Source organism: Oenanthe melanoleuca, chromosome 6, assembly GCF_029582105.1.
Source record: "Oenanthe melanoleuca isolate GR-GAL-2019-014 chromosome 6, OMel1.0, whole genome shotgun sequence".
Classification (NCBI taxonomy): Eukaryota; Metazoa; Chordata; class Aves; order Passeriformes; family Muscicapidae; genus Oenanthe; species Oenanthe melanoleuca.
In genome coordinates this window covers 31,206,788-31,350,966 of record NC_079340.1, presented here as the reverse complement: position 1 = coordinate 31,350,966, position 144,179 = coordinate 31,206,788, and the positions used below count along the sequence as shown (strand labels likewise).

The window sequence follows — 144,179 nt, the reverse complement described above, 5'->3', positions numbered from 1 at the left end:
AGACCCTCACAATGATTTCCAGCTTAATGGGCTGCCAGGCTGGAAGCTGCCATTAAAATTAGAGACCTGCTGTGCATATATTAAGGCACAATAAGCAGAAAATAAGGTCTGAAAGAGACACAAACAGTAATCACTGCTTTGCAGTTCAGAGGAAAGACTTTCCCTCAACCTTGTCTTTTCTGATCATCCCTTTGCTGGGTGAAAAACTTCTTCCAGCATGTGATGGTGCCTCAGCTGGGCTGGCAGGGGTGTGGAAAATCTACTCAAAAAATTATAGAAGTACAATTCAAGTGGTTTAAAATTGCAGTTTAGTCACTGAAGGAGCAGTTGCTGTGTGACACTGACCAGCAGGGCACTGCACAGGACACCTGCCTTGAGGAAAATGGGGCAGATTTCCAGCTCTTTCCTCAGCCTGGGAATGTCTCACACTTAGAAAATTATTTCTTCCTCTATTAATGAATAGGAATGAGGAAAGGGAAAGGCTCTGCTGCTACTCAGAACAGCCTCAGAGCAGTCCCCAAAATTTCATTTAATTTAGGCTGCAGGGGCCAAAGCCATAGATGACTTGCAAATAATTTGGAGTTTAGCTTTTAAAGAAGCTGAAGCCAGAACATTCTGGTTATTGAACACATTGGGGGTCTCAGAGACCAAAGATTTGGGGCTGGTGCTGCACTGTCTGGGTGGTTAATTGGGTCAACAGACATTATTTCCTCCTCTAGATTGCTGAAATTGTTGAAATCAAAGATAGAAAACAATGAAAACTTCTGTCCATCAATACAAGCTGGGAACTCCTACAGGGCAAGGAGGCAAAGGCTGTGATAAAACAGCTACAAAAAGGAATGGAGAAAGGGGGGAAATAAGAAAGAAATCCTGCAGCTGTGTCTAGTGAAATCCTGGAATGCTGAGAACAAACTGATGACACCAAATTGCATGAAGAAAGTAAAGCCAAGCAAGGCAGCCAAAAAACCCAGAAGAAATAGGACAAAGAAATAAGCAGAAAGGAATGTGTGGCTGTAAGATGAAAAGGTGGATTTTTTTTTTTAATTTATTTTTTTTATTTTTTTACCATCTGAAAAGGCTTAGGAAAAGAAAATAATCATATCACCTGGGAAAGTATGTTGGCTTGACTGGAAAGGCATCAGCTGAGTCCACTGCAGACTTTGCTTTTGTTGTTTATTGAACTGAGAGGTTTAAATTCAGCATCAGGGATGGGATCCATAGAAATGTAGGTTCTCACTTCCTCTGCCTTGTACAGGCTCAAGGGCTTCATTTAAACTTGGGAAGGAGCAAACACTGTGAAAGGGAATAGAACAATTATTGAGGGAAAGGTCTGAAAAAAGAACAGGAGGAGCTTGACTGGACTAAGAATCTGAAAGAGAACTAAAATCTGTATTTCTGGCTAAAAAGAGGAAAGGATTGACATTAGAGATTCCTCAGGTATCATCTGTCCCTGAGTGCTGGCTTTAGATGAGAGACCCATAAAAAAATAGGATAACAGGTGGCAAAAAGACAACATGCCTTTTATTTTGGGCTCTGTCTGGGGGAAAACTCCTTGAGTTTGGGTGCTAGGGTGGGGTGCAGCACTTTGCCACCACAGCCCTCCAGCTGCAGCTCTGAGGAGTCACCAGGCAATTTTTTATTTTCCAGCAGTGCAAGAACAGCAAGAAATGAGCATTGCGGGGGAGCAGCACACCACGAGAGGGCAGGGCATAGCTGGAAATTCAGCTACTGGAAATCCAGAGCCAGCTCCTTGTCCTGCAGCTCCAGCAAAGGACACCTGGAAGGTGGAAAAGGAGGGAAGAGGAGGGACATGTCTGATAGTGTGTGTCTGATGGGAAAAACCCCAGAGATTTCAGAATTGCAGGAAATGGTGGAGAGAAATTAATTCTCATGGTATGGAACATAAACACACACATAAAACAACATAATTTGTATGTAACTCAACATAACTCGTGCAAAACAGCTGGGAGAGTCAGAAAAAAGGGCTGAAACACACTCAGCAGTGTAATTTACACACAGTATACAATCATGGAATTGTTTATGTTGGAAAAAAACCTTTTAAGGTATGAAATCCACCCTGAGAGCATTGATGCTCCTCACACAGAGCCATTGGCAGCATAATCCCAGTTCTTCTCCTGCATGAGCCAACCAGAACTGGAGGAGCTTAAACTCCTCTGATCCACTCTGCTGATTCCAAACCCCTTCTCAAACCTTTGAAGGTGCCCAATAAAAACCCCCTGCTTGCTGTGAGTGGCAAACATAAGCCCAGAGTTTAGAATGTCAGTGCAATATTCAGTTTTCCTGTGTCAGGAAAAGACAGATGAACAATTCATCCCCACTGAAAATTCTTCCTGTGGCAGTGGCACACTCAGCAGCCAGCTCAGAATTAATTTAATCATTAACAGCATTTCCTAAGTGCTCTGCTGCCTCACAGTGATATTACCAAACCAAGTACTGCTGAAGTGTTTTTTTGCTTCAGTGGTACTCTTAATCCATGAGAGAAGTTTCTTGGACTGAATAAAAATTGAAATAACACCTACCAAACTGGCAAATATGAGTCAGTCCTTGACAGTGTGAATCCTGAAACATTTGCTCCCAGCCCAAAGCCAGCTGAGCAGGATGCTTGGCCTATTCCAATGGTTGATATGTGCCTTCCTAAAACTGGATTGAAAATTATTTCACTTCAGCAGGTGGTGCTGCAGGGCAGTCCTGTCATTCCAACCATGCCTGAGCTTTTGTGCTGCTGCATTTGAGAAGAGCTGAATTTATACATTCACACTGGCTGCTCTCAGTAGTTTACTTTTCTTCTATATGTGCTACAGAAGTGAATATTACCTAATGAACACCCCAGTAGGTCCCTCTTGCTCTGAATTACAGGCTGGGGAGTGAAGGCAGCACAGCAGGAGCTGAGGCAGGTGTTTGAAACAGAACAATCCAGCAAGAAATCAAACCCTGAGCTTGTGGTGCCAGGGGGTTCAAAGCACTTGGACTGGCAGAATGAATGGCAACACCTCAGGAGGCAGGAGCTGCAGGTGCCCAGCACTGCAGAGGTTTGCTGGAGATAACTGCTGCCACTGCAGGAAATTGGGAATTTTAACACTTCAGCTGAGGACCTGGTGTGCAGGAGAACTGCAGAACTCGGGGCAGAGAGGGATGAAAGGTTCCAGGGGCAGCCCTGGGGAGGGTGAGCTGACTCCTTTGAGAGAAACTGAGGCTTGGCCAGAGTGATTTGCTCCTTCAGCTGCAAAGAGAGCCAGCTAACAAGAGATGTTTGCTCACTGCTGTCTTGGCAGGCATTTCAGACATTTTAGGCTGTAAATCTTTAAAACTTGAATTTCTGAACACCTTCACCTGGGTGTTCAAAAATCTGTTACTGCTCCAAGGACTACTTTTTATAAGGTCCACCTATTCTTCATTTTTCATGCCTTCTGCATTTTCTTTACTTCCAGGAATGCTGCATCAAGGATTTTCCCACAGACAATAATACACCCAGCTCATGGCTGTAGTCACCAAACCTGAAGGAAAGGAAGATGATCTTGCAGCTATTCCCTGCTTCCTTGGGATTCAGGAGGCCTTAAGGACCTTGTCATCCCCAGATCCTCCTCAAACCTCAAGGAAGCCTCAAACAACAGCCCTGGGCTCACCTTGCCTTCCCCTCAAGGCTGGAAAACCTCAGGAGCTGGCTTGGCTTTACACCTAAATTGATATTCCCCTGGCAGTAAAATAGCACTAAAAGTTCCTTGTCTCATGAAATAACCTGGGAAAAAAAAAAAAAGGAAAAAAAAAAAAAAAAAAAAAGGTAACTTAGGCAACCCAACCTACCCACACGTGGCTCCAGGTGAGAAGAATGAAGGACAGTGGAGAGAATTTGGTCAGGTTTGCATCCAGGCATGGGGAGAAATTCCTCTGCTGCAAGGAACCAGCCCAGTGTTTGCTTTCTGGTTGGTTTCAAAGGACAAGGCAAAAAGGGGATATGTGGAATGTAACTGATTAGAATAAGGAGCTCCAACAATATCCTGAGATTGTTTTGATACATGGAGTTTTGTGAGGGTAGCCAAAAACTGGTTGTCATTAAGTCCAAGAACCAAGAAAATAGTGATTTTTTTTTAAAATACGAAATTATTTTATATACTTTGAAACATGCATACTGTTATTTAGCCCCATTCAGGCCTGGGTTTCCTACTATATTTATCCTGCTTTTCCCCAGAGCAGCCCATTTCCACACACATGCTGCAGATTTTCTGCTTTGCCATTGAAACCATTTCCCAGAATAAGCTGGGCTTGTTCCTGATTGTCCTTGAAGCATTTCCACACCAGTTTGAATGAGCAGATGTAACACAAAGGGCTCAGCTTTGCAAGTCAGGTAGATGCAAACACTTGCACAATGCCAAAGTTTTTTCATGGAACCACAGAACCACAAAGTGGAAGTGACCTCAAAAAACCATCAATTTCCAACCCCCCACCACGATTTGGGACACTGCCCATGTTACACCTGCATTTTAAAACCCATCAGGAAGAATACTGAAGCAGAAATATATTTTTCCCTGAACTACAATCTCTCAAAGTTACTCCATGTTAAGGATAAGGAAAGTGCACACATTGACATGCAAAGCCCTGAGAATATTATTCAAGAAAAGCATCTCTAGGTGAGTCACAATAGAAAAGGCAGATGCCCAAAATGTATATGCAGTGCTGTTCATTGCAGTTTAGAAATCATTTTACATGTTTAAAGTCAATTTGAATATTACTGTAAGGGGCAACAGCACCAATTCCCAGCATCTACAATTTTGTTTCTGTATTTTATTGAATATATTTGGAAAAAGAATTGCTTTGCCTTGCTCCAGCATGAAATGAAATGAAACTCACCCTTGCAGAGCAGAGCAGAAGCCTGGGTGTCACAAGTCTCATGCTGGACAGGAGATGGTGCCACCACCTCCTCACCAGCAGGGACATCCCTCCCTCCTGCAGAAAAGCCAGGTGTGCTCTGCAGGGAATTTGGGACAATGGCAAAGGCAGCTGAGGAGAGAACAACAGTCTTGGGTGGCAATACAGGCTGTGGCCAGAAATGTGAATTCTGTCCCCATCTGTTGGAGCAGGGTGGGGCAGTGACCCTGATCTCTGTGGGAGATATCTCCTGTTAATGGGCCATGTGTTAAAAGCAGCTGGGCAATCATCTTTATCTTCCCACAGCCCATCCTCTCCAGGAGATATCTCCTGTTAATGGCCAGTGAGTCCCAGGGCATGACTGATAAAATTCCATCATCCCACTGGGAGATGCTCCAGCCAGGGGAGGAGCCAAGCCTTTCCTACCCAGATAAAAACTGACATTTTGGACACCAAGGAACCTTCTTTCCACTGGATTCCAGAGGAAAACCAGACCTTTCCACATCATCCCTGGAGCTTCAGAGGAAACTGCACCTTCTCCAGGAGCACTGCTCCAGCTGAACCACATCTGCCCCTGCAGGAGGATGCAGCCACCATTGAATGGGACTGTGCCAACACCCTGACTGACTGACGGGTGTCAGCTTGGATTCTGACTCTGGCAGGGTTGGGATTGTTCTGTGTAATACTGCATTTCTATTTTTATTTTCCTGGTAAAGAGCTGTTATTCCTAATTCCCATCTCTTTGCCTGAGAGCCCCTTAATTTCAAAATTATAATAATTTGGAGGGAGATGTTCACATTCTCCATTTCAGAGAGAAGCTTCTGCCTTTATTGGCAGACACTTCTCCTTCAAACCAGGACAAACACAAATTCTCCAAAGCACTGGGCCTCCTCTGGGTGCTTCTTTTGCTGAAAAGACATTTCCTTTCTTCCTTTCTTCTCCACTGATGTGGGAGGGCAGGACAGCACAAATCCTGCTTTGCAGTCCCTGCTGGGGGAGGCTTTTCTCCAGTGTTTGTTCCACCCAGGGCAGGTCACAGCTCAGCAGGTCCTGGACAAACAGATGTGCATCCAACACACCTGCTGGGAAACAGCTGGGAAGGAGCTTGGCTGCAGGGGCATTTCTCACACCAGGGATTTGTTCTGACCAGCAAAGCCAAGCTCCAGGCGTGGGCTGCTGTCTTGGCTGTGTGAGTCAGAAGGCTGGAGTGGCCCAGTTTTAGTAAAAGAGGCACTTTGGGGTGAAATGTTCAATTTTCTCATCCCTGGAAGAAAATGCCTCATCAAAATTTTATACAGCCTTGGGATCTTGGTGTTTCATCAACGAGGCCTTTCCAGATGCATAAATAAAAAAAGACTGGAATATCACAAATTGCTTGCTTTCCCAGAGAAAAAATGAAAAGTAGATTAAACAAGAAAAAAAAAAATCAAGCATTTACTCAAAATTTATGGACATTTATGTACACATTTGGGAGTTTTATCCAACAGCAGCACTGTTGCTCTTGCAGGGAGTGAAAATAACTGGAAATTTCCTACATCACTCCTCCTTTCTCCCTGGGGTTCTTCATACCAGGATCTTTGAGCTGAGCTCCTGAATGTGTTTCTGGGATAAGTGGTGCAGGGTGTGGGGGACAGGTCTCCTCAAATGAGGTTTTAGGGACCCTTCTAAACTGAGCATCCTTTTATATGGCCACCTTTCACATCATGGGATGGGAGTTGATGACCCAAGTGGTCTTTTCCAGCTTCTTATATAATAAAGTTAGTGCAAGAAATGTTTTCTATTTGGAGCTCTTTTTAATTGCTAGGATGAAACTCTCATATAATAAAGTGAAGATTTTAATTGGTCTTAATAATGTAAAAGAAGGTTTGATCTTTTTGTACTCATCATCCACCTCCCTAGTGAAAATAATGGTTTTTTTCTTTACAAGAGCAACAGACAAAAATTACTGTTTGTAGTGAGGTTTTGTCAGGCTAGCTATACAGAAAGTCCAGTCCTTGGGGAGGATTAGAGTGAAATGACACTGAGTGATCAACGTTTGTAAATATGAAGAGTTCAAATATGTAAATATGTAAATATGGAGAGGTTATTGGAGAAAAAGGGGGTTGCACAGGAAAATGGGTACAGAGCTGTTTTGGTTGTTATTATCCATAGTAATATAACAATATAAAAGCATAAAAATATCACTTGAGAAAATGTAGAAGAAGGAATGAGAATAGGAAGATCTCACCACCCATAATGAGATTTGTTGGAATTTTGATGAGTGCTGATCAAAGCCTTGGTTGCTGTCTGGATCCATGGGGAGGTGGGAGAAATCCCAAAGGAGCAGAGGGCAGAAAGCCCCAGAAGCACCTGCTGGGTTTATATCACTCAGGTCCACAAAGGATGGGATGCAGCAAAGCATCCCTAGGACATTCATTCTGCACAGGTACCAATTCATGTCAGCTTTACTGAGCACTCCTGAAAAAGGGTCTTTGTTCTTGGACCATGGTGTGCCTACAAGGCAAAAGAAAATCTGTAAAAACCATTTGGGCACATAAAAAATTCTATACTTTCAGATCATTCCGGTTTAATTAAATGAAAAAAATATTGTATAAAACATGTGAGCTACTGCTAATGCCATGTATTGAAAAATGCAAAGTCCAAACCCGGGAAATATGAGATTTATTAAAATAAAATGTTAGTGCTTTTTCTGAAACTTGCATTTTCCTGTTTCCTACTTCATTTTCATGTTTGCCTTCCCAGCCACGTTGGCTGGAAATGAACCTCTCTTTAAAAGAAAGCTGAGACTCTTCCACATTAAATAAGTTCAGCTGATGGAGCCCTAAAGAAAATATTAATTACCAGGTGAGTTGTAATGAAATCTGCCATGGCTGGCACAGGCTGCTCTCCAGGCTGGCTCCTGGGATTTCTCCTGGCTGATCTCCAGCCCTCTGCCAGGTCAAGGCAAGCAGTGAACAAACTCCTTGGATTGGCCCCATTTTTGCCTCATTATTTACCCCATTATTGCTGCAGGTGATTGGGTTGCTCAGGTAGAGCTCCTCAAAGCCAAGAATTTGCATTCATCCATTTTCACAAAATTCTGCTCACACTTTTGACCCCAAACCAACACATTTCTGTGCTTTTACCATGGCAAACACTACATCAATAAAAAATGCATTTTCTGTTCTAACACCTGAGACTCTCAGGAAATACCAAATCTAGGCTGAGCTAAAGGAGGAGGAAGTGCCAACACAGGAAAATAGAGCAGGCCTTGAATCAATTAGCACCACATGGTTTTATTTAATGCATTTATTATGGTTTCTACTCAAAAGCCAGCCCTTGCCCAGTTACATAAAGCTATCATTTTTTGGATGGCAGGGCTGGAACTGCCTTTACAAAATTTGATATTATTTTGGTTCATTTTTCCAAGAAAAGCTACTCTTTTTTTTTTTTTTTGCTAAGCTCAAGGAAGTGGAATGAGGCTGACACTGGGAGTCTGGGAGGGAAATCCTGAGTTATCAGTGTTGGCACTGAGGAGCTGATATCAATGTTCAGCCACAGATTTGTGTCAGCTGGAGATGCAGGCTTGGGGATGCTCCAAGATTATAATGGAGCTCATTGTGCTCCTGCCCTTCTCATTTCCTCCAACTCTTCCTAATTTATCCAAACATTTTGTTGCCACTTCTCCTGTTCTTTTAACTCCAGATTTATTTTGGGGTTTGGACTGCCCATAGAATCTCAGAATATACATTTCCATATATTTTCTGTATCAAGTGCCATCTACTTCTCAAAACTTTGACTTACATGGAGAATAAAATGAGTAAACTCAAATGGTTAGAAATTTGAAGTTAGGTTTAAAAATTATAGAAAGAGTAAACATATTTAAAAAAAAAGGAAGAAATCAACATTTGAAGACATCCTCCTGAAATCTTGTGTCTCCTTGCTCTGGTTCATGGTTGAATTGTCAAAACCCTCTACAAAATGATCTGTGGATCTACTTTATTTTCAGAGCTGACATTTTACAGCTGGAATCAAGCACAGAAACAACAGTTTGTGTTGCTGTTGAATATAGGACCAGTTTCACTGATTTCCAAGCAATGTGTGACTTTTTTGATATAACTTTTTAAAGAAAAAATGGAAAACTCAAATTAAAATCTGAATGAAATCCATATTCTAATGAAAAAGACTTTCAAGGCCTGACCCCACTCTGCCTCATGCCTGACAGTGCTACAGACTGAGACTTGTAACTGAGAAATTGTTTATTTGAATCACCACAAAATCACAAATAACTGCAAATAAAGTAATTGCAGTTTTCAGCTGTTCAGGACCAGAACTCCAACCACAATGGCCTGAGTTTTGAGTCCATGGTTTTACTCTGAGTTAGTAAAATAGAACATGAGTTAGTTAAACAGAACAGTGGGGTTTTGAGGATGTTTTCTTTGGGAATTCCTGCAGTAGTTACTGTGGAATAGCACACAACATAATCACAGCCCTACAAGTGTTAATTGTTCTAAAAAGCAGGATAAAGATTATACTCCTGACACACAGCCAACTCAAAAATTACCCTCTTATTAAATCTCTAACCTGAGAAGAAAAAACCTGTGACTCAGGACTCATGAGAACATTAAGAAATATTGCAGGATCTTTTCTACTTTTTGTTCCCTCTTTCCTTCAGGGATAGCAATAACAGCAATAACAACAACACAGGTTCTACCATTTTTAAAACTGAATATGTTTCCTTGGTTGCAACATAATGACTTTGCTTAGCTTGCCTGGACTCAACATGACAATTTATAATGAGCTTTTTTATTAGTGTTTAAGGCTAATATTTTTTTTTAATTAGAAAATTGGATTAATTTTACTTCTTTCTGATGGAAATCCAGATGAAATCAGTGGCACATGTCACTGACTGCAGCACTGTAACACCTCATCACCCCATGGGCTTGTTCTCCACAGAGAGCAGCATCTTCTTCATCCTCAGAGACTGCAGGGTCAAACTGAGCAAGGCTTTGCTTCCTTTTTTTTAGGGGAGCCAACCAGGACCAGGATTCAAACCTGTACAGATTGAGGGATGCCACTGAAACCTCTCTGCTGGGCTGAACTTATTTGTTTTTCTTCACTCAAAGAACATACCTTGATGTGTTTTTTGCTACTGGGACAACCTCTGGAAAGCCTACACTGACTGCAAGCAGCAAACCATATTTTATTAATGTACCATGGGTTATTACCAAGAAATGGTAGCAAATTCAGAAAAATCTGTTCTTATTTATATAAAATAAACAAGCCAGGTTTGAGATTTGCAAAAGCTTTTTAATAATATTTCTGTCTCAGAACGTGCATTTTTCTCATGCTGATAGATCTGATGAAGAATAATCTTATGGAAGTTGCTGGAGAAAAATGAACATAGTGGGAGAACTAAGGAAAGGAATCCACAGCCTCATGGTAAGGGAAAAAAGGAAGTATCTGCTGTATCTTGTAAGTGAAATTTATCTGTTACACTGACATTTTGAGGCTGTAGTTTGGGGTCCTTTGAGAGTAAATATTATTGCTCAAAGAAAAAGAAATTGTAGGGTCCTGACAACAGGAGTTGCCAGCAATTTGATTCATTGCCTCAAGTAATTCCTGCATGTAAACAGAAGCCCCCAAACCCACTCCCACACACTGCTGGGAACACTCTGAGTTTGGTTTTGTCAGCTGGATGAAAAGCCATGCCACAGTTTGTTTAAAGAAAAAGCTTTTTATTTCACAGAACATACTCCTCAGGAAGCCACCAGAGACCAGGCTGTGGAGCAGAAAGTACAACAAACAGATCCAGGGTAATCCTTACCCTGAGAATACCAGGGTGAGCAAAACACATTTTCTAATGTAAAAAAATCTTCCTTGGACATGTTGTGTGATGAAGCCACCATGGATTTACCTTCTGAAATATGAACAGGGATCTTCAAAAAAAGAAATTTTAATTACTGTTTATCCTATTGAGTGTGTTCTGGGGGTGTTATTGATTTGCTGTGGCTTTGTATCCACACCAAGTGTTTGAATTCACAAATCCTCCTTTTGTGGCAATTCTAGATGCAGAATCACAGAATGGTTTGGTCTGGAAGGGACCTTAAATCCCACCCAGTGCCACCCCTGCCATGGCAGGGACACCTCCCATATCCCAGGGTGATCCAAGCCCAGTGTCCAGCCTGGCCTTGGGATCCAGGGGCAGCCACAGCAAATCTGGGCACCCTGTTCCATTGGAAAACCCTGCCATTAATGTACTGGTGACATTTTCCTGGTGAATTGGGATATCTTTGCCTTTAAATGCTCCCCAGTCCACACGTTTGTGTTCCCACCCTGGTTGGGATCTGCCAGACACATTTCAGACTCATCCTTTACTGCTCAGTGGGGAGGGTAAAGAAAAGTCAAAGCAGCCAGAAAATTCCAGCTCCTCCAAGAGAACAGTAAATAGGACACCCTTGGATTACCCTGTTGGGTTTTGGGAACATTTTGAATACTTCTGGCTTGGTGTTGTCCCAAAAAGTCAAAACTGTTCAGACACGTTAATTAAAAAAAATAGAGAACAATCCATTTCATTTCTAACTGGAGCAGATCAAAAACACTCTTGCATCTATTTTTCTTGTCCAAGTCCCAGACAACATCCCTCAACTTTGTGTTCTTGGTTCTGTGAGACTGAAATCAAAGAGTGAAAAGCAGCCAAATATGGAATAAATATTTTTCAGGGAAGGCAACTTTGAGAGTCAACCCATGATAACTTCCCGAATTACTGTCTTCTTAAACTCAGAGGAAAATTTTGTTAAATAGTAATTTTCTAGCAATAGTTAATTGTATTTGTTTGTAGTAATTTTTCTATATAAAGCCAGTGAACATCAGCCTTCGATAATTTTAATCCAAATTCTGTAATTTTTAAATATGCTTTGGATCCACTCTAAAAGTGGAATCATGTGAGTAACCTCTTATTTAATTAAAATATTATTTCTATTAAAAATGGGTGTTTCTATTACATTTTTAAAGTTTTTTCTCTCTTTTTAAAATTGGCTCAAATTCTGTAAAGGCAACTCTGCATGTGGGCTGCATGGGCTTTGTCCAAGACAGAGTTTGGCCAGTTAATCATTCCAGTAAAGAATTTATATTGGAATATAAGGTAGAGACTGGCCAAAAGAACTTGATTTTCATGTTTCTGTAGGAAAAACAAAAAAAAATAAATTTGGATGACAAGTCATTCAGGCTAAAGAACAATGACCAAACTGAAAGGAAAAGTTTCTCCCTGTTTCACAGGTAAAAGCCCAAATTTGGGAGGATTTTCATTCAGCAGTTTCAAAGCATGCTCATTTTGGTTGGGTTTTTTTGCAGAGGAGCCTGAATGTTCTGCAGAGAGATTGAAGTCAGCATCTCACTGAGCCTTTTCCAGCACTGGTCTTTGCACCATCCACTGAGGGGGATTTTCATTGCCAGGAAGAGCAGAGATTGCAGCTCAAACACAGCTCTCCAAAAAGGCAGCTGTGATTCCTCCCCTCATTTCTCAACCTCAGGTTGATCCATTTTCCTCTCATTTGCCCAGTGGAAAAATCTCCTGACTTCTGTAATTAAAGCATTTTAACCAGAGGATGGGAGAGAGAAGAGAGCAGAGGCAGAGGAGGTAAAACACTTGGTCTAACATTTATTCCTTAATTCAGATGGAGACCTCAGAGCCCCTTCCAGCACCTAAAGGGGCTGCAGAAGAGCTGGAGAGGGACTTGGGACAGTGACAGGACAACAGGAATGGTTTTAAACTGACAATGGCCAGGCTTAGATGGGATATTGGGAAGAAATTCTTGGCTGGGAGGGTGGGCAGACCCTGGCACAGGTGCCCAGATTTGCTGTGCCTGCCCCTGGATCCCTGGCAGTGCCCAAGGCCAGGCTGGACATTGGGGTTGGAGCACCTGGGACAGTGGGAGGTGTCCCTGCCATGGCAGGGATGGGACTGGATGGGATTTAAGGTCCTTTCCAGCCCAAACCATTCTGTGATTATCTAATTCTATATAATAACATAAATGATATAATTCTACATAATTCCCACCTTCCCACCACAAGTTTCAGCAAGATCCCAGCATTTCTCCCAAAGCATCTTCCAACCCAACAATGTCAGCACACAGAGCCCTCTCCTCCATCTGAGTCACCTCCACAAAGCTCCTGTGGGGGAACACCTGCTTGGTTTTATTCTGCACCTCTGTGACACCCAGGGGGACAAAAGTGAACATGCCAAAAGTCTGGGAATTCCTCTGAGTGCAAGTGGAGAAATCATCAGGGGAAATCATCTCAATCAACACCTGAATCCCTTGGCATGGGAGAGGCATTTCCTGACATTTCCATGGAATTTCCTGGCACTTCCTGACATTCCGTGGCATTTCTTGACATTCCATGGCATTCCATGGCATTTCCTGTCATTCCATGGCATTTCCTGGCACAGCTGGCTGATAGTGGTGACCAGAGCAGCACAAGGTTGACCATGGATATAAAGAACTGTTCCCTGCACATATCAAAACCTGTGCCACTTAGATAAAAATTACTATTTTCTTTCCCACTGACTGATTCCAGAGAGTCCCTGGAGCCTGCTGTGTCCCCAAGCTGGTGAGCTCATGATACTTTTAATAATCAGCATTTATTTCCATGTGGCTGGGCTGATGGACAGACTGACAGGATTCACCTGAGGGCAGAATTGCTCTGAAACTGTAACAGCAGCAGGCAGGGATTGATGGTGAGAGGAGCTGGTTCTCATTCTGCAGGGGCAGGATTGCTCTGTGCCAGGGCAGGATGAGAGGTGGGATGAGAAACTGAGCTAGAAACAAACCCAGTGTTTCTATTTTCATGGACACCCATCACAAGGCTGTTTTCTTCATCCCCTCTGCCTTTGTGCCCAGCTCTTCCTGCTGGAAGCAGAAAATTTCCTTTCCCCAATTTGCTCCTTCTAATTGCCACTATTTTCAGCACAAGGGTTTAAGTGTTAATTTGATTTTTGCTTCAGCCTCACTGTTTTCTTCTTATCCCCCGAATTCCCTGAGCTTTCCATGCTAGCAGGGCTGTTGGATGCCTTGTTTCTGCTGGTAATCTAAATTATATTTCCTAACCCCATTTGCATGGAAGATTAGTAGCAAAGCAGGCTGAGGAGAGGGGGGTAAGTCAATCAATGAATTAACCTCCTGGTTGAATGCCACAACATGTGACAGGACAAATGCATCATGGTTTAGAAATGCAAATTTCAACAAGGGGGATTAGTGCAGTTTATAATGACCCAGAATGTTTGCCTTTAAAAAATGATGCCCCAGATGGATTCAGCCTCTGGAGCTTCAGCAATGAGCCTGCCACATGAAAAATGTGCTCCCAAAAGTGGAGACTCCAGGCTCAGTATTGACTGAAATTTATCAGCGTATTTCAGAGGCAGCAGAGGGTTTATTCAGTGCAGACAACTGCCTGAAAACAATATTTAGTTGATTCCCAGGGCTGAGCAGAGGTGTGTGGGCAAAACTGAGCATGCACAGCTGGGCAAGGGGGAAAAGCAAATCCTTCCTTCCAAGCCATAGAGAAGGCAGATCACTCCTCAGCCTGAAGGAGCAGCTCTGGCACAGGGGATTTGATTTGTGTCCACCTGTGGAATTGGGAAATCAGCCATGGCACAGCTGGAGTCTGGGAAACTTCAGTTCTGCATCTGGGGGCACAGAAGCTGCTGATCCCGGGAATTCTTGTTCATGAAGGAGAGAGGAGCACCCTGTGCCTTTCCTGGCACTCTGGAAGGGACATTAAGGGAATGATGGGTGAGGATCAAAGATTTGCTCTGAAATGTCCCCATTTCCCTGGGGATTGGCCAGCTGGGGCCAGGAGCTGCTTCTGAGGACACACAATTCCGGATTTTCCATCTTGGATTGTCTCCTGGCATCCCCTTTGGCAGGACCACACTTTTCCTTTAGCTGTGTCAATGAAACAAGAGATTAGGTTGAGAAAAACCCCTTAGGATTGTATTATTCATTGACTGGCACAGACTTATTTCTATTTTAAATGGAAATTTTGTCAATTAAATGTTTTTGCAACTCAGAAAACATTGACTAAAATTATTCTTCTGGTCTGAGTAGAAATAAAGCACTTTATTAGAAAAGCTGCACACAAGTTCTACTTTAGAGTGTTACCTGTCCAATGTATGAGAAAAACTTCAACCATCTATAGATTTACCAGAGACAAAATGTGGCAGAAAATACAAGATAAAACTCATAGTTTAGATTTACACTGAGATACAGCATCTGGTGATTTAATCTAAATTAAAGCTTTTGGAAAAACACAGCAGGACAATGACTTCTTTTATATTTTCAAAATAATTTCATTAATTAATTATAATACAATCAAGATTATCTCAATAATTTAGCAACTATTTATTTTTACTACTTACAATATGGTAAATAAAAATCTGGCCTCTTTCTAAAGTCATATTTTCTTGTAGCAAATGCATCTGTAGTTCACACAGACTAAAGGAGCAGACAAAATTGAGATTAAAAACACAGAATAAAAAAATTAAGCTTGTTACTTAACAATTTCATAATAAAGGTGCTTGCTGCTCATATGACCCTCACTATTAAATATAAAATGTGTTTTAAATTGGGACCTTTCTCCTCACCTGGGAGGTGCTACAGCATGAACTGAGCTGAACTCTGCAGAGACACCCATGTCATGTACTCCACTCTGTTTTGCAAACAGACCCTGAAGAAAGAATTTCTCACTTAAAGGGAGACTAATTATATGACCTTTGCATTTTGAGGATCCATCTGGAGAATTTTAATCACTCAGACAGCATGAATGGTTCAAGTCAGCTCAACTTACAGTCAATTGCAGCACATAAGCAGTTTTATCATTTGCACAAGCCAGGAAAGAGATTTTATAGAAAAAACGCTGTTTATGTTCATACTGCAATACATCTCTAGATTTATCTTTTCCCTGATGGTAATCAGATCAGGACACCAGCTCTGATCAATACAGAGCAGCAGGGACAATGTTTGGACAAGGTGGGATTGAGAAGCAGTGCAACACATTTTCTAGTTCAAGGAGAAAGACTTCCACTGACTTTTGAAAAAGACAAAAAAGGGATATGATGCACTGTGCTCTTTTCCACAGCAGTCCAGAGCCATGAAATTCCCATAGTAGAATCATCCTGATGCATCCTCAGAAACATTGTGCCTTTGGACAGAGAAATGAGCCGGGGGAAAGGCAAAGAAGGGGACGGGGTGCATAAAAGAGAGGAGAAAGTGGGGTTGGGATAGATAGAAAAGGAATGAAAGACACCCGTGCAAGTGCTCTGAAATGCTTGAGGAGGTTTCAGAAGTGCATTTCTCACAGCCATTAACAGCCATCAGGCTCTGGAGAAAAGCTCTGCGTGTTTTTCCTTGGATGTGACAGCTGAAGAGCCCTGTAAGATCACTTCTCCCCTTTCAAAATGTAGATTAGATCAGAGATAACTTGATTATCTCTGCAACTCGCAAAGATGTTTCCAATGCAAACAAGAGGCTCTCTATCTTCACTTTGTTAAGCAGAACAAATGTGAAGTTTCTCATTATAAGGCATCTCTTCTAGGCTTTAAATTATGTATTGCTTTTTAAAAGTTCTGCTCCATTTCCTTCTCTGTCAAATTTACATTTTTCTATGGAACATCGTATTGCCAATTCCCATTAAATTTAGGGCATCAAACTACAAGATCCTGGCTGAAGAGTTTACAGGTTTCACCAGTGATTGTCACAGTTCTTTTCAATCATCTTCATCTTCTGACACCTCACATTTGATAATTTCCAACTGCCTCAGCCATGTGTAGAAGGCAAAAGGCACCAGAAATGCAAGCAAGCTGCATTCTTTAGTTCTGGAGCAGTTCAGTAATTTTCCCTAAAATACTAACTCAGCCTCCTTGCATTTATAAAGATGAATAGATTTTACTGCTCGTTATCAGAGAAGCAAATACTGACTCAGTACTGACTCACAATTAGCAAACATTGCAAAAGGACAAATCAAATTGTTGGCATTATTGGGAATTTCAGACAGAGAAACTCTTGCTATTGCACTAATCATATAAATATCAGTCTCAGGTCTGTATCTCCAGACTGAATCAACTGAATATTGCAATATGAAACTGAGCTAAGCTCAGAAATGAGAGTTATCTCACCTTTGGGACATGGCAGATCCTTAAACCTGGGCTCACGTGGTGTCTTTTCTTCCCAGAGGAATCCAAGACCAAAGGGAATGTGTTCCATGATTCCTCTTGGACCCCAGATCATGAATCAAATTAATAGCTCATCCTTGAGCTTTTAGTAGAAGATTTTATATATATGCATATTACCACCTGGTTTTTGCCAGAGGTGCTTTGTTATTTTCTTAAATATTATTTGTTCATATAAATATTAGGAAAATATTTGGGAGATTTTATTTCAAGACTCGGTTTTCACCCCCGTGTCTGAAGCTGAGCAAAACCATTTCCTGTAATTGCAAATCCACATCAAGATATTCCACCACACTTTGGACAAACTGACCCAGAGCCTGACACAGTCTCTACCTCTCCATGATTTTTCTGTTTTCTGCTGAGACCATGAGGAGGCAGGACACAGATACCTCCAGATGATCCCTGAAAATTAATGTCTAAAAGATTATTTCTTCACCTGCCCACTGTCCCCTTTGCTGTAAGAATTTTCTGTAGCACATTACAAAGCTTTTCCCACCTCTGCCACGATGCTGTGACCTGTAGTGGCTGTGGAGTCTGTGGGGTGGAAGTCTCTGGGGATACCTGGTACCAGGTATCTGCATAAATATGGAAACACCAGCAGCAAAAGTTGGGTGGGATATTCCCTAGTACAGAGCACCAAACCTGTTCAAATTTCAGGAGATGAGCACTTCCCTTACTGAACCAGCAGCTTTGATTTGATTTGATCAGCATCTGCAGCCAAACCTGAAACCAGAAATTCCCATGATGGGCTTAGGGAAATCTACAGTAGGAATAAACAATAGTAACAGAGTGCTGATGTGAAATGCATTATGGTTTCATTTGCAGAGACAGCCTCTGCTATCAGATGATAACAGACATGAGTGAGCCAGCAGGTGGTTAAAAGGGGCATTTATGGGATAAACATCACCCAGACCTTCTGCCCCTATTGCTGATGTGGGAAACACTGCTAGGGCTGGGGGCCTGACAGAATTTTTAGTTCTATATTCCTGTATGGCAGGAAATTAAATATTTTTCTGCTGTGACAGCTGTAGAAAATGCTTAGATGTGCCCTTTAATTTCCTTCATCGATCAGTTCAGATTGTTTTTAAATGGGGATCACAGGGGGGCCATATGCTCAGAGACATTCCCAGTACTTTGTTCAGTCCAACAGAGCTGCACTTGCTCCTTAGCAGGTTAATTTTTCATTCTAATGCTGCTTTCTGATGGAGTTTCCCAGCAGTTGGTGGCCTGCTCATTGTGCAAGGGCCATTTCAGTGAACCCCAAGCCCACATGGCAGAGGAGCTGTTCCCACTTTAATTGCTGCAGACTCCTCCAAAGGCAGGTTTGGAGCAGTGACAAGTGCAGCTGAGCAGATCAAAGCACAGGATTGTTGTGAGGTGCTGTATTCATTATTTGAAGAAGTCTTTCCTTTGTCACAAGTCTCAAACGTGGCTGGATCTGCCTTTTTCTCCCAGAGGGACATTGGGTCCTTCTCACCCCTCTGAGCACTTGGTGAAATCTGTAAGAGCCTCCCCCCACCTTTCCCTTTAATCTGTAAGGTTTTCTCAGTGGGATTCAAGCTTTGCAGAATTCAGAACATGAGAAGATCCTGCCTCAGATCCCTTTGTGTGTGAAGACCTTTTGTTTTTTTCCAGAAGGAGCAGTTAGCTCTGAGAAATTGCTGGCACTGAAATGCCCACAGTTGTTATGAGAAAGAAATACTCACAGAAATGCCATTTTTTTCTCGTTTTTCTCCCCCAACCTTTTTATTGTTTATGAAGGAGGTGCTGGAAACAAAAGGATGGTCAATTAAGATGAGATAAAATTATTAATATTAGATAAGGATGAAGTTTTTTACAATGACATTCAGGTAGGATGGGGCTCTGAACAACCTGGTCTAGTGGAAGGTGTCCCTGCCCTTGGCAGGAAGGTGAAAACAAGAGAATCATTAAGGTTCCTTCCAGCACAAAGCACTCTGTGATTCCACAAACCTGCTCATTTTTGGGGATGTGCAGTCAGACCCTGTTCCCTGGGCTCCTTTTCTTGAAAAGGAACAGATTTCTGCAGGAGGCTCAGCCCAGTGCCCAGGGGCTAAAAGGTGACATCACCTCCAAGGAAGGGAAGAAAGAGTAGTTTTTAAAGCCTAATGGAAATGCCAGCACAGGCATTGCATAAATATCACCTGATGCTTCCTGGGTGTGTAAATCACGTCTGGATCCATTCTGAGTAATAGATAAAATATTATAAAGTGCTGTACCTGGAAGGAAAACAGGCAAAAACTCTCTTTCTTTTGCTCTCTGCAGCCTGTAGTAACAGCCCCCAGCATGGGAGATATTTCAAAGAACAACATCTGGTTACAGAGTGCAAACAAACCAACAATTTACACAGGGGCATGTGAAAAGGTTTGACATATGGTATTTATTTATGAAATTCAAAGAGCTGCCTGTATTCAGTTTACATTCAAATACTCCCTGTGTCCCACAAAGAGACCCCATGTGTAAACTGGAATAATTTCACTGTATTTACTCATGATGCTGAGCTAAGTAACCTCTAATTGGCAGACTCACATTATACAGATATCAATCACAATTTCCCCCATAGAATAGATGGATACAGTAATGTTTTCTACAATAAATTTCAGCAACAAATTCAGAACTGAGAAAAAAATTTTTCACTCCACAAAAATGTGAAAATTCCATGGACAGCATTTGCATCAAAACAAATTTCTAGAATACCAGCATATAAAATGCAAGAATTAAAATAGTATTAACCACTCCAATCCTCAACTTTTAATATTTCTCATAGGGGAAACAGAAGCTGTAAATTTGGAATGGATTGTTATGATAATCCACTTTGACATACTACATAATACTGTGTAGAAGGAGTGTTTTATTAGGTTATTTCTACAGCAAAATTCACTTTTAAAGACATTCTCACTTCTCTATCACATCAGTCAGCAGTTGAGCTGTTCCAATAAAGTTTAGCCTTGCTGTTTAAATTCACAGCTCATTTCTGTTCTGCTTTTAATTTATTTTATCAGTTGGTTTCAGCTACTAGGGCTCACAATTCCATCATTTGCTAAGCCAAAAGAGCCCTCTGCTGTTGGAGACCTACTTCCACCCAGGGGACTTCCAACCCACAGCCAGGAGTCCAGTTGCAGAGTGCAGAAAAACAAGTTTTTAACCTTCTGGAAGGCAGAATTTCTTACACTGGCAACCTTCTCGTAGCTTGTTCTGAAACATTTCTAAAAGCTGCCAAGAGGAGTGTGGGTTGGCACTGCAAACACTGGCATTTCAGCTGTGGTGGGATTCAAAAATACCTTCTCCCCCTCTGCCTTCCTTTTGAACTCTCAGATTTCACCTGGAACTCATTGTTCTTCACAACAATATTGAGAAGAAATGGCTCAGGTTGGGATGTTGTGTTTAGTGAGAATCAGGCAGCCACAAGGTGTGGATTTGACACTCAGAGGGAAGGAAAATTCTCTGGTGTGTTGGTTCTGTTTTGGATTGTGTGTCACAGCATCACCACTCAGAGCAGGAGAAGGACATGAAGTTTCAAAAATGTAAAATTACAGTGCCTGCAAATGCCACCAAAGCTAGAAACAGCCCAAAGGCTGAAGCTTTCTGATTGATTTTCAGGCTCTCATTAAAAATGTGTGAACAGACCTTCCACAGAAGCTCTGCTACTGCAAAGTGCAAGCAGTGGAAACTCCAGCTTTCTGTTCTGTGAACATTAACTGTGAGGGTTTTTTCTATTCTGGCTGCTGCTCCCCTCACCCTGATGGACCTGGATCCCCATGGGCTTTTCCTGGGGCTGCTGAATCCTGCAGAAAATCCATGGTGAAGAACAGGGGCACAGGGAGTGTCCCTCTGCCTGGCACAGCCATTTAGGGGCACCCCAAGAAAGAAAAGGAGTGGACAGGGCAAGCTGGCTGCAGACATATCATTAAAGAATAAATTCATGTTTGGAAGCCAGGACTGGGTCATCTATTCCAGCCAGAATGAAATGCTAATTTTCCAGATTTACAGTAATTTACAGCTGCACGTGCTCCAGTCTGCAGGATCAGCTGAAAGCAGCAGCCCAGAGCACTCAGCTGGGCAGCAGAGATGGGGCTCAGCATGAGCCACCTTGGGGCTGGATAAAGGAACAGGGATGCTCCTGGCAGCTGCTTTTTAACTATTTATTATTATATTACGTGGCCGTGGTGTTGGGGCTTTGCACCACTTCTTAGTGGTTTGTCATTAGTTGTGTCTGTCTTCTTTCAGAGTTAGGATTAACAGAAACACAATTGAGACATCTTTCTCTTGTTTGGGCTTGGTTGTTTATTATTTCTTATCAGAAAATGCAGAAAATAAGACAGCACTTCCAGCTCCCTGCTAGAAGTAAGGAAAAATGGCTACAACTGCAACTACTTGAAGGCCTTTTAAAGCTAAACAGTCCAATAGAGAATTAACACCTATATTATTTATACTCCTGACCCAAAAACTAAATTTCCATGACCCTTAAAGTGACACTGACCAACCAGAAATTACTACCTGAAACACACGAAGAAGAAGGAAGAAGAAGGTGATGGAGAAAGAGACACCACCAAAATCTTCAATCTTGTCCCATACTTACCACTATACTATAGTTTTAAAACCTATCACCCTGTGAAAATACACACTTCTAATTCATTACACACTTGTGATTTCTAGCTCATTACTCATATTCAGAAGCCATCTCCAAGGCCTCAGCCCAAAGCAGTGTTTTGCAGAGGGTCTGTGCATGGAATCACAGAAAGCTCAAAAACTCCAGATTTCTGGGATCCAACAATATTATACTAGTATTTATTTATAATTAAGATTTCTGTGCAACCTCTTGTAAATGGTTCCATGGAAATGGTGATAATTTCAAGAAGCTGAAAGTAAATGGGCTCCCCTGAGACAGAGGCTGACCTTGGCTCTGCCACTGCCACCAGTGGCACTGCAGAAATCTCTTTAGAGATTTCTAAAAGCCTCTAAATATTTTTTAGAGATTTCTAAACCTCTAAATAAAATCTAAACGTGGACTCTGCTTTAGAGGGCCTCCTGCAGTAACTGATGTCCAGTTGATCTGAACCTGACCACCAAACCTCTCTCACCTTTTCCTGATGTTCAAAGGAGATTCCACAGTCATTATCTCCTGGCTCAACTCATCACAGCATGTTGATTGCTGTAATTAACATTATTAGTGCTCTGGATGTGGTTACCAAATCCCAGTTTGATTCTCTAATTAGCCTGTCTTGTTAACTAATTAGGTTTTTATATCCATACTGTGAGGGTGTTTTCTCTAATAAACTTTTGTTTCCACTGGCCTGGCTCATTGGATTTTGACAGAGAATATGGAGGCTACAGAGATTTAAAATTACTGCTACAGATTTCCTTTCCCTTATTCTTAATTTTATGAAATACAGATTATTGATGCTCTGGGTCAGGGACAGTCCATAGCTGCAACTGATTTGTTAACATCCAATGCAGAATTCATGTGGGCAGATACATCATAAGTGGATCAGTCACCATAAAACATTATTAATTTTAGATTTTATTACATTGGGTTATTATGTAGTGTATATTATAGGTTTTGTTCTGATTTTGAGACAGATTTTGGCTCCATGTTTGAATGCAGCTACTTCTTGTTGACTGCACAATGTTGCCCATGGATTTTAGGGAAAATCAGCATCAATGAGACAAACATCCCTGGGAAGCTCCCAATCACCCCTGCCCACAAGGTGAACCCACAATAATATACAAAGAGAAGAAAGAAGAGTAAGAAAAGGAAAAAGTAGATCACAAATTGAGGGAAATAGTGGACACCCAGAGGCCCTCAAAGCAGAGAGGGAATCACCCTCCTGCAGCTGCTCTCCCAAGAAGATGCTCCCTGGGCTCACCCACTGTCTGTCTGGGGAATGCAGTAACATCTGTCTGGGCATTTAAAGATTCCATTTACAGCTTAAATTAACCCATCCTCCCTAGGTTTGTCACAGGATATGTGCTGAGGGGATCTGGGGACTCAAACAGGTCTGGGCAGGAGGAATTGCATTTAGAATTTTTATTATCAATACAAGCCAGAAGCAATAAACTCCCTGAGAGAGCATCTCCCTGCACAGAGGGGGACAATCCCACCTATCACACCCTCCCCCTAATTTAGGGTCATTATTTGTACTGGGCTCATTTGCATGTTGTACTTGAAGGTCAGCTGGGCTGCTGCTGCTGTTTATTTGGTGGTATGATCTGCATTTATTTAGAGATTAAACAGGAGCAATTTGAGCTAATCTGTGCTGACCACTATCATGCAAATAGAAGTGGTAATCATTAACTACCCAGAGCCACTCAGAAAGAAGAGTTAATTAATTGTAGGCACACACACATATCAAGCTTTTATTTAAAAAAGCTGCATGATGACATCAGCTTTCGAGAATGTCAACAGACATTTTAAAGGGTTTCTGCTGCTTTTGTCCAAGAGCATTCAGCTCCCCAGAGCTTCTGGAAAGGGAGTTAAATATCCAATTATAACAATTTTTGCCATCCAGATCATGAGCCTATTCTTCAGAATTAGCCTGAATTAATGCAAAGTGTGGAGAAAGGAGAAGTTACACATCATTACCAGCTGCATGTTTTTCTGTACAAACCCAAATCCCTGACCTCAGTTTTAAACCCTCATTAGCAGCATTTGCAGAGGAGTTCAGGCTGCTCCACACCCACCAGCTCCTCTGACATCCCCCTGACATCTCAAGGGACACAGGGATTCATGGCCAGCACCACCAAAATCCAGCACTGACACAGCCAGCTAGGAGAAGCCCACAGATGTGATCCTCTAGGGGTACCAGCCCTAAATTCAGGAACTGTGGAGCTTTTTTGAAAAGTAACCAATCTACCTTTCTTTAAAAACAGCCACATGTGCTTTATGCAAAAATTGATATTTAGAGTATAACTCAAATTTTTGCACACCAGATTTCCCCATTAGGGAAATGCTGGAATTCCAGTGAAAAGTATAAACAGTCTTTTTTTGCCTCGTTTTCTTTGGAAATTATTTTTATTTGAATCAACTATAAACATAACTGGCATTTTAGGTGTTCTTTTTTTTCCTTTTGTGGCAAAGGAAAAAAAAGGTTATGCTTTATCACCAGTTTAACCAGGAAATTTGCAGAGATGACACCTCAAAAGCTGCCTTAGCAGGAGGGAGGGTCTTGCAATTCCTTTTGTAAATGTGTCTGTAAAACAGATTATAGATTCTTTAAGAAATTACAAAACAGAGTGTGTGCAGGTGACACTATTGGAAAAATGCCAAAAATTTTCCTGTCTTCTCATTAGAATGGTGGAGCACCATTCACAATCAACTTATTAATTGTTACTCTTAATGCAAATTTTAAAAACCCGCAACAAAACCATAATTATCTGTGTTCAAAATACAACTTCATATGAAAGAACAAGTAAATAATGCTGATAGGTCTCCTCAGCTCCATAAAAACACATTTTCCAAGGAGAATAAATGAAGGAAGTGAGTTAGAGGAAGTTTAAGCAACATGGGCAGAGTTGGGAGCAACACTTTGCTCTGCTATTCCTCAGCTTCCAGTGCTCCTGGTTGAACATTGTGTTGCTGTAGTGCAAAAAAAGGAAAATATGCAAGGATCCCTCCTGTGCCTGGGGGAAAGGGAGGAAAAAGGGAAGTTTTCCTCTCTCCTGGGTCCTAAATCTGATGTTTAGAGAGTGCAGTATCTGTTGAAAGATGAACTTGCATTCTTGGTTCTCCAGAATTATCAATTTTTAATAGTTTATAGAAGTGCAATGCTGTCCACTCTGAAGAGACCATGATCACAGCTGTGCCATTTTTAACCTTTCCTTGTAGCACAGATATTTATTTTCTGACAAGGAGCTGAACAAGACTGAGAGCAAGCAGAAATGTCTGTCTGTAAAGGCAGTGTTGCCTCAATGGATGGCTGCTTGGGCTGATAATAAAACCTCCTGGGTTTATCTTATTTCCCTAGAAAAAAAAAAACTATTGGAAAAGCCAGCACTGAGAACACCAACACATAACAAATGGAACCATGAAACAATGGCCACAGGAATGGAGGCCCAACCTATAAAATAATTGGTTTGTCTGGAAGGGATGTGTGGATTATTCAGATGCCCTTTCATAGCTCCCTGGAAAATCATCCCTTAGACCAGAAATCCTTCCTTAGAATGACTCATGCCAGAGAAATGTTCACCCCCTGTAGATCCCATGTTATCTTTAGCACCCTAATTGGTCCTTTCTTCCTTTTAGTAATTGGTCACTTTTGCCTAAAACTCTGAAGTAGTTGGATGATTTTCAATCTGTGATATTTTTGGCCCATTTCTCAAGGTACCCCAACCCCATAAAACCCCTTTGACACTCCAGGAACTCAGATTGCTCCCAGACCCCTTTGTAGAAATAAAGTTGCCTGTGGAACCTCTGTGCAGCTCTCCCAGATCTCTTTCTCTTGGCTGGCTTGCAGGTCCTGCCAGCAAAATGGAATCACAAAATTCAGAAATTGAATGGAATCACAAAATTCGAGCTGATAGCCCAAGCTTTAGGCTTGCTGGCATCTCAGGCCCTGTGGCTGAGGTCTGAGCCAGGAAAAGCTGTTCCATTTGGAATGTTTTATCCAGGTTTGTTGTGGCAGCCTGGGGCAAAACCCCCTCCCTGGCAGCTCTAGGAATGGATGCAGAAGCCCAGGGAATCCATCAGGAATTGAGGGGCCTGAAGGAAGATTTTTGGGGCTGCTGGAGGCTGGAGCCTACAGGCAGGGCTCTGTAAACACCATCTCATTAGAGCTTCCTGGGGGGAAAATCCAGCAGGAATCAGAGCTGGGATCTCCCATTCCCTGCAGATCAGGGAAGGATGAGCTGGGGTTGGTTTGAAGCCTGTTTATGGCTCTGTCTCTGCTGTGAGTGGCAGGTGAGTGGGGCCAGGCCTTTCCTCCAGCAGGGAGGGCAGAAATGCTGAAAAGAACTGAAATACAGGAAATTTAAACCAATAGCAACAGACACCCGCTTCCAATAACCTTAAAATTTGCAAGTTTTTTTTTTTTTTTTCCTGGTTTAATGTTTATCTGTGGAATTTGGCTGTCTGTCTGGAATTTATTGTCTTTGCCTTTTGCTACCCTACTGGCATGTTTTAAGCTTCTGGGTATTTTAAACATTGCCTTTTAAGTATTTTTTTTTTCTTTTGTGGCAGTCTCAGACAAGTAGGCAGGAGGAATTTGCACATGATTGGGTGAAATAACAAGAAATAAATATTTTCCATTGCAATTACAAGGTTGCTCTCCTCCTGTAAATTATTTATGGAAAAATACACTTAATGCCATTACCAAGATTTTCCAAGATAAAGGGAGATGAAGCTAAGGTTGCTGCACTGTAATCCATTAGTCTGGTATGTGTGATGGATCACAGTCAGGAGCAAACCATGTAGAAAATAGCTGTAAGTGATCCTCCAGCTGAACTTTTGGAGCTTATTTTCCACTACCAAGGTGTGGATACTTGTGGTAGAGCAGAAGAAAACTTTCTAGGCACATAACATCCTTCCTCCCTGCTGTGTTATTGGGAGGGGAGTTCCTTTCTCCCTTTGCACTCGGGGTGAATATATGTGATTTAAATCAAACTTGCCTGTAAAGCTGCATTCCCAGGGCTGATGTGCTGCCTACATGTCTGGAAGCTCAGTCAGGAAGAGCTTTTGGCATTCTGCCCTCCTGCCCAGCCTGTCAGCCCTGGGAGGGCCAGAGATGGTGCAGTGCTTAAAGGAGGCTTATAAAAGAGACAAAAAATTACCTTTTTACAAGGAGAGGTCAAGGGGGACAGTTTCAAACTGACAGAGGGAAGATTTAGATGAGATATTAGGAAGGAATTGTTCCCTGTGAGGATGGGCAGGCCCTGGCACAGGCTGCCCCTGGATCCCTGGCAGTGCCCAAAGTTAGGTTGGACATTGAGGTTTGGAGCAACCTGGGACAGTGGAAGGTGTCCCTGCCCATGGCAGGAGATGGAATAATATGATTTTTGAGGTGCATTCCAACCCAAACCATTCTTTGATGCTAAGATTCCTCTCCAGGGACTCAATGCCTAGAGCTGCTCATCACACTGAGTTCAGTTTTTCTTCATATCTCCAGTTCCCCTGTCCTAATTGAGTACCTTTGGCTCTCTTCCACACCCTCAAACTGTCATTTTTGCAAGAGAATTCCCGTGCTAGGGTTATCTGTGTGTTGAGAAATCAGCTAGCTAAAGAAAACAGAAAATTGTTAAATTCACCAGTGCATTTTCCATCCCTGGGGTTATTAACTTGGCTGTGTTTTCACTATTCAGCCAATTTTCAGAACATGTGAAGGGAATTTATTTGCCATCTTGATTTTTCCATTCAGTTCAAATGAAATCCATCAGGAATTCCAGCATCACTAGAGATGAGGGCACTGCAGATGGACAGACTTCTGGGAAAATGAGCGGACAGACAGCTTGGTGACAGGGCAACACAATGGGACAGGCATTTCCAAAGAGACTACTAAATAAATTATCTTCCATGGGCCCTGAGGGAGTAAAAATGAAAAAATGATGCTTCTGTAGCAGTTTGGATCTGTTGGAGATGATCCAGATGTATAGGAAGGGTGTGGCATTTCTGTTAAGACCAGTTTTCAAAGGGCTGTTCAAAATGACTTCTGAAATTCATAAAACATTTTGTCCTCATCTGACTGTAATCTCATCTAAAATACATGAAAAGTACCCTTAAAACCTGAAGCTATCACTGAGCATTAAATACAAATTTGTGAGTCCATGATGGAGTTCTCTGGAGAAAGAGGAGCCACGTTTTTATTTTCCCTTATTTCCCTGCAAAGAGGCTTTTGGTAACATTCCCTGCAGATGATCTGGAGCCTCACATGAGTTCCTTGTGAGCTTCTGCTGGGATTTTGTCTGAAGTGAATAAAATACAGATGATGAGTGCATTTGAAAGTGCTTGGTTATATTTAAAAAAACACATGCTATTTATTGCAGCTCCAAACCACCTGTGGAAGGAGATGGGGAAGATAATTATGGGATGGTGTTGGCCTTCACAAACTCCAGCCCAAGCTCAGGCTCAGCTCTGCAGGTGTCCCATTCCCCAGGCTGCCAGCCTTGCAGGGGTTCTGCTGATCTCATTCCCCAAACACTGCAAATCTGAAATCTCCCGTGCTGTGGAGCCCTGTGGTCACTGAGGAGCAGAGAGGAGCCATAAATCCCACACAATCCCACCTGTGGGGGAGGTCTCCATAGCAATATTTGTATGGAAATCTGGGAAGGTGGCACTGGGAGCCTCCTTGGCTCTATCACACCTCACCATGTGCAGGGGAACCTTGGTTCAACCTCTGGGCTCAGCCTCCCCCTTGACACATAATGCTAAATATCATAAAATATCAAGAAGAGGAGGCCTTTCCCAAGGCAAATGTGGACCACAGGAAAGAGAGAAAGAGAAGATCATAAGCAATAAAAGCACATAACAGCATCCATAAAATGCCAGGAAAACACTGAAATTGCTTCCTACCAGTTTTGTTCTCAACCCAGTTATAGCAATAAAAAGGGAATAAGAAACTCCCTTGTCTAGGTGCTGATCAAAGGGGCCAGCAGCTCTTCTTCCTGTTAGTCACAAGTGGTTTCCTTTCAAAAATATTATCATTACTGCTGAGATAAAACCATTTAAATCCTGATGGATGGTTCTGGAAATGACTCCCCACTCTGCTGACAAGCTTATCTGGCCTCAAGTGAGGCCAAGGTATTTTGCTTGGACTGAGTTTGCCATAACCAGTAGGAAGCAAACAAAACCATATCTGAACTGCACTATGGGGTGCATTTGGCTAAATTTCAGTGTTTCCAAAACCAAATTCAGTAATCTAAGTGATAATGACACCCTTTATAATAAAACTATTGGACTCAATAGTATCCATAACACTCTTGAACCCAATAATGAGTGGGATATACAACCACACTGGGAGGAATTTACTTTTAGAGATCTTATAGCAAGAAAGTTGAAAAAGGGAGATGCTAATATCCCAAAAATGTCTTTCAACCTAAGCTATCCTATGATTTTTGGAAACAAAATTACTTTGGATAAATTTTAAAATGCAAGGTAATTTTTATACCCTACTTTTTTTTGGCAGAATTAGTGCCAAGTCCTGTGTGAAAAAAAATATTAGTGCCTTTCAAGCAGTGAAACTCTGTGATTTATGTTATGCCACCTATTAGTAAGAATCTGCATAGCATTAAAACTTCACTGTGCTTTTCAATCCTATCATTTCACCTCTCAGCCTTGCCCAGCATGCTGGCACAAGCCCTTTTCTAATGGCTACAAGTTAAGTTCAAACAAGTTTATTACACAGCTGTGAAATTATATTGACATATCTGGTAATGTAAGTCTGACATGAATCTCTGTGTGAGGAGTGAAAACTCATTTCATTGCTTTCCTTTCACATTAATTCTTGCATTTTCTCTGTTTTCATAAGAGAATGCACTATGGAAGGTACCTTCAGTATAATGTCAAAACTACATGATTGTGAAGATAAAATTTGATTTTCAAATATTGGCTTTAAATGTTACTAAATTAATCAGTTTGGGGCTGGAATTAAGCTATGCAGAGACATTGCTATCGTGTGAAAATGTTGCATTACATTAAATATTTCTTGACCCAAAGTAATCCCAGCCATGAATACTGCTTGTATCTGAAAGGGATAATTCCTGGCTGTTCTCTTTTTAAAACACAATCTTTAAATATATTTAATTTATTTAAATATAAATAAATTTTGAGGACTACTCTCCATTCATGTGTTTTCCAGCTCTATCACATTGAGCACAACAAATATTTATGTACCACCTTCAGCTCCCACTGCACTTTCATCCATGCCTTCTCAAGCTACACTCAGGCTGTGGATATTGAAGAAATCCCAGGAAAAAATGACCTTCCAGACAAACTCCACACTGCATTTCCCTGCTGCTGCCTGGGATGTGTTAAACATGCTGCTCACACTCCACATGGCACATGTGCAGCAGTTTCAGTCCAGGAAATACCAGACTGGAATGTGAGAGTCGTTACTTTTTGGGATTCGAATGTTGGCAGGTAGATGGTGTCCGTGGGGACTTGCTGCAAGTGGCTGTTTTCATCCAAGTGAACCAAGCAGGGATGTTCCAGACAGGCTGTGAGCACAGCAGGGGAATTTCATCCCATTTCCTCCAACTGTTCCATATAACCACTGTCATCCACTCATCTCTGCTGTCTCAATGCTGTCTCGGTTTTGCAGTTAAAATAAAATTTGCACATTCAACTTGCCCATTTTTGGACAGTGCAGACAACTCTAGACCATTGACTGGTGCAGAACTACAGTCTTTCCAATGCTGATGAATCAACAAAATACAAATAGTATTAGAAAAAATGAAATATTAGTTCTCCTTTTTGTAGTGCTAGAATTAGAGAATTTTAATCCCAAGGCAGCCTCTCCAGTCCTTTTGCTAGTGATAATCCTGCTGGCTTTGGCCCAGCAGTGTCAGCCAAATGCCAGGGCAATGTGTTGTTAACACAAAATCTAGAGACATTCTGAGACATGAAGAAATGAATTTCCCATAATAATTAAAAAACACAAAAAACCCCAGGAAAACTATTACATTCTTTGCAAAAATGTCAGAAATTCCCTCTTTGGCTTTGTTTATGTCACTGGTTAACTTTGCCTTTCTTAAAATTCTGTTTCTTCTCCTGTTTGGCACAGAAGGAAAAAGTAAAGAAAACTCTGGGAAAGTGTAGGTAGAGAATTTTCATTTCTGCAGCAGAATGGGGCTGATGCAGATGGATCTGATCTAAATATCCCCAAATAATGATGATGGTGGGTGCAGTCTCTGCTTGGCATTCACAGCATTTGTGGCATGAACTGATCCATCACTTTGAGGTGCTCAAAACAGGAAAATCCCACAATTCCATTTCTGTCTCAGAAAAGGGTTCATATAGTGAAAATGATATCACAGCACAGGGAAGTGTAAGAGAACAAGGAACTTTTGTTTCCATGGCAATCTGAGCTCCTTTTCCAGACACAAGCACAAAGGCAATATGCTGAATGATTATCTGAAGGTCATGTTGTTCTTAGGAGAAAAATTTGGGGAGAATGCACTGGGATAAATTCCCCAGCCAGGATGCACACTGCATTTCTAACCAGTTCAAATAAACAACTGCTGAAGGAAATAATTGCCTTCATTAATGGCATCAGTTTATTTTAAAATCTGTTTGCCCAAAGGGAACAGCAGCCTGCTCAGGAGGATATTTCATACCATTATTTGATATGTTCAGAGACAAATGTTGAGATTCTGGGTATATTTGGCATCCCTCACCTGGTAAAATAATTATATTCCCTTTAAAGTTAAATATATCTTAAAAATGAATAAAATGTCTCCATGTAAGTACTTGTTTATGTTTCCAGTCCTTTTTTCTGTGGTAGGAGCCACACTTATAAGGATCTGCCTTACAAAAAAGTTCAAACAGGGCTTTAAATGCCACCATACTCAGGTGAGCAGAAGCTTAGATAAAGTTATCTCTAAGTTATCTCTGTTAAACGTGTAAGAAACAGGCATCAGAGCCACACAAATGGTCAATGCAGTTTCCTTGTATTTCCCAGAGCCAGTTTTAGGTTTCCATTTCCTCTGAGATGGTTTGACCTTGTTGACAGCCGGGGTAAATGCTTTATGTGGCAAAGAAAACGACTTTAGAAAGTGTAATTCTCTTTCCTTGCTCCATTCTGTGCTTCATGATTTACTACAGAGCTGAAGTATAAAAGAACAGAAACTTCACTGCTGTTTTGTTCAGGAGGAAAGTTATTTTTAGAGTCATTTTGTTGCCAAAGCATATAGAAACCTTATGTGCTACCTCAGAAACTCACCCTGGAATGGCAAGGAAAACAGAGATCCCTGCTTTTTTGTCTTCTTTTTTTTTATTTTTTTTTTCCAACCACAAAGCTTTGCTCCAACTAAGAAATGATTTTCCAAATGAGAAGTTGCAGGAGTCACTGAGCTGTTTGAAGTTGAATTAAACCTAAATGTGTGGTCACTGATTGTGGGGTATAAATACAAATCAGGATCCTCAGCAAGGACTGTGCTTACAGGTACAGCTTTACTTTCTCCTCAGTGACATGCATTCCTGCATCTGCACTTTCCTGAGTCTTTCAGGCTGGAAGGGATCTCCAAGATCATTAAGTCCATCCATTAACCCAGCCCTGCCAATCCCACACGTGTCCCCGAGTGCCACATGCACACAGCTTTTAAATCATTGCAGGGATGGGGACTCCACCACGGCTCTGGGCAGCCTGCTCCAATACTCAATCACCTTTTCCATGATGAAACCTCCCCTAAAATCCACTCCAAACCTCCCAGAGCAGGGAAGAGCTGGGAGTGCCTCTTTTTCCAGAGGTGCTGTTGAAATTAGCTCAAAATGCATGGCTTGAGAACACTGACCCAGCTTAGAGAGCAAACCATCATCTTCCAAATAAATCCTTCTTGGGAATAGAGGGGAAACCCCACTCATGTGCAGACCACAGCATTTCATGTCTCACTGCAGCAGGAGAACATTCAAAGCAAAGTGCAGAATGAATTCTACACTCACTGGAATCATTTCAGGGGGAGGGTGATGGGAGTTACAGTTCTTTTCTACAAAAATCTCAGTTTGCTTTATCTCCTTCCACATCAACAGCAGGTTTTTACATGCTTTTGTGATACTTCCCAGGCAAAAGGAAAGAAACAGCCCTTAGGCCCAAAACATCTGAGCCCTCAGTGATCTTAATACTTCTGTGCCACACTTAGGAGAAAAAGCTCCTTTCCTGTAAGTTGTTTCCAGGATGCTGACAGATAAAAAAGAAGTAGTAAAAACATTTTATGGTGAAGAAGATCAAAATTGTGCCTAGAGACAGATGTTTGTGTGGTCTCAGCTGGCTGGATTAATGCACATCCCAAAAAGAGAGGTGGGTGTGGAAGGGGAAGCAGTGGATCCATACCCACACCCACAGAAAGTATTAAAACCCTGAAAAAGAAATACAGGGAGCTGGTTATTTGCACAGATTGATACTCAGGAATATCTACTGATTAGTGTTTGGATGAATTAGTCTTTCTGAAGAAAGAAAAGAGGGAGATATTTGTGCTGACTGCAGGAGGAGGAGCAATGGGCTTAGTGCTGCCTGATGTCCTGCTAAATTCCTCCCAGTGGAATGCAAAATTTCCCCAAATCACATTCCTCAGGTCTTTTATTAAAGTACACTCAACTTTGAATTTTATGAAAATGCTTCTTGTTGTGCTTGAAAATGTTAATACTCACCTCTGTGCCCATCTTGAAACACTACAGTGAGTTAAAGCTCCTTTAGTTACCAAAAAGCCAAGTCCTTAATGACATCATGGAAAAGTTTATTTTTCTACTACTTCTCTGGGTATGTGAGTGTTCATAATGTTTTCAGAGGACTGGCTGTGCTGCAAATGGCAGCAAAATTAAACACATTTTCTGTAGCTTGTGCTCTGCCCTCAGAAGTTAGGATCAAGGCAGGAGGGGACTGGGTACTCTGGAAAGGAAAAACAAAATAAGAATATTTGTGAAATCACTAAGAGGGGATTACCAGGATATTCAGCCTGCTCCCACACTGCTCCCAGAGGCAGAAGTGACAAAGCCATCTATTACAGATAAAAGGGTCTGAAAGTTTGATGGGAAGCAGCTTTTCATCAAATAAAGTTTATTTATGTATATATGTATAATTCAGCAAAGCAGTGAAAAAGAAAAGTACATATTAGTCTAGTTTTAAAAAACAAAAATTCCTATATTTAAAATAGAAAGATGCCTAGTTTTCAGATTTAAAGGGAAAAAAAGGTAAAAGTTCAGGATAAAAATACAGCTGCATTTTTATAAAAGGAAGAACAGACACAACATAATCACTGCATTCCTGAAAAAGCAAGGATGATCACTGCATAGATGGGACAGGATCTCCCACAGCCTGGAAACCAAATATATCAACAGATACAGGTAGCAGGACATGAAATGATGCTTATTATGGTATTAAAATTATGAGAAACACACCAAAAATGTGAGCACAAAGCCAGAATAAAGACTGGGGTAACAGATGCAATGCTTTCTCCCAGCTGACTGGACCGTGGCAAGAAATACAATATACATGATGAAAATATAAGCTGGTATTTTCAACACAGGAGGAAGAATTCATATTTCATGTGAGCCAACTGTTGCACATTTCCTTCAGCACTGGAGGTTATTTTAGAGGTATGAAAAAGATGAAAGATAAGATTTTGCTCTCAGACAAATTGATTTCATTAACGACACTGCCTTGCGTGTGTGGAGCACAAAACATCCTGGTCTGCTGGGAAGATGCTTCAGGGAGAACAAATATCAGGATTATCCCAAAAAGGGTGAGGAAAAGGGCCACAGATGAACCTTCTCTTCCTGGTTTTCAGCTGGGCTGAATCCAGGGAGCTGCCAGAAGAAGCCTTTTATAACTTGGCACATGATATGTGTCGAGCTGTATTAGTTATAGATAACTTCCTATAAGTTGCTATAAAATAATAAGCTATCATAAAATAATAAGCTATTTATTTGAACAATAAACTACACATTACTATAAAGTAATATAACTATGTATATATAAAATATAGTTCTATATATATAAATTAAAATATAGTTCTATATCTATAAATGATACAGATTTTTTTTATTGCATGTAAACTAATATAAATTATAACTTGGCACATGATATGTGTTGAGCTGTATTAGTTATGGACAACTTGCTACAAAATAATAAGCTACTGCAAAATATATCTAAAGCTGTATGATTTAAATGATATTATTTTAGCAAGAAACTAGATTTTAAGTTACTATAAGTAACTTAAAGTTACTATAAGTAACAAAGTTACTATAAGTGACTTAAAGTTTTTAAGTAAAGTGTAAGTTACTATAAAGTAATGTAACTATGTATCTATAAAATACAGTTCTATATCTATAAATTAAAATATCGTATTAAAATATAGTATCTATATCATCTATAGTATTAAATAGTATGAATATCTATATATCTATATCTAATATAAGCTATCTATAGTATTAATATCTACAGTATTAAAATATAGTATCTATATCTATAGTATTAAATAGCTTTAATATCTATATATCTATAATCTATTTAATAGATCTATAGTATTAATATCTATAGTATTAAAATATCGTATCTATAATATCTATAGTATTAAATAGCTTTAATATCTATATATCTATATCTAATATATCTAATATATCTATATCTAATCTATCTATAGTATTAATAGCTATATTATTAAAATATAGTATCGACAATATCTATAAATTAAAATATAGTTCTATATATAGTTCTATATATAGTTCTATCTGTATATAAGTTATACAGAATTTTTTTGTTGTATGTATGTAAACAAACATAAAGAAGGGAGGCTGAGAAAGTTAGAAAGGGGGGGGAATAAAGCGCCAGCAAAGGGAATAACTGCTCTGGAATGAGGGTGGCGGCGCCAGCAGGTGACCCCTGCCAGGCCCGGGCTCTGGTGCCCACCCCCATGTCCCGGGGGAGGGAAACCCTCCGGCCCGGGCTGGGAGGCGAGGGCTGCCTGCCAAGCCGACTTTTCTTGGAATAAGCGCAGCCTTGGATGAGCCGAGCGCAGGAGGAGCGAGGAGCGCGGGGACGGAGCGGAGGCAAAGCAGGGCAGGGCGGGGGAGAGCCAGCGGGGATCCGCTGCCGAGGGTCCGAGTGTCCGTCCGAGTGTCCGTGTGTCCGTCCGTGTGTCCGTGTGTCCGTGTGTCCGTGTGTCCGCTCTGCCGCCTCCCCGCAGCCCCGTCCCGCCGCTCTCCTTCCCCGGCTGCCCCGGCTCTGCCCCTCCCCAGATAAAGTTCAGGAGTCCCACGAGAGCCAGCGATGATCGCCCGTGGCCATCCCGGACTCTGCCTCGCTCTCTGCGCCCTGGGGCTGGCGCTGCTGGGGGATGTGTCCCGGGCCGTCCCCATGGACGAACAGGATTATTACCTGCAGGAAATTACCAACAGGGATCATTATTACTCCTTCCCATATCCCGGGGAAGAGTTCTTCCCTTTCACGGAGCAGCCCGCGGAGGAAGGACCTATCCGTGCTGCAGAGACAGAGGAGCGCCCAGGGGTCAAACCGAGCAGGAAGGAGTTAAAACAGAAGAAAAACAACAAAAAAGGAAAATCCGTTCTTGAAGCGCCACCAGGTAACTTTCCACCTTCTCCTCCAGAGTTTGGAGCCTGTTGAATCTCACGCTGACTGTGACTTTTAGCACTAATGAATATCCAGTTAAAGGCAGTCTTGGTAGTAATAACAATAAATGTGGTGATGATGATGACAACGCATTAAATTTTAATGTCCCACAGAACAGACCAGCAGAACTTTTACACACTTAAAACAATCTCTTTACTTGAAAGGGAAAGAGTTAAACAGTCGGAATGTACTAACTCTGCTGTACTCTGGCTAGTCTGTGGACTTTTCCTTCTTAATTATTCTTAATTACACTTGGCAACTGGCTTGCTGTGAAAGCTGCTGTTCTATAAGCAAAAGAAGAGAGACAGATTTCATAGTAAAAGGTGGTTATATATAGTGACATCTCACCTTATCCCTTGTCACTTTAATCTAAGAGAAGTTGCTGAATTAATTTCACTTCTAAACCTGTGAATTTCTCTGAGATTTCACTTTGAAGCCCTCCAGAGGAAGATATGTAAACAGAGATCTTCCTGGAAAAGACTAAGCCCTAACAAGCTCAATTATTGACCAGTTAAGTAAAGAAATTAAACTATAATAAAACTTCTATGACAAAACGGCCACCCTTAATTCCATTTTCTGAAGTTTGCAGAAACTGGGATCAGCTTTCCCCACCCACTTGTTCCACTAACAACTAATTGCACCACCCCAAAAGACTAATCCCTTTCTGTGTCCCCTGACTGTCTGGTAGGTGCTTTACTGGTTTGGGATACTTGGGAGTGAGTTTGGTCCATGAATTTTAGAGCTGTAAAATTTGGGGCCAAGTCTCACTCCCTTACAGCTGAACTTCCCTTTACTTCGGGAGGAAACTTCATGTTCATGACTGGGGCACATGGCACAAAATCTGTGACTTAGAACCATCAGTACAGTGAAACAGGGGATCAGGGGTTGTAGAGTGGCTTTAACTTTGTCCAGTGACATCCAGCAGATAAAACAAAATATTTTAAATTGAATGTTAACACTAATAGAAATTAATTAGCATTTGTGCAGGAAAAAATTGTGCTTTTATACTAATAAACAGTGATAGGAATTGTAATTTCTAACATCTGGGAAGCTGTGTGGCTTGTCAGGGTAACTCCAGGCAGAAGTCAAGGGTGGTGGCAGATGCACCTTGTCCAAGGAGTAGAGACATGAGACATTCCTGTCCCTGTCCCCTCAGGGCCAGCAGCTTCCCCAGGGGATGACACTGCCTGGATCTCCCAAGGGCTGCCTTATCAGGTTTATTATCTCATTATGGTCATTGCAGTCATGAGAATGTTTTTGTTTCCATCTGCCTCTTTTTTGGATTTTTATATTAAGGAATAAAAGGCTCTGCTTTCCACCTCCACAGATGGAATCAGGTGGATCATGACAGGACAAGGGGGAACCACTCCTAACTGCCAGAGGGCAGGGATGGATGGGAAATTGGGAATGAATTCCTTGCTGTGAGGGAGGTGAGGCCCTGGCACAGGTGCCCAGATTTGCTGTGGCTGCCCCTGGATCCCTGGCAGTGCCCAAGGCCAGGCTGGACACTGGGGCTGGAGCACCTGGGACAGTGGGAGGTGTCCCTGCCCATGGCAAGGGATGGGACTGAATGATGTTTTAAGATCCTTTCCAACCCAAACCATTCTATAAATTCATGACCATGGGAAACACTTGGATATTAAAGCTCTGTAATTCGGTTTTTGATTGCTCATTGTGGTGGAGGCAATTGAGATTTCCATCCTGTGGTGGGATGTTCTGTGGTTCATCTCTGCTTTCATCTTCCCTGTTGGCTTTTCCCCATTTTTTCCAGCACTTGGGGTTTCACATTTGCTCTAAACATGACAGTGATGAGAACAGAATCCAATCCTTGAGGGCAAAGTTCATTTATCTTCACAGACAGGCATCCCCACCTGCTGCACTGAGCACAGGAAGTGATGCTCGTGATGCATCACCAAAAGCAGCTGGAAATGGCTCAATTCCTCCTTCCACAGCAACTTTGGGCTCTTTGGGCACAGCTGAGCTTCCAAGCTTTCACCAGCCATGTGCAATAAGAGGTTTCAAAGCCTCTGAGCATTAAAAAACACAGCCAGAGGTACAGCAAGCAACAGATCTCCTCCACCAAACTCCTTCTCCTTGATCCAGGATATGGGTGATTGGCATCATCTCAGCAAAGTGGCTGCTGGATTTATTTATATGGCAGAATTCAGTGGATTTCCCTGGGAGCAGCTGAACAATTTTAACTGCAAGGCCTGAGATGAACACCCAGTGAGAAGAACAGGCACCACTTGTTACAGATGGGGTGAGAACAGGAGGGGTTCAGCAGGAAGTGCCAGGCAGTTTGAGCTGCAGTGATAAAAGTTCTGGCTATCTTATTGAAAGTCTCTCTCTCCTCCTCACACAGAGCCAGGCAAGGGCAAGGTCCTGCTGGGGCAGTAACTCTGGTGCTTGGTGCCATGTCCCCATGTCACCAGGGATCAGTTTGGAATGAAGATGTGAAAATCTGGCCCTCACAGAGATGTTTAAATACTAACACATACCTATATTTACTCACTGTTGGATGGTAAGAGGCCAGCTAGAAATAATAATAGCAGCTGTCAAACAGGCACCAATAATGATAACCATAAATCTGGCTGGGTAGGAGTGTGTGTTGTGCTTACATGTACACAACTGTGTTTATGCATCTCTGCAGAAGTGGAATTAATTTATTGGACATGCAGTAAATACCAAAATTTGGGATTTGTGAGGCTTGCTGGCAGCCAGGACATGTGGGATTAATTAGTTGTAACAAACAATAGCCTGGCTGGGGAGCTGGGATGGAGGAGGAGGAGGAATGGGAATGTGTGATGTGCCCCTTGGCTGAGCAGCTGGTCCTGATCAACCCCAGCCTTGCATCAAAGTGGAAATCAAATGGAGCAGTCTCAAGGACATGGCACCAAACTGGTGACACACACTCCATGTATTTCAGCTCATTACTGTAGGTGGCCAGAACACAGATATTTGCAATCTGTGAAATATTAATGCAGAAAGGAATCCAACTGATGCCAGTGGGTTTGCAATTTTTTATTAAAAAAATTAGAATAAATATTTGCAAATAGTCAATTCAGGTAAGATTTAAAAGTATCAATCTGCCTCTTTGCCCTTTAAATGCCTCATGAATTAAGTGGGACTAGGTCATCCTTGGAAGGCAAACAGTTGGATTGACAGGTTTTGTGTATATAAACAGATTTCCATTTTCTAATTCCATCCTTGTTTGTATAGGCCTCTGTCCAAAGCCCATCCAAATCAGTGGAAAGAGTCTTGTTAATGTCTGTTTTTCTTTTATGAGGCTTTTAATAGAGTTTGATGTATGGTGCCTCAGCTACCATCTGTGGGACAGATCCCCTCAGAGTCTGGGGGTCTGACTACAGGCAAAAATTCACCATTTATGGGGCTGAGGTGCCCAATAACACTCCTCAGTGTAGCCCAAATCTGCCACAATGAAGTCTGTAATCATTTTGATTTGATCTACAAAACTTAAACTTGCAGTTCTTGTAGAGCCATACCTCAATTCTGAATGTATTTAGAAAATAAAGGAATGATGTTAATTTGCATGGCAGTGCTCAGAGTGGGGCTTGGTGCACATTTGTTCTGTGTTTCAGAGATCTCCCAGTGTTTGATCTCTGCACAACATTTGTCTGTGTTTAGCTGAAATCAGGATTTCCTTTGTCTCATTTGGTGCTTTCCCCAGGCTTGATGAAACTCCCCAGATGCATCAGTGTTTACTTGCTTTACAAATAAATTTGCTTATTTTTCTGCAATCCTGCCACCTGTTCAATATTGCAATTCTTAAGGGGTTTGGTTTGTTATTTCTTTTTAATTCATGTAGTGCATAGGTTGGGCCAGGTCTTTTCTGGGACATGTGTGAGGAGGAGTCAGTGAGGGAAGGCAAGGACAGAACAAAATGGACAGTGCAGGCAAACGTGGAAATTATCCAGCAGAGAGAATTTGAATTTATGAAAATGGACTGATAGTACTTTAATGGAGATGTTTATCAAGATAATGAAAGCTTGGAGAGAGATCAGTGAGTGAATGAGGAGGGAAAGCTGAATCACAGGGCTTTATTCAGGAAAAACTGGAGATATTTTGGTGCGAAATGGGGGCGAAAATCTGAAGAGTGTGTGAAGTTAAAAACATGGCATGTTTGGGGTGTTACTGGCATTTGCTTGGTGATTTTGTTCACTGGAGAGAAGAAATGTCAGAGTGCCACATAAAACACTGAACTGACAGCTGAAAGCCCTTGAGACCAAAACACACCAGCACAGAATTCCTCGTGTGCTGGGACCACCAGTGCTGCTCTTTCCTTGTCCTTTGGTGTCCCCTCTCTGAAACCTCCCTTCTCTGAGCAGCCCAAAGTGGAGAATTCCTGGGACCTAGAACACAGATTTTAATTTTAAAGCTTTTGCTTAAACTTCTCATAATAGGAACTTCTAAGAATGAACTTCCTGGCCCTAGGTGGATATCCCATGAATTTTAATATGACCTGTATTGCATCCTAATTGCCATATGTGACAAGCAATGTGGCTTTTAATGAGCTTTCTTTCATCTACCAGCCTCTATTTTCTCCTCAGCACTTCTAAATTATGCAGAATAATGAAATGTTCACTATTCCATTTAAGAGCCCATCCTTTAAAGAATGTCACAACAAAAGAGGACAAGGGATGACTAAGAATGAATAATGAGCAATAGCCTCAAAATTGGCCAAACCTTTTTGATTAGCATCTTTCCTTACCCATGGCTTCAATGAATAATGTAACATGAGAAAGAAAAAAAATGGGAATAAACACATTTGATTATGCCAGAGAAAACTACTTGCAAAGATAATTCTTCCAGCAGCCTTCTCTGAATTCAACCTCGTGTTTAAGGTGAGAAAAATGTCTCTTTAAAAACATCTCTTTTAAAAGGGGATGATTTCACTGAATAGATTTTAATAGTCCCAACCTGAGCCTAGAGTTGTTCCTGAAATACCAGCATATTGAGACTCTCATTAGCTGAATTCAGTCTTAGGGTTTAATGTTATTACCTGTTCAGTGAGCTGGCTAGACAGGTCAAACCCATGGCTCACAACAAAATTTCACTTATTTCTTTTGGGTTTGGAATGAAGATTTCTGTCAGCTACATGAGCTTCAAATCTGTCAGAAAGATGAAGTAGTGGAAGTAGAAGCTGTGATGCAGAAGAAGTAATTTCCTGAATTTTCAATATCTGAGCTGGGATTTTTAAGTCTTGTCCAATTCACTGTCTGTGTAAAAAGCAAACTACCAAAAGAATGGTGGTCTGAGTACAGAGTTGAGATTGAAGTGTCATATTCACACAGTGGTTGCTTGTGATTTTTTTGTTATTATGGGAAGAATGCTCTAGATTTGGTTCTTGTCAGGCCTCTGGTGAGGTGATGTTTTATGGGGTTATTTGGTCTATGGAAATATAAATCTGTGCTTTTAACACTGGGTTCTCCAGGAAAATGGGAACAAGTAAAGCTCTGAGGTTGTCAAAATGACTTGCTTTTAAATGCACTTTTAAATTCAGTGCCTGGAAGATGAAATGAGGGTGTTCAGAGGAAAATGCCCAGCCCAAAGACAGCTCCTCACCACTGCTGCTTCTGATTATTTTCCTGGTGAGAATTCCTGAGCCACAAATTTCTGAATCTTTCAGGGTCAAGCCTTTCTCCTCTGGAGCCTTCTTCTGGCTATTTCAGCTTCAAAAAGTGTTTGTTGGGGTGTTTGCATATCTGATCAAGCAATGAGAAGCACCTACATTAAACCCTTAGTGTAAAACACTGCAGTGTTCATTCATTACTCCTGATGCAACCACATCTATTTCCTTGTGGCACAGCAAAAGGAGCATTTTTTATTCCATTCCCCTGCGGTTTTAACATCCCAGTGTGGGCAAGAACAAGGTATTCTGGATGTCTGCTGTGTGCTGGGAGGGATGGAGCACTATCAGAGAGGAGCAAGGCATTTCATTCTTCATGCACTCGCCAGGCAGTGCTAAATCAACTTGACAGGTGTAAAAGGAAAAATGTTTCTCTTTGTTACTCCCAGCTAAAAATGGCAACGAAAAAAAGGTGAGAAAAACAAGAATAATGAAGAGATGCCAGGTGGTGACTCAGGGAGTCAGAGTGCCTGTGCAGGCATCAGGAGTGTGGCTCTCTTCAGGCATCTTCAGAGCACTTGGGTTTAGCTGTTAATCCCTCCAGCCCGAACTGAAGTACAAAAGATACTCTAGTGAGTCTGCTGATAGATATCTAAAGTCCTTTTTGGGACAAAAAATGCTTCCCTTCTAGTGGGGAGCATCCCAGTGGTAGCAAGCAAAGCTTTGAACCATCTGATTATGGGTTAAATGCAGACAAGGAAAGACAAGGGATTCATTCCTTATTTGCCCAGTGATTTACATGATTTTTGCAAACAAAAAAAGGCTTTAAGTGATTTTCTGATTCTGGAGGGGTGTTTAAGGAGCTGTCTTATAAATGGGAAGCATATTTTATAATAATACAGTTCAGAGAATTACATGAGATAATACTGCTTTGTTAGAAGTGGAGAAACTCATTTTACTCTTGGCTTAGGAAGAGTGAATAATTTCCCATTCTGACACACAAATGCCCCCAAACCTGCCCTGCCTGGGCTCTGTGGGGCTGTGTTGCTGGGATTTGACATTGCAGAAAAGTGAAAAAAAAGCTGGCAAGGTTCAGAGGACCACAGTGACTTCCAGTAGCTGTGACTCATGGCTGGAGCTGAGGTGATTTAGGAGTGAAAGTCCCCAGATGTGGGATTAATCTTCTGTTTCTTTGTGGTTATTTACCTGTAACTGTACAGGTCTGTAAATAACAGTAAATAACAGAGTTTTGCTCCTGCTTTCACACAGGCATTAGCAGAATGCTGTAATTGCAAAAATGTTTCTGCATCCAACATGCCAAGCCAGGAACTCAGTCAAAGTTGTGTATATAAGTTAAACATAGAGCAGTTACATGTCTTTTTACTTTCTGCTCACAGTGTATCTGCTCTGTAGCTTCTAGCTACTGACATAGAAAATATGATTTTCAAAGTGGATAGTGGAAGTGATTAATTGAGCTTTTTTACAGGGGAGGTTGATTACTTACAGATTTATTTTGTGGTTTGCTTTTTTTTTAATGAATTGCCAGACAGACTTTTTGTGTGACTGTACATCAGCCTGGGGCTGCTGGTGGATTATTTAAGGGATGTACCTGGCAAAACTGTTCTCCTGTAATCAACATGATTCCCAAAGACCAAGTCCAACTGAGATCTTATATGAAGTTGGTAGTAAGGAATAATGTGTATGTCTATAGTTATAAACTTAAAAAAAAAATGAGAATTTTGGAAGTTCTACAGTGGGATAAATCACCAGAGTTCTCTATTCATGGTGATTATTTTGGAACTCAGCAGCTCATCCAGACAGTGGCTGACAGACCTTCCTAAATCTGGTTTTCTTGCTTCCTGAAGATGATTTCTTCCTTACTCTCCCATGTATCACAAATTCAGTGGTTTTCTTGTTGCTTCCCCTCATTTTGTCTCTCTGGGATTAATCCTTCTGGCTGGGACTGAGAGTGAAGCCTCACCTGAGGGTGAAGCCCAAATGTCCCTGCTTGTCCCAGGTCTGCAGCCCCAGATTTGCTTTTTAGCTGTTTTCCCATTGGAACTTTAGGAAGCAAAGCAGCCTCCCATTTCAGGGGAGTTGTGTTTGAAAGGGGCAGCACAGAGCCAAGCATTCCCTTCCTTTTCCACCTGCAGGATTGATGGCAAATGCCAAACCCATCCAGCACCCTGGGACAAGGTGCTGTTTGCAGGGGGAGCAAACTGAAACCCATCTTTGTCCCTCTTCCCCAGAGAAATGAGCATTTTTATGTTCTCCCTTCAGCTACAGCAGTTTATGGTGACAGGTTTATGGCTCCTCACGACTTTCAGGGTGCTCCTAAAACATCTGTCAAAGGAAGGGAACAGTTCAAAGTATTTTGGAAGAGCTGATCTCAGACCTGGATGTCAGCACTCCCTCCACCCCTGGTACAACCAACCACCCCTTAGGCCAGATTTGGCTCTAGCACACTCGTTTTTCCCCCCTCAAGATAATTTTCAACAGTGTTATGAATTTTCCTCATGCACAAGACAGAGGATGTCTGAAAGCAAGGGACCAAATCTCAACCTTCCCAAAAAGGCTTCACTGATTGATAACAGAAACTGCAATTTCAGCCAAACAGCCTTTCCTGTGTGATTGCCTAAAAGTAGAACTTGAGCCCTTGACAACAAGATTTTTCTCCTTTTTTTTCTTAATTGCTCATTTACTGAAAAATACTGTCACAGGTTGGACTTGATGATCTTGGAGGTCTTTTCCAAACAATGATTCTGTGACTCTCTGACAGCTCTTCTGGGGTGTATTTTGCCCCTCAGGTTCCTCTGGATCATTTTGGATCCCAGCAGAACTCCTGCAGGCTGCCCAGATGAGTGTCTCAGATCTAGACCAGCTCCTCTGCCTTTCATTAGATACTTGGAAGTGATAAAAAGAGACCCCAGAAATCTTGATTCCATCTGGAAGTGGAGCAAAGGATTGGGGAATCATGCATAGAATCAGAAATGTGAGTGATTTCTGAGTGCTCTTGCAAAGACCTTTGCAGATGCTGACAAGGTGAGTCCAGGTACTGCAGGATCCAGGAGATGGGTGAAAGGCATGAGAAGAAAATGGATAAATTCCTCAGCTGCCAAACTGCAGGAATGAGGGCTGAGGGATCCAAGGCTGGTGGGGTGTGGGATACAAAATCCTGCAGACACATCTGATTTGTTCTATATTCCAAATGTCTACTTGGCTTTTTTGGTGTTTGAATGCAGGTCAAATGGCAATCAGACATGTAGATCCCCCCTGCTGTCTTACAAGAGGAATAAAACGGGAAACTTTTAAAAATATGATAAAAAAGTGCTAGTGTGGAGTTGGTACAGGTAAAGTGCTGCATAACTCTTTGAAAAAGTGGACAGAAAATAGCACAGAACTTTTCCTCTGTGACTCTTTCCATATTTCTGTTCGTTAATCCTGAATCAGAATGTTTTCCTTTCCAATTAGGAAGTAGAAAAATGAGGAGTTTTGCTCTCAGGGAAGCTTGCCTTGAAGCCTTCCCTATTCCATGGCTTTTCAAGTGCAGAACACCTGTCCTTAGCAAATACTTTTGGCTCCTGTGGAGGGGCAGGATGATGGATTGTCCAAGGCAGCACTGGAGTTAATAAGTCCCAAATCATGACCTGAGCTTTTCATATCAACACACTGATGTTTTGCAGTGGAGATGAATCTCTTGGTGACAATGTGGGCACTTCTCTCCAGGGAAGGATTATCAAACCTCACAGGGCAACTGGTAAAAATTAGAGTTTATGAATGCACTCCTGAGCATTCTTCTTGGCTCCACAGGCTGGGAAATGTGTTGCCTTCAGCTTGGATTTTTGGGCTTTCAGCCTGGAGCAGGCAGATGTGAACACAGTCAGTTTTATACCCACTAATAACTCTTATTCCAGTTCATTTGGAGCTCCTGACTCACTTTGCTTTGAACCAGTGGTGCCTCCAGTGTGCTAAATGAGGAGTCTGTGATTATGAGCCTTTGCTGGACCACACTGAATTGTTAAAGAAAGCAGAAAAGGTGCTTGCACAGAATTTTGGGAATCTTTCAAGGGCTGCATAAGCTTAGATTATTGTAGGAAGCTGGAATAGGAGAAAGGAGCTCTGAGCACTCAGTCATTTGGGCTGGAGAGGTGCCCACCCTTGGAGAGATTTGTCTGAACCTTGCTTGAACTGCTTTATCTCCTTTGCTCCATGGCTTGGAGCTGGAGCTTCACAATAACTTCCCACCTTAAGCTCCAAACCTTCCCTTCAATCCTCTCAGAGATGCCAGAAGCAATGTCTTTCTCACTTTTTGCATTTCTCTTTCTGCAGACAGGAAGCTCAGAGCCTTGAGAAAATGCTGAGTGTTCAGAATTTAAAAGGTTATAACCAAGCTTTTAAATCCACAGATTCCTGCTGCTTGCTTGGGCTTGAGGCATTTAAAAATGTATTTATTGAGTTATTTCTGTAAGCTGACATTTCCATGGTTAGTTTGAAGGCAGGTAGAGAGGGGGAAGTTGAACAGAGAGACTCTGGTGTGTCCAAATGTCATCTTTACAATGGACACAGAAAGCTAAAAAGTCACCTGAGAGCTGAAATCCTTGGGAAGGTGAGCAAAACTCAGGGAATCCCACCTGATGAAATGTGGAAAGGGAGAGCCTGGCTGCAAAGCTCCTTAAAAAATCACACCTTTCTCTAAAATTGCTTTGGGGAGGAACTGATTCCCTTTGCAAGCTGGGCTGTCTCCTTAGGTTTTCCATGATTTCCAGTGGGATTCCTGTGCTGCCTGGGGTTTGTGTCCCCTGAATGAGCCCAAATGCCAATTAGAGACCTCTTCCCAAGGGAAGCCTCTCTCATGCACCCTTACAATTCCACTCCTCTTTTTTATTTATTTCTGGGGTTGTTTTGGAGTGTGGTGTTTTTGGTTGTTGGTTTGAAGTTTTTGTTTTTTTTTAATGAAAGAGGGTACTCACACTTCAATCCAAGCCTATATTTGGTTTTCCCAGAACTTAGAGATTTAGTTATTTATTTAAAATGCTGCTTCTTGATGCTTTGAACTCTTAAATCCTCTGCTCTCAGGGTGTTTCTCAGGGTGCAACAGCTGGGACACAGTGGGCTTTAAAGGAAACAGAAAGCTCTGTTATATGAGTTCCTAAATCTTTTGCTTTTCTGCACTTCTGGATATATCCAAAGAACCTCTGGTTATTTTCTATGTGCACCTGGCCAATTTTTTATCCCTCCACTGAAGCAGTTTTCCACTGTTTGGGATTTAAATGTACAAGTTACTTCTGACATTTTAGTGCTGTCTTGGAGCTGTGTGTCAAAGAACGCTCAAGAATTCAAAGAACATACTGTCTACCAAATGAATAATCAGTTAAATAGAGTAATTAAGTGAGAAGCAGACAACTCAGCCAAATTTATTTTTTTCTGTTACTCTGCTCTAGAACTTACAAGCTGATTCCTTTTTAAGCTTGAGTTCAGGTTTATTGTAACCACACAACTTTCCTCTGGAATCACTGCCTGAGCAACAGCTCCAGGCACTGTGAAAACTTGTATGCTTTATGAGAAATGTTTGGGTTCATTAATTTCTCTTATTATTTCCTATGAAATAATAACAACAGATGTGATGCTAGGGGAAAAAAAAGTGTATAAATGTCTAAACTTGCTAGAGCAGACACACCAGGTCTTCATAAAACCTTTATAAAAGGTTTTAAAACCAAGCTGGATTGGTTTGAGGTATTTCCTGTCACAGGCTCCTTTTGTAGGTTGAGTATTTTTCCCAGATGTGCATCCTATAAAACCCAAAAGTGAAGAGCCAAGTGTTTCTATCCACATCCATGATTTACTGGTGTTAGACTTTGAGTACATCATCAAAGGAAGTCAATGTGTCTGTCTCAGTATCATTTTCAACTCATTTTCTGCCTTGTTGATGAGTAAAAAATACAGTTTAGTCTGTGCTGGAGCTTAACTGGATTAAAATTTGAATAACATGAAGTGGAACTGACTGGGAAGCTGCTGATTTCAGTCTTCCTCGAGTGTAAATTTAGCACTTGGGAGTGGAGGTGTCTGTAGCAGTGGGGCTAAAATTTAATGGCTCGTCACAACTAATGAGAACTTTACAGTTTCTCAGGTTTTTCCTGCTCCATGTGTGTGGGTTCACCTGTGTGCAGGGCAGAGTGAGAAGGTGAAAGCTGGGTGATATCAGAGTAGTGCCAGTTATGCCAGTGGAATTAGATGTTTCCAGAGGATTTCTGAAGCTGTTTTTGTGTATCTCAGCCCCAGGTGAGCAATTCTGATTCTCAGTGTGGAGCATTTACAGCCCCTTTCCTGAGTCCTCCCACTTGGATTCTTCCTTTGGGCCACCTCAAGTCCATGTTTGTTTTCCAAAAGCATGGCTGTGTTGCAAAATCCTCAAAAAACAGCCAGAATTCTCAGTAAAAATGTGTTTCTAGGACCAGGAATTATGGAGGCTTTCCAGTTTATTTATGTTTCAGGGATTTCATGACTGTGCTGTCACTCTGCCCAGGGAATGTTCTATACCAACTATGGATATATTGGATATATTTATTGCTGTGTAAAATTCCTGCTACAGCTCTCATGGAGGGCAAGGGGAATAATTGCACCAGAAGCCAGTTTTATACTCATACAACTTCTTATATATTTATCCTATTTTTGGTAAAATGCACTCAAATGGGATTGCTAATATGGTTGAACTTGAGCTCTTCTATGATGTCTCATTTATTGAGCCAGGGCTGTATCTTAAGATCAGAGTTATTTCTGTCTTGCTTTTATACTTGTTAATAGTATTCCAAGTTTTAATGTTTATTTTTGATGGCTACAATTAATGCTCTTAGTGTAGAATCTTTGCTCTTGCACTACACCTCAGTGACCTGGTATTTTGAGCTATTTCTGGCATAAAGATGTGTTTTTAATGGTAATTTTTGTCCTATACCCAGGCATTGTGCAAGTGGTCTGTCTCAGTTTTGTTCTCCATTTTTTTGGCTAAGTCTGTTTGGCTCTGGAAAAAAGAGGATGGTTCTCATTTTTGATGGCTGTTCTCAGTTTTGTGGCTTTAGCTGGAATTGTAGAAAGTATTCACCCTGTGCTTCAGAAAAAAAACAGAGGAGACATTTTAAAATTAATAGCACAGAATTCACCTTATGTCAAAGCTCATAATAAAATTTAAGAACTGATATGATATTTTTCAGGCTGGATTCTTTTGGCCACTAAAGAAAACATGTTTTCTTCAGAGTGATTAAATGAAATACTTTCTCTGCAGAGAGAGGGGAGATCTTTGGGTACAAATTGGTGCCACATCACAAATCCCATCCTCTGCCAGGCTGGTGGCAGCAGCAGCAGCAGCTCAGGGAGTGAATGTGGTGTCTGGAGTTTAGATGAACCTGAGTCTGAGGGCTTGGCCAGGAAACTCCCAGGCACTCTGGAACCAGCTGTGCCAGGAATAACAGGAGCTCTTCCTGCTGAATGTTTTGTTGCCAGCCACAACCTGGGCTTGTGAGAGAGCAAAAATGTGAAAAGCTGATGGGAGAAGATGAAAAAAGTCTATTTTTGGAATCTCATTGGTTCCATGTCAGACCTGACCTAAAGAACCCAGATAATTCTTCATTTATCCTTTATTTGTTTTTAAATCTTCAAGAGCAAATTGAGATTGATCTTCAATCACAGGTGTGTGTTGCAGGGCTGTGATAAATATTTCCTCCTGAGAGAAGTCCCTGATTGAATGCAATGCAGCATTTGTTGCTTGTGCTGGAAAAAAATACAGCTCCAATGCAACATTAGCCAATAATTAATGTGTTCTTAGGATAGGAAATTTTGGCATCTCCTGAATTCTTTATTTGCTCTTTGGTCTGGGACTATAATTCAATATTTTAACTTCTGTGCAGGGGATTTGTTGTAAGTGCACTTTGCTTGCTTTGCTCTTGCAGTGTTCTGGGAATGTTTTTTTTTTTAAAAAAAATGTAAATAAAAGCAAAATGTGGTTGAGGAATTTAAAGCTGCCTCAAGATGCTGCTTCAAATGATCTGGTGGCCTGAATTGAGGCCAGAAAAGAAACCTGTAATTGCTGTTAGCAACACTTCAGATGAGAGCAGAGTCAGAGAACCACTCAGACTGAAATTCATGGACATTTTTCCAGGGAAAAGCTGAGCCATAGCAACTGTGGAGTGTGAGTCATGAACATCTGTGGGAATTTCACACTCCCATGATCACATCATCAAAACAGCAACATTTGGAGACCAAATTTGCACCCACCCCCCCAATGCCCTCATAAATAAATATAAATTATTTATGTAATATATATATATGTAACAAATTGTTTAGAAAATGGGAAACTTTATTCTGTTTAACTCAGCCCCTACAAAGGCTGTCCATCACAGAAAAGTAATCAAAAGATATTTTCAGCAAGGTGAAGACTGTCAGAAATGTGTTTTTACTGTTATTTCACCTTGGAGGGACATTGCAATATTAAAGTACCTTGCATAGCTGTGACCTAAGCAGAACTTTAGCCACAGAAATTAGACTGCCAGAGTTCCAATTAAAAGTTTCTGCTGTTGGAAGATGAATTATCAACCACACTTTTCATAGTTCAGCTGCTAGGGCAAAATTTATGATATTGGCCTCATTAAGATATTTTTGTGCAAGACCATAAAGACCTAAGAATAGTATGAATGGTATAATGAGCAGTAAAGTCTTAATTCCCACAAAATACACACTTCTTTGTGTGCCTAATTTACCTGTATCTGTAGGTAAATTCACAATTTTGCTTCTTAACTGCATGTTGAAAGTTTTGTTTGAACAAAACTTAAATCCCAATTCTCCCCTGGGAGAGGAGATGGTCAGGCTGCACAAAGCTGATGTTTCTCCATTTCCAGATCCCAACATCTCTGCTCATGGGACTCAGACCAGCACAGACTTGTAGGAATTGAAGAGGATTGCAGGAGTGGCTCTGATGATATGGACTGGAGAGGAAACTTGATGCTTCTCTTTGCCCTTCCATTTGAAAAGCTGAACATATTCCAAAATTGATGGGAAATTCTCTTTAAATAAAAGAATTGTTTGCCTGCTTTGCCTCTGGAAGAGGAGGACAGAATGATTTCCTAAATGCATCTTTATTAGATACAAGAGCCATAAAGGCAATCTGGACTTACCTGACATTCTTCATTTAAACCAGAAGGAAATAAAATAAGTGAATAATTTAGGCAATGGAGATGACCACAAGTGTTTTCCTTGCCTGCTAATGCAGTGATGCAGAACAGCTAAAACTGCAGCACAGCAGCTGGAATTATACTGCAGGAGTGAAGGAAACCACTCTGGCTCTGCAAAAATGGGGTTTTTGACCAGAGCTTCAATTGAAGATGCTGCAGCAATAGGGCAAAGCCATGTGGAGGATGAACCTGCCTTCAAATATCCCCACACATGCTGAGATTGCAAACTGAGCCCCTGCTGGCTTGAGGAGGAGCTCAGCTGCACATCCAGGTGTTGTTCTTGCTGTAGGCAAACCCAGAATAAGAGGGAAATTCAGGTTTCAGGAGCTGAGGTGGAGACTGAGCTGATTCCCCCGTGATTTTAAGGGACAGGGAATTTACCACAGTGCCCAGGGACCAGAACTGCCTTGGTGCCCTGGCTGGGACTCCTGGGAGAAGAATAATTGACAATAAAAACCTCACAAGAACAGACTTGCACAGACAAATGTTATTAACTCTGAACCCAAGCCCTGTCTCTTTCTACAGCCTGGACTTAATTCCTTTGACCCAGACATCTTATTAATGGCTCATTTCTGAAGTGAATACCTGTCCATGGCTGCAAATCTCACACAAAATCACAGTTGAACATGGGCCAGGAAGGGAGAAATGTCCACAAGAACCCCTTCCCTTCAAGTTCATGTTTGCTTTTTGTCCCTCTAAACCAGAAATGCTGTAGGTGCATTTTTTAGCAAGTTCTCATGTGCACAGGATGTGTATTTCAATGTCTCAAAGCCACAGCTGAATTCTCTGTGTTTTATAATGATTAAATTTTCAGCTGGTTAAGGAAACAACCAAATAGCTGGGTCATTTCCAGCTGAGCCCATTGTGCAGTAGATTCACACAATCTCTGGTCATTCCTGTGTCCAGTTTCTGTAGCTTCCCAAGGGTTTTTCAAACTGGCATAGAGAGTACCAAATCATTAAGACAGCCCTACTGATTGAGTGGCAATTTTCATTGTTTCATGAAATATTTCTTCAAGTTAAATAAAATATATTAAAGCAATACTTTAAAAAATAAAGTTTTATGAGTGCCATAGATCAGTTTCTTTTCCCATATGTTTTTCAAAACTTGGCTGTTCTGGTTATCTCCAGTAGCTTTTGGAAGCCAGGGACACACACCCCAACAAAATAATTTATCCAAAATTAAATTCTCAGTATGACTCAGATTTTTTTTTCCCAGTAGTGATATTGCAACTTCAGGTGGATTTTGTTGAATTATAATGAGTAAATTTGAGATAATCAGAAGAGGCTACATTGAAAAACTTGTCCCCACCCTCTCTGTACATTACAAATTGTTGTTTTGGTCTACATGTTCTTCTTTTCATCCCTTTTTTGATATTGAAATTTGTATGGAAGTGGAAAACATTTGTATTCCTAAACTGTTTTTATTGAAATATTATGGCTATAAATAGAAGACAAAATTTTATTTTAAAAGAAAGTAAAAAGTCTTCTCTTATGGAAAACTGCATGCTGAAAACAATAGTCTAGATGACTCCAAGAATATCATCCCCATGCAGAGTTACACAGATGGGAATATCTAAAGGTCTTTGAATGCAAATCCTGCTGCTCTGCTCCCAGGTTGGGATCTCCTCTGGAGAAAGAGGAGCCAGCACTGGAAGAAAGTATTTTTATTAATTTTCAGCCAAGTATTGGAACAAAATATAATTCAGTTTTTTTCTTACCAAGATAAAAAAAAACTTTGATTTGGTTAGTTAGTGAAGTCACAGCCTAAAGCCTAGAGAAAGCAGGTGTTCTATTAATTTATATGGGTAACTGTAAAAAAAATCAGTTCCAGGATACTATTGAATTGATGGCACAGATCCTCATGATTTCACTTGGAATATTGTAAGGCTTGAGCAGATTGGGAAAGGAGCAGGTTGTGAACAATTCATTGCAGAATTTTCACCAGAATTACCTGTTCTGCCTGTTGGAGTCCATTCCTACATTTAGGAAATGCTAAATTGAGCATTTCCTAATATTGGCCTGATAATCTGGTGCATCCACAGACAGCACAAGTAATTCATCCTTGGAAAATAAAGAGCAGTCAAGCTCCTTCCTCTGAGATCCATATGACCATTTATTATTAAACTTCAATTTCTCTAGAAACAGAGGTAAACACCAAAATACTCAGGGATTTTTTTTTTTTCAGCCTGGAAATTCCCATCTTGCAGCCTAAATCCACAGGAAACCCAGGAACTCTGCAGCTTTATAGTGAATTAATAACATTTCATTCTGAATAAAACCAAACCTGCTTCTGGTACTGCAGGGAACCTCAGCCTGCTCTGCCAGGCAGCTGCCAGGCTCAAAAATGTGCATTTCCTAAAGGTTTCATCAAAATAGGGTTTTGCACAGCTGAGAGCAGTGGGGGATAGGGATGTGCATCCCATGGATAGGGATGTGCATCCCCTGTGCCTGTGCATGCCATGGAGCAGGGATGTGACACCTGGGGTAGCTCCATAAACACTTCTCAGCTTTTATTTTATAACTCCCAGCAGTACCTGTAGATCACCCCTTGGCTTTGGTGGGAGCAGCATAAACACTGAATTAAATGATATTTTATGAACTGCTCATGCAATACCAGCTTGCTTTTATTTTTAAGTTCACCTTTATTTTCAGCTCAGACCTGGCACAGGTAGTTCTGGGTAACTTTTGAGTGTGGGGAATGCTGAGATTGTTCACAGAGGAATATTACACCCAAGTGCCAAAGCATTCCCAGGATTGCACCAGGAGATTGATTTCCAAACCTGTCTTGAGGATCAAATTGTTAAAATAGGCAGGCAGCTCCCAACAATGTAATTTACTCCCAGTAGAGATCTGTCAGAGGCTGAGACTTCTTCCAGTTGGAGCATGATGAAAGATGCAACACTCTATAAGGAAATGAAATTAAAACAATCAGACAATCAAACCAAAATCCTCCCAGCTATTCCTTCCTCTGGCTTTCATTGCACATCCTGTTTCTTCTCTGTTTTGGATAATTGAACTGAAAGCTCTTTGAAATGAGGAGCTGTCTACATTTCAGCTCTTATGTAAGACTAAAATCACTGTTGGTACTTTAGAAAATATATTAATTTCTAGCTTCTGTCTTTACTACTTCTGAAGGAGATGTTTGGCCCTGGATTTGTGTGAGAGCTTCCTAAGGATGAACAAAGAAACAGCAGCATGAATTGACAGCCTGCAACCTTTTTCCTGAGGGATTTTAGTTTGTTGTGAGCTAAGGCAGAGTCTGGGAAATCTCACATCTTGCCAGTTTGTGCCTAATAATGCAAAACTGCACCTGAAAGTTAAATAAAACCAGGATGAGGTTCTCAGGGCAGAGTCCCCATCCCTGGAGGGATTTAGCAGAGGTGGCACTTGGGGACAATAGTGGTGAGCATGGCAGTGCTGGGGGAATGGTTGGACTTGATGATTTTCCAGGGCATTCCCAACATAAATGATTCTTTCCTGCTTTGATAACCTCATGACATTTTGGTGAGTGATTAAAAAGCCAAACATTTGTCTGATAACCACGAAACAGATTTTTCCCAACCTCTAATCTTCCAAAGCCAGAGCTCCAAGAACTGCTTTGCTAAAATAATGGCATTTGCATTTCTGTGCAGAATTTGGGGCTTAGAGAGATGGTCCTTGGTTCACATTTGCTCTGTTTGTGTTTAATCTCCACCTCTGCAGAGCTCAGCTCCCTCTGGGCTCCCAGACCTCTGGAACAGATGCTGTTGTGCAACAAGAGGGACTCTTGAGTGAAGTTTCCAGAACAGATTTTAATTAGAAACATAACTTCATACAGTAGCTTGGAATGAGTGCAGGGAAGGGAAAAAAATCCAAGCAAGAGATGAAAAAGAAAACACCAAAAAGAAAAATACAAAGGGCGTTTTGCTGGTGTTTTGTGCTGAAAAGCACTTGACAGGAAATACTGTGCATATCTGTGAAAAACTGAAGCACACAGCAAGCAGTAATGACTATCTGAGCCCCTGAAAACGGTGTAAACCTGCATTGTCCCACTGATTTTCTGAGAGCTGCCATTTCTCATTGACCTCAGCACTGCTGTGCTCCTTCATCCCAGCGAGGACCCCAGCCAGAATCCAGAAACTTTGAATACTTGTTTGTTTTGTGTTGCTTTGTTGTTTTGTTTGGGTTGTTTGGTTTTTTTATTTATTTTCCTGTTTAATTAAAATTTAATCAACCTTTTGTTCTGCAGATTGCCCTCCACTTGGTCTAGAGACATTAAAAATTACTGACTTCCAGCTCCATGCCTCCACAGCAAAGCGCTACGGCCTCGGGGCGCACCGGGGGAGGCTCAACATTCAGGTAACATCAATTTTCCCCCTAAGTGGGAGAATGGCTGCAGGTTGTGCTGCTGAATAGAGAGAACCAGTGGATAGTTATTGCTTCTGACTGCTTTGTCAGCTCATGTAATTCCAATGAAGGGGAAACGCTGGGCTTGTGCAAGGGAGTAAGTTTGATGGATCAGCTTTGGGCTCGTGGGCTGCTTAGGAAAATCTCCAAACTTGTGTGCAAATCCAGAGCTCTGTGAGTGAGCAAAGGTTTGGGCTGCTTCTTTCCCAGCTCCAGATCATCCCAGCTCCCTTCACAACCTGCCTGCAGGAAGCTCTCACAGCAAGTTGCTTTTTCCTTTGTTGTTTGCCTGCAGTTAATGACAATGGTTAATTGAAAGTGTGGTTTCAAGTGAAACCCTTTCCCTAAGGCAGTTTTTTTCAGAGGCATTGATTGTACCATCCAAAAAATTCTTCAGTTCAGAACTCTTTGACATACAATCCTGTTTAGTTTCTTTTGTTTAAGATTAAAAATGTCTTTAGGTACTTTGCAGAACCAAATGCCATTTTCCCATTTCTTGTGTTTCTGTTTCCCACTTTATTATTAGTTCTCTGTCTGCTCAAGGCTGTTCTCTGAATTACAGTTTGTCCAGACTAAAAATGTTAATTTGCATGATAAAGCACAACACTTAAAAGTCATAAACAGGATATCAGCACTGAGCCAACAGTGAAAGATCTCTGAAGTTTATTTAATTTGTTATCTTTCATTATTAGACCCCCCCCCATTTGTGTTTCTCCCCAGCTGAAGGGGTTTGATGCTTAGGCTGGGACTGGGAGGGATGAGCTCTAATCAGCTTTGCCATTCCACATGGTTCCTACTGGAAGAGGGATCACCCTTGGTTAAAATCCCACTGTGCACAAACATCCCTCTGAGCTTCTCTCTGGGGAAAATACCTGCATACCCCTCCTAATTTATTTTTCAGTGTTTGTTTTAGTGTATTAAAGTTGGTCAGAAGAACTTTGGAAAAGCCAAGGGAGGAGTGACAGGCAGCCAGCACAGAGGTGGGAATGGGCTCTTCCCTTCCAGCCCAGTGGGCAGGTACAAGGTGAGCTCTCCCCTGCAGCCTTCATATTTATTGTATTTGAGAGTCCACTGAGGGAGTTTGCTTCTTTACATTATATTTTCTGCTCATGTGGACACTGCTGAAGGCTCAAGGGAAAATCCAGCTCGGATTTTTCCCAGGCTGTTGGCTTTCTCAGCTCCAGCTCGGATCTTTCCCAGGCTGGGGGCTTTCCTCAGAGATAAACAAGAGAAGGAAGGATGAGTAACACAGATTAACACCTGCTGTTGATCACAGAGCTGTGCATGTGCTATGTGATGTTTTGCACAAAGCATGATTTCAGAGAGGTGTTGCCTTCTTGGACCAATGAGCCTTTTCTGTTCTGTATGGCACGATCTGTCCTATATAAGTGAGGTGGCCTTTCAATAAACCACTTCTTCTTGCTGCCTTAAAGAAATTTTGTGAGTTGCTGTGTTATTCACCATTCCTAATCAGACAGCAACACCCTCATGATCATAAAAATGGAATGCAGATGATATTCAGGCTAGAGGAACTTAGTTATTTCATTACAGTCTTGTTTATATAATGGCATAAAACCAAGGACTGTGATGCAAACCTCTGAGTTCTCTGTTGGTTCTGGCTACTTATTTTTCATGCTGCTGTTGAAGTTCAATTTATTTAAACACAAGACCACACTGGTTTAGACCAGGAATCCATCCAGTCCTGTCATCACCAGTAGTGTGTTAAAATAAATAGAGAGGTGATAAATAAATATATATTACATATATATAATAAATAGAGTGTTACCAATGGCTGATGTTTCCTCTAAATGAAATATCCAGAGAAGCCAAGGGCACAGTCTTTCATAGAGAAGCAAAGCAGAAGAAAAATGCCACTCATCTCTTCCTGAAATTTCCCAAACTTGGATTAGAACAATTTTTTTTTACCCCTACTGAAACTATATATACAGTAATTCCCTAAATGCCCTCACCACATGGGGTTAATACTACTGTTAAAAAAATTGGCTTGCCTTTATTTTTCTTTAAAAACAGTTTTCTTCAGGCTGAGTTAAAAATGAATAGCACAAAAACTTTTCTAAACCTGGAATGTGCAGGTCCCTGTCACTTCAGTGCTGCATTTTACTCTGCATGAAGATTTCTGATTTTCAGTCATATTTAGAGGGAATTTGCTTCTAACCAGGGACAGGTCCTGCAGGTGGCTGGTGTGTCAGGTGGGTAATGAGGTCCCTGGTGGTTTCTCTTGGCTGCTCAGCACAGGAGAGTGCTGGGAAAGGCAAAGGCACTGGGATTTGAGCTGCTGTGTTTTCCTGCTGTGCAGAACTGTACCTGAAGGAAAACACTTGGCCCAGCTCAGAGACCCTGATGTGCCACTGGAATTCTGTGAACATGTAATGCTCTGGGTATGGTGACAAGCAATTTTATGGGCTGCTGCCCTTGTCCAGTGATCTGGGTATCACCACACAGCTGTCACAATGTTCATGGGACTGTGCTGTTCCTCCCCAGAATAACACAAAATGCTCTCTCTGCCCATCATCATCTGATGTGAAGTCAGCTGAGGAGCTCAGGGCTCTCCCCAGGTAACTGGCACTGCCTCAATTCCCAGAGAATTTGCAGAATAATTAAGTTTTTCAAAAGCTTTTCAGGGTTTGTTTTGCTTTTTCCCTTTTTCCTGTTTAGATTATCTGAAGCAGATGAAGTGAATCAGTGGGTGTGTGCTTTATTCCAGAGAAGGACAGGCTGAGAACTGGATGAGATTTTGCAGGATCTGCTTCTCTCCTGCCCTTAAATTGTGGGCCCTGATTTTCCTGAGTCTGGGGATTCAGGTGGGATTTCTCAAGGGATGAGCCACGTTAGTAGAGCCCCATATTTTGGAGATCCAATTGCAACAGTGGAACAACCAGGAGTAATTTAACATCATCAAGAGAAATCATGGCATAAAATAATATTAACTGAGGCTCTCTGCCTTCAGGGATAAAATTCATTAATATTTGTCACTTACATGTTAATTAAGAGTGGTTGAAACGTGAATAATTTGTCAAACTATGTTTCTTTCCCATTCCATGATTCCATGATTGTCTTTCCAGGTCTTTGTTCCCTTTGAAAAGCTGCATTATCAAATCACAAGGAAAATATGAAATTATTGAAGATTTACTCACAGCCTGTCTGTTTTAATTCTTCCCTACTGGCAGTGGTTGCTATAAATACCTGTGATGAGTAATGCTTTTTTTTTCTTCCCCCTCCCAAACTTCCTATGGTAAAATCATTTTTTTGATCATATGCTGGGAATGAAAAAAGAATTTAAGCAGTGGTGGTTTGATATTTCGTGTATTTTTACTGCTGTTCCAGCTGGTTTGTGGCAGAAGACTGGAATTTCTTTCTTTATTTGAATATATTTTGGTAGTATCATCTTTCCCTCATTATAGAACAAGGTTTTTAGGACACTGATATTGTGAGCAAGTTTTTATTCTGCCTTGCACACATCTAATTTGGAAAAGAACCATGAATTAAAATGCAAAGTCATATTATTTGTAATGGAATTTGTAACCTTCATCTTATTTTCTGGATACCTAATAAGCAGCTATTTTGGTTTAGCTGAATTATTATTTTCAACTTTCACACTTGGGAATAACTTATTTGTGAGTGAAAGAAAAAAGTCTATTTTCCTTTGTCCAAATTTTTTTTTTTCATAAGACACTGCATATTGAGATATTTTTTTTGCATTTGGCTGCAAGTGAAACACAAACTGGGTTAGACTTGGAGTTATTTTTGAATATTCTGTGAAGGAAAAAAAGGATTTGCTCAAGACTTAGCCCTGGCTTCCAATTTTCATTAGCTCCTTCAGTCTCCTTATAAAGATAATTTAAGTACCCATTACATAATTTGAATCTGCTTTTTCCAGGAATTCAAGATGGATTTTTAAAATTCAAGTTAACACCTTACTGAGGAAAGTTATCTTGATCTGTATTATTTGATAGAATACTTGGTGATAACTGTATTCTCTCTGGAATGATCATTTTTCCAAAGAAATTTAATAAGAATTCTAATTACTAAATCTTGATTGAGTCTGTAAGTTTTTATTTTATAGAAACAGGGAAAGTAGGGAAATAAAGCACCTTCAGAAAAAAAAAATAGACTTGAAGCTTGAGAAAATAAATTGTAGCATAAATTTCTTGAGTTTTTTTCCTTCAGAAAAATTTCTAAAAAAAAAATTCCCACTGATTAAACTCTTCTTTTTCAAGTAGTATTTTGTGCTGATTAGACACAGACACCTGTTTTGTTTTGTTTTGTTTTTTACCCAGTAAAAAAAACCCAATAAAGCACCCAAAAAAATCCCCCCTTTTTTAGCTTCAGAGATGCAGATATCAGATAATAAGAGAGCAGGGAAAAGCAGCAGCATGTTCTTTCTTTCTTTCTTTTTTTTTTTTTTTTAATTTTTCAGTTTTTTAGATTTATTTTTTTTATTATATCTTTGCCCCTATTTGAGGACAGAGTATTTGAAGCTCTGGATAACTGAGACTCCCCATATTTGACATGCAAATTAAGCTTAACTTTATTTAAACCCGGTTGAAACCATGGATACTCAAAAATGAGATTTAGGTGGGAGGGGTTTTTTTTATTTTAATCAGCACTTTTTTCACACTTTTTTCTTCTGTTTTCCCCTTCTCATTGCAATGTGGAGGAGAAGTCTCTTCCCTGATGAGCACCACACCAGGGGGAATACCCTCAGCTCAGTAAGGACCAGGGGTTGGGGCACAGGGCACTGGTTCTCAGGAGCTGGTGGAATTTCCCAGCGTGAAGGGGATTAGCAGGATGCTGGCTCAAGGTGCTCTACAGATCTTAACACTTCCTGGCAAGGTTTGAAAGCCTCAGGCTACTTCAAATTCCATCTTATTTTAAAAAGCATTGAAACCTTTTCTTGCAAAGGGTTATAACTCAGGTCAGTGACTGTGTTTGTATTCTCATGTTCTCCCATTGTTCTGCTCTCCTTTATGAATTTATCTTAAGAGGCTTTTTCTCTGTATTTTTTTTCTTTTATTTTATACAAATTTCTCCTTAAAATATCAGAGTTCATGCACAGAAGTAGGATGCTTGATTTAATTCTAGAAGATGTAGGAAAACACATAATTTTGAAGCTGCCTTATCTCAGACCTGAATACCTGAGAAAATGAGAAGCTTTAGGGATTGAATCAGTGTCTTGTGTTTTGCAGCACTTCCTTTAGATGCCATCAGAGCCACACTGGGAAAAGGGATTAACCACAGCATCCTCTCTGAGTTAGAGACACCCATTTGTGTAGGAAAACCTGTAAACCTCTTCAATTTCATTTGGGAAATATCTAAACTACATCCATTCTTGGAATTGCATGGATGGCAATGATAAATCCACATAAACCACAGATGAAATACCACAAAAATCCATGTAGCCTCAGAGCTTCTGTGCCCTTTCTGGCAGAATCCAGCTTGGTGCCAAACATTTCCTGGGCTTCAGAGGGAAAATAAATCTCTGAAGGCTTCAGATGCTATGTTTCATTAAATTCTAGTTCAGATTTATTTGGAAAACAGCTTACCCAAAATACCTTCAGCTATGTCTTTGAAAATGCTGGGAAGGCTGTTGGTGCTGGGTTTCCCAGCAGAAATTGGGATACAGGTTGGCTCCAGTTGGGGAACAGCCAGACATTCCTGAATTTTTAACCTTTGCCACCCTTGCTATGAAAATTGATAATTCTGGTTCTAGTGGGAAGCAGTGTTGCTGATTCCTTATGCCCTGCACTCTGCTTTGCTGCTTCCAGGGAAAACAAGATTTTCCAGTCAATGACCATTATTTGCATGGGCTGGAGCTGGCTTTTTGGGACTTTCCAAACTCTGCAGTCCATGTGGATAATTTGTTCTGGATAAAGGCTGTGGCTCTGGGTCTGTGGCTCCATCAGGCCACAAGAACAGACTGAAGCTCTGCTTATCTTTTCTGACTTAAATTTTTGTGTAAACACTCTTAATTTCCAAAGGGACTTCCCAGAATTTCCTGCCCTGCCTTGAGTAAGGAAATATTTTGGTGAGAGCCTCCAGGGTCTTTAAGTGGTGCCAGAGCAGTGAGGGGGATGAATGATGTGTTCCTTTCTTTTTCCCATGAAAGACCTTCAGTTCCTCAGCTCTGATTTATGGTCAGCTTTGCCTTCTTTTCAGGCAGGTGTTAACGAAAATGATTTTTATGATGGTGCTTGGTGTGCAGGAAGAAATGACCCCTACCAGTGGATTGAAGTAGATGCTCGAAGGCTGACAAAATTCACTGGAGTCATCACCCAGGGAAGAAACTCCCTCTGGTCGTAAGTACATGCTGACTTTCTCCATGGGACTCTGAGATTTCATCAGTTCATTCCTTTCAATTCAAAGAATTCATGTCCTGGTGTGCTTTGGTTCTTCCAGATAAAAAAAAAAAAAAAAAAAAAAAAATCAGAAAGATCAGAAAGACATGGAATGGGGCAACAGTAAAAGGCAAAGTCATTATATCTGGCATAAAATAGAATTTAAAGGTAGCAAACAAAATCTACATCTGGGCCTTTACACTCCTTTGTGTTAAACTTTATCATTCTTTTCCAGGATTTCACTTGATTAACTTAGTTTCTAGTTTCAAACTTTTAATTTAGTTTGGAATGACCATGCCTCTTTGAGATGTCTTAATCCCTAGGTAATCACCAAGTAATTGATGTAATTCCAAAATAACATGATTTTTATGTGAGCAGATACAACAAACTTTATACTATATATATATAATATACATATACATATACATATACATATATATATATATATATATATATATATATATTATATATGTAAATATATTATTTATAAATTTAAATATATAATTGGTTTTTCTTTAAAATATTACTTAATTCCATATCTGCATATAATTACACAAATATATATATTGTATATATATAAAAATATGCTCTTTTTGAGCTTTCTGGCCACTGCTTGTGCTAGAGAATGTGCTCATGGCACTGAGAAATAAGAGTTTTGCCCAGATTTGTCTGCATTTACTCCTCTGTGACTGTGGCAGAGTGCACATGAGGGATGCAGCAATCAGATGGGAGGAACAGGAACTGGAGGTGAGGATTTGGGGTTTTGTCTGCTCCTTAGTTTTTGTTTGGCCTTTTAATTTTTCATTGGGTCTCACAGCTTTATGTGAGCAGATAATTCCACTTGTGCTGCTGGACCTTTTGCACAAGTGTGCAGGAGAAGCACAGCCACTGTGACAGATCCATTCTGGTCAGAACTCACCCTTAGAAAAATAATGTGACATTGAAGGTACACCAGAAAAATATATCACTATAACTCAGAAAAAGAATATTTTTCTTTCAACAGTTTGATTTTCCGTGGGTTTTCTGTTTGATTTCTTTTAACATGGTTGTGGGAGTAGGTGCTTATTTGGCAATAAGGTTTCTATATTTATTCCACATTGTTCTGTGGCAGGTAGGTAATTACTGTGGCAAAGCCTTACTCTTTTCTTTATTCATCCTCCTGACATTGCTGTTCCTCTCAACACCAGAGCTGCACTGCTTCATCCTGTCATGCTTCTATTTTTAGTTCAGCTCTGTTAGGAGTTTACAGCAGATCTTGACACTCTATTTATAGCTGGTATGCACACTCATCTTGGGGTGTTTTTGGGGTTTATTTTTGATCCATAGAAACACAGAATCACAGAAAAGTTTGGGTTGGAATGGACCTTAAAGATCATTGAGCTCCAACTCCCCTGTCACAGGAAGGGAATTTTGGTTTTTCTCTCTTTCCCCATAAAAATTGGTGTGCAGAGCCCTGAGGGTCTGCAGGAAGAGCAGGTCCAGGCTCCTCCTGGATTTCTGCTGATTTGAGGAGAAGCAGGCACATTTCTGCCTGACAGGGGCACGGATGGTTTCAACAGCACCAGCTGTGCTGTGGGGTGATGTCTCCTGAAAACATCCTGTAGGACTGAACTGTGCCCCATGGAAGGGGGATGGAGGGAAACAGCCCCAGGAAGGACAGAAGAGGAGAGGGTAGGGCTTGTGCTGGGCTGGGCAGGTTCCTTTGTGCCTGTTGTGCTCAGAAAGCAAAGGAGGCTCCTCAGCTTCCTTCCCGCAGCTGTGCTGGGATCAAACAGGATCCTTTGTGATATGAAACTCTGTCCCAAAAGATGCCCCTCTGTTACCTGAGGCACTTCCCAGCTTTATGAGGCTGTGTGACAAGAGCAGAGTGTTTTCATGACTGATGGAAACATATGTTGGAGAATAATCTTATTGTAGGTGTGAGAGCCAAAAAAGCAGCTCTCTGATCTGTGCTGTGCTAGAAGTGAAAGCCTGCCAAGCAGGGGAGCCAAGGTAAGATTTTTATTTAGTCCAAAGCCTTGGAGACTTTCCCAGCTTTATGTTTTAAAAATAAAAAATCAAGGCACTGAAGGAGGACAGGCTTATATTAGATATTAGGGGGGAATTGTTCCCTGGGAGGGTGGGCAGGCCCTGGCACAGAGGAGCTGTGGCTGCCCCTGGATCCCTGGATCCATCCCAAGGATGGAGCTTGGAGCAGCCTGGGGCTGTGGAAGGTGTCCCTGCCCATGGCAGGGGTGGAACAGGATGATCTTTAAGGTCCTTTCCAACTTAAAGCATTCTGTGATTCCATAGCACTGGGAATAAGAACAAATAAACCAACCCTTTTTATTGAACAAGAATCTTCAACAAAATTAAAAAAAAAAAAAAAAAGAAGTAGTTTACTGGAAGATCTGCCTGGATCAGATTTGTCCCTGTGCTGGTCCCTGTAGTTTCCTGCCGCTGATTTAATGAGGACATTTAAAATGCCAAGGGAGGGCAGGCAAGGACACCCTGCTGAATCCTCTGTCAAACATCCTTGCCCTTCACTGCAGGGCTGCAGCACTTGAGTGTGTGAGACCCAGAGCTCCTTTACTGTGCTGGACTCATCCTTTTCCTCCTTGGGAGCAGCTCTGGCACCTGGAGTTTGGTTTTGTTCATGTGCTCACGTGCAGCTTTGCTCCCTGGGGTTTTTTGGGCTTTCTGTGCAATGATGAGCTGGAGGTTGCACTTCACACAGTGCAAGGGGCACAGAAATGCTTGGGGTTTCCATTTGCTGTGCACTCTCCCCTGCTCCCTGCCTGTCTCCTCTGGTTGTGGCTCCTCTGTCCATCCCTGAGACAGGACAGCCCTGGGGAGGAAGAGGCTGAGCTGCAGAAGCAGCTCTTGAAAACAGGGATGACCTGATGGGAGAGAAGGAAACTGAGCCTGGTTTGTAACGAATACTTGGATTGTTTAATCATTTCCTTCTTAAGGAAAAGCACTTCTGAGTCAAATTTTTTGCTTGGCTGTGAGTTCTGTGATGATCACAGGGAATCAAATCTTTATTCTCTTTTTTTTTTTTTTTTTTTTTTTTTAAAGCCTGTAACAAGCAAAAACAGGCTTTGAACAAAAAAATTGAGGAGTCCTTCTTTTCACCAGTCAAAGCAAGCACGTGGGCCCTTGTTGCTGTTCAGGCACCTCAGTCATTCCCGGGAGACCTTAAATCATGGAAAAATATTATTTTGCCACCATAAATGGGCTAATCTGCTTAGATCACCCAGAAGATCTGCAGATGCTGAATTTCACAGAAAGAGTAGAGCCCAGCTGTGAGAACCAGGACTTCTTTTTGATTTTTACACCAAAGATACCCAAAAATCAGGAGTGCTGGTTAATAGGAATAAAATCCAATGCCTTGAAAGTGAGCAGAATATCTGCTGCTTTGGGGGAGAAATAATAAATGTAATTCTTCATATTGGTGCCAATACATCTTCAAGTTTCAGGAACCAAATATCTTTAAAGAACTGTTCAAGGCTGTAGAGTGGGACACTGTGGAGTTGTGCCACAGATTTAAAGCAGTGATGTGGTACTTTAAAATATGCACTCTCTTGACAGAGAAAAAGAAACTATTAATCACTCTTAGCAGTTTGGCAGAAATTTGAAAAACAGAGTAAATTTGTTTCCCACAAATTCTCTTCTGATAATTCAGTATCATCTTTTGTATCAAGAGAAAACCCACATGTCAAAACAGAGTCAGTGTGTGCTGACAGAAATACAAAGCTTCAGGCTGTGAGAATGCAGAGGATGTTTTGGTTTTTCAGGAGAGGATGCAATGTTGCAGTGAGATGTATTTTCTAAAAATTAACCTTTCAGTCATGGTAAATTGTGAAATCACCATGGAGTGACAAAATGAGAATAATAAGAAAAAGCATGGTTGAAATGATCTGGGCAGAAAGTTGGAATTCCACAGCAAAATTATGAAAATTTTAAAGAAAAATCAAAATAGATTTACTTTGAAGCATGTTCTCTTTAAGACCTTTCAGCTTCATGAAAATATTGAAGATTTTTTACTTTTATGAAAGATATTTGTCTTTAGGAAAAGAAAAACTGTAGGGGTAGCATCTTAATTTTTCAAGTCTGATTTGGGTAGAGGTTTTTCCCTGTGTCTTCCAAAATTGCAATAACTCTTAAAAGGTTTGAGGAGACACCAAATCAATGGTGTTGCTGGCTGGGAGGAATGATTTTCATTATTGTCTGGTTCTAAACTGACACCCTTGTAAGCTGGTCACTTGTTTTCATTAGTGCTGAAGGAACATTTTAACTGGAATCTGGTGTGGACACCACTGCACACTCCCTACTGTGTCACTTGCTTGATTTCCCTGTGCTGCTCTGTAGGGACAGCAAATAATAAATATCCAGCAGATTGGATTTTCTGTCTGATCATGCAGACAGGATTCTTGTGCTTGAATAGGGGGATGATTTTGCCATTTTTTTGGTAGCACAGCCTGGACCTCAGCCTTCCCTGTGTGCAGTGTAGCTCTTCATGGTGCCCCAGCATCCCTTTTGACAAAGTGTCCTGAGGGAACTGTAGGTCTGTAACAAGCTGGGTGCCTTCCAGAGATGCAGCTGAGGATAAATTTAGGTCAGTGCAATTTGCTTGCTTGCATCTAATTTCGGTGGAACATCGTTCTGCTCTTTAGGCACAAAATGAATGTGTTGCCCCACATTTCAACTTATTGCTGCACTCACTGGCAGTTTCTCAGAAGCTCAGATTTGTTTTTTAGGCAGTATTTATGGAAAGAGGGTAATTTCCTTGTTTGCAGGCAGTAAAAATCAGTCACAGAATCATTAAGGTTGGAAAATGCCTCTAAGATCATCAAGTCCAACATTGCCAGGTTTTTCCAGCAATTCCTGGTACTGATGTTGTGGTCTCAGTGGTAACACTGGCTTCCTGAAGAGATAATCACCTGAGCATCTTCAGTATTTCAACAATAACAGGGGAAAGAGCAGTGGTAATCCTTCCAGTGACACTGTGGTAGCATTCAGGAAAGTGGAGTGGATATTCACAGGTGTTTTGAGCTGCTCCTACAATCTAAGAAAACAGAATTTTGCACTGTACACATGAAGGGTCAAAAATTCAGCAGTGCAATGCTGCTTGTGAGAGAATAAACCCTGAGCCTGTCCAGCTCACAAGTACAACAGACAAAGCTGGCAGTGACTTTGAGAGCATTCCTCCTGTCCCCACACACAGGCTGGAAACACCTTGGTGAAACTTCAGCAAGTCCAGTGGATGTGTCTCAATGTTTTATCCAAGTCTTGTAACAGAACAAGCTGCTGAGTGCAGACTTGAGTAATTCTGGTGCATTAGATCAGTGCAGGCTGTTGTTTGCCCTGACTGGGTGACAGGACTGCAGGGATTATTACAGCTTTCCCAAACTCAGCCTCATGGTGTGAATCTTTCCAAATCCCCAGAAATCATATCAAGTGGAAGGATGGGAGTTATGAAACAACCTGAACTCACTGCAGGAAAAGCTCCCTTGAGATAATGATGTCAGCAGTTACATGTTATACTAATGCTTGTGATGGGTTTACCTAATAAGTTGTATTTTTTCCTGACTGTGGCTTGGTGAATCCTTCTCCTGGGCTTTCATGAGCCAGCCTTTGGCAGCTGCACCTCCAGGGCTCTCCATCTGTTTGTTTAATTTCAGTCCCTGTGCCCTGTTGATTTTCCAGCCCAGTTCTTGTCCCCTGCCAGGATTTTGTCACCCTGATGAGCTGTCCCCACCTGCCCTGGGCTCTGGGGCACTGCCTCAGTGGCCAGCTGGGTGATCCTGCTGGGTGGGGAGCTGACAGCACAGCCAGGCACAGATTTATGCTCTCACAAGTTAGTTTGACAGAAATGTCAGAGCTGATGCTGTTCTGTTGTGGGATTTGTCACGGGGATCCTCTGTGACTCACTGGGAGGGAGCAGGTCACTGCCACCCCCAGGGACAGCTCTGCTCACTCTGCCAGGGTGATGTGGAGTGGACAGAGCCTGCCCTGACTCACTGGGGATGCTCACAGGAGGAAAAAAAGCTTTTTATCCTCCAAGGAAGGGACTAGACATCAAACAAGCCGAGTCCTTTTGGAAAAGGTGACTTCCAGTGAAATTCTGCCTCTGCTGCAGCAGGTTGCTCACACTTACCCATCCCAGCCTGGATCTGTGTGTTTGGCACGTGCACCATGACTTGCTGCAATGAGGATGGTTGGGTGGGGGTGATGTTGGGGTCATCAGGCTCCCTGTCCCTCCCCTTGTGCCCTCCCAAACCAGGAGTGGCCCCTGCCCACCCCACGGGGCTTGGTGGCAGTGGGACCCTTCAGCACTGCAGCAAATATTCTCTCAGCTGTGCACACAAGTGGAAATGTTTGCTTGCTGGTTGCTCTCAGGGCTTTTCATTTTTCTGTATTTTAACATTCACAAAGTGAGGCATTGCCTCCAAAGTCTGGATTTTTCTCCTCAAATGCACAACTGATATATGAAGGTGAGATAGGCACAGATTGAACAGAAAATTAAAAATGCCACAGCAAGAGGTTCAGGAGAAAAGGCATCACAGCTTGGTTGTGCTCAGCAGATACAGAGGATTGGTGCAGAAAGAATTTCAAACTCATGCAGATCTTGTTGCAAAGAGTGGCCCAAAATGAGGAGTGCTAAGATTAAATCTTTGGGGCAGGGGATGTCTCTGACCTGGCACCTCCAGGCATTGCCAACAGCAAAAAGAAACATCCACAGCTGGCACCAGATTTTCTAGAAAGTAAAAAAATTCTTGTAAAAACCTGGCTGCAAGTTGCAGTTCTTGGGTTGGAAAGGTGTTTGCAACCCCAACTCCTGTTTATTGAGTAAAGCTTTGAAAAATCTGTGCTGAATTCAGTTCAAGCAAGTGAATTTCTGGCTCTGAGCTTTTCTTCATAGGGCCTCCAAAGAGATGGATTTCACAGCACTACATTCATTTCACTCAGCTAGAAGCAATTTTAAAAATTAAACATTCAAAGATTTCAATTATTAAAAAAAAAACCCCTTGCTGGCTAGTCAATCTTCATCTCCTAAATCATATTTATTTTAATTAGTTTGCAAAACTTGCTGGACTACCTGTGGTTAGCCTGGGCATTTTTTGACTTGGTTTATTTGGAAGCTGTTTGGCAGTGGGTGATTTAAAATTTTATCAGCATAAATATTATTATAGAATATTAATATTAATGGTTTTACATTTAATTGCATCAGAGTACAAATTAATTTTTCAAGCAGAAAGCCATTTAATTGCCAGCATGCTGATTCTGTTGCATGAGTATCATTTAATATAAAGCTTGTCCAGCATTTTTTTGGTCTAGAGAATTTGCTATATCAAGTATTTTGGTGTGTCAATTTATTTATTATTGCTGGGTACACATTTATTTGCCTGACTGGTTCTATTTCATATTAATTTTAGTGGTTTGTATTGCAGATAAATCAGGTGAGCCTGACAGCAGAAGAATAAAATGCTCAGTTGGAGCCAGGTCTGTTGTAGGTGATGTTCATGGGAGCTCTGCTGGTGTTTGCAGGTCTCATTCCAAGAAGGGCAGAGAACCATGGAATAGTTTGGGACATTAAAAATCATCCTGTTCCAGCCCCCCTGCCATAGGCACCTTCTCTGTCCCAGGCTGCTCCAAGCCCTGTCCAGCCTGGCCTTGGACACTGCCCCAGCTTCTCTGGGAAATCCATTCCAGTCCCTCACCATCCTCACAGGGAGCAATTCCTGCCCAAAATCCCACCCATCCCTGCCCTGTGGCAGTGGCAGCCATTCCCTGTGTCCTGTCCCTCCATCCCTTGTCCCCAGTCCCTCTCCAGCTCTCCTGGAGCCCCTTTAGCCCCTGGAAGAGGCTCTGAGGTCCAGTCCAGAGCCTTCTCCAGGCTGAACATCCCCAAATCTCTCCTTTCCAGATAGGAAGGTGCTCCATCCCTTCAATCCTCTTTGTTGAACTTGAACTTCTGCTCACCAGCACCTCAAATCACCCCCTCACCTCAAATCAGGTGGGGTTTCCTTGATGTGGAAAAGCACCCTCAGAGATGAGGATCCAAGTGTTAGATTTATTTCACTTGTTGCTGGGTCAGCTTTCCGTGACTGAGAAGCAAAACAAACAGAATAAACCCAAACAATTCCCAATTCTCAGCTGACCACTGCCTGCTGGAGCCTGGAAAAACCTGGATTCCCTTCCCATTCAGCAGTTTGTGTTCTCCTGAGCTGGGATCCAGGAAGGAAAGTCAGGAATTTGTGTCAGGGAAGGCAGGGCTGGGAGATGTTTTATTCTTCTGGTGCTGCCCCTGCTCTTTTAGCCTGTGCTCAGCAGCCTGATGCCATGGTTAGATAAGGAAAAGATGATTATGGGGACAGGAACCTGCCAAAGCTGTGGGAGATCTGCTTTTCATTCTCTGCTTTGATTCAGGTTTACTCTCTCTGTCCCTGGGCAAGTTATTTAATCCCTGAAGTTTTATTTTTGGATGAAAATGGAAAAGCAGGACATTTCTGTGCATTACAAGAAACTGAGTTTGAAATTGAAGATGTTCAAATAAGCTTTGTCTAAGGCCAGTGCATTACAGATAAAAATCAAGTAATTAGTAATAATTCAAAAATCCACCACATTATTAAGCAAAGTGGAATCATATTTCGATTTTTGCATTTGCTATCTCTGAAAGGAATTGATTAATATTGTCAGTGGATGCTGAGATTTTTCAGATAGGTGCTTCTGAAGAGATAAGGCTGCTTCTGAAGAGATAAGGCTGCCATAAATTTTAAAAGGGATTATTTAAAAGGGATGCACCTGAATCCAAAGGAGCCCTGTCAAATCTGTACCTCAGGATCTTTTTCCTGCCTGGAGGAAATTTGTGAGGCAGAAGGGGCAGAGGGTTGGGCTGGGGGTAACCTCAAACCCTCGTGGATTGTCACTCAATGGTTTTTGCATTGCCTGTGCCTCTGCCAACAAAGAGCTGATAATTAATGCACTCCTTTTTGAATGCTGGCCTAGGACTTCCTCAGTTCTGTCTCCTCAGCTCTATAAACCCAACAGGTATCTGTATTTTTCTCTCAGGAGTGCATTGGTAGGTCCTGGGAGATTTTATAGAGTGAAACCAGAAGAGCTTCTCTAAAATAACAGCAGGGACATCCTGAGTCTTGGAAAACATTGCAGTTTTCTTTCAGCTTCCTTAGCCAGCTTTAATGTTCAGTGCTGATGGGCCCCCAAAGATTGGATGTGACAGAAATCCCTGTCTGCAAATCCCAGACCCGAGGAGATGGATCTTGGTGTCACCAGGTAATCACACAGACAGAATTCCCCAATTCTTCTCCTGGCACCAGGCTTTGCTTTGGCTCTGGTGTTACCCTGATGGATTGGCACAAAAAAGCTTTAGATTTCTGTGCCTGCATGAATAAACAGGGTGTTCATGGAGCTCCTGGGTGCTGGGAAATGCTGTTCTTGCCCATCCTGCAGCCCTCCTGTGCCACACAAGGATGGGGAAGCTGCAGCTCTGGGGGAGATTTTGGGAGCTGGATGTTCTTGTGCTGCTCTGGAGCTGTGGAAGTGTCTGGGATTTGATTACTCAGCCAAAGCCCTGAGCATTTGGCTCTGCCAGTTTTTGTTCCAAACACAAGAACACACAGAGAGCTCCCCTTCCCCAGCGTGGGGATGTGGCTTTTAGGGAGGAGAGAATTTACAGGAGCCTTCTTAATATTATCAGAAGCTGTTTTTATTGTGGCTTTAGAGAAAAAAAGGGAAAGGATTTAAGCCCCTGGAGGCAGCTTTGCATGGAGTGCCAGTGAGAAAAGGATCTGATCCCCTGTGATGATTTTATTCTGCTTGTTCCTTCCAGGCAAACACAATTGATAGTGCATGGTGTGTGCCTTCCTACATTGCATTATTTCCCTCATCCATGGCCCTCTGAGCTCCTTCTATGCTGCCAGTGGGTGCAGCCCATTAGGATTTTAATTGCATTCTGCCTTCCTGTAGCACGTTACTTGTTGCCACTCAAGATGGAGAATGTGCAGGAATGCTTGTATATGTTTTCCTTTGGGAGAAGTTTGAACTTTTGTAATGGTAGGAAGTGAGAAAATCAAAATATGTTAAATGAAAGTCCCAGCTTAGAAATGCTACTGTGACAGCAACATTTTCTCATGCCAGTAAAGTGAGTTTGTGCTTTTAAAACCTCCTATATGTGCCATGATTTTCTTACAAAAGTCTGTCCATGGTTGTTGTGGTTTCATGTGACTGTTTGAATTTCTTCTGCAGACGTTGAGCAATGAATATGGATGTGTTGTGTTTCCCCTCCCAATCTGATCTGTGCAGTTGAAGTGAAAAAATTTCTGTAATACTTCAGAAGCAATGATGTTTAGAAGCCTGATTTTGAGAGATGGCCAAGAATAGTTAAAAAAAAACCAAAAACAACAATTATGCAGAACCTCCCCAAAAAATGAGCAAGGAAATTAAAGAAAAACAAAACAAAAAAACAACAAAAAGCCAAATATAATTTTATGTGCATTGAATATGTACACTGCCACCAGCACCCTCCTTCCAACACAGAAGATTTGCTCTCAAGCTTATATTTTTTAGTAATTCAGGAAAAGCTATTTTCCTCTTTAGAGTTTTGCTGTTGGCCATTTTATAGAATGATTTGGGTTGGCAAAGACCTTAAATCCCATCATGGCAGGGACACCTCCCACTGTCCCAGTGCTCCAGCCCCAATGTCCAGCCTGGCCTTGGGCACTGCCAGGGATCCAGGGGATCCACAGCAAATCTGGGCACCTGTGCCAGGGCCTCACCTCCCTCACAACCAAGAATTTCTTCCCAAAATCTGATCCAAAGCTACTTTCTTTCATCACCCATGTCCTGGCACTCCGTGTCCTTGTCCCAAGTCCTGCTCCTTCCTTCTTGTCAGCTCCTTTATTTGACAGAGTAAATCAGCCTTTCTTCCACTCAAGAATACAGAGAAGCTGAAGGAAGAAAGTTCTTTGCAAGAGTCAGGAGAAACTTATCCAGCCTGCTGAAGTCACTGTTTATTTTGCTGTGTGTCATTTATCATTTTACAGCCAAATTCTAGAGATGCCAGCACGGCACTTCTCACTCTCCAGTAAATCTCCAACCCCAGGAGCCCTTCCACTGAAAGGCAGACAATTAGGATTTTCAGAGTGCTGCTAACTTGTTACAGTTGTTTACCAAATACTAAAGTTGTGTGCATTACAAGTGATAGATGTACCCTTCTTTTCATTGGGATAACAAAAAGTTGTCTGCTTGGCAATAGTCAGGATTTTTCCATTTAATCTAACATGAATGGCAAAATCTATTCACTGAAGGAGGCTGGTGAAAGAGTTGCAAAGGACTGGTTTAGTGTCTAAAACAGAGCTGGGCTTGTTCAGTTGGTTCTTTTGGTATTTTTTCAAAATCTCATTTTTTTAATTTTTGGGGGCAATAGTATAGAATGTCCAGAAGTGATTTTCCAAATCCTACTAAACATTTACCTCATCTTTGTTTTCAGATGTGTAAAAAAACTCAGCAGTCTGTTTTGTACAAGGCTTGGTGAACTGGGGCTGATGGTTTTACTCTTGTTCCATCCTTGTCCCTTTTTGGTCTTCATTAGAAGCCTGACTCTCTTTAGTGAGCACATAAAGGCTGGTTTGTCCCTTCAAACACAGGCACCGTGGGTGTTCATAGGTGGTTTGCTATTATTGGTTGATTTTAAAAGTACAAACAAAACAAATCTGTTGCATTTGAGCTATAGGAGAGCGATGAAAAGGATAATGCAACATAGTTCTTTGTGTAATGGAGAAGAAAAAGAGAGAACTTTATTTAAAGGAACACTACACTTATATAGGGTAGTTAGTGCAAAATAAAATGGAAAACACTCATTGGTCCAAGGAAGCAACACCTCTCTGAAAACATGCTTTGTGCCAAACATCACATCTCTCAGCACCCTGCAGGTGTTTAATCATTGTTATAACTTCTGGTCCTTGTGCAGCCTGAGAAAGTCAAGGCTTCCAGGCTGCTTTTTCCCTGGTTCTCTGCAGTATGCTAACAACACAAATCAAAGTTGTATTTGTACAGGAGCATTAGAAGGGGAAGTTCTTAGGTGTGTCTGTCCTTCCAGGCACTCCTGATCTCCAATTTTTATGCTCTGCTGCTTCTCCAGTACCTGCCCCAAAGGCTCCTTTTCTTCTTTCCAGTGACAAGAGCTGTCCTAGCCCTGGTTTCACTCCCAGCCATGGGACTGTAGCTTAGCTGAGAACCTGTGCTGAAGAACAGCAGCCCCAGAGCCCTGCAGGTTGCACATAAATACAGAATTTAATCATCCTGGGCTGACTTCATGGTACAAATGTTCCTCCAAGCCACAACTCTCCTCCAAGTCCCTGCCTACTGAAACCAGGGGAAAAAATAAATCACTGCTGCTCTTTCTGAGTAACAAACATGAGAGGAGATTTGGACATTACATTCTCCATTCTCCTCCACCCCTGTACACACATTTCCACAGGTGAAACTCCACACCTTTAATCCAGAACACAGGAAGCAGCATTTTACATTTCCTCTTCTTTAGATGGATCCAGATGAATGAGGCATAGCTGAAGTATTTGACTTTTTTAGATGAAAGGGGATTTTGCTGTACATCAGTTAGCATTGGAAAAATCAGCCTTTTGGGGATTGATCAAGATATTGTAGGAGTGCAGCAGTCCTGTGATCAATTGTCTCTCTGTCCCTATCTCTTGCTAATGAATACAAGAATAACTGCAGGCACCAGTTATTCTTCTATTGAAAGAAATGGAAATTTTGCTGGTTGAAATTCAAAGATGTTTCATCCTTGAGGATTTATTACTTTTTTCCCATCCTCTCTGATAATAACAGCAGAACTAATAAATGTTCTGCAGCTGAAAAGATGATCTTTGAACGCTGCATAAATCTGTTCTAGATAAGCCATTTATCCCAAACTCTGCATATAAAAGGAGAGAAGAGCATCAAGTCTCTCACCTCCTGGAACCCCAGAATAATATCTCACCAGGATTTTATTTCTATGTGCTAGGCTTTCTGAATAGTCTGTTGAATCAGATTGGCATGACTTTGCCAAATGGGATTTCCACTGCTAGCAGCCTCATAAGCCTGATTATATTAAATAATGTGCAGTCATTCTAAGTCATGAAAAATAACTTATTTATTCTCTTTTTCAAGGAGTAACTGGGTGACCTCTTACAGAGTTTTGGTGAGCAATGACAGCCACGCATGGACTGCTGTCAGAAACGAATCTGGAGATGTGGTGAGTAGAACAAAACATGTTCATGAGGAAGAGCTGAGGTGGGAAAGCAGGGGCTGGCCACAGGCTATTCAGTGGCAGCATCTCTCACTGGTCCCATTGATTTCAAGGCCAAATCCCAAGGTACAGAGACAGAATTTTCCATGGGAATGGGGGGGATTGCCGTCCTCAAAGAGCAGCTCTGACCCGAGCCACCATCAACCTGAGAGGTGATTTCACATTTCTATCCCCAAAACCAGTGAGAGGCATTTTGAAGCATTTTGAAGCACTGACATTCCATTCCCCCCTGTTTGGCTGCCCAGATTTTCGAGGGGAACAGCGAGAAGGAGACGCCGGTGCTGAACGTGCTGCCCGAGCCGCTGGTGGCGCGGTACATCCGCATCAACCCCCGCTCCTGGTTCCAGGAGGGCAGCATCTGCCTCAGGCTGGAGATCCTGGGCTGCCCCTTGCCAGGTAGGAGCCTTTAGTGATTCATCTTAACGTGGCTGCCCGTGGCAAGACTCAAAACATTTTATTTTCTTTGGGTAGCTTCGCTTTGGTGCAATATTTATCTTCAGTGAGCGCGGTTATGCAAAAAGAAACAGAAATACCTGCAAGCCCACAGATAGTTTCAGGATAACTTTTGATATTCAACCTATAATAACTCTAAGTGCCTTTATTAATAAAATAAGATCGCTTGGATGATCTAACAAGATTTTCTTTGTTGTTTGGGCTTAAATGCAGTGCAATAAATCTTCCTGAGTGCACATGTACAGTGGAGACAACAGGTTAAACACTGGGACAGGCACTTGCAGATGTCTCAAGCTTCTAAGGAAAGAAATAACAATTATATAGCCTGATTTTTAATTTTATTTTTTTTTATCATTATATAGGCCATAGGACTTCCTCAAAATATTTTGAATCCTGTTGCTGAACTAGTGCTTTGCCTGTAAGGTAGAAGGAGGGGAGTTTGGGCTGTAAGGAATTTCTAGAATATTTCAAGTGTTATTAAATCCAGCATCATCCCTGGTAAATCAGAAGTGAGGGGAGATTTTCCTGTGCTATGCAAGGCCACTTAAAAAAAGAAACTCAAACCCACTCAATCCTGTTAATTCTGCCAAAGCCATGATTCTGCCAGGCACATTGGGAATAGTCTTGTGATGAATTTATGTCTTAATTTCTGTGTTTACACGTATATAAATATTTAGGAAAACCTGTTTTCTCAAATATTTTCTAAATTGCTCACTAGTCATTCCACACCTCTCATCTGTTTTTGTTTTTTTTTATTTGTTTTCTTTGATCTCAAATTCTGGCACCATGGGGATTTGTTTTTTTGCAGAGGTCTGTGAATAGTGTTTTAAGAAATACTAGAGTCAGAAAAAAAATGCCTTTCCAGAGTCTTTCATTCCATTTTGCTGTTCTTGCCTCTGTTCACAACTTGCTGCCTCCAGTTCCTCTGGTGATGTAGGGTCTTCACATGCCAAGCAGACACAGCTTGATTTTTGTCCTTGAGATGTTTAAACACTCAGGGGAAAAAAACAACCAACCAATCAAAAAAAAAAAAAAAAAAGAAACCAAACAACAACAAAAACAAAAAAAAACAAACTGTTTGGGACATGGAAGGGATAATTCTCTGCCAAAGAGAAGTGTGGGGCAAGCATTGTCCTAAAATTTAGTCTGTAGATGTGTTATGAAGCACTGAAATTCAGCAGCACACAGACAGCTGCTGTCAGTGGGTAAAAATACAGCCTGGACTTCATGGCAGTGACCAAAGTGCCTGTGGATGTGAATTTCCATTTTCAGAAGGATTCTGATTTCTTTCAGCTGTGGGTTTAGAACCCTGCACCTCTATGGGTTGCTTGTTTCCCATTGTGATGAGCAATTGCACAGCCAGTGTTTCTCCTCTGTTCTTGAAAGGGCTCTCAGAGAGCAGATTTATCCCAAATTCCTGTGTGGAACTGCTCTCTGCAAACCAGGGTGTGAGGCTGAAGGAAAAGGAAACTTTCTTCAGCACCATGGCTTTTTACTGGCACACAGGACATGCACAGATGTATCCAGGGAAAAACAGAGATGGCACCCAAACTTTATTTTGTGGGATAATTTGTAGGGAAATTCTCATTATCCCTTTCTCTCCCCTAAAACTGCATCTAAAGAGGAAAAAGCAAAAATGTCAGTATTTGGATGGGTGATTTTTATTAAGTGCAGCAGTTTTTTTACCCTGGATTTACTGGCTTTACACCCATCCAGGTGGCAATGGTGGCATTTGTTACCCTTCAGCTTCTCAGGCCTGTGGCAATGGATGAAGCTGGGAACACATCTCCACTTTCAGCACTGTCCTGCTGAGCTCTTCCAGCTTTTCACAGATCTTGGATTCACATGGAAACAGCATCAGTGCATCCCCCTGGTAGTCATTTATTGAGTTAATTGCCCGCAGTGGCTGATTCAGTATATTCCTGAAAGAAAACACCAGAATCATTCATTGAGAAACACAATGGGAATGGGGTGTGTTCATTCAAAATGTAATTGGAAAGAAGAACTAATAGGTTTTGATAAGTGCTGACCCATCTTTTTAGCTGAGAAAGAGCTGGCAGTTCTTTCTCCTTGCTCATTTTGCTCCTCGCACGCGAGGCGCCCGAACAAAGCTGTTCCTCAGGTTCCAGGGGCCTTTCCACACTCGTTTCCTTCCTGTAGGATGGGACTTTTTTTTTTTTGCAGCCCCCTCTGAGTGGATTCCTCACCCTTTATTGGTGTCATTTTGCTCGCTGCAAGTTAAATACCTGGATGGTTTGGGAGCAGCAGCTTTGACAGAGCTGCTCTAACACAGTATTGGCTGTGGGACTGAAAATCACAGAATCACAGAATGACCAGGTTGGGAGAGACCTCAAGATCATCGAGTCCAACCCATGCCCTAACACCTCAACTAGTCAGAAATCAAGGGCTCTTCTTTTCTGACAGGTTTTTTTTTCCATAAAAATGATCAATTTCCCTAAATTCACCAAAATCACGTTAGTTAGCACCTCTAGCTTTTCCAAAGGCACAAGGAAATACCCCAACAATTAAAGAAGAGTGGAAGGAAAGAAACCCATTTTTCATAACTCTGAATTTCTTTTCATGTCTTCTAGACTTGTGATTTTAGGGTTTATGCCTTTGATAATCCCTGAATATATGAAATTATTTGCATTCAGTCTGTGCTCTATATCAGCTTTCCATCAAGCAGGCTCACAAAGGAATAAGGAGAAAGGATAAAAGAAAAAACCTGAATAAGATTGATATTCTAGGAAAGGTTGTTAGTACTGTTGGAATGAGGTGGAAATGGTTAAAGACAGCTAGAAACCATTCCTGTGGGTAGGATTGTCCATAAAACCTGCTGCATGTGGTAGATGTACTAAAAAATGGATAAATCATGATAAAACACTATTTGAACAGCAGGAATAGAGAAGTTACTGCTTATCTGAGCAGTATTCTATAAGAAGATTATCATTTTTATCAGTGAAATGCTTATACCTTATCTATAAAATAAATTTTTGATATGTCTTAGGCTGGTTTGGACAAACAACCTTTTCTAGACTGTTACAGTAGCACTGAAAAAAAAAAAAAAAGCTGTGAAAAAGCTGCGTTGTCCAACTATGTCACTGCTATCTTTGGGCAACAGAAGGGATTTGCTGTTTCACCAAGAGAAAGACATTTATCTGTGGAGAAAAGGTGCAAGAAAATCCTACCTATAGCAGCAATCAGTGCTGCCATGTCTCAAAAAAGGGGCAAAGAGAGGACAGAAACCATAAGCATTTAATTCCCTCTGCACTTTCCAAAAAGTATTTACATAGAGGGAGACTGGCACACATAATCTTTTGCAATTGTTTCAGAAGGATGGGTGTGATTTCCTTGCCTTCTCTTTCTCAAAACTAAGGAAGGTCAAAAAGAAATTGCATGTGATCAAAAGCAAGAGAAAATTAGTTGAGTTCTTCATGCATTTATTTATGTTGTAGAGTATTCGAGGTAAGAGGCAATTATTTTAATGGAATAAATTTGTGATGAAATTTAATTTTTAATAGTTCCTATACAGAAAACTATCACTGGTACCATGATTATGCCATTACTTTGAACCCAAGATTAAAAATGACCTTTACCAGCTCTGAAATGGAGTACTGGGTTTTGCAGTGGCTTCAGTCTTATTTTTACTGCTTCTGTCTTAGTGCCAGGCTACCTGGTCAAGTCTAGAGTTGTGTTCACTTTTTGATTAAAACGTGACTTTCCACAAGTATCTTTCATTATAAATGCTCTTGTAAACAGCAGTTCTAAATCCAGCATCTACTTCTGAGAATAAGAGGAGAAAAGGATCAGTTTATAGTTGAAAAATATTATTTCATTGCTGATTTCCTGTGTGATGTTCATGCTCATGAGCAATGCTCGTGAGGCTGCCATGAAACAGATCATGTGGAAAAAAATTTAGGATCACCTGATGTGGCTGCCAGCAGATTTATTTCAAGATTAACATGTGCTGTCTGTGAGATGTTCAATTTAGTGAAGACAAGTCAAATTCACTTAAATTACACAGAAATTAAAAAAACCCAGTCATTTGTGAAATAGCACGTTGGGGTTTTAAAGGCAGTCTAAAGGATTTTAAAGCAGAATATTCTTTTTATTAAAAATCCCTTGGATTGCCTTCATTATGCCCTTCATTTGGAGCACCAGTTCTGAGAAGCTGAAACCTGCTGGAAGCATCAGGCATTTGCTGGCTGAGGTGCTGTAGAGCTGTAATAAGTGAAAATCTCCTTTTTTTTAATCAACTGCTGAGCAGTTGGTCCTTTCTGGTACTTTTATGGGAAGTTTTCAGAGCCCTCATGGAGCAAAGGAGTTGGGCATTGACCCACTTGGAGTTCTGGGGTCCCAGCACAGGGAGGATGTGGAGCTGATGGAGAAAACCCAGAGAGGTCTCAGGGATGATCAGAGGGATGGAGAAAGGGCTGGGAGAATTGGGATTGTTCATGTGGAGAGGAGAAGCTTTGGGGTGACCAAACTGTGACCTTCCAGTGCCTGAGGGAGGTGACAAGATGAGAGAGACTTGGGACAAGGGATGGAGTGACAGGGAATGGCTTCCCAGTGCCAGAGGCAGGGCTGGATGGGATTTTGGGAAGGAATTGTTCCCTCTGAGGTGCTGGCACACATTTCCCAGATTTGCTGCCCCTGGATCCCTGGCAGTGCCCAAGGCCAGGCTGGACATCGGGCTGGAGCACCTGGGACAGTGAAGGTGTCCCTGCCATGGCAGGGGTGGCACTGGGTGGGATTTAAGGTCCCTTCCAAACCAGCCATTCTGTGACCCTGTGAATCTATGATTTAACAGCTTCAGTCACTTCTCCATCTTTATAAACAATGGAAGGATGAAGAGAACAAGGTGCCTCTATCAACAAACTTCTTCACCTCTACTGATGATTCTTGGTAGAAAAAAGCTAATAAATATCCCTCTGTATAAATATGAATGCCACAGTTTTGCAGGTTTTCTCCTTGGAACAAAGATAATTTCTTCAGAATTTCTGTGGATAAATCAGGATATTTCTGTTATAACTCTTCTGCGGTTTGAGTTTCTCAGTCTCTTATTCTTGGTTTTATTAAAAAAGTGTTTTTTGCTGAAGTGGACCCATCCAGCTGTGTGCAAGCCTTGTTTGCCTTTGTACATTTTAGCTTTTAATGTTCTAATCTGTATTCCTGCTGCAGCAGAAATCCAGTGATCCAAGCAGCTCTGCTACAGCAGCCTGGCAGAGTATGAGTGTGAATTCCCTAGGGAACTGTCAAATTGAGCTCTGTTGTTGAGGAAGGGCCAGAGATACAATCATTCTCACTGCACAATTTTTTTAAGTTTCCACCAACTCTACAGCATTCACAGTCATTCCCATGATATTAGTGTTTGATGTATGGAAAAAGAGCCAGGCTTTGAAAGGAATGGGATTAAAGTATCAGGGAAAAAAATCAGTTGCTGTATATTTTGGCTCATGGGGATACAGAAAACCTTCAACATCCTGGCAGTTTTATGATGTTTATTTTTATATTTTTACAATGTGGAGATATTTTTTCAATTATGAAGATATTCTGTGGGGCATTAAACACATGGTCTTTTTTGAGAAGAAGTGAGGATTTCCTTTATGATTTCCATTTCCCATCCATCACTATATTAATGAGTAATTTCTACAAATTAAATGGGTTTGGATGAGATTAGAGTTTTTTTGGACATTTTTCAGTGATATTTGTAGAGCAGCCTTCATCTGGCCTTCCAGCATCTCTGCTGTAGATTGGGAAATGGAAGTGGAGACAAGGATGGGTCGTGTTACTGTGAAGCTTAATGGAACTTGCATGTTTCATTTCATAAATAGTACAAAAAAACCCCCTAAATTTTAGAATTTTATGGGAATATTTAGTGGTTTTAATGCCAGAAATATGAAACTTAAAAATGTTATAAAGTATTTTGCAGTGTTATGAGTCTTCCATAATTTCATTAAGGATTTGTTGCATTTGTTACATATTTTTCCTGCTCAGAATTGTTCTTTTCCCCTCCAAAAAAAAGTCACAGCTGACAGGTGATACTGTTTAAATCTTTTTTTCTCTAGAGACAATGTCTTTTTGTGTTGCAATAAGACAGGATGATATTTAGACTTTTTCCTATTTCGCTTTTCCCCCAATAATTTTAAACCAATGAAGATGATTTTGTGTGAAAGGAAACAATTTTTCATGGCAGACTGACAACCACTGGCTTGACAAATGATTACTCAAAATTCCAGACATCCCAGATGTGGCAAGTTAAGGAATGTGTCTGATGTTTTCCAAATAGACTTGTTTGTCTCTGAAAATAAATCATAACAGATTAGGCTGGGAGCACATTTATCAGGAACTTCAAAGCTGAGCCATAACAGTCTTGGTCTGTTTGTTGTTTTTTTTTTTTTCTTTTTCCCAGGTGAAGGTCCTGGAATGTGAAGGAGACAAAAGATTCTTTTCTAACCACATATCTTCCTTTGATACTTCAAAATGAACAAACTATAAACAATATCCATAAATAAGTGCATATGTAAATTTTTAAGTAGCAAACACCTCTGACTTCCACAGGAACTCTTTTGGAAGATAATTAGGAATGTTTAATGTGCCCAATCATTCCTTTCCATGTTTTGCAATCAGTGCATGGATTTGGAAAATACTCATCAGGAAAACTAAAATTCCTTGCAATAGTAAATTAATCATTTGGACACAAAACATTTACTGTGGCTTTTCCCTCTCATTTGATTTTTCTTCTACTCTTTTATCTTGCATCTGACTCATCATTTCCCAATGCCTTTTCCCCTCCTCTGCAGCCTAAGGCTGCCCTTCTTCTTTTCTGTTAAGTTTAGGTTTTTTGTGCAGAGGGGCTGATGCCTCCTTGATTCTGTTTGGACCTGTATGAATTGATTTGTCCAGTGATCAGAAATATTTCAAATTAATTGTTTCTCTGAGTTTTGCTTTTGAAAACCTGTTTTAAGTATGCACAGGACAGTGGAATTCAGATTTCACATTCCTTACATGCATTGTGCCAAAGGACCTCTATGTTTGAAATTCCTCAGCACCTGAAAACTCTTTTATTTATTTTCTCAGACCCAAACAATTATTACCACAGGAGAAATGAAATGACAACCACTGACAATCTGGACTTTAAGCACCACAACTACAAGGAGATGAGGCAGGTAGGCAAAGAGATTGGTGTGTGATGGAGAGGGGATGGGTGGAGGCTTTTCAGCACTGTGGAATCTGAATTCCACCTCTTCCAAATACTATTATTAAACTCTGTATGCAATAAGTTTTTAAAATATTTCCCCTGTTTTAATCTATTAAAAAAAGCAGTCCAATAAAGTCCCAAAGTCTTAATTTGTAGATAAACTAACATGGTTTATAGAGGTGACATTATGTGAGAGAGGAGTATTTTCATATAATGTGCCACTCTTTTTTTTCCATATGTATTTGAGTGGGGAATGACACAGTGGTTTCTCTGATTTAGCCATCAGTTTTCTCATAGATTTCACTGGGTTTGGATAATCAGAATAAACTCTAGAGTCCAATTCCCTATTCACCATTGTGAAAATCAGTAAAAATTCACCAGAAACACCAGGAAAAAAAAAAAAAACTCTGTTAGTATAATTTAAAATCTACCAGCCTTGTTAATCTTGTTCCTTTAACTTCAAACAGCCAACCTTGTTCTTGGCTTTGTTATTGTTTTTAATCTTGCTTCATATCACCACAGACACAAGTGTGGGTTGTCCTGCAGAAATATTTCTGCCCACTTTCTCTTCAAATATAAAGATAATGTGTTTGGACTTGATGTGTGTGAATCACTTGCAGTGTGCTGGATTTTCAGTGTATTTATACTGCATGAATCACCACTGGGTTTTATTGAGCAATTGTCTACTGAGTCACACGTTTATTTTGGTAGAGATTTCATGGCCTATATTTCTTAGCACAAAGATTAGATGAGTAGGAACTCAATTGGCTTAATTACTGTCAAGAACAATAAAATAAAATATTTATGTTGTCATTGCACAAAGACAGGTTGGCCAGGTTAGAAATATCTTGGGGAAAAAAACCACAGCTTTAAGCCAGAATGTTTTTCACTCTTCATACAAGTGGAAAAATCAGTGGCTGTGAGGATTGAGCTGTGTGCTCTCCCAATTTCTGTTTTCCTCTGTGTCAAAATAGTTAATTTTTTTAGACCTCATTAGATTTTAATTGCTGGTGGGCAGAATATTGTGGATTGTATTGCAACAAGTCTTATATTCCCAAAACTATTCTCAAAACTTTAGTGCAAAATGGAATAATAACTGCCAGAGTCAGCTTCTTATTAAAAACAAACAAACAATCAAAACATCCCCAACCCCCAAAATTTACATTATTGTCACTTTTCATAGCTATTTCACCACCAGCCATTTTAGAAAAATGCTGTTCTCTGAAGTGATTTATTATCAACACTGAAGGAGGAGGAGATGCTGTTCCCTGCGCCATGTTTTGGAAGCTTTACATTACATTGCAATAAGTCAAGTATTTGTGAGAGGGAGGGATTTTCTCAGTTTCAGGGTATTTTAATAAAACTCTCTGGTTAGGAAGATAAAATTTACAGTTTTCTCCTTGTAAAAGAGCATTCAACATTCTTCTTCCAGTCAGTGGGAATGTTCACTGTATCTTGTGTGCAGGATTGTTTTACAGCCCAAAATATTTATTGTGTGTTCATTCCTGTGGATATATTTGTATATATTCATGTGATACAGGAGATATTCCATGTTTAATGTGGATATTTGGATACAACCTTGTCTTTGAGACAACAAATCCAGGTCATAGGTGAAATATTGTGCCATTTGTAGGAAATGGGAATGAGAAGATAAAATATGAAATATGTTCATTTTCAGCATTTTATTTCCATTAACTCCATTGCATTACATGTTACCAAAAGAGAAACAGTGAGTGTTACTACAAAGGCTCTAATGCAGGAAAAGTTCTTTGACTCAGAAAATAATCACATGTTTGCAATTAAAGAGATGATGGGGAGTTTACTGAGGCCAATACAAATATTTCCACTGACTGTAATACACTTTGAACTTGGTTCTGGGCATTTTTCTCACTATTAATGAGCATTTCCATACTTCCAACCACTTTTCTAAATTGATGTTCTTGGTATCCTGAGAGCACTGGAGTGCCAGGCACGTCAGGAAAGCTGCTGCACGTGGAATTTTCAGAGTCAGAAGTTTCTCTGCTGGGTTTCAGACACAACAGGCTCCCATTCCCTCTTCCTCAGCATGGATGCAGCGAAACATCAGCCAGCTCAGTTTCCTTCAATTTGAAGAAGGTGTGAGGAGAGAAATTAGTAAACACAGGTCTGAGTCAGTAACATTATTTATGCAGTATGGTTTTAGCCTTTAGCTAAAATAGAACTGCTTTTAAGGCAATATCTCTGCTTGCTGGCAGAGTGAAAAAAAAAAAAAAAAATTTCTATTGGGGAAAATGTGGCAACCTGTAAAATAAATGCATTTCTGTGCACTGACACCCTGGGTCACCTCAAGCCCCTTACCTACAGCACCTCACAGAGTGTGGTTGTTTTAATTACTCTCCATTATTTTTATTACTCTCCATGGCATAATGCTTTAAAAATGAGATAGCAGAGCTATAAAATCCTGAACTAAATATAAAGCTTTTACAGCTAAGAAGCAATCAGAGAAGCAAATGAAGAGTTTGTGCCACATCCAATTTAGAATGAACCAATTCATAGTGGATCTATTTTGATGCTGCATTGTTTAAATATGTTCTTTTTTATTTTCTCCTTTTTTTGTTGGCAGTTGATGAAAACTGTGAATAAAATGTGCCCAAATATAACAAGAATTTACAATATTGGAAAAAGCAACCAAGGACTGAAGCTGTATGCTGTTGAGATTTCTGACAACCCAGGAGAACACGAAGTTGGTTAGGATTTTAATCTTAACTAAATCTGTAGAAGGGATGTTGGGATTTGGCTTTTCCCCCCTCCTCTTTCTCTGTGTCTGCACTAATTATCACTGATGGAATTATATTCATGGCAGCAAAGATTTCAAATGTATGTGGGAGGAACCTCAGTGCTGTATTTCTAAATTGGGAAGAGGAGGGTGAGCACAAATAGAAGACATTTTGAATGTGGGATCGAATTCTTTAAGGATCATTTTTTACAGAAATAAAATAAAAGTGAATTTTAATACTGGGGGATGGATTTTAGTAGTGGTACTGATGTAGGTATGGATAGAAATTTTCCTTTTTATGTGGGGTGAATGCATTGCAAGCAGGGACAGGTCAAACCTCCAAATAATTTTTCACTTGTGAGGGCTGGGGTTCAATTTCCTACCATGGTGTAATTCTTCAGAATAGAAACTCATCCAGCCTTTGGTCCTTCTCACTGTGATAGTGCCTGGGACAGCTGTAAAGGGATTTTGTGCTCTGCTGTATCCATGAATACCCTGATAATGTTTAGATTGGTTGTTAGGAAAACTCTCTTCTAGCAAAGTATTTTTCGTGTGACTTTTAGACCTTCAAAACTGTTAAAATCTCGATTTAACATGCTGAAGTTGTGAGTGTAATTAAAGATATGTTTAATCAAAAATGGGGTTTGGAGGCTTTAGATATCACTAATACCTAAGCCCGTTCTAAAATAGCAACAGAAATAAATTTATTTCTCCAAAGTGACATTTTCAACCCTCATCAGTGCAGCTGGGAGATTTCCCCAGCACTCCTGAAGTGAAATGTTGCTGATTGACATCGATGCCATTTGATTTGCTGCCCTGACTACAACTCTGCTCCTTGTTTTTTTTTTTTTCCACAGGGGAGCCAGAATTCCACTACATTGCAGGAGCTCATGGGAATGAGGTGCTTGGACGAGAGCTGATCCTTCTGCTGATGCAGTTCATGTGCCAGGAGTACCTGGCTGGGAACCCGCGCATCGTGCACCTGGTCCAGGGCACGAGGATCCACCTGCTGCCCTCTGTGAACCCTGACGGATATGACAAGGCCTATAAAGCGGTAATTCGGATGAGAAACACGGCAAGGAATTCTTTTCTTTCCAGCAGATGAGTCAGAAATGCTCCTCTTGTCATTATTCTGTTCAATGATCACGTCTTCCAAATTTAAAAACGGAAAGATGGGCGCATCAAAGTAAACACAAACCATCTTGGGAAACAGAAGGAAAGAAACAGATTTGATGTGATGTTGGACCATACAAACCATCCTGAGGTGTACAGAGCCATGGGAACACCATTGTGGAAAATGGAAAATTCATGCAGTCTGTTTCTCATGAGAAACCAAGCTCAGCACGTGAAAATTTGCATTCATCCCCAGCTGAAATGTAATAGTGTGCCTTTAAGGAGAGCACAACGTTTTGGGCATTGTAATAATTCAGTCTGGATGGCTGAAAGACACCAGGAAAAAATTGTTGGGCCTGGTTGAATGCACTGGAAAATCTTCCAGAGCAGTCTGCAGAAGACTGGAACAGGAAAGTCAGAATCATTCATGGGAGGGAATGTGTGCTGTCTCCATTGAGAGACATATTTTGGCTAACTCCAAGTAAATTTTCATGGATTTTCCTTAGCCTCATTCAAAATTTCGTACACATTTTTTTAAAAAGCACCAAGTGTTTAATTCAGTTAATTAAATAATTAATCATCCATTTCTCTGTATAGACTTACCTCTGGCACAATCCCAAACATTCTGCAGGGGCTCACAAGTTGTGAGTTGTATTCTGACTGAACATTGATTTTTATTTTCTTTCTTTTTCTTTTCTTTTTTTTTTAATCTAAGGGTTCAGAACTGGGGGGCTGGTCTCTAGGACGATGGACTCAGGATGGCATTGACATCAACAACAACTTCCCTGACTTAAACTCTCTGCTCTGGGAGTCAGAAGATCAGAAGAAGAGTAAAAGAAAAGTTCCAAACCATCACATCCCCATCCCTGACTGGTACCTGTCCGAAAATGCCACTGTGAGTAAGGCCAGGAGAGGGGACACAAAGGCTGGGATGTGCTGAGAGAATGAGATTTACATTTCTCAAGAAATGAATAACCTGTGAAGGGTGAAGTTCCACACCTGATCTAAGACAATAATTCCCTTTTTGTCAGTGGAAATAAAAATGCACCCCAAAGGACCATCCCCTCCCCAGCTTTTAGAGGCAGGTCTTGAGGAAAAAAATGGTTTCCTTGAGGATTTTTAGCTACTGTAAGAACCTGGAAGACTCAATACCCAAATTTTAGGGAGCAAGCACAGCATGAGCTTGGCCATGTGGATCAGGCTTCTCCCGAGTTTTGTGGCATAGATGAGCTCTTTGAAATCACTCACAGGTTTGTCCTGGGGTTTTCTTACTTGCTTTTACCCAAAATCTATTCTTATCTCAAAAAAAACCTGCAACAGATCAAGCATATGCAGACCCAGTGCTGTGCCTTGTGTTAAAGTCGTTTATTGGCTCGTGGTGCCAGAAATTTAACTTATTTTGGCCTGACCTGTTAAATATAATGATAGCTATTAATAGCAGCTTCACTGTGGCAGTTTTTAGTGCTTTAGAATCACACAATCATGGAATAGTTACAGTTTAAAGGGGCCTCTGGAGATGAGCCCAGCTCTCTGCCAAGGCAGGGTCACCTGGAGTTGACACAGGAGCACATCCAGGTGGGTTTGGAATGTTTCCAGAGGGGGAGACTCCCTGACCTCCCTGTGCAGCTGTTCCTGTGCTCTGTCCCCTTCATGGAAAAGTTCATCCTCAGGTTGAGGTGAAACTTGCTGTGTTTTAATTTATGGCCATTATTTCTATGTTTAATCCCTTATTTTGGAAACAAAAAGAGGGGGAGCAGTGTCACCATCTGACACCTGTCAGTTCCTGCTCTTGGGACTGTCAGATGTTCCTATTCCATGAATTACTGATGTGAAGGTTTTAGCTCATAAGGGATGTGTGTGACCTCCCAAGGATGGCTGGCCAGCACCATGATTATAGAATGTCTTCTCCTTGCCCACATCCCTTCAGCTGATGGTTCTCAGGACTCAAGCAGCACCATCAGATTTCCAGGCTGAGCCGGAGCCGCTGTTGCGTTTTCCTCCCAGGTGGCGGTGGAAACACGGGCAATCATCGCCTGGATGGAAAAAATCCCTTTTGTGCTGGGGGGCAACTTGCAGGGGGGAGAGCTGGTGGTGGCCTATCCCTATGACATGGTGAGATCCATGTGGAAAACCCAGGACTACACGCCCACCCCCGACGACCACGTGTTCCGCTGGCTGGCCTATTCCTACGCCTCCACGCACCGGCTGATGACGGATGCCCGGAGGAGAGCCTGCCACACCGAGGACTTCCAGAAGGAGGATGGCACTGTCAACGGGGCCTCCTGGCACACCGTGGCTGGAAGTGAGTGTGGAAACCCCAGTTAGTGTTATCTTGTTAATTAGAGTGAGGCCATCACTGCCCGGTGTGCGTTGTGCCGGTAAAATGTGGGTTCTAGGAGGAATAATTCCAGATGTCATTACTGCTGCCGGTACAGCCAAGTTTTCCAAAAGTGCACATACAGAACTTTAACTTTAAGAACTCTGTGCACTCAAGACAGTTTGTCAGGAAGAAACCAGCCCAGTCCAAACCCCCACACAAGGTGACAAGAATAAAGCTGCTGCCAAGCACCACAGGCGGTGTCAGAGCTGAAGCTGTGGCTTCAGGGAGAGATTCCAGTGCCCCTCAGATAAGGAAATCCTGATTTCAGCCTCCTGCTGGCTGAGCTCAGCCTCAGATCAGCCCCCACTCGCATTCACTCACAGTTGTAATGAAATGCCATAAAAAGCTACTGTTTGCCTGCTGCCATCCTATTTCTAAAACACCTGGATGTCCTTACACTTAGATTTTGCATGGGCTCCACAGGCATTCCTGCTGCCAGGATAAATCCAGCCTGGAGCAATCTCCACACACCCAAGCCTGTCACCCTGTTAAGAGCACAGAGGGGAAGCCACGGTCTGTGGTGTGGCCAAAACCTTGATTTCCAGGAAAGCCCAATTAGCTCATTTTTAACAGCATTAGGCACATTTGCCTCTCTGGGTGTGCGTTTGGAGCAGGCTGGGAATCAGACACTGCTGATTCATCACAGTTCTGCTCAAAATCCTCATGTTTTTCTAAGTGAATCAGCCAAAAAACGTATTCCCTGAAATTAGGAAATGAGACAGGCATCAGTGTGCTGACAACAGGAGCAGCACTAATGGCAAACAGAGGCAGGCCAGTGTCTCTGAAACCCAGGTTTGGCTGAGCCTGGCTCGTGTTTGGAACTCACAGGTACCTCCAATGCATGAACATTTTGGGATTTTGGACATGGCTTTTATGTTGGCCCATGTGGAGTTAGTGCTGGCCAGCCTTTAAAGGCTACAGTTGAGAACAAGCTTTTCAAATATTTTTTCAGGAGGTTAAAAAGTGTTGTGTGAATTTGGGGGGAAACCTTGAATTCTTAGGGCTGACAGTACATTCCTGTGCATTTCTGCAAATTTCTAAAGCATTCTCTGAGAGATAACTTGACCACTTAATTAACTAATTTACAAATTTAATTTTCCTAAGTGCTACAAGAAACATCATTATGAATTGATCCAGAAAAGATGGCATTGGCCTTGTCACTAAGAGCTGTCACACTGAGTTCCATTAAGGAGAGATGAACAATATAGATGCTGAATATTACCCTGATTTCTCAGGACCAATTACATTTTGGATTTGCTTCATCTGATTTGTTTTATTTCTTGATGATGTTTTAATTGTGATTAATGTCCTGCTCTGGTACATTATGGTAAGACCTCTAACAAAGTGCTTGCAGAAGCTCTCCCACCCATCCTTTTGTGTGGGTGCCACCTCCTCATTGTGCCACTATCTGAAACTACCTGTCCCCTCTCTCCTCATCCACCTGCTTCCTTGCACTGGTCCTGCACAGAAACTTCTCACTGCTTACAACAAGGGAAAATTTAGATGGGATTTTTCTAATTTAATTCAGTCCCTACAGAAGCATGTGCACCACACAGACCCAACACCTCCTCATGCCTTTGAAACCCAGCTGTGGCATCTCCTGCAGATTATTTTGACTGCAGTGAAGGCAAGTTCTTCAGCAATTTTACACAAAGTTTCTGCACTGGGTGAACTGGAGAGAAGCAAAAAAGAGATTAATGTAATTTTATTTTCTGTGTTTTTGAGGCTGGGTTTGCATGTGCAGGCACTAGGGAAGAGTTGCTCTTGGCAACACAAAGCCATTTTCTTAAATACATATATTAAAACTGAGCAATTACTGTGTATGGCAAAACATTTCACAGCAGATTAAGCAGGATGTTATACAGTATGTGAGGGGAAAATAATTGTGGCTGTTTCTCAAGTGGAGGGGAAGCACATTTATGTGGAGTAGCATATGCCACTGGCTGATGTTTAGGTTTTCCCCATCAACAAAAGTGAAAAGTTTAACATCTGTATTATATAATCCTCCTGCTCTGCTTCCAGAAGGCACTGAGGGCTCATTAAATACTTGACTACTGCTCTGTGGTAATTGGACAGGAACAGGGATTTTGGTTTAACTCTTCCTGGTCAGAAGCACTCGGTGAACACAACTCAAGCTAATTTTTCCCATTTTAAACATAACGATTTATGATCATTAAAACTTTTAAAATATATTTTCTTATTAGAAATGCAGGTGGAACAAGAAATAAAGCTCACAGAATTTCTTCCTCTAGTGTTCATGTTCTGTATCTCATTATCTGTGTGAGGGTGGAGAACTTATAAGCAGGAAAATAATTGTGAGAAAGAGGAGAGAAACCTGGAGAATGGAAATGTTTGAGCTCTCTGTGTAAAGACAATCCTCCTCAGTGCTCCAGACCTTTGCAAAGGTTACAGTGGTCTCTGTAATGCAGAATTAAACTGCAACTCCTCAGAGATTGGAGGCACTGAGGTTCCTGGGGCTTGATTAGGACATATTTCTGATGGAAATGCCAATTGCAGAGCAAGAGTGCAGATCCCAGTCTTCTGCAACACCATGGTAGGGAGAAAAGAGACCCTTTCATTTCTTACAAACCACAGACACCATATGTAACATAAAATAATTATTACTACCGTAATTTTTCTGGATTTTCTATCAGATTACTCAGGGAGGAGAGCAGCTCTGATAAATCACTTTTATATAACACTCCCTGTGAGCACACTGCTGTGTCCTGGGATTCAGGGTTCTGTCAGCTGGGTTAGCAGCTGCACAGCCCTGCCACCCAACAGAGACAATTCCATTTCTACCCAGGGCACTCCCAAGGGAGAGCTGCTCCATGGGCAATGTCAGGATTAGGGATTCTTAGTGTTTTCTTAAAAGCAGAGCATGGATTTTTGTTGTAGAGAGAGACCTTTCTCCTGGCTGTGTCCCCATCTTCCCCACCAATAGAATCCCAGAATGGTTTGGGTTGGAAGAGTCATTAAAGCCCTTCCAGCCCCTGCTTGGAACAACTTTTCACTATCCCAAGTTCCTCCAAGCCCTGTCCAACCTGTCCTTGAGCACTTTGCTGCTTTGCTACAGAACATTTGGCATTTCTGAAAACACTTTGCCCTTCCAATTCTGCAGGCTGAGCCAGCTGGATGTTTTATGTTTATCGAAGATACATTAATCTGCATAAAAACTCAAGACCTGATCAATAGATTAAAAAGGATATGAAGTTGTTCCCTTTTTCCCCCCATACTGACAGGCATCAATGACTTCAGCTACCTGCACACCAACTGCTTTGAGCTCTCCATCTATGTTGGCTGTGACAAGTATCCCCACGAGAGCGAGCTGCCGGAGGAGTGGGAGAACAACCGCGAGTCCCTGATTGTTTTTATGGAGCAGGTACTGACCAGCGTGGAGCTCCTTCCTCATTCAGAGACTGGGCTTCCTGCTCTTTTCCCTTGCATGAATAATCATGGGGTTATTGGTATTTTTGATAGGCATATCACTCCAGCCAGGCTGGTTTGGCTTCAGGGAATGAAATAATGAAGCTTCTGAAAATTTGATGTGGGTGCTGAGCCCTGCTAGGAAAAGACCCCAATATTCTGTCTGTTGCTTCAGCTGTTCTTCTTATCTATAAATCTTATTTATCTTGAATTTGATGCCTCAGGAATCCTAACAAAATTCACAAACTGATTCACATGTTAATGCCTGAAGGTCTGCTAAAGGGTTAATAATGATATTTCACAACGTTGTGAGCCATGAAGTAGGAATATAAAAATATAATTCACTTATGGAATTAATGATTCATTGTAAGTTCCCACAAATATTACTGTTCATTGCTGTGCAATATTTGCTTGCTTTTTTTATTCTCTTCACAGGTCCATCGTGGCATCAAAGGAATTGTGAAAGATGTGCATGGAAAGGGAATCCCAAATGCTGTTATTTCAGTGGAAGGTGTAAACCATGACATTCGCACAGGTAAAAAAAAAAAAACAATAAAAATACAAAACATCAGTGCAAAAGAACAGATCTGTGATTTAAAACCAAACCCTAACTACCACATCCACACGTTTTTTGAATGCTAATTTTATGTACTTTTATCTCCTTACTGGTGTTCTGTGCTCTGCACTTGCTGCCACTTCCATGCTCTTTGCCACTGAGGTCAAGAGTGGCAGATTTGGGCACACAAACTGATTTAGGCCATGGAATATCACAGAACTTTATGGCTTGCAAATCTTTAATGTTTGCTACAAGAGGTGATCTGAGCCAATAATGAATCTGGGAATATCTAACTTAGTTTATGATTAATTTCAGTGCTACTGTGTCTCCATTGTAAAAGACAGCACTGAATGACAGAAACTTAATTAGGCAATAATGATTCTGCCTTAAATATTTCCAAATGGGACCACTGGGAAATGGCAGTGGGAATTAAAGTAATCAGCTGTTTTTTCTAGTCTTGGAAGCCTTGGCAGTGCTGAAAGTCTGCCATAAAGTGTGGGTTGTGTTACTCTGTTAACAAAATTATTGTATTGCTCTGACTTAATGCAATGTGTGATTAATCTCCAGCTTTCTGTGCTCTGGATTGCCATGTAAAAAAAAATAAAGTGCAATAAATGTGCAAGATCCCAAAATCCACCTTGTAACACTCAGGGAATCTTGCAGCTATTTACATCTTGACTTATTGCTGAGCCTCTATGGCTCAAGGCCATCTGCACTTGTTAGTAAAAATAAAAGTACTTATTTCATTCCCTTTAATTTTTCTTTTTAATGAGCCGTTCAAACTCACACTCTGGAATCACTGTGGAGATGGGAACATAAAACTTCTATCTCGTTTCATATTATCCAGATAACAATACACGTCTCATTAGTCCCTGAAATGAGAGGATTTATGCTGGAGCCAAAAAGCTAAAATGACATGTATAACTCCAGAGAAAGAAGGCAAATTGTCAGTACTCTTCTTTCATTTGTACCTTTTAAAATGAAAAATGTGTCTGTTTAAACCTCTGAGTTGCCTTGATGTAAAAATAGGCCAAGCAGGAGGAGAATTATGGCACTGTCTCTATTCACATAAGTTTTGTTTCGAGTGAGCTGGGCTCTGCTGTTTCACTGCTGCATTAACGTGGCCAGCTGCCCCACAGAGCCAGAGAAAAGCTGCCTGTAAAAGCCTTCTAACACCATTTAAAGGTTTGAGAAAATTCCTTTGCTTCTTCCTGTGGACTGAAATAAGAGCACATTGGTTTGGCTTTCTGCTGGATACAATATCCCTGATGGAATGAGAGGGATGCTGACATTCAGCTAACACCATTAATGGGCTAATTGAAGGCATTGATTCCAAGAGCAAGAGCTTTGTGGGAAATTATTCCATTTTCCCTCGATGCAGATGTAATTATTGATTAAGTCTGAGTGATTCCCTGTTGTTACAGTCAGATATTGTCTGGACTCTATGAGAAAACCTCTGGAAAAGGAACTCAGTTGGGTGAACAAATGCAGCTTTTCCCCCTCATGATGCAAAGGCAGTTTTGGGGGTGGCTTCCTGTCATTTGGGAAATGACAAAGTAAAGATTGATGGAGAAATGTGCAGTTTCTTCCTGGTGAAACACTTCTGTGTCACAGCCAGATTTTAAAGACAGATGCTTCTATGCAGTTTTCAAACCAAAATGTACTAAATTTAATTTCACACAGTGTCCAGAGAAATTTTTATGAATATTTTTCTAAGTTTCCTGTGATTTCAGTATATTTTATGAACCAAAACCCAAGGACTTTGAAGCAGCATTTAGTAATATTTAATATATTAAATACATTTATATATTAAATATTTATTTTATTAGTCCAAGCTAAGCATAATTCTGGTATTACAGCTCTCCAGCCTCACTCCTGGCTGCCTGGCCCATACAGAAAAGTTGAGTTTGTTGCATGCTTTGGGTTTGCAGCACTATGGCCAGGTTTCCTTGAGTTGATAAAAAAGCATTAGAAAGATTTTTATAATGCATTTAAATCAGTGCAGTTTGGTACATTTAAGTGTAAAAATTTCTTTTGCACTTTTACTGTCACTTAATTGTAACTAAGGCATGTCCTTTCAGGCTCAAAGGACATTTCTCTTAATGGTAGAATTTATGGAGTAATCTGACATATTAAGTTCTTAGCAATGCTATCTTTGTCCTTTAATGCATTGTTATTTTATCTAAGCAGACATGGCAATCCTTTTCCAGCCCCAGTATGTGGGTATGGATGCTGTCTGCCTCCAGCCTGCTCCCACTGGAGCCTATTATTTCAGCAAAACTATTATTTACTAAATTTATCTGTGCTTTTAATTGTGTTTATTTTTGCCATCTGTTCTGAATTTTTTTTTTTTTTATTTACCTACTGGATTTAATCTGATTTTCAAAAAACCCCAACCTTTTAGCCTGGTATTAAATTCTGGGCACTGACAGCTGACAGAAATACTCCTGTCTGCTTGCTTCTAAATGGAAAGGAGGGAAAGTGCCTCCTGCTGAAGGCTTCATACCCAGCTTTGCAATAAATTCCCAGAGGGGTGTGAATGTGTGGGTTTATTCCTGGCCCTGTGTGGGGCTGTGATGAACTGACTGTTAAATGTGTCAGAAAAATGTGGGTCAGGTTTGCAGTCCTGGGGCTAAAGCCAGGCTGGGAGCAGGGATGTGATCTGGCTGCCCTGTGGTGTTGCCAGAGCATTTACAGCTAAAAACGAGCCCTTGGGGATAAATACAAGGAATTTGGGCAGATTTATGGCTTGGCCTTTTGTTCAGCTTCCAACCGACCCAGTGGTGAGGGAGAACTGAATAAAGAGCTGCTCTCAGAGCCCAAGGCATGAGAAACAGAAAATTTGGACCTTATTATCACCCCAAATGTGGTTAAAATGATTTTTAAAACCCCTGATTATGTTGGGATGTAAGAATGGACCTGATCAGGTACAATTCTGGCACACTCAGAAGCTGCATTACCATTAACAATTTGCCATTTGTTAACACTTGCTGCTTGCAAACACATTTTTTTATTTTACCAAACCCTAAATTAAAATGCAGTTTCTTTAAACAGAGGCTGACCAGCCTGATCCTTCCCCAAATATAATATTTTTATGCAAATCATCTTCAGTTTTTGCTACAACCTGCACTGCCAGTGAACCAGGGCTGGTGTTAGTAAGGCTGTCAGGTCTCATCAGTGCTAAAAAACCCCAACCCCTCCTCATGTAGGAGATGTTCCATTTCTATTTTTACATGGAATTGCATATTTGAATATGTACTTTCATTCACAAGGAGTTTCTCCAGGACAGAGTGCAAAACTAATTTTAGGTAATATTTTTTCCCCTTTTTCAATTCACAGCTAAGAATACTCAGTGGTTAAAATCATATTTAAAAGAAGCACATATGGATACATAAAATGGGTATATCAGAGATCATTCATGATGAAAGAGAAGAAACCAGAAACTCCTGATTCAATGAGGTGTTAAAATACATTTTTATGAGTAGTTCAGTTGATTACAGGAGCTTGGTTTGTGTATTTACATTTAACCAGGTGATTAAATGTCCTGGTGAATTTATTTTGTAGGAAAATCAGTGTTATAAACCCCAGTGTAAGGCTTTATAGAAGGGAATATTTACTTACACCCCAAAGTGAGTTGATATTATGTATTCACACACTTTTCCTAATAAATAGCACCCAAATCTGTGTCCTGGTAGTCTGGTCAGGGTTGTGTGATATGGATATTTCACTGGGACCCCTCTGGATCCCTCAGTAAGGATTAGTTTGGGAAAGGTCTTTTCTACCCCATGGGAATGACCAGATTTTGCCTCAGGCCTTTCCAACTGCCAAAAATCTACAGCTGGATTGGAGCCTTTTTTCCTCATTTGGAAAAAGTGATGGAGGTGTGTTTTTCTCTAGGGTTGGCAGGATGGGGAGGGTGTGAGGATGGAGGGTTCTACCTGTGGTATCACCTCACCCATGGCCAAGGACTGCTCCTGGGGGTGATGCAGGGCTGGGAGTTGTTTTTGAATGTCCTTGTGGGTCCCTTTCAAATCCCCTTATTCCCTGGGATTCTGTGTCCTCATTTAATGAAATCAAGTTGCCCCAGGAAAGGTTTAGATGTGATGTTAGGATAAATTTCTTCATGGGAAGGGTTTTCAAGAACTGGAGCAGGCTGAACTGATGCCTGGAAAGTCTGACCTGGAACAGAGCAAAAGGGATAAAGCAGGAATTTATTGAAAGGTTACACTTTGGGCAGTGCAAGGGCCTGGCAGGGACTACACCCAAATCAAATCCAAGATGGATCCCAGTCACAAGTTTTACAATTTTAAAAGTTTTGGTTCGTCTGGGGGGTCCCTTGTCCAACATATTGGGGTGAATTGTCCAACCACAGCTTCAGGTTATGGAGTCTCAACCCCTTGGCTTGCCCCTTCCCTTTGCTGTTCATGCATTTTGGGTACCAGTCGTCCTTGATTCTCTAGCTGGGAAGGGATTGTTTGTCACTGCCCTGTGAAGAGAACTTACACCCAATATGAAGTTTCAGAGTTACAAACCAAGTCTGAAAAACAAAAAAGCTAAAACCCAAGGCACCATTTCCCCCCTGGGATGTGGTGGAGTCCCCATCTTTGGGAATGTCCAGAACCTGTGGGCACGGCGCGTGAGGACGCGGTTCGGTGGCGAACACGATGGTCGATGATCTCAGAGCTGGTTTCCACCCTCAGCCTTTCTAACACCCCTCCCCTCCAGGAGCAAGGCCCAAAGCCTAAAAAGAAAGCAAGCCCTGAATCCTCTTTGTCCCCCCAGGAGCTGACGGGGATTACTGGCGCCTCCTCAACCCGGGCGAGTACGTGGTGGGTGCCAGGGCCGAGGGCTACACGGCCGCCAGCAGGACCTGCGAGGTGGGCTACGACATGGGGGCCACCCAGTGCGACTTCACCCTCTCCAAGACCAACCTGGCCAGGATCAAGGAGATCATGAGGAAGTTTGGGAAGCAGCCCCTGAGCGTGGCGGCGCGCCGGCTGCGGCAGCGGGCGCGGCCCTGGCGGCGCTAGGGCCGGGCCCTGCTCCTCCCCGCCCGGCTGTAGTCGTAGCGAGAGTTCCATTGCCCGTCTCTTCATGCCTTTTTCTCTGCACGAGGCCTTTCTGCTAGTGGAGCTGGGTGGGTGCTGCTGGGGGGAGGGTGCTTCTCGTTTGTGGTGGGGGGAAAATCGGAAATGGAGTTCACGTCCAAAAGGAGCCCCCGGTGGAGGGGAGAGACAGAGAGAATGGAGGAAGTGTTCTGAGTTGAGCTGGAGATAAATGGTTTGGTTGTTGGGTTGTTTAATCCTTTAAAAATTGAAGAGAAAGGATTAAAAACAGCAACAACAAAGAGATACTTATAAAGGAGAGGTGTTCTGAATGAAAAATTGAAAAATATATCTAAACTATAGAATCAGTATTTTTTTGCAACTCAAAAAAGTTTTGACACTCTTTGTGTTTTATTCTCACATGGGAGGAAAATATGAGAGGTGACAAATTCTGTTTAATGTGATTAAAAGTAAAAATTTCTCTTTTTTCTCAGAAAGTTCCCCTTTTGATAAGCACTATATTCCAGGAAAAAAGCCTGCAGTGAATAACCCACCTTTGCTTTCCTGCTTGGGCTGTTTAGATTTGAGGATGCTTTGTGCTGCCAGAGTTCGATGCCAGGAATGCTTTCTTCTCTGGCTGCAATTTTACTCCATGAACTAAACTTGACAAAAAGATTTTGGGGTCAGGACCACTCCATCACTGTGGCGTGGCAGTTCCTCCCTGGCTGGGAGAAGGAGCTGCACAAAGCTTTTCCTGAGGATACAGGGATACTTGTGCCATGTGTGAGAGGAGAGGCTCAGTCACTGAGAGGTGCTTAATTCACAAACCCACTGGTACCATCTCTTTTCTTCATTTTTGGCCTGACTTGAAGTGCCTTTTGTGCTCCTGCACATCTCATGCCACTCTTCTGTGATATTCAAGGGGTTCTGGGCTCCTCTGCAGGTCTGCTCATCTTTTCTGCCTTATGCCTCTTGGGGAGCAGGATTTGTGCTTTATTGTTGGCTTTTGAGTATAGAATTGTACAGCAGACCAGGACTGAGGTTCAGGAAAGATGCAGAGCACATTTAGGAAATAATCAACACTGGCAAAGTGCCAGCTGATAAAAATACATTAGCTTCAATGTTATGACCTAAATTGTACCTAAAAAACCAGGCTCAGCTGCATGATTGTAGCCAGTCTGTGGCTAAATAAACATCTCTTAACACACTTGGTAGCAGACTGCAGCATACTCTTCCAAATACAATTCTGTTTTAAATATTTCGATTGCTATTTAGTTTTTGCCAATTTGATAGGGTTCTTGGAAAAGCAAAATATCATTGAAACTGAAGAAAAAAATACAGCATGAGTAGGAAAGTTACTGTAAAAATACCATGTGCCATCTTTATTAATTATTTTTTTATTGTCAAGGAATGTAGGAAACATATAAAAGGTAAAAGACTGCAGAATGGAAAACATAATCATGAGCCCTTGCATAGTAAATAATTGTATTCTTAAATTTCTTAGGCAATTTCAGCCCATGGTTGTTCTGCAGATACCATTAAATAACAGCAAAGGCTTCAATAAAACAGAAGAGTGCACTTTTAATTCTCTGTGACTGAAATTATGGAACACCTCCAAGTCAGTATAATTTCAATTAAGTAATAGAAGTAAACAACTCATCCAATCATTCCATCATATGTAATTATATTTTACTAATTTCACCCTCTTTACCACCCTTACAGCATCCCGTGTGCCATATATTTTTGTATTGCAAATATAACTGCAGTTTGTCAAGAATGGATTTTTTTTTTTTGAGGTGAGAAGGGATTAATGATGTCTTTGTGCAGGTAACAAAGTGAAATAATTTTGGAATATGGAGTAATGACAGCAGAAAATTTGTTTGCAGGTAAATTTGACTTGTTCACTGGCATATGTAGATTTTATGACCATCATGATAGATCAAGAGCACACAAGATTTTTTGGGTTATGAATGGAGATTTTTGGGTGGATTCTCTCTGGAGTTCCACAAAGGCATCTTGCAGGGTAGCTGGAATGCTCTGGCCAAAGTAGAACAAAATAGCCAAGTTTAAATGGGATTGAAGGTGGAAACCACTGCTTTAGTCCTGGCAGGTGAGGTCTGTCTGCCTTGAGATATTGGTGTGAGAGTTTAACTTTAAAAACCTTGAGGTTCCTGTGCTTTGTTCTCAGAACTGAGGCTCTTTCTATAGGAAATTATTTTTCATTTGATAACAAGAGATGGATTTGATGGGGAAGCCTTGGACATCTGCTGGCTAAGACAGGGTGGACTCTGCTTGCTGAAGGCCTCAGGTGCTGGGGACAGTGGCTTTGGTGTTCTGTCCTGGCTGCCTCTGGGGCTTACACCAGTTTGGGCACAGCAGAACTGGGACTAATGCACCTGACCTTACTCCATTTTAGTCCAGGCATTCCTAAATAAATGGCCTAATAGCTGTCAAGTGGACTTGTCTGTGCAATTATTTTCTGATTGTCCAGCACTGGAAGACACTCAGGCTCCAAGGAGTTTTACCAGGAATATCAGATGTGAATATCTTGTGCTGAGATGTTTATGCCTGCCCTGGATGTAATGATACCAAACTGATGCGTGCCCTATTTACTGCTGTAGTTATGCACCTGGGAGTTAAAATGTTCCTTTCCTCTGAAATACACAGCACCATTATTTAACCTTCAGACACATCCAAACCACAAACCAGTAAATCTGGATACCAATATTTTCTGTTTATCTGCCTTTTCCACCTCTTTAGAACAGGTGATTTTTTCTAAAGTCTGTGCTTTAAATTTCTTTTCCTTTTAGTGTTGGAGGAAAACAGACAACCCTGCAGAGATGCCAAGAAATAAATCTTGAGGGTGGATTCAGCCCTTTTGTAATTACAGATCCATTTGAACACCTTATAGCAGTTCTCTTATGTGAGAACTTTGCTAAATCTTGATAATCCCTGATAAAAAAAGAGAAAAATACAACCCCTTCCAAGTAATAAGAAATTCAGTTGCACAACCTCACCCACACAGGAAAGGTTGAACAAATGAAAGGTTAAAACAGGAGATACTCCACTCTGCTTGATAATACCAACCATCAGTCATCTGCTCCCATGCAGAGCCCTGACAATCATAAAACACAGTGGGAGCTGCTGGCTTCTCCTTAATTATCCCTGGCAGGTTATCCAGCTGCTCATTTTTATTGGTTTAATTATCATCTGGGTTTTTCTCATCCAGCCTGATGTCTGCAAGTGCAGTAACCTCTCAAAGACAGCTCTCAGGACCTGCAGATCCCAGACTGGTTTGGGTTGGGAGCATCTTGCAATCCATGGGCAGGGACACCTTCCACTGTCCCAGGTGCTCTAAGCCCTGTCCAAGCTGGCCTTGGGCACTGCCAGGGATGGCTGGATCAGGTGGGAATCTACAGAAACTATAATATCTGCTTACAGACATTGGTATAAATGTAGTGTCATTTGGTAATCTCTAATCCAAGTTTAATTTGCTGGAGCAGAAGAGTTTTTTATGGCTTTTACCAGGAGGTTGAGCTTTATGTGGGTGAAACACTGATGAAAATGGATGTGAATGAAATCATTGTCTATGCTGGTTAGGAAATCCATTTTTTCATTGGATATTTTAAACCTGTCACATATTTTCAGTTTCTGTCACCATCTACTTTTTGTATAGTTGTGGGTTTTTTCCTCTAACTCCAGCTCATTATTCTCACGGAATTTGGGACACATCCCCAAAGTGTGGATCCAGCAGTGAGTGACAGTGACCCAGCCAGATTTCCTCTCTCTTTTCTCACACTGTGGCAGGTGGTTGACCTTCATGAGAAACACCAAAACTGAGATGAACTTGAAGCAGAACACAAGTGAACTCACACCAATGCCTTCCACCAGTTAACCTTTAAAAACTGCCATGAGATACCTTTGCTGAGGGTCCAAAAAAGCCCATTTGGAGCTTTTTTACCTTTTATTTTGTAACCAGGCTCTGAGTGAATTTAGGCAGCAGCCCCAAGGGGAAGGATAAAAGCAGAGATAAATTGTGTGGATGGTGGTGGCATCACCTGCTGCAGGACAGACAACACAGAAATCACAGAATCTGTGATTTTTCCACTTGATTTCATGGATACTTCTAGCACCACTTTTGCCTGTGCTGCTTTGTGTTATCATAGAGACAAAAAGAGTTTTTTTGGCTCTTTCCAGTCCTGAATAAACAGCTATTAATCCTCTTTCAGGTGATTAACTTCTAGAAGCTTTAGTGTTTTCTTCTGATACCTCCTCAATATTCCAAGTTTAAATCATATCTATACACTTAGTCTGAAGTGTTTACTGCTCTTAATTTCCTTTTGAAGGTCATTAAACTTCATATGACATTTTTGTATTTCACTGTAATGTTGTAAGATTTTTTTAGCAGAAAAATTTACATTCAATGAAGCCATGACAGTGCAATCTTGTCACTAAATAACCATTCTCTGCCATCTTCCATTGATAAAATCAACATTTTGCAGCATCCTTGGTCACTTTATAGCTAGATGAGGTTTACAAATTCACCAAATCCACACTGAGATTTGCAGAAAAATTTGTTGATCATTTTTGTGACTTCTCCATCCTCTTAACCTGACACGAGACTCGTTTGATTTTGATGGAGATTACAGTTTCCATTAAAATTTTAAACATTGTTCACATGCTTGAGTATAATTATAATCTCAGGTTTTTTCTTATTAGGCACATAAAGAATATTTTTATACATTTCACAAATTCCAGAGGGGCTGAATTGACTCAACAATTTTTGGTGGAACATTTCAACTGAATAGGTAAATGAGTATTCTCACCAGTAAAACATGAAAATAACTGGACTTTGGAAAGTTTGTAAAAAAATTCCAGGCAGTGAACACAAAAGTACTTTACAGGTGCATGTTTTTGATATTAATCTGCCTTTTTAGGTGTTTGAGTGACTTTGTTCACCTGCTGGGTGTCACACTCAGAGGTGTTTAATCCACCTTCCCCTGGGTGGTGTTTGGTGGTTTCCACAGGCTGGATTAACCAATATCCAGCAGTTTTCTGCTCTTTACTAAACTGATCTTCAGAGCAGATCCCTCTCAAGCTCTTGCCTCTCCCAGGGGAAGGTCCCTGGAGCATGGCTGGAGTGCCAGCATCCCACCTGGAGAGAACACTTGGGTTTTCACATTACAGCAGAACTTTTGAACCTGGTTTTTTTTTCCCAACCAAAACATTACAAAAGAGCATTGCACTGTGTATTCTGAAATACTGGTGGAGCTTAGATAAAACAGTAACAATTCCCTCCCATTATGATGCTAAATAATCTCAACCACCTGATATTTTAATTATTCTAGTCATTAACTCTCCCTTAATTTGCAGCAGCTGCTTTCTAAAGTTCAATACATCACTTATGTCAACAGCACAATCATTCTTATTAACTCTGCTGTACCAAGTGCAACAAAAAAGAGCATTCAGAGTAAACTGTCATTTGAAGATTAAATATTCATCCAACCTTATTGTCAGCAAGTAAAAATATGAAAAATGGAATTACTTTTTGTGGTTAAGATGTGACAGAAATTCAATATCAGGGTTAACAAGGAGCAATGCAGAATAATCTCACTTAACCAGACCAGGGGGATTTAAATCTGAGATCTGTTTCTTACCACAAGGATCTGGGTCTGGTTCCATGGGCTCAGTGTAAAATGTGTTAAAATCACATTGCTATTTATTCCAGTTTTGTGAGCCCCATAACTCACAGGTGAATGGAAACATTCATTTGGGTTGGCCAAGCTCTGGCTCAGCTCAGGGATCATCTCCTGGCTCCAAGGTTGTCCTCACAAGCAGAACAGGTGGATTTAGAGAATCCTGGGGAGAGGAGGGGGAAATGAAGGGAAAACCAGATTCTGTTTCTATGACCCACCCTGTGTCTGCCTTATTTTTGTATATTTGGCTAATGAAGGGCAGCTGGAGCCACTGTAATAAACATAATGATTTCTGGGAACATTCAAACCCCAATGATTGCACTGAAGGACCAAGACAATCAATCAAGAGCTCCACCAGAGAGACATATTAAATCTCCTTTTTCAGTTTAATTCTAAAGGGCTTTGCACCTGTTGGTTGCTATATGGTCATTTTTAAATACTAAAACAAATTCTTTGTGTGTTGTTTGAGAGTTGTTCTTCAGAGTTATTTATCTGCTTTTACTTGCACACTTACTGTGATTTTGCCCTAAAAAGATCATCAAGGACCTTTTTGATGACTCTGATTCTGTAAATTTGGGTACTGATGGTCCTGATACCATCAGCACCCTCAGCACTGTGTGCAGAACACACCTGATTTGGAGAAAATCCAGCATTTTAAAGGAAAGTGTCCATAGAAATGAATTGCTGATTTCCATCTCAGCTTCAGAAGTCATGTATCATTCTTAAAGCAGTTTGAGTCTCCAGAGGGTGCTTTTCAGATTATCACAGTCTTTAGATGTATTATTAAAGCCTTGACTGCTGCATGATTGATTTAATATAAATATAAATCAATAGAGCTTCCCTAGAACTCATCCCTGTCTTCTGCAGGGAACTTGGTAGATTTTTGGGAAATGAGACCAGAAAAATGTGAGATTGGAGTGGGAGAAACAGAACCTCTATTAGAGAGGGAAAACTCAAGGATGGAAAAGAAGATTCCAGTTGAAATCTTCTAGTCCCCCATTTTTCTTGAATAAATTTTCTTTTTTCCTGAATTTTCAAATAGTTCTTGTTCCCAAAGCAGCCACTGAGGTGAACAACAAAGGACATCATAAGTGGTGGCATTTCAAGATTGCCAGTCCAAGCCAGGGAGTTCAGAAGCAGATGGTGGCAAATTATATTTCAGCAAACGCTGATAACAAGTTTATCATAGAAAATTACTCTGAAATTTGGGATCTGGCAGAAAGCTGAGTGGGTATTTTTCACATCAAAGGACCTCAAAGCTGATGAAAGCCCAGGGTAGGAAATGGGATGGTCAGAGCAGCATTCCTTTGATGAGTTTGTGATTTGACAATCAACTGTTGATTGAAATGTTGAGGATGTTGAAATCACCCATTTCCAATTTAAAATAAAATAAATGCCTGTTAGTAGAAAGAAAAAGATAAACTATGGAGGGGGAGGGAGGAAGGAACAAATCAGGGTGCTGAAAATGAAGTAGAAATGAATCTCTGTGACCCACAGCAGCAGTGGGGTGTGTGTTTGTGTGGGCACACAAGAAATGAGGAGGGGCCATCAGCACTGCAGAGCTGCCAATTGTTCCACATTAGAAACCCCAAATTGTACAAATGCAGCCTTAATCCATAACAAACACTGCAGTGCCCAGTGTTTATCAGCTTCCCTGATTGCATCGAATTTCAGTCAGCCTCAGAACTCAGGATGTAAAATTGTGGTTGTAACATCCCTCCCACCATCCAAAAACAGAAAAGAAGGAAAAAGAAAACAGACAAAACAAAAGCTCCACCCTGCTGATGGAACCCCAGAGTCTCCTGTGATTTGAAAATGTTACCTTGAAATATTTGGGAATTTGGCCCCAGCTCATGCCAAGAGAGGAAACAACAGATTCTCATCTGCTGGAACCATACAAAGCCTGCTGATGTCGAGATAAAACTGCCCAGCCCCTTTGTCACTTCCTTATCAGCATCCCAAAGCTTGCCAAGAGTTACTCTTTATCTGATTCCCACAAGGAAAGCAGGAGGATTTTCTACATCAAAGTTCGTGACCCAGCCACACCTGGATGTTTATCAAAGGTCCAGCACATTACATTACAAAAATGTCATTTGAGATATCTTCTTAAATTTATATAACCATCTGTGTAATAGAATTGTTCAGGATGGAAAAGCTCTCTAAGATTTGAGCCCAGCCGTCCCTCCTGCCATGTCCCCATGTCCCCATGTCCCACATCTACAGAGCTTCTAGATCCCTCCAGGGATGGGGACTCCACCACTGCCCTGGGCATGTGTTAGAGCTGGACAAACCTTTCTATGAAGAAATTTGTCCCAATATCCACCCTGAGCATCCCCTGCCCACCCTGAGGCCGTTCCCTCTCCTCCTGTCCCTGTTCCCTGGAGCAGATCCCAAATTCCCCTGCCTGTCCCCTCCTGTCAGGGAGTTGTGCAGAGCCACAAGGTTCCCCCTGAGCCTCCTTTTCTCCAGGCTGAGCCCCTTTCCAGCTCCCTCAGGAATTCTCCAGCCCCTTTCCAGCTCCCTCAGGAATTCTCCAGCCCCTTCCAGCTCTGTTCCCTTCCCTGGACCAGCTGCAGCCCCTCAATGTCCCTCTTGTCATAAGGGACCCAGAACTGGACACAGGATTTGAGGTCCCTCAGCAGCCCCAGCACAGGGGACAGGCACTGCAGAGACAATAATATCTTGTTTTTAAGGTTTAATACCTCAGTGCCCTGTCCACAGAGGCACTGGTTAGCACTGAGGCTGTTCCTGCTGCAGGCTCTGTGCACACATGAATTAATGATGATAAGAGCTCTGAAAACCTCCTGAAGATCAGGCACTGCCACCAGCCAAGGACACCCTGCAAAGTGTCCCTTGGCATTTCAGCCACCATTTGTCACATCAGCTCTCTCTAACCAGCAGTGCTCCTGCCCCTCTAGCCCAAAATACCTGGAATATTTTGGGTAACTTCAGTGACTCAGCAGCTCTCTAACCTGCAGACAGGCAGGGGGTAATTTGTAAGCAAACAGACCCAAATTCAATCAGCTGTTCACAACAAATAATTTGAACATCTCTGTGCAGTTAAAGCAGATCTTCTTAATGTGAAAATGATGGCACGTACAGAATCCCTTTAATGGGATGATTAAGAGCTCTGGGCTCCTGGGGAAAGCAGAGCAGCAGTGTGTGCACCTGCATCCATTAAAAGGAGCAAAATCTAGGGAATAACAAGCTGTAACTTGCCATCTGTGGGGCATGGGAAGAGCTGGGGTGGACAGGAAAAAAAATCCAGTGTAATACAGCCTGGGATGGTGGAATGAAGCTCACATGGGGCCACACTGGATATTCACTCCCTCCTAAAATGGATGGAGATTTTGGAACACACATGGAATTTGGGTTATGGAGGAAGGAAAAGTAAAATTAGAAAGGCACAGGTAGTATCTGTGTCACCTCATCAACTCAATCTACTCTGCTCATTTTTACCTTGACAAGAACATGTCTCAGTCTCTGGAAGAAACCTGTGAATGCTGGCCAAAAAGTAGAGGAGAAAACAATCCAAAGTAACTACAAGTTCTTCTCAGATGATCTCACTGCCCATGTATATTCATTGTTTGCTGCTAGGCAGAAATATTCTTTCAGTCCTCTTGACGTGGAAGAAGTGGAAATTGTAATTACAAAATACTAATATCTTCTGTAAAATTAATTGACTCATTTTTAACAGATAATAGATTTTATTACCTTTGTAGTATTCCTTCAGAGGAATAAGCTTGTAAAGCCCATACATATTTATAGGTGATACAAATATAGAAATATGAAAAAATGCATAGATATAGATTCCCTTCCTCTTCCTTCTTTCACATTGCAAAGAAGGGACAAAGCATGAGAAAAAATATCTGTAACAAGGAACCCAGGCTGTAATAGCTGTGTTAAGGCTGGCAAGGTCACAGAAGAAGGTGATGTGTGACTACCAGTGACAAATGTCAACACTAATGTGAGTTTATTGACAAGCACAGTGGTGGGGATGGCAGGACAGTGAGGTACAGGCCCTGCAGTGCACAGAAACTGATAAAGTCATTGCTCATCTAATAAGGGATGCTGGTGTGTCCCTCCTGGATTGGATGTATGTCCTTAAATTATCAGGCAGCACTTCTTTCCATGGAACATCTACCTGCTGCTGAACACACCATTATTTAGGGAATGGTGTGAGTTCACCATCATTTACATTTTTCTTTAGATTCAGATACCATCTGCTGCTCTGTTTTCTTTTGCCTAATGTCACAGTCATAAGCATGTAATTACCATACTCCTACTCATCTTTTTTTCATGTTCTTATTCATTCCAAGCTTAATTTCAGTCAGATTTTGTCCTTAGTTTTCTTAAACCCTACAATTATTAGAAGACACTTAATGGGATCAACAGCAACGTTTCATGCTGCAAGGATAAATTTTGAAACGGATTAAATGAGGACAAATGACACAGCACTGAAAGCAATCTTTGGATCAGAAATAATAGAAGGAAAAAGTAGCCTTGTGAAAACTCAGAAATGTTGATTTTGTATGTATTAAAAACCCTAAATCTCAGGGGGTTTTTCTCATAGTGGTAAAACAAGAATTTGCAACCCTGAGAAAGTGCAGCCCTGGCTGTGCTCTTCTGTCCAGGTTCAGAAAAAACTCAGCATGGATCAGTTCTGACCCTCAGAGTCCTGCCAGGTTTGCTGTTTGCCTCTGGGTTATCCTGTAGCTTAAGGGGGGTTATAAAAGCAAGGAGAGGGATGTTACAGGCAGCTGGTGACAGGGCAGGGGACAGTGGTTTTTAACTGAGACCATCCTCACAGGGAACAATTCCTGCCCAAAATCCCACCCATCCCTGCCCTGTGGCAGTGGGAGCCATTCCCTGTGTCCTGTCCCTCCATCCCTTGTCCCCAGTCCCTCTCCAGCTCTCCTGGAGCCCCTCTAGACCCTGGAGGGGCTCTGAGCTCTCCCTGGATCCTTCTCCTCTCCAGTGAGCACCCCCAGCTCTCCAGCCTGGCTCCATATCAAAGGTGCTCCATCCCTCTGATCACAATGGATTTTCCTGTGATGTTTGCACAGGATATTCCAGCACTCCTGCTGGAAAACAATCTGTGCAACCACACAAAGGATGTAAATATCAGTTTGGGTCAGCTGCTTGTCATAAATATCCCAGAAGCCACTGAATGGCTCCCAACCTTTTCCCTTCATTTTTGGATTTGTTGTGCTCCAGAGTCAGGAGCAGGGTGGCTCAAGGACACACCTGAGCTCTTTATTCTGTGCTCTTTATTCTGTGTTGGGACTCCTGCAGCTCTTCCTGGGCTCCTCTCCTGCACTGCACAAAGGATTTAAATAAACATTTCCATTATTTCAGATGCTTTGCCATGGTGGGAATGTGCCCCTGCCTTGCTGGCATTGCAGCTGCTAAAACCAGGCCAGCAAAATTTGGCATGAAGCTTTTAAATTAGTTCTAGCATGATGATGGCAAAATAAAAAAGTTTTATAATGATATAGATGGCAAGTCCTTAGAAACTACATTTCCTTGCATTTTCCAAGATAATTATTCTGTCTCTGTTAAATCTCCAGGCAAAACTTTCCAGGAATTAATATTCCTTTGCATTTGCCTTTGTGCTGTAAAAGACAATATTTAGGTCCTTCCTAAGGGATGAAAAAAAAGAGTTGTAATGGAGACCAGGGCAAAATAAAACCTCCCACAGATTCAGAGAGGGAACAGCATCCCAGAGTGGCTCACATGGTGTTAGCAGCTTCCCTTGTCTGAGCCTGGAGCCCAGGATGGAGCTGGATTTGGGATAATGCCTTTCCCTGTGTGAGAGCAGGATTGTTGTACTGAGGTTTGCAGAGCCAGCTTCTCCTTTCAACGATAACACTGAAATCTTTGCAGGTGGAGCCTGGTTTGTGCCTTGCTCTCAGCACAAATTAGAAGTGGCTACAAGGCTGAATGTGAATAAATGATTTACCTCAGCCAGCCCTGCCAGCCTTTGTTAGAGCAGAGTGTTAATCTGGATTCTCCTGTTAGTGTGTGCCTGCCAGGGAGGTGAGGCATGCCCAGAGAAAGGTGGGAAATAGTTATTTAAAATAATGGGGGGAAGTGGGAATAAAAGACACAGCACAAAGTAATGGTGTTGGTTAAATCAGACATTATTTGATGTCTGTGTATTTTCAGCTCTTCTGGGATCTCTTCTGCTTTTCTACAGTGGAGATTTAACACCTGTATGGGAAGCAAAAGAGCCCTTAAGAGGCCTAATCTGTGCACTGGAGAGGAATTTAATCTTCAGCTCAAATCTCTGTCTGGAGATCACAGGGAGAAGAGTGGAAATGGTGCTGATGCCAGTAGTGGAAGGTCTCTGCCCATGGCAGGGGTGTGGAATGAGGAGACCTTTAAGGTCCACTCCAATTAAACTATTCTGTGATTCTATGTTGTTAATAAAATTAATTATTGGTTATTAATATTAGTGATCAATCTCTGTAAATCAGAAAAACCCATTTGGGGACCAAGAATTTGGGCTTTACATGGACAATGTCAGACTCTGCTCTTGAGGACCAGAAGTTTTGCCCTTTGCAGGGTTTGCCACTTGGGTGGTGTTGAGGAAGAATCTTCAAGCCAAGACTTTTCTGTGGGAATTCTGGATGGGGGAGGATGCTCAGGGAGCAGGAAGAAGAAGCCCCTTGGTTTCACACCAACCCTGGAACCTGCCCAAGATGTCAGGGAACAACTAAACTTCAGTAGAATTACATGTACTAAGGCTAAACACATATTCAAGACTGGACAAAAGCATTGTGTATTCAGATTCCCCAATTATTCCACTTGTGTTGCTCATATTGGAATGAATATTTCATTGAAATGGACTTTGTAGCTGCTTTCCAAAAAAATGGGAGGGGGTGACCAGGTCATATCATTGCAATGACACCACAGGCTTGACTTTTACAACAATGAAGTGAAACAGACTTTTTAAAACATAAATTTTATATGAAAAAATAGCTCATGCCAAGTCATTTATTATAATCACATTTCATTAACAGTAAAGTTAACAAAATCACAATATACAGATTTAGTATGTATTTATTTATATATGTCACTTTGTAATAACCATTAACTCTCTGTAATAAAAATATATTACAACATTTGATATGTATCCACAAAGCACAAGCCATTGTAAACAGAACAGACAGCACAGGCCCCAGTATTCAAAATCTGAACTCAGGAATAATAATGATTTTGTTGTATTCCTTTATACTGTAGACACAGAGGATTTTATTGTCTGCCTTGGGGTTAAAGGATTTGTTTCTCTACAATATCTCTTAGGAGCCTCAGAGTTTAGCTTACCTGGGACCCCAAAATCCATGTTAGCTCCTGGCACTCTTAAGTGTTGTCATTACAAAGAGGTCTGTGCATCCCTTTATCCATGCAATTTAGAAAGGTTTCTTTGATATTCCCATTTTCCCCCTAAATAAATAACCCCTGTAATTACACCCCATTGTTATACAAAAGAGTTCAATGCAATAAATTATAGTGGAATATTTATAATAATATAATCAAACATGCCCTATCTACAGCAGCTATTAATGTTATTTCATAACTATCTTCCTTCAGACTGGCTCTAGGTGCTTTTAGAAATAGGAAACCATCTGTTTTCAATATTTGCAAAACAAAACAAAATATTTTAAATACACAGACTGAACTTCTCATACCTCTCATGATATGAATGGTCCTTACTCACCCAAGCAACCCCCCTCCCCTTGCAGCAAGGAGTTGTAAAACCAGCTCCTAACAAGTTTTTAGAAATCAAATAATCTTCTAATAGTCTAATCTAGGGACAAATGTTTATATCCAACTGTATCTGGAAGGATTGGTAATGGTTACATTCCTGCAAGAATTCAGAAGGGAATGATTAGTGATTGCCAAATGTATGGAAATTTTAATCCTAAAATAATCTTCAAAAATAAAAATGCTGTGGGAAAAAAAATCTAAGGATTAGAAAATGCCCTGTGTATAAATAAAGTTAATCAAGGCACCTCTTAGTCACCTATTTCTATTTTCCAAGGCAATATGTGATAATAGTTTTCAAATGTCTTATCTGGGAAGCCCTGTGGTTCCTGCTATAAAAAGACCCATTTTTAGTCTGGCTGATGCAGGTAGCTTTATTTTATCTGAATGAGGCTGGGCACAAAGCACAGACAACTGGTCCCAACCTTGTCACATATTTGCTGTGTGACCCTGAGGGCACCAAGCATTTTACTGACTTTTCCTCACAAAAGTCACTCAATTAATGAGATTTCTTCCTTTGTATTTTTTTTTTTTTTTCTCTCTATTGGTCATAGATCCCATTAGCAAAAGAATTCACCTATCTGTGCACAAGGGTTTAGTGGTCAGGAGGTAAATTAAAACACTTTGGTATCTGACTGGGGGTTTTTAAAGTTTTTGTTCCAGATCTCAGATTAACACAAGTGCAATACAGAGCACAGAAAGGGAAAGGCTGCAGCCCGTTCTGCATTCCCACTGATGTCTCACTGAGATGCTCTGACATTTCTTTAGAAAGCTCTGCATCCAAATCCCAAGGGAATGGATGCTTTTGATTTTCTGTTCTTAGCATGACTTTTAAAGAAGGTTTGTTTTAAAGCTCTAAGTGTAGAACTACAGTGACTAGAAAAGTTCATAATGCCAGAAAGATGGAGAGAAACTTTGGACAAGAGCAGGGAGTGACAGGACAAGGGGTAATGGATTCAAACTGACAGAGTGGGTTGAGATTGGGATATTTGGGGAAAATCCTTCCCTGTGAGATTGGCACAGGTGCCCAGATTTGCTGTGGCTGCCCCTGGATCCCTGGCAGTGCCCAAGGCCAGGCTGGACATTGGACTGGGACAGGGGAAGGTGTCCCTGCCATGGCAGGGGTGGAACTGGATGAGTTTTAATGTCCCTCCCAACCCAAATCCCCTCTATGATTCCATGAGTAATAATTCCAAATGGAAATCCTTTTCCTAACATGACTTCATGTGTAGATAATCAGCCATATGGACTCATGCCTTTGGGTATATTGAAACCATGTGAAATAGCATTTCTTAAATAAAAAAAAAGTTATTTTACTCCACAATTGCCATCCCTGCTATCACAGCCCTGATGATTTTGCTTCTTGGCACACACATTTCTGAAGGGCACTTGGAGCCTGTAGGGCTAATCCTTCTCCTTAAAAATATAGACATTTATGATAAACTACAGCAACTCCTCCAGTTCATTAAAAAACAACAAGCCTACATACACATTTACACCAAACACACCAGGAGGGCAGGTCAGAAGCTGACATTTTACAGACTGCAGCAGCTCTTTTCTCCATGTCAACTTTTACACCCTCCCAACAGGGACAGCTGCCTTTTGGAGCAGGATGGTTTTCCTAAAAAAAAATTTCACCCATCAAAAATGTTCACTATATTGAATGCTGAAAGCATAAAAAGCAAATTAGAAATAAATAGATTTAAGGCTATGATGACATTGTTCTCACTTATCCAGGTCTGGGGAGGTCACAAAGACAATCCCTGATTCTGCAGACACAAAATCCAGTGCTCAGCCCTCACAATCCAGCAAAGCAAACACAGTGACTCTGGGCTCAGGATCTAACTGATCTGTGCTGATCTGTGATTTTTGGAGTCAAGGAACAAGGAGCTGACAGAGGTGTGAAGGCTTTGCTTTTAAGCTTTGTTTGATCAGAAGAACACTGAGTGTGGGGAGATCTAAGAGCAGTGAAAAGCAATTTCCAAAGGGTTGTTCCATAAAAATGTGCAGGACAAGATATTCAGAGCCTTCTTCAATTAGGATTAAGAGAGGTGAGGGAGATGTGAAACCTTAGGCATGTGGGCCCAGAAAAATTCACATTCTGCAAGTGACCTAAACCTCTTGGATTTAAGAATTAGACTCTGGACATTCAAACATGAGCAGTTTATACATAAACCATCTGAAAACCAGGAGAGTCTTCCCAAACCCAAGAGGATCCTTCCATGGCAGCCTCAGCCCAATCCATGGCACAGCCACGGGGCTTTGACAGATTTTCACCTTTTTCTTTGGGAATGAGGGAATGTCTGAGAGACCTGGAGAACTCTCAGGCTGGGAAAAGCTCACTGCAGCCAAGGAATCCCAAATCCTTGCAGCAGAGCCAGTTTGTGCTTCCCAGCCTCCCTGACCCCCAGTCCTGCCTCACTTCTGGAACCTCTTAAAAATGTTCTGATACAGCTGGGTTTTTTTTGTTTGTTTGTTTGTTTGTTTGTTCATTTTTTTATTTAGTCTAAAATGTCTTCTCAAAGTTATTTTTTTAAAAAAATATCCTTGCCAGAAGATTTTACTGTTGACCTGAAGCAGACCAAGATAATTTCCTAATGCATTGGCAAAACTGAGAGGGTGAATCACTGCCAGAGGCAGGGATGTGACTTTTGGGGGCTTTTGGGGGCTTTTTGAGGTTCCTTCCAAACTCAGCTGTCTGGGTGCTGTGATATGTGTGGCTACAGCTGCAGCAGTCACCAGGCTCCATAAGGATTTGTCTGGAGCATTTTTCATCTCTAAGATTTTGGGGTTTTTTTTAAGACATAAGGGAAGTTTTAAAAAGTCTGATTTAGGGCTACTGAAAAGAGGTTTTTAGGGCCATCTACTCAAAGTGTATGAACAGGGATGGAACTGAATTAGTTGTGTGGTTGCCTGACATTGGAAGTGAGCACTTGCACATCAGAGGAACTCCCTGAATCCTGTTTACATCCTTCCATTTGTAAATACCATAAAAACACATAGAGAAGGGATCTATAAACCCTGGATAAAGTTATCTAATGGACCAAATCCTCAGGTGAAACCACCATTATTTTGATTTATGTCAAGAGAGAGCCTGGTCCTTAATAATTGTTCAACAAACCCTTACCAGTCCCTCATAGTTTTTGCCAATTGCAGTTACCCAGATCTTCACACTCAGACTGGCTCAAGAGCACAACAGAAACCAGGACCACAATTCTCAGTCAGGGCTCTGAAATGATGCAAAAACCATTAAAATGAACAAAGGAAAAAGCTCAGAATCCACAAGACAACACAGTGGACAGCATTCTCTTAATCATCTGCCAGTGCTCTGCCTGCCAAATTTACAAGAGATGAAGGAAATGTTAATTGAACATGCATGTGAGGAGCAGCTATTGCATATGGGTCACAGACACAACAAACAGAAAATGCATATTGCCTAAGCAGCTGCCCAGATTTTGCACATGCAGCTCCAGATTTTGGGCACAGGTTGCAGCCAAACTTTACAAACTTTTTTCAAAAATATTTAAGTTACAGATGGAAATTTCCCCACCTCCCCCCTTGCACACACACGTGTTAGACAAGAGAACAGCTCTGCTTCATGGGCAGAGATAATAAATACTGAGCATTATTACATTTACCAGCATCATTTTAACTCACTCCAATCAGAGTGTTGTGTAGCACATGTAATACTCAGCAGACAGATAGTTACTCATATCTACATTCATCACTGAGACACACATTTTAGAAAATTTTGCCAGTTGCCTATAAGAATTCAGCTGAAAATCTAGCACTTAACAAGCCACAGTACCATATTTTGAGTATCCTATAAAATGTCATCAGGAAATGCTGGGGTGGTATTTTTTATTTCCTGTACTGAGGCAGTTTGTCAAGCACCAGCATTTACAACTCCTGCTTGCTTCAGATGGTCAAAATATGACAGAGAGCTGATGCAAGGAAAGGGAAATTCTATCTATTCTCTGTTATAAGATTAATTATAGGAGAAAGGCACCATGAAAGAGAGACAAATTTTTAAACACATACAAGGGGAGAGATTTATTGCTCATGGTGGATGTAAATCAACCAGTGACTGACTGTGATACACAAGCATAATGAGACAAGTCCAGTGCTGTATTCTCCATCTATTACTAGACATCCTAAGTGGATTATAGTTTGGTTTTTTTTTTCTCCTGGGAAATTAGCTTATTCTCTTTGAATTTGAAGGTTTGAATGTTTCTGGAGCTGCCCTTATTGACATACAAACCTCCCACTGACTTTGGCATCAGCTCCATGTGTAAGTTTATCACAGCCGTGGACTTTCCTGGTGCAATTTAAGTCAAACATGCTCAAAGTGGAGCTTTTTATCTTTTTAACTCAGTAACAATCAACTTTAGAACATCCTGTATTCTAATACAGTCCCATCATCAATATGTCTTGAATTTCCTCAGGAACAAATACTGAACTGGGTGTTTTTATCTATTGCACCTGAGAAAATTATGCTAAGCCTAAAAAACAAAATTATTAAGATGAGGTAGACTATTTAATCTGGCTAAGGGCTCATTTCAATGCAGTGTTTTAAATGTTAATTTAGGCTTTCCTAAATTATTTTGCTATAATTATGTGTGGAGTTTATTGTAATTATGGTATTTTTTATAACTGAAATTAAGAATAAAGCTGAAATTTTTAATTTACATGGTAGCTGATAATCTTCAGATAATAACTGAGGTGTTATCCCACATTCACTGACTTTGGGGTGAAGCCCCTCACTGAGTCCCCAGTCTGGGTTTTGTATCACAGGCCAGAAAATTCAACAGTGGACATTTTTTGCAACATGCCAAGCCCTTTTCCTGCATGAGAGAAGGTGGCAACTAAAAAGTAATCCCACATATTTTGCAACTTGAGGCCTTATTTCCTCAGAATGCCATTGACAGCTGGAATATGAGCAGGGATAGATGGCAGCACAGCCAGTTGTGCCAGCTGCTATTGGAGCTACCATTGCATTATGAAGCCTAATTAACCAAGCTTATTTAAAAATCTGGGCAGGCATCTGAGTGCATGGTAAATGTTAATAATGTTCCTATGCAGAACTGCAATCCAGAGCTATAAAGGTTTGTACTGACACCTCCAGAGATTTGCACATTCAGATGTGGATTCAGATTATTGGCTCCACTTTCATGGTGGAGAGGGAGCCCTATTATTTGTGCTCCATTTGCTTTGGAAATTATACTTGAAACTCAGATTTAGGCTCATCTTTCCTTTAAGCAGGAAAAAAACTCCATGATTAATAACTCCTCAGAAAAAGAGATTTGTTATTTTTCCTCCTGGGCACAGGGCCCAGATCTGCAGCTTTGGGCAAAATCCAGCTATTCAGAGCTCAGATATATGGAAGGTAGGCAGGAGGCATCCTGACCTTTCCACCCTGTCTGCCATTTGTCTTTTCCTGAAATTTAATGGAGAGAATATTAGTGGGATTCTATGTGAATAACTTAAAAAATTTAGAGAAGACATGGCTGAATCCAGCACACTCCAAAAGTGGTTTTTATCCTCCTTCAGTTCTATGGGATTCTTCCTAAAATATAAATCAGAAAAGGCTGAACTGTGTTGGGTGCTGGATAAATATTTAGCTTGGGGGCTTTTTTAAGCTTTTCCCATTAAGATATTTTCTAGACACAACCTTCTCAAGCCATTAGGGTGGGGTGGTTTCTGTAAAGCCACGTTGGCAGCTACATCAGAGGCAACTTTACCTGCAGCCAATGACAAGCACAGCACAAATACCCCTCTGCAGCTTTTCAGAATAATCTTGAGCCAGCAGCAGTTTGCTCCCATTACTTTCACGAATCCCTCTGCTGAGGACTAGTTTGTTATCTATAGCTGCTGATGGAAATCAATGGGAGATTTGTATTTATGGAGCCTGACCACGGATCAATAGCGCTCTTCCAGCCAGAGGGAGGACGAGCAGCCTGCACGTTACATGGGCCTTTGGAGGGACTCAGCCCTGCCCACAGCTGCCTCCAAGAAGCTGGAGGGCTGAGCAGAGCTCTGGGGTGAGGCAGCTGCTGTCCCAGACGGGCTGTGTGCCCGGCAGCCCCTCACTCGCCCGGCGCCGGCACGCTCCGGCCGTGCCGCTCGCCCGCCAGCGCCGACGAGTTGATGGAGCTCCTCTTGAGCACCTTGTTCAGCATGTCCTTCCACGTCTTCTTGTACTGGTGCCGCAGCAAAGAGTACACAAAAGGGTCTGAGACGGCTTTGCTGTAAGCTAAGCACTTGGAGATGATCCCCCAGTGGGAGCTGATGTGGGCCACGGAGGATAGTTCCACAAGTCTGGGGAAAGAGGGAGGGTGAAAGAGTGAACATCAAAAATTACAATAACCCACCCCAAACCCTCAAATTATCGCTGGGCAATTGCAACAAAACTATAGAAAAGAAACCCCTACTCATGAAAATGTGTATGTTGTCCTCCTCTTATAAATTTTAAAGGCTGCAAATATGAACTTGGAGTCTGCTTGACAAAATGCCATTGCTTGGTCTCATGGGAGTCAAATTCCTCTGCTGTGAGCAAACTAAAAACCCAGCATCAGTCTGAACTCGTGGTTCTAGGTCCCCTCTAGAGCATCTGAGTCACCTCACCATTCCTACCCAGCTCTCTTGGCCAGTCCAGCCCCTACAGAGAGTTCGATGGCTTTAAACTCTGTCTGAGCCATAGAAGGAAAATTCATCCCTGAGAGATGGATTGTACCTGGAATTAAAAAACTGGTGAGTTCAAAGGGCAAGGATTCACATTTGCAACAAATTCAGCAAGACAAAACTCTTAAATAATTAAGGGAGGGGGAGAAGGAAGAGCTCTCATATAAGAGATACTGCTCATATCTAGCCCAGATATTTCACTGTGTACAGAGTGCATTTTTGACAGGGAAATATTGATAACTCCCCACGTCTTTGAGCACCATCAAAGGGCAGCTCTGTTCAATATGCCTCTATAGCTGCTAAAACTATTGATTTTCACAGAGGCCAAACAGCCACGTGTGCTGCTGCAGAGCCCCACATGGCAGATCAGATCTTTGCTGGACCTGTGTGCAGCAGCAGATGTTCTGAAATCTGCCTGGGAAATACTTCAGGGGGTCACATTCCTCCAGACAAGGAGCATCCTGCAGCAGCAATGACAATAATGTTGGTACTTTGAGCAGTTTAGAGATGAGGACTTTGTTTCCCTCAGTCATTTTACCCCCATTCCATAACCTTTCACTACAAATCATTATTTAAAATAATGCTGGCAGATGTCACAGTCCAGTCAATGTGAGTGACATTTCAGGTGACATGGGAATGTCACATGGAAATACTTGGGCATTGTTTGTGCCGCTCTACTGGTGGTGCTGGGCTCAGCAGCTCTGAGGTCCCAAAGAACCCTCATCTGTCCCATTTCTCTCTCACCTCAGCTAAATAAATGTTCTTCCAACCTCTCCTTGTAATTCATGGTCGTTATCTTTCCTACAAAGATCAGAACTGAGACATGATTTTAATCTGTTTGAGCTTCCAGGTGGTCTCATTTGGTGTATTCCCTCTTTAATGAAATGCAACTTATGGCATCCACATTAACACGTTCTAAAATGAGAACTGACAATCTGGAAATTAATCATCTACCCAGCCATATTTGCTTTGTAATCTACCATGAACCATCCTTGTTGTTCTCCACTTCATTTATTCGATGCCTACTTCACATTCTGAATTTCATCATGTTGGATTTCACTTGGATGATTTATTTTTACTGAGGGCTTTACAGATGTGAATTTGATTATGTTTAATTAAATTCAGCGGATGCCTTGAACAAGCAAAATATGACAAATTTGTGTCTGAGGCTCTGTCAGTCAGTTCTATGAGACATTAGCAGTCTCCATTTAAAGCACATCAAGTAGACACTTCAGGGTTGCAAGCCTAGACTTGCTAATTTTACCTTCATTGACTGATCAAATGAAAAGCCCACACTTTTATTAACAAAATCTTAAATATTTTCCTTGTCTTCTGTAAGCTTCCTTGACATTTACACATTTTTCAATTCTCATGCATTATTTTTTATGGTAAATGAAGTTTGCTCTTATCAAGCAGCAAACACAGAAATGTAGCCAAACCCTGAGCTATGCATTTCCATTTCATGTACAAACAATTAAATGTCAGCCTTTCAAGGCATATCACAGGATTTATTGCCTTTGGAAGGTTTTGTTTCTCATTTGTGAGGGAAATTATATGCACAGCTTCCATTTTCATGAAACCTTTCAGCCTAAAAGAGACATTTTCAGTGAGGGAACATTAATATTTCAGTGCTACCTGTAAATTAAATTTTACAGTATCAACTACATAATTCCCTGGCTTGCTTTCATAAGCCTCTCTTCTACTGTCTGCTCTTCAAACCCTTTTGATTTCAAAGCTGTAAGCTCTTTTTCTGTGATATACTGTTCATATTTAGAAGCTTCTAACTGTGTAGATTGTGTCATTTCACATGGCTAGCCAATTATTTTATTTCCCCTTCAGTAAACAAATGAGAATGCCATGTTGAAGAGTGTGACCTTGATCTCTACACACATCATGCACACTGGAAATCCTTTATTTCCATGTGCAGTTAATCACTACATTAAATATTTTACTGATCGTGTGCCCACCCAGCTGGGATGCTGAAAAACACAAATTGCAGAAGAATTCTGTGTGCCCAAGCAGGATCTGCACATGCAGAAGGCAAACAACAGTTTAAAAACAGGGTTTGCTTACCCTCTGTCCCCCAGGGATGATACAACAGGATTTTAATCATCTTCTGCCTCTTCCACCATCCTGTTCTGTAACCTGAGGGCTTGGGACTGTGAACTTCTGCCTGCTATTACTTCAGGATTTTTAATTTAAGGCCAATTTCCTCACACGTTGACAGCACTTATTAACTTACATGAGCAAAGTTCTGTATTTCAGTATGAAATGCCTGGAGTTGGAAATGAATATTAGAAACCTGTATAACTTATCTTCATTTTTCTTATGAAAAAGTTCCTTGGAGAAAAGTGGTTTGGAGCAAGTATATTTAATTTCATAGTGATAAATATAGCAAAGAAAGAGATGTGTAGCAGTGGATTATTTTACAAAACAAAACCAAGCTATGCCTAGAAATATCTGATGTGGGGGATTACACCTGTCATGTTGGTAAAGTGAAACATTGGATCAAAGACAATCAGATTCTGATACACTACTTAAGGTCATCCACTGAACTAATTAGAAGGGTGTTTTCTTGATAAATGAAGTGCTGGGAAAAAAAAAATCTGATTTTTACCTCAATGTGATCTGAAAAACTCTGTTTTTTCTGGTTTACCCAGAGAAGGTTTTATCTGTCTGGGGTCAGGAGCACAACTCCTCCACTCGTTCATGGAATATTTTTAGTGTGGAAACAGGAAGATGTGATAGTAAAACCTTGTGATTTGCTGCTGTCAACCCCCAGCTCAGGGAGTGCTTAAAGCATGTTTAATTGAAATATATTGCTGATAAGGAGAGGCTGAGCAAGGCACTCCCTCTCCTGACTTCTGTCCACAGCCTGAGCTGTGATTGACTGTGTCCCTCTTGAGAGTGCAAAGCACTGGACATAATCCAGAAATTACTACTTGCTCACACAATTAAAATCCAATTTTCCCAGTCCCCAGGGAAGGCAGGGATGAGTGTGCTGAGCACCCAGCCCTGCAAGTGTCCAGAGAGGATCTCCAGAGGGAATCCCTCAGCCTGCTGTGCAGGGATCCTTTTGCACAGGTCACAGTGTAAAAGGGCAGGAATGTGGGAGACTTCTCCCCTCCTGACCTGCCTGACCAGCTCCCCCCTACCCCAAAAACATCCTCAAGCACCCAGGACCCTGCATCTGTCCTCTGCTCACCACCACCCTCTGAGGAGAAGCTGTTCCATTAAAGTGATCCTTTACAGACCAAAAGGAGGAGGCTCAGGATTTCTCATCCCCCTTTTCTGTATTTGAGGCTACTGGGACACAAACTGGGATGCCAAGGAGTGAAGAGGAGGTGGTACCTCAGTGCTGAGATGCCTTTGGAGAAACACAAAAATATTCCTGACAGATCTGGTTAGAGCACTCATTATCACTCAGGATAAGCTGCCAGCTGTTCTGCAACTGGGAGGATTTTCTTTAAGTTCAGAGAGCCAACATGAAATGAAAATTAACCATTTGCAAAAAGACAACTACTTTAATATCTTACAGCTTGAGGATTAAGGCTAAATGTCCTTTCATGCCATTTAAGTGCCTGGCTTGCAGTGGTGTCTTGTGGCCACGAAGTGAAAGCGAAGGTAATTCTCGTAAATTACTTTAATTTTCTAATTCTGGAAATTTAGGGTATTACACTGCTTTGGAAAAGCTCAAGGTTGGCCAAATGTTCCAATATACTGATTCTTAATCAAGATTTTTCAATTATTTTTTTCAAGGTGAATCTGAATTTCACTAGTGGGTGAGCCCCACTAATTTCTATTTAATAGTATTGGAATAGGAGCTGTCTTAACTTTTTTTAATTTTTCTGTTGTGCATAACAGCATCTCAGTTTTTTCCAAAAACTTATAAAGAATGCAAGCTGTAAATTTCCTTCAACAGCTAGATAATGTTTTTTTCTGGATGTACTCACTTCCTAACACTTTTTATTTCACGGGAGAAATTTAGTGCTTCCCACAGGAGCCATTTCCAAAGATAAGCTGGTGGATAGACATCTACCATAAATCATGAGGAGATTCTTCAGTTATGAGCACAGCTTTGATATTTGATATTTATGACTAATAAACCCTAACCAATCAGACAGAACTGTTGTGGACTCTGTTCTCACCTCAGCTGAATCTTGTTGACCAAATTTTTACAGTCTGAGCTATTCAGGTGAGTGTTTCCCTGGAGATCAACCCTGGACTGGGAAGTCAATCAGAGCAGTAGGTGACAACAAAAAAAAAAGTTTGCAAAACCTTATGGACTCGTTTCCTAATCCTTCCTATTCAATCAGCTCACTGACTGGGCTGGGTGAGCTCTGTGACATTTTACAGCATTTGTTATTTCAGTAAATGCAGCCTCTGCTACAGGAGCGGAAACCACATCACAATTCCACAGGAGACTGGATCCTGCTCAGAGTGCCCAAATTCCCTGAGCCAGGAGCATCTCAGCAGCTTTTCCAGCACGTGGCTCACTCACCTGGTGATGACATAAGGTGCAAAGCAGAGGATGAAGGTGCCAATGAAGGTGCTGATTTTCCTCGTTGCCCGCTGCCGCCGCCGCCTCTGCTCCTCGAGACATCGCTCCCGCACGCTGTGACACCAACAGACAGCATCAGCCACAGCAGCAGCCACAGCTGCACTGGCTCCACCACGGAATGATGGGGAGCAACCTGCTTTAACTGCACAAATTACAGCTGCACTGCTTTGAAACGGGACTACACCAAATTTTATTGCACTGTCATCTTGCCCTCCACGAAGTTACTGATAAATTGTTGTGTATTTTTGTGCACACACCCCCATTATATCAACTGATCTATAGTGAAATTGGTGGAATTCATCCTTGAATTCAGTTTGCAGCTCCTTTTTGAACTACTGTAAGCTGTATTTGCAGGCAAGATGATACTCAGAGATTTGGAAAGGATCCAGAGTGGGATAGGCGGCACGCTTCTTCCCTAGAAACAGCAATTCCAACACCACTGCCTTGGAGAGGAGAAACTTCCCAGCAAGGTAACCAACAAAACAACAAAATCATAATGGGAAAAAGAACACTCTGAACCTTCAGCCCAATGTGGGAGCTCTCCCTGTATCCCATAGCTGTGAGCTGTGTGGCCACAAATAACCCATCAGTTCTGCAGGGCTGCTGTGCTGAAAGCTCCACAGAGCTGGAACTCTTTCATAAATCCACAGTCCTGGGATATCCTCACTGCTCACCTGTTTCTAACTGAACAGGTGCACATGAGTCACACCTTGGGGATCTTCCTACCTATGGCATTTTAGAAGAGCTTTTCCTTTGAGTTTTGTGTTGGTCTCAGCAGCTCTGAACACCCTTGGCGTGCCAGCAAGGAGCACAGGGCTGACACCTTGCTTTCAGTGCAAGAAATCCCTGAAATCAGCACTTCACTCATGAAAACTGTGATGAATGTGAAAGCTCAGCGTCCTCCTCTGTCTGACCCCTGTGCTCCCCATGATTTCAGGGGGAGTGGATGAGTTCCTGTCTGCTCCAGGCAGGTGGGTTGGGCAGCACTGGTGTGTCCCAGTGCCAGGACTGCCTGTGCCTCAATAAACCCCTTTGCAAAGATCAGATCTCACAGTCACACAGTCACTTCTCAGGTAAACTGAATGGGCTGGCCCATGACCTTTATATATATATATATATATTTTTTTTTTTTTTCTTTTTTGTTAATTTTTTTGTAAATTTTTAATTGATGACTCACTCTCAGGCTCCACACTCTGGCAGCTCTGAGGCTCATGGCCATACCCTTACATTATTTACTTCATCTGTAAATGTTTTATCACCATCCAAACACATGTTGTGTCCTGAGGATCTCCGTGTTTCAGTGATCTTTGTGGCAATGTGTTCCTCTGGTTGTATTAAAGTGTTTCTTTTGTTCCATTCTAAATTTGTCTTACATTGCCAGGCCCCAGCTATCATGATGTGATGAAATAAATACTGGAGGAAAAGTTTGTTCTCCTAACAAATTGTCTTTCTCTTAAAGAATACGACGCATTTAAAGGTGTTACATGTTGTATGTGTGAGTTATTTGCAGCTAGAAATGACAGCTGAGAAGGGAAAAAAAAAATCCACCTTTTCAAGGGAACCTATGTGCTTTCAATTCTGCAAGAGCTGGAGAACTTGGAGTATTCATTCAGTATTTCTGATGTGCAGAAAAATGATCTGAGAGTTTCATGAGCTTCATTTAAGAGCTGTATCCTTAAATTCACAATATCCCAAGCCCATGGCAATACAGGAAAGTGAATCTCCAAAGCAGGTTCAATTAAGGTGTTGTTAGGGAGGAGAGGCTGCTGTAATTTTTCTCTCTGTTTCCCCAGTTACATCTTTTCCTTTCTGGCACATACAAAGTGTCTCTCACGCCTGGAACTCACCCATGACTGTCCTGGTAGAGTTAAATCCATTTCTTGTGTTCAGACTTTCCAGATGCATCCAATAAATACCACATCACACAGGAGGGGTTTTTATCTCACTTCTTCATGTAGACAATGTACACAGATTAATATTTTGTTTTTGCATCACACTTTCATGCACTAAAATAAGATACATGTGAGTTCCAGTAGTGACATCAGTAACAGAACAGGATTATTGACTAAGCTTTCACTTAAAGATTTTAATATCCTGGGAAATCTGAGCTATATCCCTTTGAAGGTTTGGTATTTTAAACAAAGTTTATGGGATATTGGACCTTAAGATGTAGAGCTGGATACACCAAAAAGATAGTCTAGATAATTTGAATTAAGAAATACATGGGTTAAGCACTTAAGTGAAGTTTTTCCCAAATCTCCCACAATACCCAAGATATTTTGGTCTTAAGAACAAAGAAAAAGCAGGATCCACTGAGAAAGCCTGAGCTAACTTGAAATGCCACGTGCCCCAAGCATTCACACAAATTTGTTGGGTATTTGGAGGTTTCCTTTGTGCTCATCTTGAATGATCTTCAGGAGATCACTCATACCTCTCTAAGTCACAGGTAATAAAGCCATCTGTCACAACACTGTCACTAGACCCCCCTGCGGGTGCATTCTGAGTCACAGGAGGCAGAAAATTGTCTATACTCATTTCCCAGCCTTGAAACTGGACCCTGCAAAGAGCCAGAGGAGTCAGAGCAGCCTAAAGTGGGATTGCAAACTTTGTTCTCCCATTTGGACTCTCCCAGCATGCAGGGCTGTGCTCTCAGAGCACCCTGGAGCTGCCTGTTACATAATGCAAATGATGCCTTGGTTATGTCAGGCATTCCTGAGCATCACTGGCTCTTCCAGCAGAGCTGCAGCCCCTGTGCAGCTCTCACAGGAGGGAAGGTGGCCTGAGATCTGCCCCTTCCAGCAGCAGGAGCTGTCACTGGTGGAAGCAGCCCCTCCAGGGGTCAAATCAGCCACCAGCTCTGCAGGAAAGAAACTACAACACTCCTTCCTTAGAGAGAGGCAGGAGAATAAGCTGATGCCAGAGGTAAAGGCAGAGGGGCAGGTCACTCACAGCAAAGAGCCTGCACTGCTCTGTCTCCCCTGAGGAAAGGAAACATCACTCCCACATCCCCACTGAATCCATCCCGCAGTGAGAGGATCACAAAATGCACAAACACCCTCAAACCAGCCTCAACCAGAAAAAATGCAGAGGAGGAGAAGCAGCACTGAGATTTTTGCCCTTTTACTAAACTTTCCTGTGCAGTCCAGGCATACTTTTAGCATTAGGCAAAATGAGTGGGGTTTCAGACAGCCCTGGTGGGTTTATGGCACTTTAACCACCACATCCCCTCATGCTGCAGGAACTAAGGCAGTGGAGGCACAGTTCATCAACCAGACTGCACACAGGGCAGGAGGGTGTTTTTTCCTCAGTGTGACTTGGGAAATAAGGGAAGATTTATACCTGTGTTTCTCAAGAATGGCAGCAAGACTTGCCCAAAGTTCTGCTCTGCATTCTTGGTCAGGAGACAGCTCAAACAGCTTAAAAGGAGAATTCTGAGCAAATGTTTCTGTTCCTCTCAAATGTGCTGCCCTGCCCTGATCCTTCCAGACTTATTTGTCTTAGCCTCAGGCATCCCCAAGCCATGACCCGTGTTTGAGGACAGCCACATGTGCTCTGAGCCCTGCAGCTCTGCTCCTGGCTGCCTGCAAATGGAGAGGCTGCTGGAGAGAGGGGAGCAGGGATGGTCAGATGGGATGTGTGGGACTGCCCTCTCTGTCTGCTCTCTGCCCTCCTCTCCTCCAGGCAGATTTCTCCCTGTGTCACGCACCACAGCCTGCATCCCTTCCAGATCTGTACATCGATTATTCATGAGAGATTTGTGGCTTGTGCATAATCCCTGGTGTGACTTTTGCACACATTCCTCTCTCCCTGTTTGGTTCTTGCCGTCCAGCCCACAATCCTGCCAGTCTCTGGGGACTTCTCTTGTCTTGAGGCACAAGGGACTTGCCTAAAATCTCTCATTTGAAATGAGTTTTATACACCCCTTGTTTGTCACATTAACATTGCTGCTGAATTCTCTCTCACTTAAGGTTTAAGTACAGGCGTTCCAGCACACGAATTTTGCAGATGTAATTCCCTTAAGGATTCTGCATTCAGGAATGGTAAAGTTACTGAGAGCACAGCAACGGGGAAAGTGCTGGGAAAAGGAGCAGCAGGCAGTGCTCAGCTTCCCTTCCAAACTCCAAGGGACATGTGCAGCCTCCTCCCTCTCAGGGATCCAGCAGCGGGGTTTGGGCTGGCAGTGCCCAAAATACGCAAAGCTGTCGACCACTAAATGCACCTTCAGAGACAAAGGGCAGAGATCTGATTGCTGTCTCAAAGGAAAGTGCATGCCTGGCCAAAACTACCTGATCGTTTGCCCAGCCTCCCAAAACAAGTCCTAACAAAAAATGAGTCTTGCAATCAGAGAATTAAACACAAGTGAAAAGAAGCATGCAGAATAGAACCCTGCTGAAAGGATGGGGTTTTTTCCCCCCTCCCCATCCCCTGCTGTGAGACAGATTAGTCTCTGTTCGCCACAACACTGAGCCCCTCCTCAGGGTTCCTACCTGGGGTGGATGTCCACCAGCAGCACCAGGGTCTGCATCGTGATCACGTCGATCCGCTTGCAGTGGAACCGTGCCACCTTCAGCACTTTGAGATATGTGAAACACAGGACCACGAGGGACAGCAGGAAGCTGAGGGCGTGGAAGACCCCAGTGAAAATCACAAACTGTGTCCTATCCTCGGGTCTCTTGCTGTAGAGCGTGCAGGAGGCGTAGAGGTGGTGGAAACCCAGCCAGGAGAGAGAAGCTGCCGCGATGGGGAAGGACGCCGAGTGCAGCCACGTGTAGCTCAGGATGAGAGCGGCGTCCCGGTACCTCATCTTGGAGTGGTAACTCAGGGGGAAGACCACAGCAATCCACCTGTCAATGCTCAGAGCTGCCATGCTCAGCATGGAGCTGCTGGTGAGGAAAGTCTCCAGGAAGCCCACAGCGTGGCAGAGCTGGTCTCCTCCCGGCTGACTTTTGTAAATGATCCCGGCCAAGGTCAGGGGCATGCTGGAGACGGCCATCAACAGGTTGCAGAAGGTGAGGTTGAGGATGAACAAGCCCGGCACCTGCTTGCGGATGTCGGCGCTGTACAGGAAGCACATCAGCACCAGCACGTTGGCCAGCAGGGCCACGAGCATCAGCAGCACCACCGCCAAGGCCAGCAGCAGCTCCCAGGTGCTCATGGTGCGGGCAGTCACAGCAGGGACAGCGGGGGGACCATGGTGCGGGGCGCCCCCGGCTCGCCCCCCTGGCCAGCCCGCCTGCCCTGCATGCCCGCCCTGCCTGGAGCAGCTCCGCTTGCTCCTCCAGCCTCCCCCTCCTCGCTGCTCCTCTCCACGTCAACGCTTCCCGAGACGTGCACAGAAGCGCTGGGAATGCCCATCAAACTGCAAGGAGGGCTCAGGAATATCAGCAGGGCTGAACCACTGCCTGCCGTCGGTCCATTCGGAGGAGCTGCTCTCCTGAGATCCCCAATTATCAGCCCCCAGCCTGCCAGTGAATCTCCCTTTCTGCCTCTCCCTTGCTTTCTGCCTCTCTCTCCCTCTCTGTCTTTCTCTCCCCTCCCCTCTCCTCCAACCCTCACTCCCTTCCAGGCTGAGTGTAACCTGCTTTTTATGATCACAGATAAAAACCCCATTAATGGATTAAAGCATGCACACTGCTGGTGATTCGCAAACGTGATTATGTCATCCCAGCCCCACAACCCCTCCCCTTCTCCTTGCGACCGTGACTAGACTTTCCCCAGGAGAAATCCCATGCTTTCATTTAATTCATTTAGCCATTAATTTGCAAACGAGCCTTGTGACCGAATTCCTGCACTCGGCGTGTTCCCTGCATTTCGGAGCATCACTTGCAGCGCTGCTGCTTGCTCTCAGCCAGGGCAGGGGCTTTCTTTTCTTTTCATTAGCTGTGCTTGAAGAGATGGGGGAAATGGATTTATTCTGCTACTTCTCTGGAGCTGTCATTAGGCGACGGGAATGGTTCTGCTGCTCGGGTTCAGCACTTTGCAGCTCGTTGTCTCCAAATGCCGTGCGGAGGAGGGAACTGGTTGCTTCCCCTCCTTTAAAAGCAGGGAAATCCAAGCCCAGGTGCCAGAGCCACATGCCAAGGTCACAGAGCAGGTGAGGGGCAGAGGCAGCACCGTGCTGCAGGTGCCTTTATTCACTCAGCCTTTCTCCTCTCCAAGAGTTTCTACCTCCTCCTAACCAAAGCCTCCCTCCCTGTGAGATCAAAACTAAAAAGCAGCTTGGCAAAGGAAACAGGAATGAGTCTGATTAGGTGTCAAAAATAAGTTTGTTTTAAAGGACGGAGCGGGAGCTGTTTTCTCATTGCTTCTGCTGTCTCTTTAAATCAGTTTTAACCGGGGAGGCTGAGAGTTTGTGAGCAATCAGGACAGCTTTCTGATCAAGGCAGCCAGGCTTTAATCCCTGCACAATAAGAAGGCAAAAGATAGCCTGCAGCACAGTTATTGGGGCTGAGTAAGTGGCTGTGCACGTGTAGGAGAGCTGGATGCTCGGGCAGTTTTCCCTCAGAGCCCTCCAGAGCTGAGCATCTCCACAAACAGCAGCTGCTCACTGCAGCTCAGGAGCAGAGCACGCTGCCAGAGCTTGGCATGGGGCAGGAAAAGCCTCTTTCACTTCAGTTTTGGTTTGTTTTGTTTTCAAAAGGCAGGCTTTAAAGGGCTGATAGAGCCACCAAAGGATAGATAGATAGATAGATAGATAGATAGATAGATAGATAGATAGATAGATAGATAGATAGAGCCAGCTCAGGGGGCAGAGCCCAGGTCTGTCCCTCACCCCTGAGAGCTCCCAGCCTGCAGAACACAGCTCCTCATGCTGAGGGGATCAGGACAGAACTGCAGTTCTGTCTCTTTGCCAAAGTCAGTGAAGTGGTGGAGTGACCATCCCTGGAAATGTTTAAAAAATGTGTGGATGTGGCATTTGAGGACATGGCTTGGTGGTGGTATTTGGTTGATGTCTGGACTTGATGATCTCAGAGGGATTTTCCAACCTTAGATTCTATGAGAAAAGCCTAAAGGTGCCCCCTTCTTTAAAAACAAGGGGTTGTTACACTCTTAGAAGAGGTGGACTAAGGAAGTGAGGGAGAAGATGAAGGTTTTGCTGCAGAACCTCAGCAAGTTTCCTCCTTGGGTAGGAAGTAAGAGCCCTGCTGAGAGCTGTGTCCTGGCATCACCAGCTGGGCAGGGTGTCCTAGGGACAGTCAGGGACAGCTTAAAGCCTGAAAGCAAAGGCAGCCTCAGGACTACAGGAAGGTGCTGTGTGACCTGTCACTGTGAAGAAAAACGTGGGAAAACTTGCTAGGAAGAACAGGGGGGAAAACATGGGAAATCCTGGTGATACATATATGAGAGTCAGGTACTCTGTGGCAGTGGTAAAGGGGAAACTCATCCTCAGCTGGCATCAGGGTGATTCCTGAGTCTCCTTCCCACACTCAGCCTCCTCCTGGGCTCAAATGAGCCCAGCAAGGCTCCCAGCTGCACAAGGACTGGGAATTCAGGGTTTTCCCCTGCCTTCAATGCATGATAAACCATGGGTTTATCAGGGTGGGTTCCTGGCACAGCATGCTGTCATCCCTTCAGTGAGCTGGGGAGCCTCCAGGATTGGAAAGCTCTGCTCCTGAGTAATTCCCTGCTGTGACAGGGGTCTGGCATCAGGGTCAAGCCTGGGTGAGCAGTGGGGGAGGAAATTCCTGCCTGGAGAAAAGGGATTAGGGATGACAGTCAGGAAAAGAGGATTCTCCCTAAGCAAGAGATGTGAAATAATGGGGGGTAGAATGAGCTGTGATGGAATATGGAAGGTCAGGTTTGGGGGAAAATCTACAATTTGGGGGAAAACCTTTGTAGATATCAGGAGGAAGCTGAAGTTTTCTCTCAGTGAGTAATTTGAGCCTCGCTGTGTATTTTGCATTCTGAAGGCCCAAGTGATTTACATAACTCATTCCCCTGTTGCTAATCCCTGCAGCAGGGGGGGTTTGCTGAACACTTCTGGGTTTATTTATTGTGTGTACCTAAGGGAGCACGATGGACTCATGAAATGGCTTCATCTCATACAAATCAGGAGGAAAGAATCTGCTGGGCATCTGTCGAGGGTTAACCCAGCTGGCAACTGAGCACTGCTCAGTCACTCCCCCTTCCCCAGGGATGGAATCCTGGGATGGAATCCTGGGATGGAATCAAAGAGCCATTTAGGTTAGAACAGGCTTTAATACCATCAGGTCCAAGGAAGCTCTTTAGGCACTCATGTGGGTTAATTTTGGTCTCTCTTCAGCCAGTGCTATGCAAACCCTCGGCAGAGTTGCTTGATGGAGACAGAAGCCACAGGTCTGTCTCTCTTTGGGGTGTCCCCATTCCTTCACTGACCAAAAATTAATTTACTTAGCCCCTACTCTTCCTAGCCCCAGATAATGAGCATCACCCAGAGGATTCTTGCCTTCTCTAGCAGGTTCCATGTGTGGCACACTGGGACTAACTGGGCCAGCCAGATGGTTTCTCATGGGCCACACTGGGGATGTGGGGACAGAAACCCTCCAGTGCTTCAGCCCTGGAGCTGAGAGTGCCAGGACAGCTCCACAGCTGCTCCCAGAGCCCCCCTGCTGAATCCTGCACGCTCGGGCTGGCACTGCTGCTCTGCTGCACGGAATTTAGGAAACATCAGGACTGCAGGCACAGGCTGGTGCTCCTGGCACTGCTGCAGGGCTGGGTAAGGACTCCCAGGGCACCTAAGGAAACCAAACGAGCCAGGAAGAGCAGGAAGCCACGGCAAGCTTCGAGTCAGGAGGTTTGTGGGTGGATGTGTGTGTAGGTGGATGGCAGCACTCCCTCCTCCCTGAGCTGCTCTGGAGCCAGGTGAGAGCTTCCTTCCTGGGGACCAATTAGGGGATGAGCAAGCTCAGTGACTTGGTCCCTCTGTGTTATTCTGGCAAATGCAGGATGTCAAATGACATATTCCAGCACAGGCTCTGGTTCATAATTCATATTTTAGAATCAGTCCCCATCAGCAGCACCAGTGATGCAGATATTGAGTCACACTTCATATGGAGCTCTGTTGGAACAGCATTCTTTTAAAGGAGAGAGTGCGTGGATGCACCTGCTTCACTTGGTTTACCTCAAAGACAAAAAGGGGGGCTCAAAATAGAGCTTGGGCATTAGATCTTAATTGCACTGCCATTTCTCACCCTGGGAAATATTTATTACCAAAAAATAATAAGCTACATTTAATGTTTTTAAAGATATAAGAGGCTTCTAGTTTGGTTTTCTGATTTTTTTTTTTTTTTTTTATTCTCAGCCTATTTTTACTCCTCGCCTCTTGCTTAATGCTAATGAATAAAAGAGTAACTAATGGGAAAATTAACATCTTTGAGGGATGTTGAAAAACTCCAACTAAACAAAAAAAATTCCATCTTATTTAAATGGAATTAAATTAGTATATCCATAACATTGAAGCACACTCCAACACCCTTTCTGTTCCATACTTTTCTAGAAAGAAGGAATGATTTCCAGCCTCCAGGAACTGTTGAAATATTATTATAGAATCTTAGAGTGGTTTGGGTTGAAAGGGAGCTAAAATATCATCTCATTCCAACCCTCTGCCATGGCAGGGACACCTTTCTCTGTCCCAGGTGCTCCAGCCCCAATGTCCAGCCTGGCCTTGGGCACTGCCAGGGATCCAGGGGCAGCCACAGCAAATCTGGGCACCTGTGCCAGTTTCCCATTTCCCTTTCTCTCTCTGGGATGTTTTTTGCAGCAGCTGAAAGAAAATTGCCTTTGCAATCAGAGCTGCCTGTGAATTGGTGTAGCAGCCTGAGCTTTGCTTTGCCTTGGGAAGTTTGTTCTTGTTCAGGAAGGGGCTTGAAGAGATTTAGGGACCTGTATCCCAATGGGAACTGGAAGGTTTTTATTCAGGGAAAGGAATTAAGCTCTGGTGATCTCTCATAATGTCACCTATGATGTGCTGTCACTCTGGGATTTAAACCATCCTGGATATTTGAAATGCAGAGGAAGAAGGAAGGCAGCTGCTAAATTAAATACCCCAAATATTCTTGGTTGTAAAGCCAAGGTAAAGCAAATTAATTCCCAATTTTTTAGGAGGAAAGGCAGGACTGGATTTGCTAGATGTTACATTTTATATTGGTCCTATATGAGATATAAGTGATATAAGTGGCACCTGTCACATTTATACTGCTCTAGATAGAACTTGCTCACTTTACCCTGCACTTCTTCAAAATGTCAGAGCAGAAACCACTTTTGTCACACTTGCTCTTTTTAGATGTGTGGTATTTCAGTTTCCTCTTGTTTTAAACTGGGCTGGCTCCTTCTCACTCAGCAAAGATGAAAATAGAGGCTTGAACAGAAGGCTTTCAGAATGATCCGTAGATGTCAGTGCCTGCTTCTATATAAAAAGTCACACATGAGCATGCACCCTTGTAAACTTCCATTTAAGAATTAGCCAAGTAAATTTTTTTTTCATAATTTCCTCTACTATAGCAATTTTATGTGCATATTCTTATCTATCCACTTCTTTGCATGACATGTCCATTATTAATCTTGTTATCTTGTGATTGCAATATTTGATTTTTGCATCTTGGTTGGTTTGGGGTTTGGTTTGTTCGTTTTTTGGGTTTTTTTTAAACTGAACAGAATAGCATTTCTGCTCTTTCTAATAAGCTCTGCAGAGGAGGAGGTTATGATACATGTGGGGATGATCTAACCAAATTTGTCTGTTTTATTAACGAGGGATATTTGGATCTTTGTGCAGTCTGGGCTGAACAGTTTGGGTTCAAAAATGCATTAAATTCCCATGAGTATATGTATTTTTTTTGCAGAGCTTGTTTCTGCTTTGCCTCCCTTACTCTGTTGGGATTTTGGACTTCAGGGCTCAACTCTTTTTGTGTCACCTGCAAGTTCTGCACAACTAATTTAAATATACTGGAAAGCTTATTAATGGTATTCTAGCTCAGGGAAGGAGACATCCAATTCATTCTCTCAGAGACTAAAAGATCATTGCAAAGCAGTCTATTAAAGGCTAAAATTATGTCCCTGTAACAGCCCTTTTGGGGTTGTGATTCCCTTGGATCTGTGATATATTGATATATTGAGGTTTTATAAGGCTTTTTTCACTGGCAGCTTTTCTACAAGTCCAGTAGGTTTAAGGACTTTGAAATTTTAATTTTTATTATTGATTTAACTGGCTTACCATGGTAATGAAGGAATTATGCAATCCCTGCAATAAACTCAGCAGCCTTTTAAAAATACATAAGTTATTTCCAGGCCATAGTATGGGAAGCACTATTAATGAGGGGTGGCCTCCCCTTGCCATCAGTTTGGCTTTTTCATTTTAAAATGTTATTAGTGTAAAAGGGTTTTGGTTAGAACCTATAAATCTCAACCAATATTTTACAAGCAAAATAGAATTACAGAATGATTTGGGTTGGAAGGCACCTTAAAGATCATCTCATTCCACCTCCCTGCCATGGCAGGGACAAATTCCACTGTCCCAGGCTCTCCAACCTGGCCTTGGGCACTGCCAGGGATCCAGGGCAGCCACAGCTGCTGTGAGTAAATGGAGGCAAAAGGAGGTGGATTCTCACCATACTCAATTTCTGTGTCAGTGCAAAGCAATCTGTGTCCATCAACATTAACCAGGTTTGAGACTGACCCTGGAATCACCAGAAATGCAGCTGCACTGGTTCCCTGTAATCCAGGGGGATGGATCAGTGGCTGCTCCTTGAAAACATCTGGTCTCCTTGTACCCAATTATTGAGGTCACAATAAGCTGGAAGAGCAGATCCTGAGATCCTTTATTGACACCAAACAGGACTTCAGCTCTGAGATATCCCATTTGTAGCTCCACCAGCTGCTTTCTACAGCAAACATGACATTCATTCTAAGGCAGGTCATGTGTGAGGGCTCTCCTTGGGCCTGGAGCAGAGCACATTCCATAAAAAATAAATGCAAAATTGGTGAGTTATGTTAAATTCCACAAGAGTTAATATATATATATTTTTTAATTTAGTATCTCAACCCAAAGAGTTCTGATGTCTGGTTTTTGGGGTATCATCTCTGCCAAGATGCAGAGTTTGATTCCAAGAGCTCAGCAACATCCCTCATCTCCCTTCTAGTGCAGAACACAGGGACAAAACTCCTTCAAAACAGTCACAGCCTTTCAGTCAACTCTAACTCTGCCTTGTCATCTCCTCTAAATTTTTTCCAATAAATGTTTAAAATAACCCAAAGAATGAAATAGGACATATTGGCCACTTTCTACAGTTCCCCTGTGACTGGTCCATGTAGGTTATACCTGGAATGAAAGAAAACTCAGACAGAGACAGGACCAGCCTGGTGTCCAAGCCCAGCAAGCTCCTGAGGGAAAAATTTGAAAAACTGCCCAGTGCACAGCAGTACTGTGCATTTATTAGCTGTAAATGAACAGGGATACCTCCAGTTTATTTTTACCAAGGACTCCTGACCTGTCTTGAGTTCTTCCCATGGAAAAAGTTGATTGAATCCACATTCATGTAGAATGTTTCCGTGTCTACTGGTTAATCCATTTAAAATGTTTTTTAAAATTTAAAGTCTTTTTAAATTCTCTACTGATAAATGTTCAGAGAAATCATGAGACAAGAAAAAAATCAAGCACACAGGAAGATATAAGATCTCTAGTAGGAGCAAGTGAGGACAGAGAGTTTGAAGTGAGCTGTTACATCCTTTATATAATAATATTCTAGATTTATTTTTTTTACTTTTCTCATATTAAATTTCACCTGATAGCTGAGATTCTAACCACAAAACCTAATTATAATGCAGAAAAGAAGAAAGTGGTGAAATTTTGTCTATGTCCTTAATCACTCTTTGATTTTTTTATCAAGCCAAGGCATAATAAACATCACCTGCAATTATCTCCCACGCAGAGAGATGACTTCCTTTTGTCAGGAATACCTGTCAGGCAGAGCCAGGAGCCCTGGGTTTTTATTACTTGGGGCTCCAGGAACACCTGCATTTTCTTGGCAAGCTCTGGAGACAAAAATGCTTTAACAGTGTTCATGTTAAGAATTTCCTCTGCAGTGCCTCATTGATCTGGTAGCTGTAAAGAGGGGAAAATAAAAGGAGCTGCTGATGGATTTCTTTTCCCAGTGTTGAGGATCTCCTGCTCCTCATCACCAGTTTTGGCTTTATTAAATTAAATCTAAGTCCCCACTTTTGTTATTTGTGTGGAAGCCAAAACCCCTAAAGATTTGGACAGAAAGCTACAAATGGGAATTTGCTTTCCTCACAGTACGCTGCTCTTTTTCTCTCATGTGAAAGAAAAAATGTTAATTGTCACTAACAAAAGGGGTTTCTTTTTAATTTCCATTTGAAATCAGTGTGATTCAATTAACTTCAAGGAGATATTGCTCCTCATCCTCTGGGTCTGGGAGGTGAGGAACAGTGCAGGAGGAGCATCCCTACCTCTGAGACAGGAAATGTCCCTCAGCCCCACAGCCAGATGATGCTGGAGCTTCTTTTCCATCCAGGTACACTGCTTGAAATGGAAACTGAGGCTTCAAACACGGCTTTAAGTGCAGAGAAATTGAAGTTATCTTAACACAGATGTCTGCAGTGTTTCCTCATTTGCAAACTGAGCTGCTGCCTTGGATTTGCAGCTATCATCATTCCTCCCCTCTGGACATTCTGGATCCAGCTGTGTAAGGCCACACTGGATTTTGAATTTATTTTCTTCTAATCTTTCTTGCAAACCTTCTGACATTTCTTCCCTGTTAATGGGGGGAAACAACCAAAACTCCAATCTCTGCCACCTCCCTGCATTTTTTCCCTCATCAGAGCTCTTTAACAGCTGACAGTCTGCCTTTGGTGCTGACTCAGGGGAAGGGAAGAGCACACACACAGAATAAAAAGTTCAATCCAATTAGCAGAAACTGCATGTCTGCCCATCAGGAAATCCTCTAACTCATCCTGGCAGGGCAATGAACCCTTTCAGATCATGGGATCACAGGATGGTTTGGGTTGGAAGGGACCTTTAAAGGTCATTTCCCTCCCAATGTGTTACATGGAGGTGGCAATGGGACTGAAAGGGCAGAAAATCCAAATCTTCTGATTTCAAAAACTGGAATATTCCTGCCCATGATATTCATATAGTCCTTGGAATGATTTTTAATCTTGTAAGAATTTGCACATTTTAGGGAGAAGTAAAACCTGCCTTAAAAGATTTGTTGGGTTGATTCAACTGGCAATATTAAAACAAACTTTTGGGCTTTATCAACAAACAGCTTGCTTGGTTTAATAAAGTGTAATTCCAGAGATAGCCAATCTCCCTTTGCAGCAGGGACACCCAAATTGTATTCCCAAGCTTTCCAAAGCAAGATGAAAGCTCATATTTACACACTGAGTCAGGAATCAGCTAAAATCAGTATTTTTATTTTAAAGTATGCTTTGGGATTTATTTTTTTCTTTAGAAGCCTCACAGGATGAGGCCTGCACTGCCAAACCCCAGCTTTAAAATGATTTTTTCTGACAAGACATGCATCACTGAGAATATTCTCCTGTAATGGAAGTGATGGCACAGGTTTATGGCACTGTGAACACAAACCTGCTCTGACAGAGGCTCAGAGAATCACTCTGTGTCCCACATGTGTGTTCCTCAAAAGCCACTTTGCCTCTGTGACACCCCAGCAGGGTTTAACCCACTACAAATCTGAGCCAAACTGAGTGATTTTCCAGGATTAAATAGAGCAGTGTGAGCTGTGGTGGCACAGGGGATGAGCAGTGTGTAAAATCCCTGGTGTGGGTGGTGATCCTGCATGGAGCAGTGAGTATTTATTCCTTGCTTTGCTCAGATCCTATGAGGTGTAGGGGCTGTAACTGGTGAAATCCTTTTTTTTTGGCAGCCCTAACTCACTCCAAGTTATTCACAGAGATCCCAGAATGGGGAAGGAGGTAAAAAATCCTTCTCTTCTCCATCCCTGAGCTCATAACAGGAAAACTGGAGTTACAATCTTGTTCTCCTTCTTACACATCTCTCTCTCCTGAACATAACTCTGGCTGCTGTAACTGTTCTTGGAAAATTACTACAGATAGACAGAAGTACAGAAGAAATACAGATAAATCCATGAATATCTCAGGGTATTACCTTCATCCACCAAAGGACAGGATTAGTTGCTGTGCAACTTTATTAAACACTGTGTTGGGTGACTTTCACCAGAAAAAACTGAATTATAATGGGAATGAAAAACAGCACAGGACCTACAACAGAAACTCCAAGAGGCAATATGTTATCCAAACAGAACTTTATCTATTTTGAGGGATTCTGATAACAAAGTTCTTTAATTTTTAATTGCCCCATTGTAGGATTCTATACTTGGCATGTAGAGAGCCAAGGAGGGATTTTCTGATAATTTGATTTGGAGAATAACATGGAATATGTTTTTTCATTGCCCATCTCCTGGGTCAGGAGTATCATATTAGATCCAAGACAAATTAAGAGAAGGGTTTTGCCTGTATGGGTATTAAAGGAGCATTAAGGATTCTAAGGACAGGGTTCATGTGAGCACCTGTAGGTAGAGGTGATGGACTTGGAAAAGTGAACAGGAAATGGTGACACTCCTTACAAAAACAATGTCCTGCTCAGACTTCCAGCCATCCTAGCAAAATATATTCTAATTATAACCTTGGATTACTTGGGCTCTCTCCTGACTGCAACCAACTGCTGCTGTCTCTCAGAGGAAACTGCTTTAAATTATCACTAAATTCTCCTTTGGTGATTTACTGAATTTATATGAAAAGAGCTTCACTGGAATTTTTTTTTTAATAACAATATCCTTGTTCTGTTTTCTCTAAAACTGCTCCTCCTGAGCTGGCTGCCTCTGTTAGCCCTGAGCATTTTGTTCCCAGATGAGTGTGGCAGCATTTCTTCTCTCCTCAATACAGCAGCACAAAAGGCACAAGCAAAATGTGGTCTTTTCTAATAAGATCTGAAAAGCTGCACTTTCTGGGTTAAGGTTGCTTTTTGTCTGAAGAAAAAAAATCTCATAGGTAAGAAAGACATGACAAAGAAAAAAGCTTTCTGAGCTGAAACACTGAAGAAAGTGTTCAGGAACAGTTAATCCCCCAAAAGATATTTCTTGAGCAATTCTGGCAAGAACTGATAGAAAAGGTTATTACTTATGTGTCTTGCTGTTATTTTGCATGGGCAGGAGTTGTCAAGACACAAGTCTGCTGCATTTCAATATTTTAGGTCACTCTTTATGCTGGAATCAGGTTTATTTCTCATTCATGTCACTTCTATCCCCTGCTCATTATTTGATTTAGACACCCATCCCTATTGCATTCAGTATTTAAGGCCTGACCCTGAGCTTGCTGGAGTAAAGACTCATGTAAAGATCAGTGAGAAGAATTTGAGGGTTTTTAATCAACCCTTTTTAAGCTTTTCAAAAAACTTCCCAAACAGGCAAAAATAATTGGCTTTAGTTGCCTTCCTGCATTAATTGGGAAAGAGTGAGCACTTCCCAAAGTGGCAGACCATGCACCAAGTTATGAAACTCAAACATTTAATACATTTATACCAAATAAAATGAAAAAAGGGAAGCCAACAGTCACTCACTCAGGACACTGAGGTTTGTATGATCTCAGTCACCCTGAGGTGACACCCCAAAATCAGCACATGGAACAAGCCACTGTTTTCTCTTGATGGGATTGAAAGATGAGTGACAATCCAGCCCTGTAAGTGCCTGATTTAAAAACTTCTCCCTCTCCCAACACAAGTCTCTGCCAGCCTAAAGGGTTTTCTCCAATCAATTTTTGCATTAGTTGTTGATAATTGAAAACCTTCAGCATGTGTCTGTGAAGATCTCTCCATCTTTTCGTTCTTCAGGGGAAAATGATGAGTTCTTGTCTCAGACTGGGTCCTTGTGAGTGTCACATCTGCTCCAAGGAGTGTCCTGTGACCATGGTCAACCCTGTACAAGCTGTAATTAAAACATCCTGATCATCAAGGAATTCACCATGGGAAAATGGAATCCAGTAACAAGTTCTACATCTTAGCTGAGTAAATGCATTCAGGGGTAGGAAAGTACAACCAATCTAAATTGGAAGGCAAGGCTGAGACTCCTTTTAAGAGTTTGATCTCTTATTCCTAAGAAATGTCCAAAGAAAAGCACATTAATCCTTTCTGTGAACTACAGTACATTTCAGAAAGGGAGCAGTTGTGTTCTGCTTTGCCCCAAAAAGCAGAATTGTATGCAGTCAGATTTCTTGTCACTCTAATTATTAAAAAAATTAATTTCTGCTCATAAACATGAACAAACTTCCTAAATAGCCATCATTTTTTAACAGATAGATTTTTACCTTTGTGTGGCCCTTGTTCTAATAATGACTTTAAGTGAAATAAAAAGAGTAGTAGGTAAGATATGTTAGCTCTTTAGAGCTAATTTAGCTAGTTACTTATACATACCCAGCTTCTTATCAGAAAATTATCAGCCTAGAAATAAATAATGCTCTGTAGCCAAGGTAATCACTCAATATTTAATAAACTGTGTAGGCATCTCCTGCCATTAGAACTCAGTGACAGGGGAATTTCAAAGAGCATTTTGGATAAGGGCTGATACACACCCAAGTGGTTTGTGCAATACAGACATGCAAGGAAAATTTTCCAGCTCTGAGGAATAAAACAAGATTAGGAAGCCATGACAAATGATCCAAAATAGAAGAAGTCCCAAACATCATCTGCAGTGTAATAGAGGCTCAGCCAGCAGACTGGTTTAGAAACCACTCTCTGGTCTCTTATCAGCACCCAAAGATTTTCACCTCCCTCCTGCTCCTCTGCCCTTTCTTGTGGCTGCCACAACATTAGAAAACTGCTTTTCCATGTGATTTATCTCCTAGACTTGAAGAACCACAGTGAAATCAGCTTGGTGTCTGTGAACCATCATGAATCCAGGAAACAACATTCAGATGTTGTGAGCATCCCGTGTCGGGCCAGGCTGCAATCCAGAGTTTGGATTTCGTTTAACAAATCCAAATTACACACTCTGACTTGGGCCCATCCAAACCTTTTGCTTCCATTTAAAAAGTTAAACCCAAATGTTTTGCTGTATCCATGCTGCCTTCAACTTTCCATTCTGCAAATCACTCAGCTTGCTGACTTCTCAGGCAGAAAAACATCAGGCTATTCCACCGAGTGGAAAAAGAGCTGGGAAAAAAAAAATGCTTATGCTAAACCTAATTGGCAGCAGGGAATAATATCAGATTTCTGAAAAAATGTTTATGTATGACAGCCCTTGCTGCTTAACTGGCAGAGAGGCTGAAAAATGTAGCTGGAGTTTCTCAGACCTTTCAGCTTGACAAACTGGGGACAGTCCTGCTGAGGTGGGGCAAGGGGTGAGGGCTTGGAACTGAAGGAAGATCAGTTCAGATCAGATTTAAGGAAGATGTTTTTCACAATGAGGGTGGAAAAGCCCTGGCACAGGTGCTCAGATTTGCTGTGGATCCCCTGGATCCCTGGCAGTGCCAAGGCCAGGCTGGACATTGGGCTGGAACACTGAGACAGTGAAGGTGTCCCTGCCATGGCAGGGGTGGCACTGGGTGGCATTTAAGGTCCCCTCCAGCCCAAACCATTCCATAATTCTTTATTTCCCTGTGTCCCAAACTCCTTGCTCTCCTGAATTTAGTGGCTCTGGTTGATGCCAGATCAGCAGCAGGGAGGTGACTGAGGAGCAGGGGACCCAAATCTTTTCCAGTGCTGCCACAATTCTGCTGAATTAGCAGAACCAGGAGCTTTCCATGGGCCAGCTGCAGCTCCCCAGGAGCTGATGAGCACACATGTCCTTATGTAAAGGTTCTGCTATTTAAGGAGTGCTAACTGTACACAGAATTTCCTCTGTGTCATTGCATTTTCTGCCTCTTCAGTTCATGAGAGGATCCCAAATGGCAGCACCTCTGTGCTCTGTCAAACCTCACTGTGGTCTTATTCCACATGGAATGTGCTGAATGCAATTAAATTCGTGTTTAAATTAGAATGAGAAGTAATTTACAGTCAAAATTTAGACAGAAAAGAAGTGGTGAGTTTTGCTTCCCCATAAACTTTCTAAGAGTTTAAATATCACGGTGCTCTAGGAGACTTTGGGTGAAATGTTATGTTTGATTCTCAAAAACCAACATGAAAATGGCATCTGGAAATGGGGATGGTTTTGTTTTCACAATGAACTCCTCAGCAAACATTATCCTCTTCTCCCTGGATTTGTGTGACAAGTTTCACTGGCTCAAATCAAACATGTTTATTTCCAGAGAACCCTTTCAAGAAAATTCTTCTGAAATGAGTTGACTTTGGTTGTTATCCTACACTTTTTCATTTTTCATTAACTTGACTTTTAACAGCTGGTGTTTAATGAATAATTACACAGTAATGAAAAATACATCTTGCATTTAAAGAAAGCTTTATGCAGATTTGTTAATCAATTTAGACACTGTATCTTATTTGTTTATAGCACATCTCCCAACTGGAGTGTAATTATCAAACTTTACATCTATATTTAACTGCCTAAATTGAAGGAAATAAAACAGAGTTGAAGCAACTAATTGTCAGTGTTACCAACCAATTAGTATTCTGAAAGATTATTCTGTTAAAGCTTTTCCATCCAGTATAACTCATCTTAAACACCCCTGAGGTTTGGTGTTCTGTCCATACTCTCCAGGTATTTTTCAGCTCTAGCTGCAAATTGTGGAAGAATAGGACTAATAGGTCCCTTTGGCAATGAACATGAAAATTTTAGGCAAATAAGTGAAATTACAGATTAATTCTCAGTCTCTTATTTCTTCTAACACCTGAGATGGGCTGGAAGGACTGAACATTGTTATATCTTCTTTTTTTAAAAAACAGATATTGTAGTTGATCCAAATAACTGCTAGAAAAAAAATAAGCAAGCACGTTTCATTTTTTGCTTTACAGCAAAAGTAAGAAAGAAAAAGAACTTGCATTGTTGCTGTTCTAAAATGTGTTGCTGATATTCTACATGACATGGAAAAGCACTTTTAAAAGGTCATTTAGCACATTAAATAAATGTCTGCACCAAGGAATGAATGTCTGCACCGAGAAATCCTGACAAATTCAGCATTATGTTCTGAAGAGCAATAAAACCTCTCTCTCCCTGGTTATAAAATTAATTCAAATAAAAATAATTTAAATATTTGGATTTTCTTCCTGTGGCCTGCTCTACTTGAAAAGTACCTTATCTCCCATCTTATGGGGGGTTTTACAGTTCCTTAAAATGTTCTAAGGAAGAAAGATTAAACATCAAGGAGGAAAAGCTCCTGCTGTAACACCAAATGGGACACAGCAGCTGGGTGCAGATATGGAAATCAGTTTATATCTGGGATGGTAATAACAGTGGACCTAATGTCACATTACTCCAAATACAAACAGGCAGATTAAATGAGCCACAAATGTGTCATTCCTCAAAGTCTCCAGGAATGCAGCACTTCCCAGTAAAACCAGAATTTTCTCAGAATGAGAATTCAGAAGAATCCAAAATTGCAGGATTCCCTGGAAAAGATGAGGAGATGAGCTCAGGCTGTGCACCAGGCACAGACTCATGATCCATCACAGACTCACTCTGCCACCCTGACACCAGAGATGCCCAGCAGGGAATGGAGCCACAGGAAGACATCAAACTGCCCAAACCCCAAAAACCACTGCTGCTGGGCTCTTCCTCCCTCTCCTGGGGATGTGCTGGGTTTTCCAGGTGGTAAAATTTGGGCAGCAAGCAGCAGGCATTGAAAAAGCACTGGCTGCTCCCTGGAGGCACTGGGCTTGCTGCCCATGGGGGAGGATTGCTGCTGCACATCAGCTCCTTGTCTTCTTTCCCACTGCAGGGAGCACAGTGGGATTTTTGGGGTGTCCTGTGCAGGGCCAGGAGCTGGACTGGATGATCCTTCCAACCCTGGAGATCCTGTAACTCTCTGATTCCCCGGGATCTTCTTGCAACACTGCACTCTCAGAAGAGCAAAAGCCAATTTTGATCTCTTACCACGGTGTAAAACATGGAAAAAACTCTGACCATGTCACTTGGAAAGCATGTGTGTGAAAGAGTTGAGTTCAGCAGCTTTGGAGCTGCCTGCAGGGTGTTTCCTAAAGTGGGAAGGTGTTAGGGAAGCACTGTGCTCCACTCAGCTCCTGTAGCACGGGACAGGTACTTTGTGCCATCAAATAAAATCACTCCATGCAAGCTAAATAAATCCTGTGTATGCAGTATGAATGTAGGATGCAGTGGGTAGAAATCCATTTTTTATTTAGGAGTTGCTGCTTTTGGCTGAAGACACGTGCAGTGC

The 144,179-nt window shown here is 41.8% G+C and overlaps 2 protein-coding genes across 2 annotated transcripts; one reads left to right on the top strand and one right to left on the bottom strand.

Moving 5' to 3' along the window:
* Positions 1 to 35,751: 35,751 nt before the first annotated feature.
* On the top strand, positions 35,752 to 100,616 carry CPXM2 (carboxypeptidase X, M14 family member 2). Its single transcript, XM_056495285.1, has 13 exons — positions 35,752 to 36,328; positions 55,411 to 55,520; positions 61,746 to 61,885; positions 75,095 to 75,179; positions 75,479 to 75,629; positions 82,767 to 82,855; positions 85,490 to 85,613; positions 86,500 to 86,696; positions 87,471 to 87,650; positions 88,760 to 89,057; positions 92,378 to 92,517; positions 92,997 to 93,096; positions 97,900 to 100,616. Exons 1-13 carry the CDS (start codon positions 36,016 to 36,018, stop codon positions 98,145 to 98,147), a joined length of 2,175 nt encoding a protein of 724 aa, XP_056351260.1. The 5' UTR covers positions 35,752 to 36,015; the 3' UTR covers positions 98,148 to 100,616.
* Positions 100,617 to 114,199: 13,583 nt separating this feature from the next.
* Positions 114,200 to 128,159, bottom strand: GPR26 (G protein-coupled receptor 26). Its single transcript, XM_056494908.1, has 3 exons — positions 127,358 to 128,159; positions 122,811 to 122,924; positions 114,200 to 117,946 (listed from the first exon to the last, which is right to left on the bottom strand). Exons 1-3 carry the CDS (start codon positions 128,023 to 128,025, stop codon positions 117,715 to 117,717), a joined length of 1,014 nt encoding a protein of 337 aa, XP_056350883.1. The 5' UTR covers positions 128,026 to 128,159; the 3' UTR covers positions 114,200 to 117,714.
* Between the last annotated feature and the right edge of the window lie 16,020 nt (positions 128,160 to 144,179).

What these genes read in the sequence shown, in the direction of transcription:
- CPXM2 (XM_056495285.1), top strand. Translation starts at nt 36,016, where the DNA reads ATGATCGCCCGTGGCCATCCCGGACTCTGCCTCGCTCTCTGCGCCCTG. An exon ending in CCTGGGCTGCCCCTTGCCAG is followed by an intron (nt 75,630 to 82,766) that starts GTAGGAGCCTTT and finishes TTATTTTCTCAG; the next exon opens with ACCCAAACAATTATTACCAC. An exon ending in TGATTGTTTTTATGGAGCAG is followed by an intron (nt 92,518 to 92,996) that starts GTACTGACCAGC and finishes TTCTCTTCACAG; the next exon opens with GTCCATCGTGGCATCAAAGG.
- GPR26 (XM_056494908.1), bottom strand. Translation starts at nt 128,025, where the DNA reads ATGAGCACCTGGGAGCTGCTGCTGGCCTTGGCGGTGGTGCTGCTGATG. An exon ending in CTGGTGGACATCCACCCCAG is followed by an intron (nt 122,925 to 127,357) that starts GTAGGAACCCTG and finishes TTGGTGTCACAG; the next exon opens with CGTGCGGGAGCGATGTCTCG. An exon ending in GCACCTTATGTCATCACCAG is followed by an intron (nt 117,947 to 122,810) that starts GTGAGTGAGCCA and finishes CTCTTTCCCCAG; the next exon opens with ACTTGTGGAACTATCCTCCG.